The 125824-nt window shown below is 36.0% G+C and overlaps 7 protein-coding genes, 1 long non-coding RNA gene, 1 other non-coding gene and 1 pseudogene across 9 annotated transcripts; 7 read left to right on the forward strand and 3 right to left on the reverse strand.

The window, feature by feature from the left end:
- Positions 1 to 1790: 1790 nt before the first annotated feature.
- LOC148770725 (thaumatin-like protein) lies at positions 1791 to 2678 on the reverse strand (annotated as a pseudogene).
- Positions 2679 to 9809: 7131 nt separating this feature from the next.
- On the forward strand, positions 9810 to 12236 carry LOC148770726 (putative protein FAR1-RELATED SEQUENCE 10). Its single transcript, XM_088818026.1, has 3 exons — positions 9810 to 9842; positions 10109 to 12073; positions 12156 to 12236. Exons 1-3 carry the CDS (start codon positions 9810 to 9812, stop codon positions 12234 to 12236), a joined length of 2079 nt encoding a protein of 692 aa, XP_088674152.1.
- Positions 12237 to 27485: 15249 nt separating this feature from the next.
- On the reverse strand, positions 27486 to 28125 carry LOC148770727 (uncharacterized). Its single transcript, XR_016031138.1, has 2 exons — positions 27839 to 28125; positions 27486 to 27556 (listed from the first exon to the last, which is right to left on the reverse strand). It is a non-coding gene; the product is annotated as an uncharacterized LOC148770727 (long non-coding RNA).
- Positions 28126 to 32472: 4347 nt separating this feature from the next.
- On the forward strand, positions 32473 to 34063 carry LOC105958578 (flavonoid 3',5'-methyltransferase). The gene is made up of 5 exons (XM_088817748.1): positions 32473 to 32602; positions 32713 to 32798; positions 32904 to 33048; positions 33382 to 33513; positions 33611 to 34063. Exons 1-5 carry the CDS (start codon positions 32552 to 32554, stop codon positions 33899 to 33901), a joined length of 705 nt encoding a protein of 234 aa, XP_088673874.1. The 5' UTR covers positions 32473 to 32551; the 3' UTR covers positions 33902 to 34063.
- Positions 34064 to 34579: 516 nt separating this feature from the next.
- LOC148770728 (U6 spliceosomal RNA) lies at positions 34580 to 34682 on the forward strand. Its single transcript, XR_016031458.1, has one exon. It is a non-coding gene; the product is annotated as a U6 spliceosomal RNA (small nuclear RNA).
- A 26549-nt stretch (positions 34683 to 61231) lies between these two features.
- On the forward strand, positions 61232 to 67639 carry LOC105958585 (uncharacterized). Its single transcript, XM_012982585.2, has 12 exons — positions 61232 to 61637; positions 62501 to 62619; positions 62803 to 62909; positions 63126 to 63213; positions 63864 to 64800; positions 64968 to 65022; positions 65108 to 65189; positions 65786 to 65866; positions 66413 to 66517; positions 66600 to 66649; positions 67058 to 67199; positions 67319 to 67639. Exons 1-12 carry the CDS (start codon positions 61460 to 61462, stop codon positions 67400 to 67402), a joined length of 2028 nt encoding a protein of 675 aa, XP_012838039.2. The 5' UTR covers positions 61232 to 61459; the 3' UTR covers positions 67403 to 67639.
- Positions 67640 to 68138: 499 nt separating this feature from the next.
- On the reverse strand, positions 68139 to 72667 carry LOC105958586 (putative cyclic nucleotide-gated ion channel 16). The gene is made up of 6 exons (XM_012982586.2): positions 72102 to 72667; positions 70809 to 71021; positions 70393 to 70691; positions 70170 to 70281; positions 69406 to 69642; positions 68139 to 69067 (listed from the first exon to the last, which is right to left on the reverse strand). Exons 1-6 carry the CDS (start codon positions 72531 to 72533, stop codon positions 68339 to 68341), a joined length of 2022 nt encoding a protein of 673 aa, XP_012838040.2. The 5' UTR covers positions 72534 to 72667; the 3' UTR covers positions 68139 to 68338.
- A 14329-nt stretch (positions 72668 to 86996) lies between these two features.
- On the forward strand, positions 86997 to 90850 carry LOC105958587 (homeobox protein knotted-1-like 7). Its single transcript, XM_012982587.2, has 5 exons — positions 86997 to 87333; positions 87836 to 87956; positions 89778 to 89968; positions 90178 to 90309; positions 90597 to 90850. Exons 1-5 carry the CDS (start codon positions 87019 to 87021, stop codon positions 90735 to 90737), a joined length of 900 nt encoding a protein of 299 aa, XP_012838041.2. The 5' UTR covers positions 86997 to 87018; the 3' UTR covers positions 90738 to 90850.
- Positions 90851 to 91718: 868 nt separating this feature from the next.
- Positions 91719 to 95018, forward strand: LOC105951546 (uncharacterized). Its single transcript, XM_088818027.1, has 5 exons — positions 91719 to 91745; positions 92121 to 92362; positions 92480 to 92920; positions 92998 to 93501; positions 93590 to 95018. Exons 1-5 carry the CDS (start codon positions 91719 to 91721, stop codon positions 94992 to 94994), a joined length of 2619 nt encoding a protein of 872 aa, XP_088674153.1. The 3' UTR covers positions 94995 to 95018.
- An 11608-nt stretch (positions 95019 to 106626) lies between these two features.
- LOC105958588 (phospholipase D gamma 1) lies at positions 106627 to 111795 on the forward strand. Its single transcript, XM_088817750.1, has 10 exons — positions 106627 to 107092; positions 107370 to 108387; positions 108610 to 108723; positions 108819 to 109274; positions 109369 to 109437; positions 109518 to 109665; positions 109785 to 109933; positions 110080 to 110238; positions 110571 to 110768; positions 111278 to 111795. Exons 2-10 carry the CDS (start codon positions 107425 to 107427, stop codon positions 111569 to 111571), a joined length of 2550 nt encoding a protein of 849 aa, XP_088673876.1. The 5' UTR covers positions 106627 to 107092; positions 107370 to 107424; the 3' UTR covers positions 111572 to 111795.
- The last annotated feature ends 14029 nt before the right edge of the window (positions 111796 to 125824 follow it).

Here is a 125824-nt window from a genome sequence, read left to right on the forward strand (position 1 = left end):
CAGTAACCGTCATGCTGAACCTTTCTGGAAGAGTTCTCAATACCTTATTCACCAGTGTCTCGTTGCTCAAAGGACCACCTAAGGATTGAAATTCATTAGCCAAATCAATCAATTTCTCATTGTACTGAGAAATTGTTTCAGTTTCCTCCATTCTCAGTCTCTCAAATTTGGAAGAGAGTAGTCTGAGCTTGGTTCTTCTGACACTATCTGATCCCTCACAATGTAGCTGAAGAACTTCCCAAGCATCCTTCGCAGAAGTGCATACAGAGATTAATTTAAACATTGTTAAATCTACTGAATTGAAAATTGCATTTAACGCCTTTGAATTTTGGTTAGCATTTGCAAGATCATCTGGTGTCCACCGTAATTCTGGAGTTGGAAAAACATCTCCGTCCACATCTGTGATAGTTGGTGGCTTCCATCCAGTGAGAATAGATCTCCATGCTCTCTCATCAATGGCTTTGATGTATGCCCTCATCTTGACTTTCCAGTAGGTGTAGTTCGTGCCATCAAGTACAGGAGGTCGCATAGAAGCAGTCATCTGAGTATCCATCACGAATTCGTTTCTGTAAAGAAAATAGGAACAAACACTTAGTATACGTCAAGTGTTGGCTCTTGATGCCAATTGAAAGAATTTATGGTCCCGAATTCGTATTATACAGAGATGTTGTCTGAAATGTTATGACACTTGAGACAACATGCAGCGGAAATATAAAGATTAAAAGACAACGCTCAGAATTAAAAAATGTTCACAAGTAAAGACTTGTGAACTTGCCCTTTACAGGACGGAAAAATATATTAAAATCAGTATTCCAAGAATACAAACAGAAGAGGTGCGAAAACTTCTTCCTTATGAATGAATCTTTTTCAAGATCATTCTTACAATCAAATCTAGATACTAAAAGAAAAATATTAAAAATTCTAGATTTCAAATCATGTACTCATAAAGAGCACGTACAACAGATCCTAGAAACACTCTAAAATTCTCAAGATAAATACTTCAGCTCTCTATTTTGTGTTCTCGAAATCTGCCTCATTCTTGAGTCTTGAGTTTGGTATTTATAGACTTGCCAAGCTTCCACTCCTCAGCCCATGATCTGCAAGAAAACCAACCACAAGAGCACTCAAGATAATGGGTCAGTGGGTTAGTTAGGAAGTTAGAATAAACCCACAATTAAATCCACTAATCATTTACTAAACCCACTAAGTCATAACACTTAGCCCACTAAGTAATAACTAAAATTTAGTTTAAAAGACAGAGAGTTAAAACACATTTGTAAAAATAACAACGTGTTTCACAAGTTATAACAACATGATCCTCTTCAAATCTAGTATTTATGCTCACAAAATATAATATTTGTTACCAATAGTCAATTTTAAAAGATTATTTAGTATTTATTTATAATAGTAATATTCGTTAACAAATACTTGATATATATGAAACAAGTCATCTTCATCAATAGTCATAATTAATGTGTTTTTGTTTTTTTTATTGCAAAATTCATTTTGTCACAAATGCTTAACATGATAAATAAATTCATCACTAATAACTTTTATTTTCTTATTATGTATGCTTATGAACCCAAAATAACTTTTGCAAGAACATTAATTCATCATGAATATATAAACAAATAAAAGATCAAAACAAAGATACCTCTCAATCGAATCTAACTCTTACTAGAACAATTGACTTTGATTGTTAGCTTCAATATATAATAGGCTTCAGAATCCTACATCTCCACTACTTTCTGATTTTTTTTATAACATAAATAAACACATATTCAAGTATCGGACATCAAATTAATATGTAGAATATCTTTTCATTACATATATTTTTATTAGGTAAAAAAAATACGAAATACAAAATAAATATGAAATATTATGCCACATGGATAAAATATTTCGTACAATTTCAATTATTCGACGGAGACTCCGGGGATAATTAATTATTTAAACTATGAAATAATACGAGTTTATGTTCATGGGCAGAAGACAACCCGGTAGTTGGTACCAGCCGGGCAAGTGAAAAGGCTTGTCGGATCATCTTGTGGATAACTATAAGCATCAGGGCACCTCTCCTTAAAGAACCTCGACAATGGTGTCGGGCCACATGTTTTGGGCCCGTCAGTGCAACAATATTGGTTCCCACCGAAGACAGTGCAAGGGTTGTTGCATCCTCCCGGGGCTCGCAGCTCGTTCGGGCACTGGTCGTTGATCGGTGCAGTACACCTAAGGTTGCGACAAACATTGGTTATGGGGCTAAATTCCATCGGGATATTGAACCCATCGACAAGAGAGATGTCGACAAAGTCCAAGTTGTTGGGTTGATTGAGGGCGAACTCGGCTAGGGTATTGGGGGCCCGCCCGTAGCCTTGACACTCCAGACAGCCGTTGCAGTCGCCGGTCTGGCACTGGCCTTGGCCGCTTCCGTCGAAGTTGCAGTTGGTCCTGCCCTAGATTCGAGCCTGGACGGTCCCTGGCGTGACGTTGATCTGCCAGGACTGACCAGACTCAAGTCTACGGCCGCCGCCGGGGGAAGCGGCGGCCCAGACGGTGAAGCCGCATCGGTTTGTGATGTCGAATGTGGCGGTTCTCTCAATAATGATATTGAGAGAGACAAAAACACCATTGTAAGGTTTTTGAGGATTAATCCCATGTTGATCAATTAGTATGATGAATGGTTAATTATAGTAGGTATGTGGTATTGAAGAATGAAGGATTAAGGGGTTTATATAGAAGGTTGACGGCTAAAATGTTGCGTGTCCCTAACGTTGGATCTTCTTGATTTTAATTTGTGGTTAGACATTTCAAAGTTTTAATTTGGATTTGAATATAAATTCCGTTTTTCTTCATGTTCATAAATTATATTTTCGCCTAATGCAATGACTAAATTGGCATCTCTAGATTATATGGGAAAATTCTAACTTTTGTCTTCTATGTTAGGCTTATTTAAGGATTTAGTCCCCTATCATGCATTATTTAATTTTATATGCTGTAACTTTGCAAATACAGTACATTTGGTCCTATTTTGCATGATGCTTTTTTTTTTTAATTTAAAGATGCGTCAAATAAACTTGATGTATTTTAATTTACTTATATGGACAGTTAAAATTTATAAATATAATATTTAATTTATCCTTGGTTGAACTTTGATCATTTTACTATTATTATTATTATTATTATTATTATTATTATTATTATTATTATTATTATTATTATTATTATTATTATTATTATTATTATTATTATTATTATTATTATTATTATTATTATTATTATTATAATAATAATAATAATAAGTGAGATAACAAATTTGTAAACCAAGTTAGAGGAGCATTTGTAATTTTCAAGTGTATGTGAGTGTATTTCTCGGTGTAGGGGTTCTTGCATGTGTTGGTGCACGTGCGTGTATGTATGTGCAGTGGCAATGACATATCATATATGATGCTGAGGAGAAAAATAACGAGGGTTCAAGGGTTGCGCTCTCGAAATTTGTTTCAAGGATATTAATAGAAAATAGCCCAAAATAATTTATTTTTTTCGTATCAACAATAATTATTTCTTATTTTGTTTGAGTATTAAGATAAAAAAAAATATATCAACAATAATACAAAATGTAACTCTAATTTTAAAAACATTACTTTTAAAAAAAATAGTTTTTATATCAATTATGTATTTTTGTTGATATAAAAGCTAATTAGACCAGGGTGGGCTTGTGTAATCGATGCCTTGCAAGTCTTATTTCTTATTCACCTTGTAATTAACTTAAACCGAGTGTATTAATTGATGTAGTTGAAACAATCTTTTAGTTACTCTTCGCATGTTTAATTTTTGTGGTTTGCTTTTCTTGGTCAAAATAAATTAAAGCTTAGAGATTAGTGGTGTGGTAGGCACTTCAATTTTCTTGATTTTTATACTCTCTATTTTCGTTTGCACAATGCTCAAATTCTCTATAGGCCCATAAGAATTAACTTTCTTGCAAATCGATCCAGTCTTTTTTACCTACAAAAATTAGACATATTAAACTATTTTACCTTAAACTTCTCCAATGAAAATAAAAAATACCCTCAAATCCTAACTTTACTTATTTTCATCCATTAAAATATAATTTTACTCCAATTTAATCCATTGATAGTTAATCATTGACCGCCAACCACCGTAAACCGGTTCACGTTGGTGCTTATTTTTTTTGCAATTTTTGTTTTCCGTCAATGTTGTTAAATTGACCGACAATGTTACTGTATTAATTGATCAACACAGTATTAATAAAAAAAAACATTTTTTGTATATTCTTTTTTACCAGCAATGTTGTTGGGTTCACTGCCAATGTTACGGTGTTAAATGATCAATCTAACAATATTAAAAGAAAAATCTCAGATGTTGATCACCGATATTGTACTATTGATAGTCACTACTCATGTGTTGTTGTTCACAACAACATCAACATAAATTGTTTGGCACTTTGCACCCTAAATCACTTTTGGCTTAGAAAACTTACCTGCAACTTGCTGGGAAAACCTGGAAGATAGGCAAATTCACAATTTTCTTATTATCTATCATCTTCCCTCAACCTTAATCACCGTTCCACCATTTTTATCTTTCGTCCCTTTAATAAAAAAAATCATAAAATCTTTTTAGCCATTTCTTTCAATGGTAAATCGGTATAAACACTAAACAATAATAGTAAATCCCTTTGTTTTTTTTTTTTTTTTTTGCTTTTGAGTATAAAAAATATAATATAACTGAAATTTTTAGGCCGAGCCCTCAATTTGTTTTTGAATAGTCAAATGACAAAAGAAGGCTACTGAGAGGTTTATTTGGTGGCAGAAAGGTGGTGCCTATTAGTTTCACGATGAGAGGAATTTTGTGCTCCCATTGAATACTTTGGATCTGTAAAATTATTAAAAAAACAGTGTTACTATGGAATAAAACTTGATTTTCTTAAGGTGAGTTATCGGACTCTTGTCTATATATTCCAACCATTCTTGAGTTTTAGTTCAGAATTTACATATTAGGGCAAATAAAAAATGGCTAAGAATTTATGATTTTTTTGATTAATAGGACGAAATATAAAAATGGTGGAACGATGATTAAGAATTGGGGGAAGAGGAGAGATAATTAGAGAATCACGAATTTGCCCATCGTCCAGGTTTTCAATAAGTTGCAGGTAATTTTTCTAACCCAAAAGTGATTTGTGGTGCAAAGTGACAAACAATTTATGTCTAAAGGATGCAATCTGCCAATTTTATAATTTAAGGGTGCAAAGTGCCAAAAGGGTGTAATTCAAGGGTGCAAAGTGCCAAAAACCCGTCCAATTTTATATAATTCAATTAAGGAAGTTTCCATAAATCAAGCAATTGACTCGTATTTGCTAAAAAAATCTAATTGACCTTACTTTTTTTTAATCGGTCTAAATGCTTTCAAACATCATGTAATACTTTATTAAGTTAGGGTAAATTACACCCACACCCCTGAGGTATGCTTAAATAATTTTAAGATCCCTGTGGTATTGATAATTACACTAACCCCCTTGAAACATAGTTAAAAACTCTAATGGGATAATGCATTGGATACGTTATTCCGATAGAGTTCTAACGGACTATTGGTTTCAGGAAGTGATGGAGACAACAAAAATCTATGAGTGATTTAAGAAATGTTGGGACAGTCATGTCAAAATCAATGTGGAATCCTTTCAAACTCAAAAATCTCCTATTCTATGAGTGATTCAAAATTCATGTGGAATCCTTTCAAACTCAATCTCCTATTCTTTTAGCTATATTTCCCTAATTATTCTAGTGAAATATTTGACTCTACATTTTCATAACAAATTATATAGCAGATGGTTATGGAATCATAATTAACTATAACCGAACAATTTTTTTCCTTCTAATTAGTTATTCTTCTTAGACGGTGTTTGGCTAAACTTATTTTAAACAGCTGATAAGCTCCTACGTTAAATAAGATATTTTAAGAGCTGATAAGATGTTACATCTTATTTTTAGGATTAATTTTTAGAGTGCTTGGATAATGAGCTTATTTTTTATTTTTACTCATTATAAGATCTTAAATAAAAATGCGGGTAGAGGTATTTCTTTTTAAATGGCTTGCTCTCCAACAACTGATTTAAAAAAAAATTAAGAGTTTTTTTTTTTTAAATTACCAAACACTTTGGAAGAGCTTATAAGCTCTAAAACATGTTATAAGCTCATTCTTCCAAAATTTTGCCACTACCATTTTGCATATGTTTGAAAATATAAATTTTAAAATCAAAGTTATCCTTCCAGATTGATACATGAATGTATTGAAACTCATAGATGCCTTTACGCAAACATACCAATTTCCAAGGGGAGGATGATTTTCGCAGAAGATTTATATAAAACCAGATAAGTCATTTTTCATACGCATATAAACAGTTTGCAAACATATACCTGTATTTTATTTTATTTTATTTTTTTAGAGGAAACATATACCTTTATTATAATACTATATATCTACGCATATATGGACTTATTAATATAAATAACAAGAACCAGATTTACCAATTGGTTTTCAAAGACAAAATAGACTGTCACAAAACTAAATTGACAACAAAAATGTTTTACGCAGATGTCATAAAACAGAGAAAGATATTGTCTTAAGATTGTTGGTATAAATATAACAATATGCGTAAATATTTGAATAAGAATTACACTTACTTGAAAGTAGAAATTAACCGAACATATGAAGAACGAAAAACCGACTGAGGCTTGCAAAAGCAATTTCCTTAAGACAATATTTTCGGGCTGTCCACGGTGCAACAGTCACTCCCGGTAGTCTCCCAAGATACAACAGTCGAATACTTCGATATTTGCACAAATTCGAAGTCCACGGCGAACTAAAAGACGTAGGAACGAAATTTTGACAAGGGGTTTTAGGAAGAAATTCTCAAGCGTCTTATTATCTCTTGTGCAAAATTGATCAGATTTTGTTTTATTTATAGATATTTAAGAGTCATTTTGTGAATGGATAGGTTTTTTTAAAAAGAGTTATTTCATAAATAGACATGTTGTTTGGAAAGAAACGCATTCATTCCAAACATGCACCTATTTGAAATATCATAATTATTTTATTCAATTAAAAATCCAACACATTGTACAACTAAAAGTGGTCCAAAAAGAAAATTAATTTTTAAGATAAATTCAATAGTGATAAATATGCAACTTCATTATAATACCCTTTCCTAATTTTTTTTAACCCTGCCATTTCTCTCATTCCTCTTCTCTGTATCTCTTCTTTTTCTCTACGCCTAACTTCTCTCTTCCATGGTTCCTTTTCTTTCTGTCATTTATCTTCTATTTTCCTTCTCTCTTTTTCTCTCCACCAAGATGTGTTCTCTTATCTTTCATCTATTCTCCCCAACTCAACACGTCGTCGCCGTCTATTGCAATTTTCTCAAAGAAAAATCACAAATTCAACAGTTGATCGTTACTTCTTGACGGTCAAATAGACGGGGGACTAAATGTGTTAAAATGTGATAACATTAGTTTGTAGGGAAAATTACATTTTTCGTCCTCATACTTTACCCACTTTTTCAAAACTGTCCCTAAACATTTTGGAGTTACAATAGTAGTCCTTAATCATGCCATTTTTTGACAGAATTGGTCCGCCGTTAATTTTTGCCGTTAAGTTGGATGGAAAATGGCATGTGCCTCTCACATGCCTTCAATTTACAACACTCCATGAAAATAGACTTTCAACAACACGCATTGCGTCTTGTTAAAACAAATTTTTCATAATTAAAACTTGATTGAAATTCGAAATTATATAACTTCCAAACAAGCAACATCGATATATATTGTTTTAAAATATTTTGAGAAATAATATTTAACCAATTGAAACATTGTTTTAAAAAATGAAATATTCCTTTCAAAATCAAGATTTTCGGAATTCAAATGAAAACATTGTTTCAAAATAAAATAAAAATTCGATCTGAATAGGTGGGATAAGAAACCTCCATTTCAATCTTCACCCTAATTTAATAATGTAAAACTCGATAAATTATTTCAAAATATTTTTAGAAGTATTGTCTAAAATAATAATATAATGTTTTAAAACCGGAATTTCTTGAATCCAAATGAAAATTATTGTTTTAAATAAAATAAAAATCTGATCGTAATAGGCGGAGTAAGAAAACTCCGTTCCAAATTTCACCCTTATTTAATAATCTAAAACTCGATATTTTTTTTCAAAATAAATTCAGAAATATTGTTTAAAAAATCATAATATTGTCTAAAGAAATAAGTTAAAATCGGAATTTTCGGAAATTGAATGAAAATATTATTTTAAAATAAAATAAAAATTCGATCAAACTAGGCGAGATAAGAAAACTCCTTTCCAATTTTCACCCATATTGAATGATTTAAAACTCGACATATTGTCTCACAATTGGGATTTTTGGAATTGACTAGAGGTGAAAATTGGAATGGAGATTTCTAATTCCCCAATTCCTATCGGGTTTTTTTTATTTTGGTTAGAAACGATATATTTTAATTGAATTCCAAAAATGCCGATTTTGGAACAATATTTTAAAATTTTAAACTATATTTTGATTTTTTAAACAATATTTCCGAAATGAGTTGATTTTTTTGGAATTTACGTGATTTCTTTTTTATATAAATTAATTAAAAATAATAATTATAAAAAATATGTTTTAACAAGACGCAATGCGTGTTGTTGAAAGTCCATTTTCATGAAGTGTTGTAAATTGAAGGCATGTGAGAGGCACATGCCATTCTCTATCCAACTTAACGGCAAAAATTAACGGTGGACCAATTCTGTCAAAAAATGGCATGATTAAGGACTACTATTGTAACTCCAAAATGTTTAGGGACAGTTTTGAAAAAATGAGTAAAGTATGAGGACGAAAAATGTAATTTTCCCACTAAAAGTGGTCCAAAAAGAAAATTAATTTTTAAGATAAATTCAATAGTGATAAATATGCAACTTCATTATAATACCCTTTCCTAATTTTTTTTAACCCTGCCATTTCTCTCATTCCTCTTCTCTGTATCTCTTCTTTTTCTCTACGCCTAACTTCTCTCTTCCATGGTTCCTTTTCTTTCTGTCATTTATCTTCTATTTTCCTTCTCTCTTTTTCTCTCCACCAAGATGTGTTCTCTTATCTTTCATCTATTCTCCCCAACTCAACACGTCGTCGCCGTCTATTGCAATTTTCTCAAAGAAAAATCACAAATTCAACAGTTGATCGTTACTTCTTGACGGTCAAATAGACGGGGGACTAAATGTGTTAAAATGTGATAACATTAGTTTGTATTTTATTGACGGCGGTAAATAGGGGACCAAAAGTGAAAAACGTGCAAACTTGGGGACCAAAACTGTAATTATCCCCCTTTGTCAACTATAATAATTATTTAATGGCAGCGAATATTTGCAAGACGAAATTTACTTAGTGCAAGACCTTACTTCATGCAAGACCAAAATATGAATAAATTTACTAAGATCAAGACTGGAAATTACAAATATAACCCCAATAATAATTTAGATATTATTAATTTAAATTAAGGTAATTGCTATTGCAAGACCAAAAAAAATTACAAAAAAAAGAATAAAAAAAAAGAATAAAAAAAAAGGAAAAAAGAGAGGGAACTCACTCCCCCAACAAAACACCAACATCTTCTTCTTCACCTTCATTTTACACATTTTTTTCCACAAAAAAATCTTCCATTTTCTCCAAAACCCTTATCACATAAAACCCTCAAATCTTACTAAAACTTGAAAAGAAGGACATTATGGATACACAAGACATAAATATGGAGGATTCTAAGGTCGAAGAACACAAAGAGGTAAGAAATATTGTACTTTGTGATCGTTTTTCTCGTTTTTCGCACCTCATTTCACGCACAAAAAATTCGACATGTACAGGTCGAAATATCCGGTTACTATCGACACAGTAGTGTCGAAAATTGCAACATAATTCGACACTCCTTAATGTCGAATTAAATTGAAATTTTCGACATTTTGGTGTCGATTTTTAGCTAATATTTCGACGCTGGTGTGTCGATTTTTCAATGTTACAATTGTGTAACCACTTTTCCGGTTTTTCTTGCAGAGTTTTGTACCTAGCGCGTCTAGTGGAGCTAATGCATGTAGGGAATTAGCTTTGGATTATTCACATGAATTTACCACCCATGAGGAGTTTGCAACAAGGGAAAATTTAGTCACATGGGTGCGCGAAGTTGGTATGCGACTAGGAATGATAATGACAGTAAAGTCTTCAAACCCGGGAAAAAATAGACGTAGAAGGCCCTACGTGGTACTTGTATGCGAGCGTGCGGGAGTGTATCGTGGCAAAAAGGTACCCGGTCAAGATGACAAAGGAAAGGGAAAAAGGCAAACAGGGTCAAAGAAATGTGAGTGTCCGTTTGAGTTGAAGGGCCAAAAAATGGGCATGGATGATGAAGAAGTTGGGTGGGTATTGACAGTTGAATGTGGTAGTCACAACCATTCAGATTTTGAAAACTTTCAAGGCCACTCATATGCTGGAAGATTAACACGTGAAGAGATGGCACTTGTAGAAGACTTGTCAAACGCATTGGTGAAACCAAAGGCAATCTTATCATCACTAAAGTTGAAGAATCCGACAAATGCGTCTTTAATTAAGACGGTTTACAATGCTCGTCAGAAGATCCAGTTCAAAGAGAATGCTGGTAGAACTCAAATGCAATTGTTGATGTTGAAGTTGTCCGAAAATAACTACTTCGAGTATCACAGATATTTGGAGGAGACCGGCGAGGTAATGGACTTGTTGTGGACCCACCCTACGTGCATTAAATTGGCATGTAGTTATCCGTATGTATTGGTTATGGATTGCACATACAAAACCAACATATACGGACTCCCATTCCTAGAGATTGTGGGTATTACTTCTACGAATAAAACGTTCTCTGTTGCATTTGCATACCTTCGGGCGGAAAAAATAGACAATTACGTATGGGCCTTGAAGAGCTTGGCGAAGGTCATGGAAAGTTGTCCTAAACCTAATTGTATAGTCACAGATCGAGAGTTGGCTTTGATGAAGGCTATAGAGATCGTATATCCCTCCAGTCAACAACTTTTGTGTCGATGGCACGTGAGCAAGAACATTCTTAGTAATTGTAAGAAGATGTTCAAAACGAACAATGATAAGTGGAAAGATTTTGAGTCGGACTGGGCAAATCTTGTTGGTCAAGAGACAGAAGAGTCATTTTATAAAGAATGGGATGTTATGAAAACAAATTTTGTTGACTACCCGGATGCTTTAACTTATGTCTCTCATTCGTGGTTGGATCCGTACAAAGAGATGATTGTCTCGGCTTGGACAAACAAACATAGGCATCTTGGAACGTACACTTCTAACCGGGTAGAGGGTGCACACTCACGAATGAAGAAAGAGTTGGGAAATTGTATGGGCACATTTGTAAAGATTTGGGCTCATATTGACAACCTACTGATGCATCAACATACGGAAATCAAAGCCTCGTTTGAGAAGAGCAAGAATACTTACCAACACAGTTACAAAGTAACGATATACAACGAACTTCGAGGATGTGTGTCGTTGTACGCTCTTGAGCAACTCAAACTTGAGGTGAAAAAATCACTTGAGTTGCTTCCGAACGAGTTTATGTCTTGTATTTGCGATATCCGAACCACTCATGGATTACCTTGCGCCCACGAACTTCATGGTAACGTCATAAATCGCACTCCCATCTCATTGGACTGGATAGACCCGTATTGGAAGCACTTGAGCATGGAGCCAATGATTTGTACAAAGGATGAACATCTCCCGACTGATGCGGAAGAAATGGAAGCATGGCGGGCTGTTTTCGATCCGTCCGACGCAAAAAAAAGGGTTCAGTTGCTTATGAAATTGCGGGAGATTACTCACCCCGAGAGTAACTCTCTCATTGAGCCAATGCAAAAGGTTGTTACCAAAGGTCGCCCCGGAAAAAAATTGCGTATTGATAAATCAACCCGACGCAACCCATCCAAATTTGAGTACGAGCTTAATTCAAGCAAAGATAGTTGTTCCCCAAAGGTAATTTTTTTGAAATTTTTAGCTCATAGTTCATTTTTTGGTTTCTCATTTAGTAATACGTGATATTGGTTAAACATTGTAGACTCCTCAGAGTTGCACTCCTACTTCTGGTATCCAAAAGCAACGTGAACAGCTTATGCCGCAGCCAATCACTGGCTTTTAAAGAGCTAGTTAATCGTAATCATGTAGCACTACAAGAGACCATATGTATTGATATGTAGAATTGATGTATTATATATATTTTTGATATATATATATATATTTTTTTGATGAAATAATTAGTTAAGTCGTGCATTATAAAAACAAAAACATCCTAAATCATCCAAAATCATCCAAAATCATCAAAAAGCAAAAACATCCTAAATCATCCAAAATCATCAAAATACAAAAACATCCTAAATCATCCAAAATCATCCAAAAAATAAAAATCATCTAACTATCTACTTTTTTCTAAGTTTCTTCCTCTGAAATGTTAGTAACGGTGGTGGAGCGGTCGACGATGATGGAGCGATCGACGATGGTGCATCCGGTGGTGGAGCAGTCGACGATGGTGGATCCGGTGGTGGAGCAGTCGACGATGGTGGATCCGGTGGTGGAGCAGTCGACGACGGTGAAGTAGGAGTGTCACCAGCAAACAAATCAGCAATCCCCTCTAACGTCATCACCATCTCGGTATATCCATCATCAGTATCTAGCTCGCGTATGCGAGCCAATGTAGTCCTCACCATCGTAATAATCTGAGAATCACGGGCCTCTAGTAGTGGTGAACGAGCTATCTGGCGGCGCCCGGGTGCTTGCGGTCGAGAAACTGGAAGCGTACTGAGTTTTATGATGGTCCGCTCCTTATACCAATCCATATAGTCGGGTGTAGTGTCCGGCTCTCCTAATACCACTGGAACTGATCTGGACCGCTCATTAAGCAAGTGATCTTCCCATCGCTCAGAATATATGTTCTGGTACGCCGCAAATACAGGATGAGGTGTGCCCCGCTTCTGCTTCCTGAACATAGCGTCCGACATGTACGGTTGGCCGGGAATCTTCTGAACACGTCCAAATTGTCTCAAGACCCTGTCCGGATGGTAAGGCTCCAAAGTACGCATGTACTGTAACATGCCACTAAACCACGTGGACTCTGGCATAGGAAACCTGTCACGGAGGACCTCATACGGGGCCCATATAATCTGCGACGGTAAATAAATTAAAATGAAGAAACAAAAAAAGTAGTCGAAATGAGTTAAAATTTAAAAATTGAAAAAACTAAAAAAAATAAGAAAGCAGTCAAAATTAGTTAAATGAGTACCTCATCGGAGCTCAGATCATCTATCAGAGTACGCAGATCACGGGCTCTGTCATTGCTTGAGTCGGACTTCAGTGGATATACCCATCGTGTAACTAACGGTCCCTCAATCTCGCCGGACCTAACCGTCGGTGTGAGACGGGGGAAATGCTCGTAAATCCAACCCTGAAGAAGCGTCAAATATCCACTGATTTGCTTCGTATTAGCCCTTGAAGCATCCGACAACGCCTCATAGAGCAAACACAAACAAGCTGTACCCCATGCGTAAGTCCCAATATTGTCCAAATCTTCTAACAAACACAACAACTGCAGTGTACCCATATTCCCCGTCTTGTCCTGGAATATCGTACATGACAATACGTACAACAAAAATGCCCTTGTCGCACACGTCTTTTTATTCTCATCATCACTATCTGTCACAGAACTGAAAGTACTACGCAACCACTCCAACTTAAGCGCCTTCAGATTTTGACCCCAACATTTATCCGTCGATTCAAGCACTACTCCGAGAATTCGATTAACGATTGCTTGTGACGATGGCCCCGTCTTACTAATTTGTTGAATAAATACCGGCCGTCCCACCACTGGCAAACCTATCAAGCTGCTGACATCGTCTAGCGTGATAGTCATCTCCCCAAATGGTAAATGAAACGTACAAGTTGCTGGTTGCCACCGCTCTATGAAAGTCAACACCAATGCACTATCTATCACCTTGTACGAATGACGTACAAGGGGCATCAAACCGGACCGCTCGACAACCTCGGTCATAAAAGGAGCCATCCGCCACTTCTCCAACATTGTTGTGTGATTATGAACCCTCACACTTTCGCGCTCCTACAATTTTAATAAAAATAAACATTCAATCAATAAAGTAAATAACTTCAATAACATATGTATATGTGTGTCTATAAGTGTAAAAGTACCTTTCCGGACAAAATCTGTCGGGCGATATGATTCTCAAACTGCGGCATCAAGTCTGGTATTTGTGGTCCTCTGAGGCCAGCGGATTGGCTACTAGATCCACCAACTTCGGTGGTCGATGTGAGCGGTGGATCCTCAGGTATGGACAATGAAGGCTCAACATCGGTAGGTAAACGTGTACGATTGGCCAGAGGATCGACTCGAGTAGCTTGAGAATCGCCACGTCGAACTTTACGATTGACCAGTGCCTTTCTCTTGCGCTCAGAAGCAGTTTGGGGAATACGCGGTTCCACTGAAAAAATATAAATATAATATTAATCATTTATAAAAAAAATAAAAAAAAAAAAAAAAAAAAAAGGAAAAAGGTTTGCCAAAAAAATCAACACAGTCCATTTTCGACATCCTGATGTCGATATTTACACTCAATTTCGACATAAACCTGGTGTCGAAAATTGTCCGAAAATTCGACATGGCAATGTCGAATATTTCTCCTAAACTCGACACCAGTAGTATGTCGAAATTTAGTGTAAATATCGACATCAAGATGTCGAACAAAGCTCCAATAATCGACAACTTTTTGCTGTCGAAAGGTTTTAAAAAATTCGACACCAGAGTGTCGAATTTTTTGAAACAATTCGACAAATACAGGTCGGTTTTCGTAAAACCGCAACTCCTTCAACAATAGTGCTACAATCGAACCCCAGAATCATCAACTATGTTCTAAAATGACTTGAATTCATTATTCTAACAATAAAATCATGTTTATCACATTTATTTCTCAAGAAAAAATTAATTCAAAAAGTAATGTGCTTACTTGCTTTTCGTGAGATGTTGTGGCCGGGTTGGAGCAACAACGGAGTTCAACGGCGACGGCGACGGCGACGGGGCGACGGGGCGACGGCGACGGGGCGACGGCGACGGGGCGACGGCGACGGGGCGACGGCGACGGCGACGGGGCGACGGGCGACGGGCGACGGACTGTTTTTCAATTCCCTCCTCAGTTTTTCAATTCTCAAATTCACGTCTTTTTCCTTTCTTTTTTTATTAATTTTTCTTTTTTAAATTGGTCTTGCAAAAGGAAGTTTACAAAACAATTTTTATTTTGTTTGTATTTTATTAAGGTTATTATAGTCTTTTTATACTGAATTTAATAAAAAAAATTAAATTGGTCTTGCACTAAGTAATTTTCGTCTTGCAAATAGTCGCTGCCTTATTTAATTAATAAAAAATCATGGTATATTTTGAGATAGTAAGACCAAGATTATTGGACATGAAAGAAAGACTCGGATGATCTTAATTCTTTCTGATTCTCTGAAACTCTGATGAAAACGGAAAAGGTTGTATTATTCACAAATCACAAATGCATGCGCACACACACAAATATATATATATATATATATATATATATATATATATATATATATATATATATATATATATATATATATATATATATAAAGAAAATCGAGAAAGTGCAATTAGATCACTTAAAACAACAGAAAAAATTGAAATGAGTGGGGCAATATGTCTTGCTTTGATCACATACAACAACACTCTGGCCAGGCCCAGGCGATTTTAGCACGTTTTCCTTTGTCGCTTCGATCAACGTTTCCCGTAGTACTGGTTCGGAGCTCTTGAAAGTTACCTTTGATAGGCCCTAACCCACCACCCACCAGTGCCGCCACACCTACCAACGCGCCGGCTATTACATTTCTACCCTTGTGAGTTTAAGAGATATTAGTGTTGTTTATTTATCTTTTCCTTTTTTTATTTTTCATCGTCTTCTTCACCGTGCTTGTGAGATAACCATTTTCGGTTTTCCAGTGGATTTCATATGTATCATTACAAAACCGAACTTCACAACAAAAGGAAATCTCTAGAAAAATGACAGCAAAAGAGAAAAAATAATATATTTTTTATTTCTCCAAAATCAACTCCCGCGGTGAAAATAAATTCAGAATTGCGTGAATTCTAATTTTGGGCACTAAATTGATTCTTGATGAAAAATAATCCTCTAAAAAAATTTGTGATAATGGAGATGATGATGAGTAATGTGATACCTATTTTATTAACTAAATGATAATATAAATTAAATAGTTTACTCCATAAGTACGTTTAAAAAGTAAATAAAAAATATTAAGGGTATTATTAGGGATAATTACACTTTTGGTCCCTTATGTTTGGCACGATTTTACTTTTGGTCCCCCCTTGTTCCTAAGTGAACAAAGTTCACCTCTAAGTTTCAATTTTAAACATTTTTTGTCCCCGCCGTCACATACCCGTTAGCAAGTAACGGAAAACACTATTTTGGGCTGAAAATTGAAATTTTAAAATCTTTTGGGGCTGAAAATAATTATAAATTTAAAATAGACTACTTATAATTTTTAATAATAATAAAAAAAGAAATCAACGATTTTTTTTAATATACTTAATATTATTATAATTATACTACTTATAATTATTTTTTTAATAATAAAAAAAATAACTAAACAAATTATTTCAATCATACTTAATATTATTTTTAACTACACTACTTATGATAAAAAAAATTAATAACAAAAAAATAAATTATCTAAACAAATTATTTTTAATTATACTTAATATTATTTAAATTGTTCTACTTATAATTATTTTTTTAATAATAAAAAATAAATTAACTAAACAAGTTATTTTTAATTATACTTAATAGTATTTTTAATTATACTAATTATAATAAAAAAATAATAATATAAAAAAGAAATTAACTAAACAAGTCATGTTTAATTTTTTAATAATAAAAAAGAAATTAACTAAATAAATTATTGTGCATTATACTTAATATTAGTTTTCATTATACTACTTATGATTAATTTTTAATAATAAAAAAAGAAATTATAATTTCAATAAGTAGTGAATTTTAAATTTATAATTATTTTCAGCCCCAAAAGAATTTAAAATTTCAATTTTCGCCCCAAAATAGTGTTTTCCGTTACTTGTTAACGGACATGTAACGGCGGGGACCAAAAGTGTTCAAAGTTGAAACTTGGAGGTGAACTTTGTTCACTTTGAAACAAGGGAAACCAAAAGTGAAATTGGGTCAAACATGAGTGACCAAAAGTGTAATTCTCATGTATTATTAAGTTATCTTTACATATATAAATTGTATATATCTTCAGACATATAGATATAGCAAATTGAGCAGTAAATATATCAAAAGATATTAATTGGAGAAAGTCAACTTGCCACATCAGCACATAACAAATGAATTGATGACAAATGATTCATTTTGATACGTTTTATAATTCATAGGGTATTTGATACACACCCCATAATTTAGGGGTTCAAACTAAACTTCACCCCATACATAAATAGATATTGTAAATGGGGTCAATATGCTTAACATGTCTTGGGCATCCTATCAGTTACAATTTACTAATTATTGACATTATTTAAATGTGGGCGCTTGACACAATGATGACGTGGCGGGCGGGAGCAAAACCGAAAAAAATAATTACTAGAAATGGATGTGGAATTTTCTCGAATGGAACAAAATATTTTGTCCCTCTCATCATTAAAAATGAATAATTCTAACTACTCCTGATCAAATTTTTTACCAGTTTATGTTTGTGAGACAAGCAAAATTAAACTCGTTCATTTGAGAACTACGATAAAACCTCGATAAATTAATATTCGATAAATTAATAACTTCTTCTGGCCCCAACTCGGTTAAAATCAATAGTTCGATAATTTAATATTTCGCTAATTTAATAGAATTTTGCTAATCCCAACCGTAAGACGTTTAACTGTATATAATATATACATCTAAAGTAGAATCCCCTTATACTCGAGAACTTTGATGAGATCGCTGCAGTTGAGGTGGTAATCGTTTCCCTCCATGTCGTAAATTCTTCTTACTTGTTGAGTCGAATAATCGTAGAAAACGAGCTTAGTCTCCCCCCTCACAACAATTACACGGCATCTCCACAATGCCCCGACGGTCTTCGTCACACCTAAAAAGGGTCCGACACGCGTCAACCGAGACCAGTGCTTTAAACCCTTCAACTCCCATCTTTCGAACAAGTAATTTTCTCCCGTAACCCGTTCTCGTGGGTACGCGAATAGGACGAGCGAGCTACTGCCATTTGCAAAAATCTTCACCTTGTGTTTAAAGCGATCGTACTCGATCGGGATCGGGGTCCTCACAAAGACCTTTTTCTGCATGTCGAAAGATAGTATGACACTTTGATTGTTATCGAGCCAATGAGCAAACGAACCATCCTCGTACGACCCGATTGCGTGCGAGATAAAAGTTTCCGACGTAGCAACATCGTCGTCGGGTACATGTCTCCATGTCTTGTTGCTCGGGGAGTAGATATCCACACGGATTCCTTTCTTCATATGCGTATTATTGCACCGAAACCAATAAGACAAAATTTTTACTAGTTTTATTTCTTTGGTGACGGAATCTAGACCGAATCCCATGCTTCGTATGACGTATGTTCTGAAACAGAGTTCGTTGTCGGTAACAGGGCAGATGGGGAGAGTCTCGGTTGTACGGAGATTAGGGTTGCAGAGGGCGATTCCCCCCATCCCGGCCATCCCGAGAATCCCGTAGAAGCAGATGAAACCGTTAAACGGGCCGATGATTTTGTCTTTGATCATCCCCCTCTTCTCCAGCATCGTTGGTAATTTTGTCTAGTGAATAAGTGGATGATAGAAGAAGAAAAGGATTATGCTTCAACTGTGATGAAAAGTTCACTAGTGGTCATAAGTGTAGAAGAGTATTGATGATCATGGCAGTGGACAGTAAAAATGAAGTAGAAACAGAATAGGAGGAAGACTCACCAGCTGAGGAAAGTGAGAACGAGTTGTACAAGATCTCAGTGTATGCCATGGCAGGTCAAGAAACTTCCAGCACCATCAAACTGCAAGGAAGAGTTAATAATCACCCTATCACAATCCTAGTTGACACTGGCAGCACTCACACCTACTTGGATACCAATACAGCTAGAGAATTGAATTGCGTGGTGGAAAAATCAAATTCCATGAATGTGCTATTTGCTGAGGGAAGGAAAATTAGCAGTGAAGAAAGGTGCAAACACTTCCAGTGGAGGGTAGGACCACACTTATTTCAAGCCAATGTCAGATTACTTGAACTAGGGGGTGTGATCTGGTTATTGGGGTAGATCTTCTCAAGCATCTGGAGCCACCAATCACTTTCCACTACACTCAACAAAAGATTGAACTGCACTTAGAAGGACAGCTTATTACATTGTATGGGAAGCAGCCCACAGTTTCTCTACAAGTCATTACCGAGCAGAAAGCCCATTCCTTACTGAGAAGAGGGAAGGTAATGATTAGTTATCTATTCATGGTGACTGGTTCTGACTCTCAAGATGCCACTACCCAGGTACAGGAAGAGTTACAACCTTTACTGCATGAGTATGAGGATATCTTCCAAGAACCAATTGCCTTACCACCTGAGAGAGGACATGAGCATCCTATTATTTTAAAACCTGGTGTTGAAGCTTTCAAAATACCCCCTTATAGGTATCCTTACATCCAAAGGAAGGAAATTGAAAAGATGGTAGAGGAGATGCTGAAGAGTAAGATCATTCAGCAAAGTAACAGCCCTTTCTCCTCTCCAGTTCTCTTGATAAAAAAGAAAGATGGGACATTGAGATTTTGTGTAGATTACAGAAAGCTCAATACTATCACAATTAAGGATAGATACCCCATCCCTCTTATAGATGATCTTTTGGATGAGTTGCAAGGAGGTAAATGTTTTTCAAAAATAGACCTTAGAGCTGGTTATCATCAGATTAGAGTCAAGGAGGAGGACATACCAAAGACTGCATTTGTCACTGCCTCAGGTCATTATGAGTTCAAGGTGATGTCTTTTGGCCTCACCAATTCCCCAGCCACTTTTCAGTCACTCATGAATGACATTTTTAGAGCTCATTTGAGAGAGTTCATATTGGTATTCTTTGATGACATCCTCATCTATAGCCAATCCATAGAAGCTCATTTGCAACATCTATAGATCACTCTTATTATACTGAGACATCATCAACTCCTAGCCAAGTCTTCAAAATGCAGCTTTGGTCAATCTTCAGTAGATTACTTGGGCCATGTGATTTCTGGAGAAGGAGTAGGAGTGGATATCAGTAAGATTGAAGGGGTACAATCTTGGCCAATCCCTAAAAATGTGAAGGAATTGAGAGGATTCCTTGGCCTCACTGGATACTATAGGAAGTTTATGAGACATTATGGGATCATTGCTAAACCACTAACTACTCTATTAAAGAAAGGACAGTTTGCATGGTCTACAGTAGTTGAGCAAGCATTTACAGCATTGAAAGAGGCCATGGTGAATACTCCAGTGCTACATCTACATGACTTCACCAAACAATTTATAGTAGAGACTGATGCTTGCTATTATGGGGTGGGAACTGTGCTTATGCAAGATGGCCATCCTCTTGCTTACTTAAGCAAAGCATTAGGGCCAAAGAATTTGGGATTATCAGTGTATGAAAAAGAGTTTTTGGCAATTCTTCTTGCAGTTCATAAATGGAGGGATTACTTGCTGCACAATACATTCCTCATTAGAACTGATCAAAAGAGTTTGAAGTATCTGTTGGAGCAGAAGATTTCTACTCCTTTGCAGCACAAATATTTGGCCAAGTTGCTAGGGTTCAGTTACAGGATTGAGTATAAAAAGGGTAGTGAAAATACATCTGCTGATGCTCTTTCCAGAAGGGAGCATGATTATTGTATTCAAGTTCTAACTATGCTTCAACCTATGTGGTTAACTGAGGTTCAGCACAGTTATGAAGGAGATTCCTTGGCTCAAGATGCTATTGTTGGCCTCAGCTTAAGACCTTGGGATGTATCTGAGTTTGAGTACTTGGATGGCCTGCTCAAGTACCGAGGTAAGGTGTATGTGGGAGAAGCTGCAGGTTTCAGACAACAAATCCTCTCCTACATGCATAGTTCCAGCTTAGGGGGTCATTCTGGAATACATAACACTTTCCAAAGAGTGATCAGTGTGTTTCAGTGGCCACACATTAAGGATCAAGTGAAGGTGTTAGTCTCTTCTTGTGCAGTTTGCCAACTCAACAAGCATGAGACTGTAAAAAACCCTGGTTTGCTTCAGCCTCTAGCTGTGCCCACTCAAGCATGGCCGTACATTACCATGGATTTCATTGATCAGCTTCCCCTCTCTAAGGGAAAAGAGGTCATTTGGGTGATTGTGGATCGTTTCACAAAGTATGGCCATTTTATTACCCTCAGCCATCCATTCAGTGCTTCCTCATTAGCTCAATTCTTCATTGACACCATTTACAAACTCCATGGATTACCAACTTACATAGTCTCTGATAGAGACAAAAATTTTACCAGTACTTATTGGAAGGAGCTTTTTAGGTCATTGGGGTTGAGTTACAGCTCAGCACGGCTTATCACCCTCAAACGGATGATCAGACCGAAAGGGCTAATCAGTGCTTAGAATGCTATTTGAGGTGTATGAGTAGTCATTTTCTAAAACAATGGAGTTCGTGGTTATCGTTGGCGGAGTTTGGGTACAAGTACAACACTTGTCATCATTCCGCCATTGGTATGTCTCCCTTTCGAGCTCTTTATGGCTATGATCCACCTCAGCTAGGCTACGGTCCCCTCTTGCAGTTCAAAACGGAAGGAGTTGACCAGTGGTTCAAGGATCACCACTCCGTGATTCAGCAGATCCGGGAACTTTTGCAACGGGCTCGTGAACGAATGAAGAATCAAGCTGATAAGCACCGCAGCGAGCGTAAGTTTGCCGTTGGTGATTTGGTGTATTTGAAATTGAAGCCCTACAAGCAACTTAGTCTTCATGGGAGTCCGGTCTGGAAACTTACTCCCAAGTTTTGTGGGCATTTCCCAATTGTCCGCCGTATTGGAGCCGTGGCTTACGAGCTCCAACTGCCCTCGAATGCTCAGGTCCATCCGGTCTTCCACGTCTCGCTTCTCAAGAAGCATGTTGGGGCCGGAACCCCAGTGGTTACTGTGTTTCCTCCTTACGTTACTCCGTGAATAACTCAAACAAACAAAAAAAACCAAACAAAATAATAATATTGATGTGGTTGACAACAATATTACTATAACAACAGTAATATTACCGTCAACCACAGTAATATTATTGTGTTTAAAGTAATATTACAATAATAGACAGTAATACTATTACGTTACTCCGTGAATAACTCAAACAAAACAAAAAACCCAAAAAAATAATAATATTGATGTTGTTGACAGTAATATTATTGTGTTTACAGTTATTTTACTGTCAACGACAGTAATATAATTACGTTGACTTGTCAACAAATCAAACAAAATAACAAAAAATAACAAAAAAAAAAAAATAATACTATTACATTAATTTACTGTCAACGGCAGCACAATTACATAAATGTATTGTCAACGGCAGTACAATTACGTTAATTAACATTGACAGTATAATTACATTAATTTAATGTCAGTGACAGCACAATTACGGTCAACGTTTAGCAGCGGACGCAAAAAAAAAAAAAAAAAAAAAAAACAAACAAACACAAAAAAACAAAAAAAAATTCGAAAAAGTCAACGCCGGAAACCGGCGAAAAATCTGGAAGGAAAAATAAAATAAAAAGTCAACGTCGGAGACCGGCGTTGACCGCCGGTCACTGCCAAAATCCGGCGGCAAAAAAAAAATTTGAAATTTTTTTTTTTTTTTGAAAAAAAAGTTTTTGGTCAAAATTGAATAATTTGTGAAATTTGGGGTCAAATTGAGTTTAAATTAAGTTAAGGATGAAATTGGAGCATATTAAAGTATGCTCCAATTTGAAAAGTCAACGCCGAAATCGGCGGCAAAAAAAAAATTGAAAATTTTGTGGATAAAATTGATTAAATTGGGGTTACAATTAAGAATTATTTTTTATAGGGTTGAGGGTAATATTGACATATACATGAATGTTTCCTTTATTTACAATAAATATTAAAGGGATAGGCTTATTGGTGAAAGAGATATAGCTCCTAAACATAGAATAATAAAGATGCTTGGTTGGTGACTTATGGACAAAAACCCCTATATTAATAACTTATTAATAACTATTTATTTATATTATGCCATCAGACATAATATGAACCAAAAAAATAAAATCGGGGCGTTGCCCTGAAACCTCATATAAAAGGGTACAATTTATATTCTCACCCCTGGCCTCCAAATACGCCGGACTGGCCGTTGGTATATTTCAACGGTTAATAATTACCTGATATACTTTATCAGGTATAGCATCTCAAAGACCAACTAGTAACTAAGTAGGTGATCCAAGGAGGCGTCAACGTTAAAGAGTCACTTACTTAGGGAGGTCCATATCGTGTGATAATGATATTTATCAACTAGGTGAAATCTAAAAAATGTTATTTGACCAATAATTTGGTGATAATTCGGAATCTTTATTTAAAAATAGTTAGATCGGAAATTATTTATTCAAAATAAGTTTAGATATCACCATTAGATTCGGTGAGGAACGAAGTTGGCCATTGTCCGGTAGAGTGCAAACAAACATTATTAAATCCCAATTTCAGTAATTTGTGATAAGGTGCAAACTATTGCACGAAATTAAGATTAGTGCATATATGTGGGTACAAGTTTTTTTTTTTTTTTTAAATCCTCAATTTTCTTCCCCTCGTAAAATATATTTTAATTAATAAATGAAAAGTAAAAAAAATCATAATCAGTAATTAATTAATTAATTATATTATCGAAAAATTAGAAGCTTTCTAAGAGAGAAAAAAAAAAGATTTCAATCAGTCGGGCAGGTGAAGATAATACTATAAGTACTGCTGGTTAGGTGAAAATCAGTCTCTTATTATTATTATTATTTTTTTTTATTTTTTTTTTTTTTGTTTTTTTTTTGTTGTTGTAAATAATGAATCTGCAGCCAACCATATAGGTGCATTATGTGAAATATACACTCTCGTATAATAGCTTGCAAACCATACGATAGATGTAAAATGTAAACTACACTAGACAAACCATGTGTATCAATCTCGACCAAGTGACCGTTGACAAGAGAATTCAAATGTGGATCAATTGACACATGGTCACCCTAGTGTGATCTACATCTCTTATACGATTTACTAGTTATTATACGAAAACATAGGTTTATTCGTTACAACTATATGGTTGGCTGCAGATTCCTTCATTAAAAAAATGGGTAAATTACCTGAGGTATGGTTAATTTACGAAAAAATCCCTCTTGTTTGGATAATTACATCTACCCCTCAACTATGATTTTTTCTTACATCTCCACCCTTATGGTGTCAAATTCAACATAATCATCTAAATTTCGTGGAATGTGCTTTAGTTTGTACTCGTTTTGTGTAAAAATACAGTTTTCGATGCACCACAATCTAATATACACAAGCTAAAAAACACATATTATGATCATCTTGTTTCAAAATATGGAATTCGAATGGGATAAAACGGGTACAAAAGTGATAATAGTAATTACCCAAACAATCGGAGATTTTTATTATTTAACCATACCTCGGGTGGTTGTAATTTACTCTAAAAAATAGTACCAACGTATAAAACATAGGCATAGTACTATTGTTAGACCAACTCTATTATAATAATTTGATTAATTTCCAATAAAAGTTAAGAACTTGTCAACACAAAGAGAGAATGGGAACAAGACAGACTTTGACTTCTTCCCCCAATAAAAACATGTTGACCTTTGCACCTACTTTTCAAGCCCCAAACTTTGAACAAATTATATTTTTTTGAATAATTCGCATTATTCCTTTTATTTGTCAGCTATCCGACGAGTTCTTGCCTTTTTTATTTTCATAATCATTTGACATCTCACTAAGTAGTTTGGTATATCTCCAAATTCTGTATTTACCTGTCATTTGTATAGTTATCAATTGTGAAAAAGTTGGAGCAATTTTTTTAATAATGAGAAAATCTGCAGTTAATTATATAGATGTATTGGATAAATTTATTGTCTTTTGTATAATAGCTTGTAAACCGTACGACATAGGTAAATCATAATAGGCTAACCATGTGTGACAAATTATACCTAGCAACCCTTGATTATGAGATTTGAATTTGGTCAATTAACGCAGATTTACTTGCTCCAACTACTAGGTCACCCGTTGCGGGTAGGTTATGAATAATCTCATATATAAAATATGACTCATCCATATTTTTTCTTCTCGATTGCAAAGAATAAAAATAATTTATTTACAACAAGTATTTTTACCGTGCGATGCACGTGATAGCCTTTTAAAAATGATACATATAATGGATGACAATAACAAATATAATAAAAAAAAATTACAATATTCTAATAAAATTTTATAGTGATATTTAATTACTGTAAGTCAGTAACAACAATATGGGATAATTATTTCGTCACTATATTTTGCCACTTATTCAATTTTCGTCCCTAAACAAGATAAGTTACAATTTACGTCCCTAAATATGCCACTTTTATGTTGTTTTTGTCCCTCCGTCCATTTGTCCTGTTAGTATGGACAGAAAATAGTATGTGCACCGCACATGACACACAAAAGATATCATAATCGAACTCTCATAAAAAAAAATTGAAATCACTAATCCGACGAAAACACTAAAATGAATCATCAAATATTAATTTGAATCTAGTTTTACTATTTTGATACCCATTTACACCAACCACAATCAGTAAATAGATTATCAAATTTTAAATACAAGAATAAATATATTCAAAATCAACATATGTCAATTCATAATAGATTATTTTAGTAGTTAATTTATTGATACATCTTTTCACTGCAGCATGCATTTTCACATCTCCGAAAGCTGAATATACAAAATAACTATCAATGTGATTCCTCCATTAGAAATGAAAATTTGAGTTTTGGAACATCAAAATATAAGTTTTACCATTTAATATCCTATTGGATTCCATCATTGGAGTTGCTCTCAGCTAACCAACAAATTAAATTAAATTAATTAATTCCAATTAATCGATGGACAATTTGCACGACTAACCAACGAATTATACCAGACTTTGGAAAACAAAAAAAAATACTAACATATTAGTAATTTTTTAGGGCAAATTGCACTTCAACCCCCTAAAAATTTCTAATTTTTGCACTTTACTTCTTCAAAATTTTAAAAAGTGAATGTCCCCTTCGAAATGTTGTTCTTGTTGCACATTGCCCCGATAGCAAAATTTCGATGGATTATTCATCGGCATTTGATTATTTTTACACACTGCCCTTTTATATGTTATTTTTGTTGCATGTTACCCCTTAAAAACATTATTTTTTTGCACATATGCCCCTTTAAAATGTTATTGTTGTTGCACATTCGCACCAAAAATTGGCTTATCTATCTATATACTTATAAAAGGAGGAATCCTATGGTTGTTTCTTCCATTTTTTGAAGAGACAAAAATACCCTTTGGCAAGTTTAAACTTTGATGGACAATTGAGTAATATAAACTGATTATTAATTATTATAAATTAATATTAACTTATGATATTAAATAATTATATTATTAACTATTGCCAAATATAGTAGAGTTAACTGCAAAAAATCCCCTAAACTTTGGACGTTTTTGCGCTTTACCCCCTGAACGGAAAAAAGTTGCACGAGCATACCTGAACTTGTTAAATTGTTGCACCGATGATGAAAAAATCCATTTATAGCAAAAATTCGGCCTGAATTGCACACGTGCAACTCACACGTGATAATGAAGGGGCAATTTCGTCGATTCACAAAACTTTCAGATAAAAGAATAAATAAAAAAAGAGAAAAGAAAAAGAAAAAAAGAAAAAGGAAAAAGAAAAAAAAAGGGAACACAGCCCCCATCATCTTCGATTCTTCGTCTCCCTGTTGCTTCAAAACAGGGGAAGATTTTCAAACCACAGCCACCACCATCTTTCCACACCACAGCCACCACCATCTTTCCACGGCCGCCGCGCCATCTCTCTCCACCGCCGCCGCACCACCATCTCTCTCCACCGTCGCCGCACCATCATCTCTCTCCAACGCCGCCGCACCATCATCTCTCTCCAACGCCGCCGCACCACCATCTCTCTCCACCGCCGCCGCACCATCTCTCTCCACTGCCGCCGCACCTCCATCTCTCTCCACCGCCGCCGCCGCACCATCTCTCTCCACCGCCGCCGCACCATCTCTCTCCACCGCCGCCGCACCACCATCTATCTCCACCGCCGCCGCACCATCTTTTCTCTTTTTTTATTTATTCTTTTATCTGAAGAATAAACACAAATGAAGATGAAAATCACTGGGTTTTTTTTCTCCATATAATTTCAAACCTTCAATCACAATTTCACAAATTACAACTTCAAAAAAAAAAAAAAATCAGTTTACAGTTCTTCAAATCATCCATTATTAATTCTAATATGAACTTTAAATTTTAAAAACCCTCCTAATCAATTAAATAATTAATCAACCAACCCTTTTTTCTTCACAGAGTAATGAAACATTAAAAAAAAGAAAAAAAAAAGACAATTAAAAAATCATAAATTCTTACAAGCATAGATGATGAAAGAGAAATCAACTTTATTAAGATCCTTCTGCACCATCTTCTCTTCCAGCCACAACCTGCTATCCAATCCACTCCTTGTCATGAACATAAACACCGCATTTCCCGGTGCACCGGGATTATAAAACCAGTCAATCACATCCCACATTAAATCCACAAGCAACCCATCCAAGAATATCGTTTTTCAATTCTCTCAATAATTGAACTATTTCTGTAAAAGAATCAAGAAAAGAAGAGAGGAGTTGTTTGTTTTGTTGCATCTTTTGGTTGGGGCTGGTGTTTTTTTTTTTGATAATGCAGGAACCCGCAGCCAACCATATAGGTGCACTGGGTAAACCTACACTCTCGTATAATAGCTTGCAAACCATACGAGAGATGTAAACCACACTAGGCTAACCATGTGTGACAAGCTCGACCTAGCGACCGTTGGCAAGGGGATTCGAACTTGGGTCAATTGACCCAAGCTCTCTTGCTCCAACCGCTAGTTTGGTTGGGGATGATGGTGACGGGAAGAAGAGGCGTTTTTTTCTTTTTTTTTTTCTTTTTTTTTTTTTTTTAAGATTTATTAAAAAGATAAGAAAGAAAATGGGTGTAAAGGAAATGACTCATTTACCCCAGCTATATACACGTGTAAGGCACGTGACTCGGATTCCGGTCAATTTTGGCCAAAAATGGACATTTTGGACATTGGTGCTAAAAATAATAGAGTTCAGGTATGCTCGTGCAACTTTTTTCCGTTCAGGGGATAAAGCGCAAAAACGTCCAAAGTTTAGGGGTTTTTTTGCAGTTAACCCAATATAGTATGGACAAGTTTAAAGTAATAAGGTCAATTTATGTAACAAACAAAAAATATAGATGCACGTACAATAGAATTAATGAAAAAAATAATACCAACATGACATTTTAAAATTAATTTTAATTATCTTATCATATATCGTTATCTAACATATAATTAAAAAATTCTTTATTTAATTAATAAGTATCAAATTTCTTCAGTTGAATTTTTTTTATCACTCTCTGAATTTTGAGTATCTATGTCTACTAATATCTGTGTTTACTAATAAAATAATAATTTATAAAATTCATAATTTTATATATGCTAATCAGTAATTACTATAATATGTAAGATTAGAAGTACGAGTATTATAAATAAATAAATAATTAGTTAAATTTATTTATAAAATAAATTGTAATCTTTCATTGAATAAATTTTCCATAATTCAGGAATACTCAGTTATTGACAAGGAAAAACTATCCGATTCCTAATGATTGTTCAACTAATTTCTAAGGTATTTATTAATATTTAATTAATAGCAAATTTCTTGATCGATATGGGTATTTGTATAGTCTCAAGTCTTTAATTGCACATTCATAATACCCCATACAATTTTTGTTTAAATAAAACGGCATAAAAGACAAAATAACATATGTTTTGTAATCTATTTCATGCTCTAGACATACAAAAAATAAGGTTACACCATGATCCATCACGGCACCACCATCTACTACCATAAAAAATATGGAGAATCAGACAGGAACCACCGGTGGCTACATTGCATCTTACATCGATTTTTCAAGAAATAACTCTTCGCATTCTGCGGTTTCAATAATGGCCAGCAATGTCGATATACACGGTGACGGGAATGAATTTAATAATTATTATACAAATTACGAAAAAAAAAACCCTAAGGTATGGTCTAATTACAAAAATCCCCCTTATATTTGCGTGATTACAAAAACCTCCATGTGGTATGTTGTCATCTTACACAGTCTCTGTACGGTGTTACTTTTAATAGAATCCTTTTTATTCCATGAAATATTCATCTGAAAAGGTCATTTTGTCCATTGTTTGGTAACTGTAAGCATATTAATTGCTTAAGGGGCAAGCTGTAATATATTTAAAAACAACCGTAGTTACTTTTAATTTTAAAACTGTAATATATTTCTTGAGTTTATGATTATTAAAATAGAAAATATATATAAAAGAATTAAACATATCTTGTAACATTAATTTTATTTATTTATTTTGTATTTGAAATGTTTATAATATTATAATTATTTGTTCAATAAAATTGAATCACATATTTTGGAAAGATATACTTGTATTTCTTATTTTACGTTAAAAATATTTTCATTATTTATAATAAATTTCTAATAATATTTCAATTTTAAAGAAATAAAATGCTAAAAGTATATAATAAATATAAATAAATTATACAAAAAAATATATTATTTTATTCGTCAAAACTCACACCATAGGGGGCATGTGTAAGACGGCAACATACCTTTGGGGGGTGGGGCGCGTGGTGGTTTGTACTTAAGCAAATATGAGGGGATTTTATTGATTATACATTACGTCAGAGGGATTCTCGTAATTTATCATTTTTTTTTTCAAATAACAGAAGGGTAAAACGGACAACATACATTTTCTATGAATTTAAACGGTTAAACGCCGATCAGAAAGAATTTTTTTAATTACATAAATATTATGAGATTTTTTTTAATAATTTGCCCTAATTATGAAGAATACATGTACACCTTGTTTATTAATTATTTGTTATTTTACCTTTTCATGTTGGCTTCTATTTGTTATATATTCATTTCTTGGGTGACTGATTTGACTTCAATTTTTCTAGATTATGTAAGTATTTGTTGACAACAACAAATATATTAACAAGTGAGGCTGGACTCCTATTGTAAATTTGGAGGCAGGTTCTCGAGATTTCAATACTTACAATTTTAATCGATAAATTTGATAAGTTTCCATTATATTGTTTCTTCAATAATTGAGGATTTTTTTGATTAATTTTGGAAGGTTAAGTTCCAGTTTGTACCCTCGAGATGTAGCATTTTGGCACTTTGCATCGCCACAAAAAAAATAATATCACGTTCACCCCAACATAAGTTTTAAGGTTAATGAACTTAAAACTTAGAGAATTTTGCTAAAACAATTGGGGTGCAATGTGAATGATTCGTTACTCTTTTTGAGTGAAAAGTGCTATTATTTTTTTCCGATGGTGCAAAGTGCCGAATTCTATATTTTGAGTGCCAAGTGGAATAATTAAGTCATTTCGGAAAGAGGAAAAATGAAATGAAGTTGTAAAATCTTAACAAAATTTCAATTATTTTGGCTGGCATGTTTAGGGTTTACGGTTAACATATATACCTCACTGCAAATTGTGTTAATTTACTCATTTTGAAAATGTACAATTTCAATTTGTCTTTTTGGGTTATGAATATGATCGCATGTAGTGGTAATAGATGTTTCCTTGTCTTACATTATATTACAAAAAATTAAAGAAATTTTGTACAAAAATTAATCAATTCAGTGAAAAGCATTACTACAACGATATTGATGACCCACAAAAAAATGTATTTCACTCACTGAAAATTTAGCAAGAAAAAAAAATGAAAAGGAAAAAAAGGTTCTGGGAAATGGATCAATGATATCTATGTTCTTACAAACTTTTGAAAGCATTTCTTGCATACTTTGTGAATGAGAAGTCTTCTTGACCTACAAATCAAGAAAATCAGTGTATTTTACTATATTTCTACTCCAACTCCAAATTATTTCGTGGAGCGATTGAACAACCAACTTTGTTTTATATCTTTTAAAAAAATTCAACTTAGTCACCAAATTATATGATTATTATTAAATAAGGAGATATATTCATAACTTATACTTTCACCCCTCAATTGGGGTTTTCTTCATCTTTTCACCATTCCGCAATTTTAAAGGGGTTTTTAGGTATTGTTGCAAAATTATTGGGATGTAATTTTTGGAGTTCGCTTCAAGATTTGAAAACAAAAATTAAGATACAAAAAATAAAAAATAATTAATGGAATCATGAATACAAATATAAATAGAAATTATATGAATCTAAGCAAAGTTAAACTATGAATACCTTAGCTTTTAACAGTTAAAAATTTTGATTTTAAAAAGAAAAATAATGACAATAATAATCTATCTATCCAAGAAAATATGATAGTATTACAAGAAGAAGTTGCAAGAAAAAACTAATACATATAAGAAGATACTGGTAAATAACATTTTCCAATGATGATCGATGTGAAAAAAAAATAAAGATGAAAGAAGATAAAAATATTAAATGGAAGAAAATGTTCGGAGGTTCACAAGTCTTCGCCTCTTCAATACAAATATAAGTATAAATTATGAATCTAAACATATTTTAATATTAGACAGAGTTTAACTAATGAATGTTATCAATATACTCCGAATAACTTCGATATTTTAATTTGTATTATTTTGAACGAATAATATGCCAAAAAAACCCCGATTAAATTGACGCAAGACGTGCAACGCACGTCCACCTTCCTAGTGGGACAAAATGCAACCAAAATAATATTTTGAAGTGGGATTACCCAGTTTTGTAATTTTCAGAGGGGGAAAGTGTGAAAATGAAAAATTTGAAGGGGGATGAAGTGCATCTTGTCCTTTTTCTTATAAATAAAATAATAATAAATAGATATGATTGAGAGGGGTTGTTTGAGAGTGGGGGATGGAATCAAATTGATTGATTGGCTCAATTGAGGCGTTAAGCGCGTTGACTCTCCAAAAAGAACTAGCCTTATAAATTGTAGCTTACACTTTCCTAAATTTCAAGCCAAAACATTTCATCTTCACTTAGTTCATCAAACTAAATTGTTTCTTTACTTTTTTTCCCCTCAATTTTCTCGAAAATGAAGGATAAGTTTACAGGGACTATTCTGCAAAGTGATGCACTCGCCCAGGTTATTATATTTCTTTTAAAAATATTAACATATACAAGTAATTCAATTGTTTATCTCATTACTCTATATTTGGTTTTTCATAATATTAATAAATATTATTGGAAGTGCAGTATATTTTGGAAACAAGTGCTTACCCCAGAGAACACGAGATACTCAAAGAACTACGAATGGCTACCGTCGACAAGTATCAGTGGTGGTACGATTATATATATTTTTCGAAATTTTCAAAACTTCAAAAAAATAATCTTACTATTAATTATTGATTGTTATATTTAATTTATTATTATTATTAAAATTACAGGAGTATGATGAATGTAACTGCTGACGAGGGACAATTCATATCATTGTTCTTGAAAATGATGAATGCAAAGAAAACAATTGAAGTTGGAGTTTTCACCGGCTACTCTCTACTCACTACTGCTCTTGCTCTCCCTCATGATGGCAAAGTAAGTAAATTAAACTTTTTATTTATTAAATAACGGCAAATTACGGTTACCATTGAGGTAAGGTTAAATTACGGAAAAACCAGTTCTATTTGGGTAACTACAACCGCCCCATCAACTATGTATTGCCTTACACGTCCATCTTCGAAGTGTTAAATTTACCTGCTGAAGCAAGATTTCATCAGTAAGAAAATATATAGTTGAATGGTGGTTATAATTAGCCAAATATGAGGGGGGATTTTCGTAATTTGACATTATCTCAAGGGTAACCGTAATTTGCTGAAAAACCTAGTAATAATAAAAATTTGTAACTAATTTTTTGTTTGTTTCATGTAGATAATCGCAATTGACCCAGATAGAGAAGCATACGAAACTGGATTGCCATTTATTCAAAAGGCAAACATGGCACACAAGATTCAATTCATTCAATCTGATGCCTTCAAAGTTATGGAACAACTCAAGGCCAATGTAATTTAATTTTCTCCTCCTATACCTAATTTTTGTTTTAAATACATTTATGATTATTAATTATTTAATTTGCCGTATTATTTTTTTCATTTTTTAGGGTGAAGAAGGAACATTTGATTTTGCATTTGTGGATGCGGACAAGCAAAACTATATCCACTACCACGAACAACTATTGAAACTGGTTAGGGTTGGGGGAATAATCGCCTACGACAACACATTATGGTCGGGAACTGTAGCCGCGTCCGAAGACGATGAGATGGCGGAATATCTGAGGAGGGTTAGAACCGACATTATGCAATTGAACACTTTCTTAGCGGCTGATTCTCGTATTGAACTCGCTCAGCTTTCTATCGGAGATGGGCTCACCCTTTGCAGGCGTGTCAAATAGACATTTCATATTTTATCGAATTTCTACATCTATTTATTTCCTTTTATCTGTAATGTTTGTCTTTCTCAATCTTTAATTGTGCATTATGGTTTTTCGTCGATGTATCTTAATGAGTTACATGATTTCATTTTATAAAATAAAATGTATTTAAAAGTTTTTTTACATTTGAAATTTCACTTAGATGAGTTTTACTCACTGAAGGGCCGTAAAGCACAACTTAAATAATTGTATATGCATTTTGTTTGGATGTATATATTTTAATATTTAAATTAGAATCAAACACTCAAACCAATTAAAAATGATACAAATGTAGATTTTATTAATCATAATAAAAAAAAAACATATTATTTTATTGGAAAAATTAGCAAGAACCCAAATGTAGTTAAGGAAAATCTCCCTCTTTGAAAAAGTAACATGTCTACTTGTTGCATTTTCTATCCTCTTCATCCTTGTTTTCCCCTCACTATTTCTCTCTCTCTCTCTCTCTCTCTCTCTCTCTCTCTCTCTCTCTCTCTTATCTTCTTCTCTCTCTTCTCCAACGCCGGTTCGGCATGTTTAGGATCCTGGGCAAAACACAAAATTGTGCCCTTAAATAATACAGGGTTCGGTACCTAAAAAAATATAATAATATAGGGATCGAAACAATATCCCTGACTTTTGTGAAAAATATATATGTAAAATATAAACATATTTAATTATAAAATTGGAACGATACAAAGAAAATTAGTATCGCGCCTGCGCAAAGATGACACTCATAAATCGAGATATGGTCCAAATTTTTATGGTAATCAATTTTTTTAATGAGGCCTCATCATGAAATAGTCTTTTTTTTAGCCAAAACAAATTAATAAAATTACATTAGAAAACAAATATTTAGTTTAACAAAACTAGTTTAAAGTTAGGAAATAAAAAATCAATAATGATTAAAAAAAGAATTAAATTATAAATTATAGAAAAAATAGAAACATAAAATGATATTGGGGTTCAACCGAGAGAAAATAAAATTGAAGTAAAAAGACATATATGGAGAAAGTGGGGGGTAAGATTAAAAAACTAAAGGAATTGGGTAAAAACATTAGTGGAGAGAGGAGGGAGTTGAAAAGTCTAAAAAAAAAATGAGGGTCTTTCTTGTTGGTAGCAGAAACGAGGGCTGAAAATAGAAGAGCTTATTTTATATATCCCTAAGTGGCTACTAAACTAGGGATAAACCCAAGCTGGATTCTTCATTTGACATGGGAAAGTACATTACTACCCCGAATGATATAATACGCTGTGAATAAAATAATTAATCAAATCCCACTAAAAGCGCGCATTTCCCCAAAAGACACAAATACACGCAACAAATAACAAATAAAATCATCTTCTCAAACTTTCCTTCCGCCTTCGAAAACCGTCGAAACATCTTCATTCAACTCTTCTCAGCAAAACCTTTCCCAGCCTCTTCCACGTCTCTTTAAAAGTCGTCGACAGACACCATAGAAATTAGGAAGAAAGCAAAATCAGGTAATTTTGCAGAAAACCTGCGTTGAGTTTGGCGACTGCTCATGGGGTTGCTTTTTATTTCTTAGTTCTTACAGATCCATCTCACACATGTAGTCATGTGTAGTCGTGCACTGTTGCCTGTAGTTTTATATTTTCTAACTCTTACCAATGACATGATTTTGTAACCAGGAAAGCAAAAGAGGATTGAGACCGAGGAACTGGAAACCCTAGACGCGGGTATCTTTCTTGTTCTTCACCATTTATTTCTGTTTTCCCCTAATTTCTACGCGAAAATGATAGTTGTGTGTAGTTATTTTACCGTTGAAACTGAGCCGGCAAAAAAAAGATCTGCCGTATGACATTTGGGAACAACAATACAGGTAGTTATGTGCAGTAGTATGTAGATACATGTAGTTATGTGATATATTTTCCGTATCGTCAGCGTCCGTGATATCCCTAATTGATTACTGCAGATGAAGAAACTCTTCTGGCGCGCCAATCACTAGATCAAGGGGGGTATACTTCGCAATACAGTTCGACGCTGCATAAAACAGTTGAGTTCTTCTCCGATGTTCACCTTCGAACAGAGCACTATGATTGCCTCCGACATACACCCTTTTACAACCTTGTCCTTGTTAGGATAATAGACTAAAAGTCTCGTTTTTAGCTAGATAACTTTTATTATTGAATTAATAGAATAGTATATTATCATTTTAGGAGAATCTGCACAAGGGTATTCAATGCATTTAATTTATTGTTTGTCAATTAATTAAAAGCATAAGTCTAATATTCTAATAGTATTCGAGATGGTGTGCTACGGCGCACAGAAAGATCATTTCGAAAGTTCGTTTAGAATATAAAGTTAATTATTCACAATCTAGATGGAATTGGACTAAGCATTGGTAGAATATTATACCACAATATTTAAGTGATTGGTCTTGATCACAGTAAACAGAGAATAACTTTTGTAGTTATTGTTTTGACTTATTGTGCTAGCACAGCCGGCATGTGTTGAACCGGACAATGTGAAATAAGTGTTTCATCACTGTTTATAAATGAAACTGTATTATTTCTAGTTGAAAGTAAATTACTTACTCTCTTAATCCCTAGATAATTAACGTACACATTTAATTGATGATCTCTACTTTGATGTCACAATGAGAGAGATTCCTAAATTGAGTCCAATGGCCCCCGGTGCGTTAAGTAGAGACATTAAGAATTAATAGGTTAAAATTAATTATCGAAAGGAATCCACATCTCTGAAATATGGGATTGATAATAACCCTTGAGTAGCTTCTAAGATTTTTTTATGCCAAATCCTGGCCAGGTGGATTTCGTATCCGGCATACTCAAATAAGTTAAGCGGGTAAGACTCATGAAAAGGAACCATTTAATTTATTTAGTAGTGAATAAATTATTTGGTGGTTATACGATTTCTTAAAGTGGAGAGAATCTAAGTAATGATTGATCAGAGCTCGAATGTAATATTTGAGAATATAAACGAGAGTTCAATAATTATTTGGTAGTGGAGAATAAATAATTATTTATGATTAATTAAATGAATTATTTTAAGAGTTTGGATTTAATTAATTATTAGTTGCGTGATTTATATTTTCTCCTTTAGTCTCTATTGTAGTCCAATGGATTTTCTAATTAATCGTGAAAATAAAGTTCAACCAATATTATATAATGGAATTAATATAGCCAAAAATTAAGTCCCCATTGGACTGCAATTTTCGACTTATAGAGTTATAGATGGAGTGAGATTTGTTTCCATGTAATCCTCTCTATGTGCGACTTTTATTTCCTTGTGCTATAAATATTTTTCTCTTCTTCTTTTCTCTCTAGATTTCTCGATTACAGGTTTAGATTTCTTCAAGTACAAGTCCACCCTTGTAGAAAAATTATTAGTTGTATAATCCGTCCAAAAGGTTTCTCAATCAAATCAACCATCTCAGAGATATCGGTGAAGGAAGATGGCTGGAAATTTCTGGACAGCAGTTTTTCGAGGATTAAAGGCTTGACGTGGATCCTCGTTCCTGCGCCGAAGATAGAAACGAATCTGCTCGCAAAAACTGTAAATTGCTAGATTAGATTTATTCTGCTTTAAACGATCTAATCAAAACATGTTAATAAAATTAAAATCGACTAATCTAGAAGCTCTTGCGAATTTTCATTGAATCCTCGGCTTCACATCCCAACAGTCCTCCCCTTTGCCAAACACAAAATAAGTGAGGCTTCAACTACTGGAAGACAAACCGGTGTCTGGAAAATACTGAGGACTTACAATGCTAAAGCACTTGCCTTTGTTAATGGAGGCAAAAATCTGACCATCATACCGGAGGAATACGAATTGATATTCGGCATAAAATATGGCCATGTACGAATGCGTTTCGACAGATCCCAGCGGCCAATCGACGGCCTGATGCAAAAGAAATTCCAAAATTACAACTAATTAACCTTTTCAGATGTAAAAAATCAGCTAATGTTTGTGCATTTCTATGGCTTTGTTTTTCTCTTTTGATAATATATATATATATATTTTTTTTTTTGTTGAACTTTAGATATCTTTGGAGAGGATGAGGAATGAGAAGGAATTATTTTGCAACAGTATCCATGGGAAGGAAGTGATCGAGATTATAAATATGAGGAGGTGATGGTGTCGTGTGGCGGCGGTGTGGTGACGATGGGGAGACAGATTTAGGGTTTTTTAGCAGATCAGGTGGAGGACGACGCATGTAGAAAAATTTGCGCATGCTGAATCCTTAATCGACTATGTGTTCTGGTAGTCGATTAAGTTAATAGACAATGCTCTGATAGTCGATTTAAGTAGACCTGACCACGGTTCGGTTCGGTTTCGGTTACGATTTTGGAGGAACCGGAACCGAACCGAAAAAATCCGGTTCATTGCGGTTCGGTTCCTGGTTAGAACCGGTAGAACCGCCGGTTCTTAATAATAATTTTTATTATATATATATATATATATATATATAAGAACAAGATCGCTTAATATATCAATAGTATCCTGTTGGATCTTTTAGAAACACAGAGGATATTACTGAGGACGACATCCATAGTCCATAAGTTAACCTGAAAAAAGCTTAACACCCAAAACGCCTGCGCCTAGAATCGGCAAAACGGCAACAAGGCAAGCCCACATGGTTAACTTATGAATATCACTGGAAACCTCATACCTTCTGGTTAAACCAAACTCTACCTTTGATATCTTAAGTAAAATAAATCTTTACATTTCACAAATGCACATGATAGTAAAGTAACGTTGAGTCAAGCCATGATTTAATACAGGAAACTTAGCCGGCCATTGAGGCGACGATCATTGAAAAATAAAAATAAAAGACTGAAGATGAAAGCAAGAGTACCTTAAAGAACACCAAGAACTTCAAACCAACTTTTATTCCACACGATAATAATACAAGAGAGAATTTTAAAGAGAGAGAGAGGGTCTAGAAAAGTGAAACTTCAGGAGTTGGAAACTCCAACTATAAATAGAAAAAAGAGAAAGAGCCGGACATCAGCCCTGGATTTCAAAAAGATAAAAAAGCGTGAATAGTAAAAAGTGTGAATAGTGTTTTTACTATTCATGAACAGTGCTTGGTCTGCTGGTGTAAGCAATGACGAATTTTAATTTGTCGGATACTGTAGAGGCATCTTGCTGAAATGCTCTAAGATAAAATCTTCCTTAAATCGCCATTAAAGAAGCTTGTTTCTTCAGAAGTCTTAGAGTCTTCTTAAAATCTTTTAAGGACTGGACAACAAAATTGTTTCTCTGCCTAATTCCTTCCCCAATAAGAATAAAATTTTCCAGGGCCGTAATCTTCTTTCTAAGAATCGTGAGATAATTATTACCTGTGATCTCGTTAGATTTTTCATCGAACCTAACATGAAAAGGAACTTCCCAGATGTTCCAATCTGGTGATGAACTGAAGCGTACGAGATAAATCTCCCAGTCTTCCATTTAGGGGTGTAAACGAGCCGAGCTCGAGCCGAGCTCGCCTCTTTTGGCTGGCTCGAGCTCGAGCTCGAGTTTATTTTGTCGAGCTCGAGCTCGAGTTTATTTTGTCGAGCTCGAGCTCGAGCTCGAGCTCGCGAGCTCCTCTGTTTTTGGCTCGAGCTCGAGCTCGTGTCAATTTTGTCGAGCTCGAGCCCATTGTCTTTTTTTTTTTTTTTTTTTAAATATTTTTTTAATTATTATTTTATTATTAAAAATTATTTAAAAAAATAAAAAATAAAAACAAAATTGTAATTATATATATTTTTAATATTTGTATTTATTTCTATAATATTTTACATTATTATACATTATTTAAATAAAAATAACATATAAAAAATAAAAATAAAAATAAAAAAATAATAATAAATCCGGCTCGCGAGCCGGCTCGCGAGCTCATGAACAACTGAAAACCGGCTCGAGCTCGGCTCGTCAGAAAGCTCGAGCTCGCGAGCTCGAGCTCGAGCTCGAAAATCTCGAGTCCGAGTTCGAGCTTTTTACGAGCCGGCTCTTCGAGCTCACGAGTCGGCTCGGCTCGTTTACACCCCTACTTCCATTAATCTTTTCCTTTTTTAACTTTCTCTTTAAGAGAGGATTTGAGCAAATCAAAACTTTCCTGTAAAGAAAGATCTTGATAATCTTCTTCAGGATCCTGAGCATCTTGGAGGTCAGTAACAGAACTCATAGAAGCATCTGATTTTGAATCAAACAAGTCAATATCATTGAATAAGTCCTTCTTAATGTGGTCCATATAAAGATCCATAATTTTTTCTTTAGAGAAAATGTCAGAGTACTGCTTGGAGAACTCAGAGAACGAAGAAAGACTATATGAGGTCTTCTTAGCAGAGATCTTCTTATGATCTTCCATTTTGGATTTAATCCTACGAATATTTTCCTGTAAAGGTGACTCATTGGAGCCAGGAGTAATAACATTTAGGTTATTCCAAAACCTAGTAGTATGAATTCTCCATAAACACGGCGTACCATTGGCCGTGAACCTGAATTCTGGTTTCCATTTCCAAACCCATGGAATTCCGGAATCAACAAAAAACATACAAATAGTTTTACTACCTGTATTGTGAGTTTTAAAAGAAGAAAAACTAATAGAGTATTCTTCTAAGAGAGATTTGATCTCTTCTGGCAAAATGTCTGCCATTGCACCAAAAATTTCCCACCAAGAGAAAAGCCAATTTGGAATTTGATTCCTACTGATATTATCGCAAATTTTTATAAGCCATGTGTGAGAATGCTTAGGATTCTGATATAAAAGAGTTTTATAAAAACTTTGTAGGTAATCCCAATAATTGTACTGGTAGACTGACCTAGTAACCTCATTAGTAATGCTTTTCTCAGCAAAAGGAGAAGTACCCCATTCTTGGATGGAGATGATCTTCTTGATAATAAACTTGGAGTAGTTAATAATCTTACTCTTAGGAGGATAGTGTTGAATATCAACACTTCCCAGGCTGGTGAGGATATTTTCATAGAATCCTCTTGTTTTGTAGGTCTCGACCTTCCAACAATTTGCCGGGAGATACTTATCCATAAGAATCTATGGGGATTCTTTGAACGTCTCATCGTCATTTTCAATGACTAAGATTAACTCTTTCTTAGGGGAGTCAAAGAACTTGTATTCTTTCTGAGCAACTGAAGAGTATGATTCTTCCTCTTCTGACTTTGAGGAATTGTCCTCCATCGGTATATTCTTTCCTCTTTGTTTGAGGAATTCTTGGAACTCCTTTTGGACCTCGTCTCCTTTTGAAGAAGAACCAACACCGGAAATATTCTGGATGTAAAGGGATTTCTTCCCTTGCTGAATAATAGGTTTCTTCCAGAATAGCTCATTACTGTCATGAAGAAATATATTCACGAGTTAAAAAGTCTGGAAGATGATTATCTTTCCCTTGTTTATAAACAATGTTAAAATCAAAGTAAGCAAGATGAGATTGCCATCGGGCAAACATTTGTTTAGAGACATTATGCTCAAAATCTTTAAAGAGCATGAAAGTGGCTGCTTTACAATCAGTTTTAATGGTAAACTTTTGATTGTATTAATCATCCTGAAATTTAAGGATGCATTTAACAATAGCAAGGATTTCTTTAGCTGTAGTAGAATAATTTTTTTGGGCATTATTCCATTTACCGGAATAAAATCGAATGATGTATTCAATCTTATTATCAGGGTTGATTTGTTTTAAAATACCCCCATACCCCAAATCTGAGGCATCAGTTTCAACGTATTTTTCCCACAAAGGGTTAGCAAGCATAAGACACGGGATGTTTTTAACTTTCTCCTTAATATTAATAACAGCCTTAGTGTGATTATCATTCCAAGGAGAAGGATTCTTCTTAAGCCTATCATATAGAATAGCAGAATCGTTAGCAAGATTTTTAATATAAGAAGAAACATAATTAAGACTTCCTAAAAATCTTTGTAACTGAGTTTTATCTGTAATAATATCAGGAAATTTATTTCCAAACTCAATACTTCTTTGAATGTGAATGATGTTTCCTTTTTCAATAGTATGACCTAAGAATTTTTTCTTAGTCTGAAAAAGAACCATTTTAGGTTTTGAAATAACTAAACCATTTTTTATGATTAAGTTTTTGAACATATCAAGATGCTTAAAATGCATCTCAATGTCTTTACAGAAAACCAGAACATCATCAATATAAACAATGATAAAATCGCTATACGGATAGAAGATATCATTCATAATTTGTTGAAACTCAGAAGGAGCATTCTTAAGGCCAAAAGGCATGACATTCCATTCGTAATGACCGAAAGGGACATTGAAGGCAGTTTTATACCTGTCAGTCTGATCAATTTGTATTTGCTAGAATCCCGATTTTAAATCAAATTTTGAAAATATAAGAGCATTGACTAGTCTGTCAAGAAGATCCTTTTTATTAGGGATAGGGTGTCTAATCCATTTAAGAATTTTATTAAGAGGTTTGTAGTTAATAACCAATCTTGGAACTCCTCGTTCTTGCTCCGAATGTTTATTAACATAGAAGGCAGTACAAGACCAGGGAGACTTGGAAGGGGAAATAAGTTTCTTTTGTAACAAGGACGAAATCTCCTTTTTACATAACTCTAAATATTCTGAGTTCATCTGGCAAGGCCTAGACTTAGTAGGAATTTGACTATCTTTAAATCCCTCTTCATAGGGAAAAGAAACAATATGTTTATTTCTATCCCAAAAAGCATTAGGGAATTCATTGCAAATGTCAATAGAGAATTTATTATATAAAAGCTTAATTTTATCTTGAAGTTTTGAATTCTTTAATCTATCTTCAATAGTTAATGAGTTAAATTCCTCTTTGAGAAAATTGACCTGACAATTTTTAAAATCAATTTGATCTTGGATAGAGTTAAGAACCTTATGAATAGGTTTGGTGATAAACTTAAAAGAAATAGGCTTACCATTATAAGTACCTGTAATTCCTCTTTCGTCAATAAATGTAAGAGGATAAATCTTATAAAGAAATGGAAGGCCTATAATCATTTGACTAGTAATATCCTCAGCAATAAGAAAGTCATTAGCAATACAACAACCTTCGATACAAACATAAGCATTTTTAAGCTTATAGTTAATTTTTAATGACCCGCCTCCTGCGTGAGAAAGAGAATGTGTAGTTTTTTCAAAAAACTTAGTGGAAATTTTTCCCATTTGAATAACACTTAGGTCAGCTCCACTATCAATCATAGCAATGAAGTCTTCCTTGTAAGAATTATTAATAATGAGAGAAATCTTCGTATACCATTTTTGAGAAATAATAATATTAATGGTAGATAAATGATTTTTATCTAAATTGTCAAACTCATCGGGGTTAATAAACTGAGACTGAGCTGTAAAAGTTTCCTTCTCTTTGCCTTTCTCAACAATAGAAAGACGCGTCGAAAATTCAGAATTATTCTTTTGAAGAATCTTAATATCATTTTTAAGATTATAAATCTCTTGACTTAAATCATTAATAGTGATAGGACTATTCTTGATATTCCTGAGTCTAAGAAGGTTATCTTCTAAATTCTATTATAATAGACCAACTCCTATGGATGTTCTTCATGAAGAACAAGAAAACTTCTTCAATACTTCCTATTGAGGAAAAAAGCATCTATGAATGGAATATTGATGGCGGTAGTGATAAACATATTTTTACTCAATGCCATCGTATGCTTATGTTATTTTTCAATGATCGTCGCCTCAATGGCCGGCTAAGTTTCATGTATTAAATCATGGCTTGACTCAACGTTACTTTACTATCATGTGCATTTGTGAAATGTAAAGATTTATTTTACTTAAGATATCAAAGGTAGAGTTTGGTCTAACCAGAAGGTATGAGGTTTCCAGTGATATTCATAAGTTAACCATGTGGGCTTGCCTTGTTGCCGTTTTGCCGATTCTAGGCGCAGGCGTTTTGGGCGTTAAGCTTTTTTCAGGTTAACTTATGGACTATGGATGTCCTCAGTAATATCCTCTGTGTTTCTAAAAGATCCAACAGGATACTATTAATATATTAAGCGATCTTGTTCTTATATGGTATATATATATACTTTAAAAAACTTAAAAAAACACTTTTAAAAATAGATTTTTTTTAAAGTGGAAAGTATATTTAAAAAAACTTAATTTTTTTTTAAATACGTAATTTTTTTTCTTAATACTTAATATATATATATATTTAGAGAGAGAGAGAGAGAGAGTATATATATATTATATATATATAGATATATATATACATACAGATATATCATATATATATACAGATAGATATATATATATATATATATATATATATATATATATATATATATATATATATATATATATATATATATATATATATATATATATATATATATATATATATACACGGACATACATACATATATATATATATATTGACGCAGAACGGAAGCACAGTAAAGAATTAATTTCTACGAATTAATCCTATCGAACACGATAACTCTGGAATCCACCAGATAATTGAGAGAAAACTCAGAAATTTTATTAATAATGAAAGATGCTGAAAAATAAACCCTAGAGCAACTATTTATACTAAAGAAAACGAAAAAACCTAATCAAACTAGGAAAACGAGAAAATTACCAAAAACGGCAAAAAACGTAATAACTTCTAAACCTAATAGAATACCGAAAGTTGGAAACAACCCAACTTGCGGAATTCAAATCCGATTTTTCTAGAATTAATTATGAATTATTTAAAACTTTCCTAAAATAGCAAAAACGTCGTTTTGAAGGCCTAAACGACCTCGAAACGCCAAAATCCATCGCACATCACAGCGCTGTGAGTTTGACTCCCCTCGTCGTTCCGGTTCGGAAAAGCTTGGCCCCACCCAATTCCGACTCCGCCACCTCTGCATCAATCCCCTCTTCTTCGAAAGAGCTCGACCTCGAGCTTGTATCGGGATAAAGTGGGGTATTCTCCTGATACTCGTACAAGTCCGAAACGTTGAAAGTCTTCGAAATGCCCATGTGAGCTGGGAGGTCGATTACGTAAGCATTATCATTAATTTTCTGAAGGACTTTGAACGGTCCATACTTCTTTGGCTTGAGCTTACTATACGTTCCCACCGGGAATCGCTCCTTTCGAAGGAATACCATGACATCGTCCCCCTCATGAAAAGTCTTCAGCCTGCGATGCTCGTCCGCGGTAGCTTTATACTTGGCATTCTTTTGCTCGAGCCTCTCCTTAACCTCCGCTTGCACGTCTCGTACTTCATTAGCCAGCCGCTCAGCCGCCACACTTTTTCGGTGCTCTTGAGGGAGACGTATCAAATCCACTGCATGCTTTGGAGCTGCTCTATAAACCAACGCGAAAGGAGACATTCCAGTGGCGCTATGCACAGCGCTATTGTAGGCAAACTCCGCTTGTGGTAAAGCATGATCCCATTGCCTCGGGCGATCGCCGCAAATACATCTTATCAAATTTCCCAAAGTCCGATTAGTCACCTCTGTTTGGCCATCAGTTTGCGGATGTGCTGTGGTGCTTCGCTTGAGGGAGGTGCCAAACATCTTCCAAAGGACAAGCCAAAAATGGCTAAGGAACTTCACGTCTCGATCGGATGTGATTGTCTTCGGTACGCCGTGTAAACGGACTACTTCTCGAAAGAACAGCCTCGCAATATGAGACGCATCAGAAGTCTTTCGGCATGGAATGAAGTGAGTCATCTAGGAAAACCTATCAACCACCACGAAAACCGAATCAACCCCCCGCTGGGTTCGCGGCAAGCCCAACACAAAATCCATTGATAGGTCTTCCCAAATACCACTTGGGACCGGGAGAGGTGTATACAACCCCGTATTTTGAGATCGACCCTTCGAAACTTGGCAAACATAGCACCTTGCAACTATCTTACCAACATCTCGTTTAAGTTGAGGCCAATAAAACCGCTCCTCGACGCTGCTCGTTGTCTTGTCTCGTCCCAAATGACCGCTCAGCCCGCCCGCATGTAGATCCACAATTAACTTTTCGCGAAGAGAAGTCCTCGGAATGCACAGCTGGTTACCCCTAAATATGAATCCTTCACTAATATAATAATCCTCGATCGGCTGTCGCGCAACACACTTAGACCATATTTCTCCAAAATCCTCATCTCCCTCGTACAGCTCCTTCAAACACTCCAATCCGACCACTTCTTCACTAAGAGTGGTAAGTAATGCAGCTCGTCGACTTAGGGCGTCTGCGACACGGTTCATGACTCCACTCCGATGCTTGATGACAAACGGAAACTTCTGCAGGAAATTCGTCCACCTCACATGCATGTTGTCGACACTTTTCTGACTATTCAGAAACTTCGAAGCTTGGTGGTCGGTGTATAGTACGAACTCTCGCTGTATCAAATAGTGTTCCCACTGTTTCAAAGCTCGAACTACTGCATAAAATTCTTGATCGTAAGTGCTCCACTTCCTTCGTGTTTCACTCAATTTCTCGCTGAAGAAAGCCACGGGACGCTTTTCTTGGGACAAAACAGCTCCAACGCCTACTCCACTGGCGTCACATTCTACTTCAAACACCTTCTCGAAACTAGGTAAGGCCAAGACAGGTGCATTACTTAATTTCTCCTTGATCACTGCAAAACTCTGATCTGCCTCGTTACCCCACATAAATTTTCCCTTCTTCATACATTCAGTAATTGGTGCCATGATGGTGCTGAAATTCCGAATGAACCGTCTGTAGAATGTCGCCAACCCATGGAAACTCCTGACTTCCGAAACATTCTTAGGCGTGGGCCACTCACGAATTGCCTGAACCTTTTCATCATCGACATGAATTCCTTCCGCCCCAACGATAAATCCCAAGAAAAGTAATCGACTAGCCATAAAAGTGCACTTCTTCAAATTGACAAACAGCTGGTAATCCCTCAAAACAGTTAGCACCTCACGCAGGTGTCCCATATGCTCGTCTTCGTGCTTGCTATAAATCAGGATATCATCGAAATACACAACGACAAATTTTCCAGAAAAGGGTCGTAATACCTGATTCATCACGCGCATGAAAGTGCTGGGCGCGTTCGACAACCCAAACGGCATCACCAACCATTCATATAAGCCATCTTTTGTCTTGAACGCCGTCTTCCACTCGTCCCCGGGTCTAATCCGAATCTGATGATACCCACTTCGAAGATCAATTTTTGAAAACAGCTTCGCACCTTCCAGCATATCCAACATATCGTCAAGTCGCGGAATGGGAAAACGATACTTTATAGTAATCCGATTTATTGCTCTACTGTCGACACACATCCTCCAGCTGCCGTCTTTCTTCTTCACTAGTAGCACAGGCACCGCACACGGGCTCATACTCTCTCTAATAAACCCCTTTTTTCAGCAGCTCCTCCACCTTCTCTCGCAGAACCTCACATTCTTGCGGATTCATCCGATAATGTGGCAGATTTGGTAGGCTAGCACCGGGCACTAAATCAATGTGGTGTTGAACGTCTCTCATAGGCGGCAACGAATCTGGTAGCTCATTGGACACCCACTCATCAAACTCCGTGAGTAACGGTTGCACACTCTTAGGAATGTCGATGGTTTGTTTATGAATCTCCTCTTCCCTTTGAATTCCCAAAGACCTCATCATCGTCACGTATACTCCAGCTGCTGATTCGACATCTTGTACGAATTCGCTCTCAGATTGGGAGACCACAAAAACTGGTTCTTTTTCCACTATCCTGGCAGGCTTGATCGTCGACTCCGATCGGGGTAACATCACAATCTTGCGCCCACCCCATTCAAATATGCATGAGTTTTCTCTCCCCTGATAGGTCATATTAACGTCGAATTGCCAAGGCCGACCGAGTAGTATGTGGCTAGCATCCATGTCTATCACGTCGCATGATACCTCATTGGCATAGTTCATTCCTATTGAGATAGGCACACGACACACCTCTGTCACTTTGACTGTTGGCCCTCTCTGAACCCACCCAATAGTGTAGGGGACTGGGTGTTTTTCTACCGGCAACTTCAAATAATCTACCAGTCTCCTCGCAACAAAATTTTCGCAACTACCATTGTCAACTATCAGATCGCACACCTTCTTATTAACTGAGCACTGAGAACGAAATATGCTATTTCGTTGGGTTTGCTGCATCGCCGTACAAAGAACTCGTTGCACCACGCAGTTAACTTGCTCTCCATTCTCATGACTATGATATTCTGTCGTATCCTCTTCTTCTTGAAAAACGTCTTCATCATAACCTTCCTGATCACTCTTGCCTCTCTGCTCCGACCCACCTACTAAGTTCACAGGTCTTCTCTCAGGGCACTCGTTGGAGCGATGCCCAGGTTTGTGACATCTAAAACAGTTTCCAGGGACTGGTCTCGCATAAGGATTGTTTGTTCGAGGCTGAACGGGCGTGCTCGAACTACCAGCACCGGCTCTCGTCTGGATTTGTGGTGCCCGTGTTGGCGGGGCAACAGGATTAGGGTTTTGGGATACAAACTTACCCCTATCAACCGGCGGTGGTGCATAATTTGGCGGTCTACGATAATTATTCACGTTGTTCCGTCGCTCAAATTCTTCTGCTCGCAATGCCATACTCTGCGCATCTTGGATGGTATAAACTGGCTGCAAACCTATTCGGTCACGGATATTAGCTTTCAACCCGTTCAAATACCTGGCCACTTGCTGGTTCTCCGACTCCCTTAAATTATTTCGATCTGCCAGTTTCAGGAATTCCGTGGTGTATTCGTGTATAGACCTACTACCCTGCGAACAATTATGGTATAAATTGTATAAGTGTTGTTCATAGTCGGCCGGTAGGAATCGATCGTGAAGAAGCCCCTTCATCCTCCTCCAAGATTGCACTGGGCCTTTCCCTTGTCGAGTCCGTGATCGCTGCAACTGGTCCCACCATACAGCCGCACCACTTTTCAACTTGTACGCAACCATCTTGACCATCCTCTCGGGTGGGGTGTTCATCACATCAAAAGCACTCTCCACTTCGACCACCCAATCCAGAAAATCCTCTATGGAGAGGTTTCCATGAAAAGGTGGAATCTCTGCCCTTGTCGGATAATCGTCGTACTGCCTCTGTCCCTGCCTAGGTTGATTTCCGTCGACTATTGCTCTGTCGTTCTCATCCAAGTCTTCGTCACTGTCCGGGTGAGGACATGGTTGGTTACGAATCTGATTCCTAACATGTGCACCTCGGGCTAATTCCCCAGCGCGCGCTATATTAGGTTCGCCCCTCCTGTTGTTGCCATTGAGGGCAATTCCCTGTAGCAACTCCCGAAGTTGCTGCAGCTCACCTCGAATCTCTACTCGAAATCCCTCTATAGTCTGTCGAGTTTCTTCTCGAGCGAGCTCGACTGCTGCCTGAATGTTATCAACCTCGAGGTCATCGCCATCGCGGTTGTCGTCTCCTTGTTTCGCACCCTTCGCCATCTAACCAGGAAAAACCTCGCTACTGATGCCAACTGACGCAGAACGGAAGCACAGTAAAGAATTAATTTCTACGAATTAATCCTATCGAACACGATAACTCTGGAATCCACCAGATAATTGAGAGAAAACTCAGAAATTTTATTAATAATGAAAGATGCTGAAAAATAAACCCTAGAGCAACTATTTATACTAAAGAAAACGAAAAAACCTAATCAAACTAGGAAAACGAGAAAATTACCAAAAAAGGCAAAAAACGAAATAACTTCTAAACCTAATAGAATACCGAAAGTTGGAAACAACCCAACTTGCGGAATTCAAATCCGATTTTTCTAGAATTAATTATGAATTATTTAAAACTTTCCTAAAATAGCAAAAACGTCGTTTTGAAGGCCTAAACGACCTCGAAACGCCAAAATCCATCGCACATCACAGCGCTGTGAGTTTGACTCCCCTCGTCGTTCCGGTTCGGAAAAGCTTGGCCCCACCCAATTCCGACTCCGCCACCTCTGCATCAATATAGAGAGAGAGAAAGAGAGAGAGCTAGGAAATTTTTTTTTTTTTTTTTTTTTTAAAACCGGTTCAAACGGTTAGAACCGCGATTCTAACCGTCGGTTCCCGGTTCCAAAAATGAGGAACCGGAACCGAACCAGTTTTTTCGGTTCCGGTTCCGGTTCCGGTTCGGTTCTAAAACCGTTGACCCCGATTCGGTTCCGGTTCCGGTTCCGGTTCTAACCGAACCGGTGGTCAGGTCTAGATTTAAGTATTAATCGTCTCTTTTGGAGTTGATTAAGGTTACTCGATTTAATTTTCTAATTCATTTTCAGATTTTTGTGTACTGATTCCGATATTGTGTACAAATCAATTACAATTTATGTATATTATTTGTTTTGTAAAAAAAACATTGACTTTCGTTTTTTGTAGTTTTTTTTTTTAGTAGTCAGTTCCTAATGGACTATACTTCATAGTCGATTAATATGCTCCATAGTCGATTAATATACCTGATAGAGAAAAAAAGTTAAAAAACGAAAAAACAAAAAAAAAAGTTAAAAAAAATAAAAAATAATATTAAAAAATAATACGAGGTCCACCCCTAAAAGAAATTATTTGTGATACCCTAAACACTTTTTTATTCCAAAATTACCCTTTACTTAAGTAAATTCGCTCACTCCATCAATAATTTTGTGATCTGCATTTATCAATTTTGTCTTCATCAGCTGTTCTATAATCAACATTGTCAATTTTTTGGACTCCATTCAGCATCTTTGCATATTTTTTTTGATATTTCTTTTTAGGGGAAATATGTAATACCCCTATATGGGAAATATATTGAACTAAACCCAATTGACTTTAAAAACTTTTGTCTACATCCAAATCTCAGTTTTAATTTGTGAGACCCTCCTAGACCTATGTGATAAAATAAAAGTACCCTCAACCACAATAAACCTAAATCCTAATTCTTTTTCTTCCGCTTCCAATCGTCATTCTCGTTTCTCAACTGATTTTTTTTCTCTTTTCTTTGTTCTTCATCTTACCAAACCCTAGATCTAATATTTCCACCACTAAAAAATCGAGGAGGCAACAGAAGATCCCGGTGGCAGGAATCGACAAACACAGACGGTAAGGGATTCGAAGGACTAGCAGCAGGACACCGATGGAGATCTAGAAATTACCCCAGCCCATGTTCTCACCACAACCGCTGCCTTCCGTCAAAATCGTCGTCGCCGTCCTTTGCCAAAACCACAACTGCTAAATATCTACAAATTAACCGGTATATTTTTGTTTTTTATTTTTTCTCGAATTAATTAGCTGTAAAACTCGTTATGGATCTGAATTTCCAGTTATATTATTTTATTTTATTTTAATTTTTTTTAGTAAAATGGTTATAATAGCATGAAAATTAGAAAAAAAAATTAACATTAGATTCTCGAGTACCTAATACAAGGATGAACTAAAGGAGTTAATTGGTATTCCCACAAATTATAATCCTAACGCCAAAAAAAAAAAAAAAAACGAGTTGATCGGTTGATAGTCAATGTTGTTCCTAAGCCAAAAATCCGTTTTAATAGTTACTTCTGTTTTTTTTTTCTACAACAATGTTTTCTTTTCTACAATGTTCTACAATAGTTATGTTATTTTGTTTGTTATGAATGCATATATTTCAATTATCATGCATTTTATTAATTTTTGTGAGTTTTTGTTTTTTCGTATCCTAGAGCATGTTTGTATGCATTTGTATGCATTGACAGTTGTGGATTGGCATGATAAGAGTTGTGATTTATATTTTTTTTTCGTGTTTCATGTTGTTCGGATTCGTTTTATTTATCCGAGAATATATGAGTGTTGATACCATTTGGTTGTTATGAATTTTAACAATAAAATACCATAATAGTCACGTATAGTCGCTTAACTACACCTGTTATGTTTGCAAACACTTGTACTCATAGTCACGTATAGTCATATATTGTGTTTTACTGCATATTTTACACCATTTGCATATATACATTTGCAAATACCGATTTACTTCTTTAGTTCATCCTTGTATTAGGTACTCGAGAATCTAATGTTAATTTTTTTTTCTAATTTTCATGCTATTATAACCATTTTACTAAAAAAATTAAAATAAAATAAAATAACCATTTTTAAAAAGTGTTTTTTTCGGAGTTCACTACGTCAAATATGACTGACTATGTTTGACTATATTTCATTATAGTCAACTATAGTCACATTTTGTCTTTATATTACCATTTTTTCTTTTACATTTTCAACTTAAAATAGTATTCCCGATTACATAGTGTAGTTCGGTCATTTATACACAGTTATATAAAAAGACGAATATCGCATACTATATAAAAAAAAATCTCAATCAACACAAAAAAAAAAAAAAAAAAAACCAAACAATGTGAGTCTTGCTATTACAAGTCAACTTGTAGCCCAGAGAAGATCCTCACATAATTTTCAACCAAAACAGTCATCACCGTTATACATTATGAACAAAAAAATGACATATTTTATATATGACTATATATCATTACATATGACCAAGGTTCTAAAAAGCGCTAAGCGGGTTCGCGGCGATTAATGACTGCCACACAATAAATCGGCGTGCGGTGATTTGTCAGAGATAAATCAAAAATAAATCTATTTTTAAATTTAGTGTAATATATTTTTAAATATTATTTGTAAATGCTCAAAATATATATATAAAAAAATATAAACATGATACTATCCTATCATTTATATATTATTATTTCTAATTATTCATCACATAAGAAAATAAAAAATAATAAGATAATAATATAATAAAAGATTCTTACAAAATACAAATGCTAAAAATCTTTCGCATCAGCAATTAACATAAACATAACAAAGTATAAACTCGTGTTTTGGGTTATCGCCAAGTTCTTCCTTCTTGCCAGTTACGAGTTGCGGGGTAGTACTTGGTTTAGTTTTAGAAGTAAAATTGGGGATGTAAATCGGACTGAATGGATCGGAATAGCTTTCTCGGAATTTTATTTTTGAAAATTATAAATGGGTTCCAATTTCCGTTCCAAAAAAATCGGAACTCAAACAATTATTCCGATTTCGAAATGTCTCAGAATTGGCGAAAATTCTAAAGTTGCATTAATTTATAATAAATGTTCCAATTTCGGATATAATGAGAATTTTCACATTTTTCTTCCTATTTTATTTTTAGAATTTTCCAACAAAATGCAAGAAAATCCAAAAGAGATCAACAAAATACAACAAATAAAACCACTTGTAGGAACAACAAATGCAACAAAGAATTTCTCATTTAAAAAAGGCAGTGGATATTGGCAATCCTTACATTTTCTAAGGGGAAGACCAAATCAAGTTTCCCAACAATACTATTATTTGAAAATACAATAATAACCTTACTCTATAAAAAAATAAAAAAAAAAACAATATAACAAAAAAAAATTATAGGGTAAATTACAACCACCCCTGAGCTATGTTCAAATTACGAAAACCCCCCTCTTGTTTGGATAATTACAACCACCCCCTCAACTCCTCAAATGTAGTGGAATCTTCGAGATTATATGGAATATTATCACTTTTGTACCCGTTTTATCTCATTCGAACTCTATATTTTAAAGCAAGATGATCATAATATGTGTTTTTTGGCTTGTATATATCAGATTGTGGTGCATCAGAAACTATATTTTTATACAAAATGAGTGCAAACTAGAGCACATTCCACAAAATCTAGATGATTATGCTGAATTTGACACCATAAGGGTGGGGGTGTAAGAAAAAATTATAGTTGAGGGGAGTAGATGTAATTATCCAAACAAGAGGGGATTTTCCGTAACCCTTAATTAAATTAACCATACTTCAGGGGGGTGTTTGTAATTTACCCAAAATTATATTAGTATAGTATTTACAAGACCATTAGAAACCCACCCGGTGAATATAACCAGACACCCTAATTGATAAGATTCCCACTATGGGTTCAGTTATGGTCCATTGGGTTTTAGAAATATAATTATAAAATAAATTAAAAATGACACATGTCAATAAGAGAGCCACCCGGTGAAAATCACCGGGTGTAGCATCGTATGCCCCCACAAACATCATCTCCCTCGTAAACATTCCGGCAGCACTAGCGGGTTGACTGTTGAGTTGCCTCTTCCGGCGGCTCTGGCAGGAGATATGGGATAAAGATCGATGAGGAGGAGAAGTGGAGAATGGCTGCCAGCGGAGGACAGCAGAAAGATAGTGGTGTTTTGGCTGCCGGCGAAATTGAGCGGCGGGTGGCCCGAAAAAGATGGTGAAGTCTGGGGAAGGTGTCTTCCACAAGCTGTGTCTCTGTTTTTTGTGCTTCCTCTCCATCTTCTCTTCCTAATTTGCTCCCCTCCCTCCGCCTGCCCTACCGGAAAATGCCGCCGCCACCTCCGCACACGCAATTCCACCTCCAAATTGACGCTGTGATGTCGAAATTAACTTCATTTTTCGACACATAAATGTCAAATTTTCCCCTTAAATTCGAAACCTACCTGTTATGTCGAAATTTTTGAAAAGAATCAACAAATGTATCTCGAACTTTCTGCAATATATCGACACCTGCAGGGGCGGACCCAGGGGCTGACCCAGGGAGTTTTCTTGGGGGCGGAAATATAGGGGTAATTTAAGAGAGGAATTTGTTTTTTTTTTGGGACTAAAGTGTACAAAATTAAAAGTTTGGGGGGCGAAAGTGTATTAACTAATACATAAATACCAAAAAAAAAAAAAAACAGATTAAAAAAACATCTTGGGGGGGCGGGGGCCACCCCAGCCATAGGCATGGGTACGCCCCTGGATACCTGTGTGTCGAATTAAAAATCCACATTTGTGAGCGGCGATAGAGGAATTTTTTAACGACGGCAATAGAGGACATCTTATACGGCGGCGATGGAGGACTTATTTTCCGGCGGTGGAGGCGGCGAGGCAAGCTTTGTCGGTGTGTGGGCGAGTTCTCGCCTCTCGGAGGCATATCCTCGAATGTGTCGTCTGATTGTGGTCTTGCATGAGAGGAATTCGATTTTCAGTCTTCTTTCAGTTATTTGAGTTGAAGGGTAATTTTGGTATTTCATTAGGTTGGTCTTCCTCTTAGCATTTTTTCAATTGCAAATAGCCGCCCCTTTAAAAAATGCAATAAATAGTTTCTAATACTTTTCTAATGTTTTAGTTTACTTGCATGGTCATCGGGTGTTTATATTTTTCATATAAAAATAATAAATTATATTATGGAATTATAAAATATGGGGCTTCATATTATCACTGCGGTTTTTTTCACTTGCAGTGTAAAATAATTCACTTTTTTTTTTCTTTTTCAAATCTTATCCAAATCTTCTCTCAAACACCCTCAACCTTTAATTTTTGAAATTATGCAAATCCAATAATGTTTCGAACAATATCGTTCGAGCACAACTATTATCAACATGGATGAAAACGACTTCGATTTTGAAGTGAAAATACACGTTTTGTCTTCATTTCTAACATTTATACTCATTTCGTATTATTTCTTACGAAATAAACTATTTCATTTCGTGTGATACGACACGAAATATGTCTTAATATCATTTTGTTGTTTGTTTCGTACGTTTGGGTACGAAATGTTACCTTTAATTACGTTTTATGATAATTTCGTAATAAAAACCTACGAAGTTAAAGCTAGTACTTCGTAAGATTTTGCACGAAATTATACCTTCAATTTCGTGTAATGTCATACGAAATCCCTTAAATATTGTCTTTTAATTTGAAATATTTATGCAGGAACTAAAAACAATCTCACGATCATAGTCACTTCTTTGAACGTGGTATTGTGTTTGATAGTAGAGAAGCGTTAATTATGTCGGCAAAAGACACAGCAATTAGTCATAATCATCAACTGATTAATTATTGAAAAACAAAAAAATATCATGTTTTAACGTGTGCAAGATATCAATCTGGACGACACGTACTATTGAAGAGACGTTCTTGTCCGTTCAGGTTAATTGGCACAAAATCAACTGATGGTGGATTATGGCGGTTGAGTGTGAGTAATGGTAATCATAACCATTTGCCGTATTTGAAAGTTTAACTTATGTTTAAATTTGTATTTTTTTTTTAATTTTGTATTTTAATGTTTAATTTATGTTTTGGAATATTTAAATTTGTAGTGTTGTGTTTTGCATTTTTATGTTTAACTTATGTTTTTGGAATTATTAAATTTGTAAGGTTGTTTGTTTTTTTATTGTAATGTTTAAACTATGTTTTGGAATGTTTAAATGTGTACTTTAATTGCTACATTTGTACGTAATTTCTAAATTTATGAAATTAGTCACGTATAATACTTAAGAAAATCATAAAACTAGTAAATTAAAATACAAACAAACTAGTAAATTAAATAGTTCGTAATAATAATAAACAAAATTAGTACAATAATTAGTTTCTAATAATAATAAAAACAAACTAGAAAATTAAATAGTTCCTAACAATAATAAAAATATCAGGTAAATTGCATAGTTCCTAATAATATTAAAAAAAACTTTTAAATTAAATAGTTCATAAAAATACATAAATGGCAAAAAAAAATCTATAAACTACCGCCTCGCTCTCCTCAGCGGCTGCACCTCATGACGACGATCATCGTCGTCGTCGATGCCAATTTATCGGGCGGCGGGCTGCATAAATCGGCAAACTGTTGCATCCAGTCCTATCTAGTGCTCATGGTGATCGGGTACAATGCACGTACTGTCTGATAATAAGCCGGCTGATCTGGTGGCCTCACATTCTCTCGATGCAGTTGAGTCGGACCTACGTCGAAGTTGGTCATCTTCAGATGAGTCCGATCGGTGTACCAATCCATGTAGTGCTCGTCCACTTCCCCCCGTTGTTGTGCCGTCTTGTATATGTTGGCACGAATGGAATAAGCCTGGACCATGTCCCACATACCACCCGAAAAATGGGTAGTTGACTTTGTATGTTGTACCTCCTTTCGGACCGCGTAAACATGGCTCCATCGATGGAATCAAGCCGCACGGAATATCCTGAACCCACCCGAACTGTCGGACACAACGATCAGGCATATACGGCTCTACGACCCACATATACTGGATCGTGCCATGATACAACGTACGAGGGATACTCTCGTGTATATCCCGACCATACGGTAGCCACTCGACCTAAGCAGAAAAAAAATATAAATACATTTGTAAAAATTCATATTTAAAAAAAATATAAATACATAAATCGAAAATTTCATATTTAAAAAAAATATAAATACATAAATCGAAAAAATTCATATTTAAAAAAACTATAAATACATAAATCGAAAAATTCATATTTAAAAAAACTATAAATACATAAATCGAAAAATTCATAATAAAAAAAGGGTGAATGGCAAAAAGGCCCATCACATGGGACTTAAATGCATTTTGGTCCACAAAAAAAACAGTCTCTCAATTAAACCCATCCCCATGTCTTTAGTCTAAAATACCCTCCATAATATAATTCTTATCAATTTCATCTATTATGCTCTAACTTCCTTAATATTACACATTGACCCCGGATTTAAACAAATATATCACATTAACCCCCAAATTTTTTTTTTTCAAAAACTAATTTTTTTTCCGGCCAGATTCCGGCGTTGACTTTTTTTTTTTTTTTGAAATTTTTTTTTTCCTGAATTTTTTTTCCGGCCGGTCAACCACCGTTGACCGGTGGTTGACCGCCGGTCTCCGGCGTTGACTTTTTTTTTTTTTTCAATTTTTTTTCTTAGAATAAAATATTTTAATTAATATTACTGTCTTGGCTACTAAATTACTGTCTCAGACAGTAATATTACTGTTTGGGACAGTAATATTATGAATATTATTTTCCCGAACAGTAATATTATTAATATTATTGTCTAAGACAGTTAAATTACTGTAGGAGACAGTAATTTAGCAGCCAAGGCAGTAATATTAATTAAAATACTGTCTCCGACAATTAAGTAACTGCTGGAGACAGTAATTTAGCAACGAATACAGTAATATTAATTAAAAATAATTTTTTTAAGAATAAAAAAGTCAATTAATAGTTAAATTACTGTCTCCGACAGTTAAATAACTGCTGGAGACAGTAATTTAGCAACGAATACAGTAATATTAATTAAAATATTTTAAAAAAAAGTCAATCAACAGTTAAATTACTCTCTCCGACAGTTAAATAACTAATAACTACAATAATATTAGTTAAAATATTTTTGAAGAAAAAAAAAAATCAATTAACAGTTAAATTATTGTCTCCGACAGTTAATTAACTGTCAGAGACAGTAATATTAATTAAAATAATTTTTTCAAGAAAAAAAAATTATAAAAAAAAAAAAAAAAAGAGTCAACGCCGGAGACCGGCCGGAAAAAAATTTCAGGAAAAAAAAAAGTTTTCAAAAAAAAAAAGTCAACGCCGGAGACTGGTGGTTTGGGGTCAAAATTGAAATTAGGGTTAAAATTGGTTAATTGATGAAATTGGGCTATATTGGGGTGTAAATCATGAAATTGGAATTGAATTGAGTTTCAATGAATTGGGGGTAATTTTGGTATATATAAAATGATTTTCCTTATTTGCAAATAAGTTTGAATGAGGTGGATTTATTTGAAAGACAAAAAAGTTCGATGTCCCTCTTTTAATAAAGTGCCCTTGTCATGGGCCTATTTGCCATTTGCCCTTAAAAATATATATAAATACATAAAAAAAAAAAATCATATTTAAAAAAATATATAAATACATTAATCGAAGAATTTCATATTTAAAAAAAATTATAAATACATAAATAGAAATATTTTATATTTAAAAAAAAATATGAATACATAGATCTAAAAAACTACATCATATGTCGTCATATTGTCGAGTAAATCTTGAACATGCTCGACTGAGTCCGCTTTTAGCGGCGCGTTCCACCTCTTGCATCGAGGCTGAAACTCGCGGTACCGCTCGCTCTTCTCCGGCGGCTGGCGGCTAAAATCTCGGGAAGTACTCGTATATCCAACACTGTAATATTTTATTTAACGATATTTAGTTAAATAAAAAATAGAGAATACATTAATTTAAAAACATTATGAAAAAAATAAGTAAAAGAAATATATTAATTTACCTGAAGAAGGGTGGTGCAACCCACCAAGCTCCTCGACTGTGCCTGACTGCATATACGCAACTCCCTATATAGATTAGCCAAACAGGCCGAACCCCACGAATACGTGCCGACCTGATCAAGTACGGCATCCTCGAGCACGTGCATATACCACGGCTTCACCCGATCACACGTCTTGTCGGGGAATAAAATCGATCCGAGAAGAAACATCAGATATATCTGAACTCGGCGTCTCATGGGCGTGTCGGGCATCATCAACTATACCTGTATCATCCTCCATGTGGGGCCCCCATGCTTCCATGGCTCGTCAATCTCTTCAAAATCGAGGTTCATAATCTCGCACAATAAATACACGCAATTTGTCCGCTCGATGCTCTCGTCGTACTTAGGCGCGACCACCCGTCCCTCAACATTAGTACCTAGTATCATCTGGACATCGTGGAGAGTGACAATCATCTCTCCCCACGGCTTATGGAAGTTTTTCGTCTCCGGCTGCCACCGCTCCACGAATGCAAACAATAGCGGACCATCTATGCGCAGTAGGAAACATCGGGCTAGGGGGTACAAACCGGTCATCCGCAGAAAATGCTTGTCTGCAGTGACATCTATGTCTAACTGGGCCAGGGCATCTCCAATCTTCTCGTAGTTGAAATGGGACAGGGAGTTGATACGGGACTCCACTCGTCCAACCGGACGTTCCTGCAATCATTTATTTCGAACATATATTAGTTAATCGACTATTAAAATATTTTAATATAAGATACAAAAAATATAATATTAAAATCAAAACAAGTAATTAACTTACTTCTCGCCTCCAAATATATGCCGCTACGTGCGACTTGAAACTCGGAATCAAAGACGGATCCCGTGGGCCACCGAAAAATTGACCATCTAACACATACGGATTGACACAACTATGACTTCGAGCTCCACGGCCCCGTGCTCGACCTCCACGAGCTACAACCTGAGTCTCGTGAACGGGGTCCACCGCATCCTCCTCCTCCTCCTCCTCCTCCATAGCATGGTAATGACCGACATCGGGATGTGCAACCGATGATCTAACTTCACCAACTCTCTCAGCCTCTTGCCTACATCGTGTAGACATAGTCATGCCCTCGCGCTCGCACTCTTAATGCTCGGCCTCATCACGAACTGCTCGCATAATTGCCTTTGACTTGCCTTTGCCTGCCATCTGTTAAATAAGACACTAAACACGTCAGTCTAAATAATAATAAATAAAACAAATTAAGAAAAAAAAACTAAAATTTTGCTCCCATTTCGTGAAAAAAGTAACGAAATTTATGCTTAGATTTTGTAACTTATCTCACGAAATAGAAGCATAAATTTCGTGTCTTTTTCCACGAAATGGGAGCAAAATACCAGAAACATACAGGTTTCGTGCCTAGTACAACAGAAAGAAAAGCTTACATTTCGTAAGTTTTCTCACGAAATTGAAGCTTTAGTTTCATAGTATTACGCACGAAACATAGAAGAAATAAAAGATAGACATAATTTCGTGAAAAAAAAATTACGAAATTAGCTCTTTAATTAAAATTACGAAATTAGCTCTTTAATTTCGTGATTTTTTTTCACGAAACGCACATTTATTTTCGAAAACTTTTGAACTACTGAAAACGAACAGATTTTCGATGAAATTTGTTAATATGCTACTATAAAACATTGGATTAACGAAATGGAGTTCGAGTATTACCTTAAACCATTGTCGGATTGCTCGTTTAATCCGCGGGAATTCGAAGGGTGTTGGAGAGGGTTTGAGAGGATTTTGAATTTTTTTGAAAAAAAGTTACAAATGAGTCAAAAGTGCACTGCAAAGGCAGTAAAAGTTGCACTATGAATAGCATTACAGTATAATATATTATAACATTATATTATATATTTAATCAAAACATTCAAAACTAAAATCGGATTGAAAATCGGAATTTTCGTTATTTTTATACACAATTCCAATTCCATTCCAAAAAAAAATCCAAAAATCGTCCATAATCGGAATGGAAAATATGATTTCAAATTCGGATATTTCAGGATCTGAATTGGCGTAATTAGAAAATCCATTCCGTTTTTTTCCACCGCCAAATAAAATAATGCATAGGGTTATATTTTTTGAGGATATTCTTGTCTTTTTTCACAAGTTCAGGAGGTCACACAAATTAAAAATAATATATATTTTTTGTGAGAGAAAATTAAAATAATATTTGGATGTGTGGAAAAATCACTAAAGTTCAAAATAATTAGTTAGATAAATATTGCATATTTCCCCTTTACTGAATTAATTAATTAATAAAAAATTAAATCGTAAAGACTTGTCATGTTGCCGTCAACAGCATAGCAGCGCCCCCCCCCCCCCGCCCCCCACCCCCCAAAAAACCAAACCGTCCTATATAGCCATTTCTGCTATATAAATTTTCGCCCCTTAATTTTTTTTCTGTTCTCAATCACATCACACGAATGCGTATATATTTTCTTTATACATACATAATTTGAAAAGGTTGACCTCTTGGAATAATCAGATTCTCTTTTTAGGGGAAGCGAAATGGATTCCTCACCCCCACCTCCGAGCACCGCCGCTCCACCGCCGCACGAGGCGGAGGCGAAGCGCGAAGAACGACAGACTGAGATGGCGCACAAGACGAAAGTGATACAATTCCTTGGCCGGACTACTCCGATCGTTCTCCAAAATGACAATGGCCCCTGCCCCCTCCTCGCTATTTGTACGTCCGCTTCTCTCTCTCTCTCCTCTCTCCTCTCTCCTCTCTCCTAGGGCTCAAATTCGTTCTGTACACGTACGGATATCACCGTAACTGCTTCAATACATTTATTTTCTCGCTGGATTTTGGAATAATTCCGTCAATAGATGGTGGATTTTTGTTACTTTTATTTTTTTATTTTTTTAATTCTTCCAATAACCGAGTGAGATTTGGTTGTGATAGTATGTGAATCGCATTTCCAGGGGGAATTGACGGAAATGAAGTTGTAAATCTTGATTGAGTATGAAACTTGATCAATTTCTATGATTTGGATGCAACCATTACTGTAATTAGTTCATCATTTGTGCTGATGTTTTGGCATTGGTTATTGCTTAGGGGTAAAACAATGTGACTGTAGTTATGTGTGTTTCAGAGGGTTTTTTATTATACCCTATTAGTTTTTGGTCCTTGTAGGGTAAAAGTTCTTCGCCACTATGATTAATTAAGGAGTATTTGCTAATTTGAATCTGCATCGTGTTTAGCAGAGATAGATTTATCATGGTTGGCAATATCGTTTGGTAAAGTTTCATGTTTACAGCATGTTTAAATGATGTATACCGGCACATTTTATACCTGTGATGAATAGAGGTACACCGTACGTGCCGTTTAGGAAATTTAGTGCCTTGATATTGAGATTCTTCTAGTGATGCTTTATTAAGTTTCTGTGCATAATTTCCAATTTTGTTTAAAATGCGGTGCACCGAGGTATTGTGTTTTTTGGCTTTCATATAAGAAGCTATTTCGGGTTGGCTATTATTGTTCAGAATTTCACATTTACTTTGTCAGAGATGATAGCGTTTCTAATTGAATGACGGGTGTTGTGATAGGTAATCTTCTTTCGCTAAAGAACAGTTTGAATTTGAGTCCAGACATTCCAGAGGTTTCACAGGAGAAATTGCTTTCACTTGTTGCTGAGCGCTTGATTGATTCAAACAGTAACACTGAAGTAATTGCTTCGTTTGCTCTATTTTCTTATTGCCTTTTCTATTGATGAATTGTCGTACATATGGTGTGGGAGAAGATCTTCTTTTGATATGTTCACATCTTTCTATGATATCCGCATGTCTTAAAAAAACTGTGATTTCCTATGATCAGTTTAACTAATTTGAGCTTGTTAACTGGGTGACAGAATAAAGATGCTGGCTATCTTGAAAATCAGCAACAGAATATTGCTGATGCAATTGATTTGCTTCCCAGGCTTACAACTGGAATTGATGTGAATTTAAAATTTAGAAGGTAGATTAGATTTCTTCTTTTAATGTTCCTTGGTTTCGTTTTTTCAGCTACCACAGATTACAATTACTAGTAATGCTAAAGGAGAAGCTTTGACCTATATACATGTATAAAATAAGTAGAATAAAAGTGAATCTTTTTGTTAGTGCAGAACAATTAAAATGAGTCTGTAGACTAACCTTTATAATCCTGATGAATGTATATCTGATTTTTTTTCAGAATCGATGATTTTGAGTTCACTCCAGAGTGCGCAATATTTGATTTGCTGGATATCCCACTGTATCATGGATGGATTGTTGATCCACAGGTAGGACTTTTTTGCCTTACCATTCAAATCAATGATATTGACTTCAGAAGTTTCCAATGAGTGCTCGACTGTCCTTTCTGTGTGGACTTTATGTTCATAATCATGTCATTTTTAGAGTGATTGTCTGCAATCTAATGAGAAGCATTTTAAGTGCTATTCATATGGCAAATCTGCACTACGAGGGCACTGCTCGCACGTCTTATGCACTTATCCTCCTCCTATTTATCTTTAACCTAGTAGTGGCCGAAGTGGCATAAAGTGGAAACAAAAGCATCTATATGTACATAAGCGCTTCTCCCTTCATCACATGCATGCATCGATATGTATTTATGAATCATATGTCTGTGTGTAGATAACTAAGCAGTTCTATGTTTTGATTTTTATAATTCCACATCATCTGTATGTCATCCTGCCAAATTTTATGCCACTGGTATCAGACACATTATTGTAAATGTTAAACGCTAGAAAAGCAACCGAACTTCAGCTTGAACGAACAGCCCTTCAAGCATTTCCATGTTCTCCAATCTGTCCTCCCCTTTGCTTCATGTTTCTGAATTAAGTATCTTTACTGTCCTCCATGGAAAATTATGGACCTTGCTCCCTTTTCTTGCTTATGTTTTATAATTGTCTCTTTCATTAATGCATTTCAGGATCACGAAACTACAGATGCTATTGGTTCAAAATCATATAACACTCTCATGGGGGAGCTTGTTACATTAGACACACAAACTATGAAGAGTGAACAGAGAAAGGACACAGAAGGTGATACTGTAGATTTTGCAGCTTCAACAACTGCAGCTCTGGGAGTACCTTCTCCTTGTCTCTCGAGAGGTCAATCCTTTGACGAGTCTCCTCAAAAGGCAAAGAAAGGGGACAGAGAAGAAGAAGCAGAGCTATCAAGAGTCTTGGAATTATCAGAGGCAGAAAAATCCGGTTCAGTAGCAGATGGTGTTGTTGAACTGGCAGTACATTCAGAAACAATGGAAAAGCATTTCATGGATGAAACTGCAAATACTGGGACATTGATTTCTGATGATACCAATGTCCTGAGCAATCAGAATGTAGATAAAAAATTACCCGAAGTATTTGCACCTGAAGCTGTTTGTTCTTTCTCGAATACTGAGAACAACATTGTTCAACGTACTGACAAGGAATCTAAAGAATGTTGTGGAAGTGCAGTTGATACTACTGATAGTGATCCAAAGAGCGAGAATGTAAACGTGCAGCCCGTTTCTTTTGGAGAAGTTCCCATTAACTTGCTGAATAATTCCCTAACATTTGACGTGGAAGTTCCCATTAACTCAAGTGAGTGTAAAGATAGAGACACTTCTAGTTTGCTGACCACTGCTGCAGATTTAGATTCATCAAGGGGCCAAGTAGGTAAAATTGATAAACCTCAAACTTTCCCTTCAAGTGTTAATAACACTGAACCCATGTATGAAGGGGAAGAGCGCATAATGTCACCAGGGCCTGTGGTTTATGAAAATCCAGAGCCCGTTTATGAGGGTGAGGTGGTTCTTGCAGAACAGGTGGATACAGGTTGTGTGAATGATGGTGACTTTAATGACAGAATATCTGTTAAACAAGGTGCAGTGCTCCAAATAAACGACAACCTTTTCCCTTGTGGTCATCTTTCTTTATAAATTTGCTTTGGGAAATGAAGTTACTCTATTCCTTGTTAATTTATTTGTACAATCTCAAAGATAGAAACTTAGTTCTAATGCATTTATTTGCCTTTTGTTTATTTTCATTAGGGGAAGTGATCAGGGAATTTATGAAGACGAGTGCGAGTCAGTTGACTATATATGGGTATGTTTAATGATATTTCTTCGATGTCGTTGAGAAATAGCTTTGTTTGGCATAAAATATTCTTATTGACGGTGATCTTCTGCAGTCTATTTTGCTTGCAAGCTAGGGTGAAGGAACGCGAGCTTTGCGTGTTTTTCAGAAATAATCATTTCAATACTATGTTCAAGGTTAGTACCTGTCATTTAATACTATATACCTGTCTTTCCGTCGGCAATTATATTACATGTCACCCAAATAAGTTGGTATGATTTGACTACAATTGGGCGGAAACTTTACTGACTAGATAGCAATTGATTGATTTTACTTATCCATGTTACTTTTTGCATGAAAGACACTAGCTTGTTTACGGATAATCTTGGTCCTGTGGTGCTTAAAGTATTCCGCTTACTTTTTGCATTCATAACGTTTATTTAGTATATGTATAGCCTGGTGCCTCTAGTAAAGAATTACAGATCACAGTCACAGCCTCATAAGAAAGCTGTTTATTAGCTCATCTTAGACTTTGAAAATACTTCAAAACGATGTCCTGATTAAGCACGTGTAGCTAAGTAGTATGTTAGGCATCTTTCACTGTTAATTTTTGTTAGTCATTGATGTGTTATTGAGAAACCCAGCAGGTTTCTGCAAAATTAATAGGTATTAATTACATAATGTGCAGTGAGGTTGTTTATTTTTCTACTTAGGGTTGTAATTGACAATGTGCAAATTATGCTCTGCTTTTTTGACACAGTTGGATTCAAATCTAACTTTTGTTGCTTTGCAGTACGAAGGTGAGTTATACATTTTAGCTACAGACCAAGGTTACCTAAATCAGCCCGATTTGGTATGGGAAAAGCTGAATGAGGTGAGATGGTAGTGTGGAATTATTTCATTTCTTTATTAATGGATGATCTCAGTTTTAGTGGATGAATAAATGCCATTGTTCCAGTATCTTTAAACATTTCTGATGCCACTGTATTTAAACGTTTCAGCTGTTCTAGACGTAGATATCAAGAGAAAATTAATAAGTTTAACTCATATTATCCTGTCTCGCCATCTAAAGTTCATAGTTCCATGATTACATGTCCGAATAACGTAGACATTCATCCCCACATATCCCGATGCTGTTCTTTTACTATAATAAACAAAGTGTCATATTCTGATGGTGTTATTATTAGAATGCCTAGAATCCATTACAATTTAGGGGTAATATAGTAATCTCAGGTGGATTTGTATCTTGGTTTTCCCTTCAATTTGTTATGGTTTTGAGAATATTATCAAAATCAGCAGTATTCTTTATTTTCCGAAGAGTTTGGGACAGCATTAGGTACCTAGTTGATTTCTATTTTGAGAAGAATAATGGTGCAATGTTTCTGTGGCTCCTAACTTATAATTTTATTGCCACAATTAGGTGAACGGTGATACTTTGTACATGACCGGGAACTTTAAGGAATTCAAGATGGATGGCCATTCCAATAGCACATGGGATGAACAGAATACCTTGGCCAGTACTGCAGTATGTAGCTGTTCAATGTTTCCGATATCCTGAAATATGAATGCACGACTGATTAATTAAGTCTCAACTTTTTGTTTTGCAGGACTATATAGCCAGCATTGATAATGTAGATCCATCACATTCAGATTTCAAGTAATTTTCTAACTTCTCCGGCCCCGGTTATCCTTCGTATTCATTCTCTAATTTCTCTGACTATTGAACTTCTTAAAAATTGCAATTTTGAGAATTATTTCCAATCTGTCGTGATAGTGTTATTATTATTTCTGGGCGTCTTTTGTTACGTTTGTCTTGAAATTCTCTATGCTGGTGAAAATGGAATTTACTTCGAAATGACGTGTCTTGTCATGTCATTAAGTTATTATATTTTCCTCGGGATTTAGAGTTGACCTTGGCGGAATTTTATGTTGAAGTTTTAGTGTATGTGGACATCTTTGACTTATTATGTGTACTTTTGACATGCCATGTTCTATTTTCAATAGCTGAGATCTAGAGCAACCTTGGCTGTGTTTTGGAGTAATTGATTTTTTTTTTTTTTCGCAGTTCCGATTTGCAATTGGCAATAGCTCTTCAACAACAGGAATTTGAGGAACAACAGCAGCAACAACCACCACAACCACCACTGCATATAGTACACGAACCAGCTGTTAGTAGTGGTTCAAGGCTGATCACTGGTCCCCCCCACGTAGGTTTTTCTAGAAATGCAATATCATTTACGAGAAAATTAGGAAATAAAAATGGATTTCTAAATTATTATTGTTATTATTATTTTATTTTAATGTACTAAAATCGATATATTTGCAGGTTTCACAGAGTAGTGGGAAGAACACGCCATCTTCCTCATCTAAGCAAGACTCAAAGTCGAAGGAGAAGTGCATTTTGATGTGATTTACTTGTACACGGGAAGTTATGTGAATGCTACGATTGTTTCTTGGTCTAATTGAAACTCGTGCCAAACGATAATGCCATGTTTGTATCACTAACTACAGATGCTTTGTTGTGTAAATAAAAATCACATCATCTGGCTCTGTAAATTTGAGTTCTTACCTGCCTTGTTATGGATGGAATTTATCCTGGATTTTGACTCGTGGTAATAATACAATGTGGAGATGTCAAGTTTCTGTATATCGTTGCAATTGTTCGATTGTTTGTTCAGAACCACAGTCATATACAACAAACAAAAGGGTAAATTACGAAAAAACCGCTGAACTTAGTCTAAATTACGAAAAAACTCCCACCTAATATCTAAACCCCTGATGTTTGATTTTAGGGAATATTTCACGAAAAATGCTTATTCTGCACCTGCTACAGTTGAATATGACTGGCTTTTTTTGTAATTTAACCTAAGTTCAGGGGGATTTTTGTAATTTAACCCTATATACAATTGAATACGAACTGGCTACAGAATCTGATGTTGCAGTGGTATGTATGTGTTTTGGGCACTTGTAGCTACTGAGCCTCAAAGTTTATGTTTTTATGTAGTTTTTCCCAATTTGTTTATTTCTCTTGACTATGTTACTTTTGGGTCGTAAAATTCTGTACGATATTTTTTTTTACACGGGTGAGGGCTCGCCCTAAACCCGCCTTGAGGCCGTTTGATCGAAACAATTTCGCAAATCCTCAGTTGCAAAACAATTGGTTTCATCATAGTCTAAGACAAAAGTACATTTAATCACAAGTATATATATCATCTCTAAAAACGTTCTAAAACGATACCCCAATCGTAAAAAAAAAAAAAAAAAAACACCTACTACTTTCGACTTGCTTGTTGTCTCATTTGTTCTTACTCCAACGAGCGGGCTTCAACCGGAGCCAAATAATTACCTAAAAATCCGGATCATTGGGTTTAAAAAGCTTAGGCATTCGTAAGCTAGAATCTCCGGGCTCAACAAATCTCACTTTCTGCACGGCCCCTTTCTTCGTATTCGCAGCAAATTTCGAAGCCAATATAGTAGCCGCAAGGGGTTTACTATCCGCCGAAGCATAGTCATTAGACGAACGACTCCCGTCATCGTCGTCATAATCATCGTCCGATAAATGCATGTAACACATACTCTCGTACCTCAAAAGTTCCTCCGCGAGTTTCCTCCTCCGATGCCGTCTAAACGCAGCTTGCAGAATGCAAGCCCCCCAAGTCCTCCATTGATGTGAATAGTACCGAAACGAGTGCTGCAGCCTCTTGCTATGAAGCCTTTTAAATTGATTGGCAAAGAATTTTAAGTCGTCCGCTCGAAGGGCGAAGGCTTCTACCTCGGTGGTGCACCTGACGGTACGTGTGGAGGCCGGACGGTTCACGTTCGATGATGTCATGAGGGCCCACGTGAGGAGTTCTTCGCCGCAAAAGTCTCCCGGTTTTAGGGTTATGGAGTTGAAGAATCCGGATCTTCCGCCATCCGTCGTGGAGCTCTCGAGCTGACCTCGGATCACGAAGAGCATCTCGTTGACCGGGTCTCCCTCTCGCACGATGTACGTGCCTTTTGTGTTTAGCGATGAAACGAGACGCTCGCATATCGCGTCCAAGAGTTGGTCGTCCATTTGCGAGAAGAAAGGGACCTAAGAAATGAAATATGCATGAAAACATGAAATTTTGCTTATGTGAGAAGGGTATTTTAACGGGTTTATTGCATTCGACACCCCTGTACTTTGTCTACTTGTTAAAAAGATTTACCGTAACAAAAAAGAATTTGTTACACCCATTTACCATAGCAAAGTTTTTGTCACACGTATATGCTAGGGGCAAATTCGTAGCGACTTGCTACAGTAAAAAAACATTTTTCTACTAGTGAATGTTTACTTTAAATGAGTAGTAGATGCATACCTTTTGGTGAATGGAATATGATCGATTAAGCCAAGCATAACAAAAACGTAGCGGAGTAAAAAAATGAACTTACACGACGAACAAGATCTAGGCAAAGATGCTTCTGAATTTCGCGTCGAAGGTCAAGAGGTAAAGCTTGGAGAATGTCTTCTTCCTTTACGCCTCTTGTCGACAGCCAGTTGTATTGCACGAATCGACGCACACGATCTTGTAGGTCCGGAGGTAGTTGCCGATGCCGCATCCATTCTTCGGTATCCCTTCTTCTCACCCTCCATTCTTCGAGTCTTGCCGTTGTAGATTGTAGATATGTCTATCATATTCCAAAAAGAAAACAAAAATGAATGGAATGAAAGCTCAATACATTTCTCTTTCAAATTTAGGGTAAATTACGGCTACCCTGAAGTAAGATCAACTTACGAAAAAACCCATATATATATGTTTGGGTATTGCAACCACCCCTAAAATATGAATCTTCTTACAGGTCCATCCTTGGGGTGTCAACTTTAGTGGAATCTTCTAAATTATGTGGAATATTCTCCATTTGTACCCGTTTTACTACATTCGAGCTCTACATTTTGAAACAAGATGATCACAAGATGTGTCTCTTGGCTTGTAAATATCAGATTGTGATGCATCAGAAACTGCATTTTTCCACAAAACGACTACAAACTAGAGAATATTCTACACAATCTAGAAAGTTATACTAAATTTGACACGTGGACGTGTAAGAAGATCAATAGTTGAGGGGGTGAGTGTAATTACCCAAACAGGAGGATGCATCTTCAGATTATTGCATATTAAGATCATCGAACAAATTCGATTACATAAATAGAATACCTGCACGTTTCCGATCAGCAACGCGAAGAAGACTAACCCCATAAGGCATATAAGAATACTAAATATCGTCTCGACTATATAAGCACTCGCCTCCAGACTTTGTCCGTACGAGCTACACACACAAAAAAAAAAAAAAAAAAAAAAAAAAGAACAACGATTATAATTAATCGAGTAAGCATAAAAGGTATCGAAATATCCCGGTTAGTTTTTCGATTAAACTAACCTGAGACTTCTTAAACCAAACCAAAGACAATAAAAGTATTTTTCGATTAAACTTGCGGACGGAACTTCATCTTCAAGAGCATAAGCAAACAGTCCAAAGTTGTAGTCGCTCGATTTGCCGTCACATTTTTTGAATACATCGGTCGCGTTAAACCAAACGTCGTGATCGGTTCCGGACGACGCGCAATCGAGATACGTAACCTTACAAAAATCACCCTCGTCTCTTTCATGCCTACACTGCAGCTTCCAGCACGAGAATATTCTTTCCACGGCCATCAAATACCACACTGCTCCTAAAACCTTCGTAAAATGTGGATTCATATAAAAATTCGCAAACGAAATAGCGATAATAATAATTATTTTATTATTATTATTATTATTTTTTTTTTTTGTATTTATTTAATTTGGGGTGCTTACATGACTTGCTAACAAGTAGAGAAGGAGATTGTATGCTGCACCAGTCCAAGCCGTTTTAGCGACAACGCCCGTGTTTTTTATAATTCGCCAATTTAACGGGAAAATGACGATGAGTCGCGGGATGTATTGAAGGATGATTAGTAATGAAATGGCGTGGTTTACGTGAGCGCTCGTACTTGATTTCGTAAACGGCATAACACCCCAAGCAACACACTGTTGGATAATCGAATTCGAACAATGTAAGTAAGCAGAATCCGTACAAACATTTTTTTTCCTACTAAGTAGTGTTTATCGAATGAATACGAACTTTAGGTAGAGACAGAGCAAGAACTTCCAAATTCGATAGCCGAAATATATTTTCATACTTAAAATCAAAGAGTTAATTGCATTTAATACCCCTATAATTTATTGAATTGCTAAACAAGTCCTCGTGATATTAATATTAGCAAAACAAACCCATGTAATGCATTTTTTTAGCACACAACTGCTAAAATGGTGAGTTGTTAGGAGTAGTTTGCTAAGCAAATTTCATTACTGGGTTTTTTTTCGCTAATATTAGTAATACGGGGACTTTTTTAATAATTAGAGTAAACAAAAGGGTGGTGAACGCAATACACTCTAAAATCATAATTCATTTTCTCTTCTCTTAATCGGGAGCTAATAGCACAGACCTCCCTGTGTTATTTCTAATTGCCGAAAACTTCATTTGTGTTAAAAAAAATTAACTAGAAGCTCCCTATGTTGTGTTTTTCAAAGTACACCGGTCCTTATATACAAATTTATTGTTGACTTACATGAAATGACCAAATTACCCTTATGAAAAAAATATTAAAAAATAGCAAAAAGGAAACGAAAAGAATTCAGAGGTTATTTTTGACTTTTCAAGTCAAAAAAACAAATTTCTACTCTCACAGTCCGGGCGTGCATTACGCAATAAGCTGTTAGGGGTTCTTTTTGCCTTTGACTATTTTTCACATGGGAGTTTTGTGCTAATTGTTTTTAACAGAAGGGTATTTTCAGTAATTAGATATTCCACAGGGTAGTTTTTTGCAAAAAAAAAAAAAAAAAAAACTTTTAATCTGCTTCAAAATTATGCGCATGAACAAATCTCTCAATTTTAAAACGAAATCCAGAAAAATTACATATATCGAACTAGGCCAAAAGCAAAATCTCCTTTCAGGGTATATTGCATTCACCACCCTTGTGTTTACTCTAATTATTAAAAAAGTCCCCGTGTTACTAATATTAGCGAAAAAAGCCCCGAAACTAAAGAAGAAGAAGAAGAATAGGTACCTGAGGGAGGGGAAGAGCGGAGGCGAGATCAACAGCGAAACCCCCTTTCAGATATCGAACAGCAATCATCGATGGATCCCTAACCAAATCGCCTCTGCCGAAAACCCGAGAATTCGGGGCAACGTAGGCGGTGCGGAATTTAATGGCGATGTGGAGGGCGGAGAAGAGATCTATTATGGTTCGGGTGGCGACGAGGAATCCGGCCCAGGCGTAATCCATGGTGAGGCAGTTTTGATCGGAATTGAATCCCAGCAGGTAGAAGAAGAGCGGGTCGACGAATAAGGCGATTAGTGACGTCACGAAGAAGATCCGGTTCCATCTATTCACGATTTCGCCACTCGGGTCGAGGATTTGACGCCACCACTCCTCGCGGTCGCGGACGAGGGAAATGGGGTTCGGCAGCGCCGCCAGGCGGAGGTTCAGGTTGTTCATGGCCGGACGACATACATCACAGAGAGAGAGAGAGAGAGAGAGAGAGAGAGAGAGATTTTTGAAGATTGTATGGCTTTTGGACGTTAAGTTCGTTGGAAGCGCGCCACATACGAACAAGATCCTCTAATTTATTTTATTTTTTACCTTTTTGTTTTTGGTAAATTATCAAAAAGAAAAGGAAAACTCGGAACTGAAGTATAATTACTAAAAAACCCCCTAAAGTATTTTAATTATTAGAAAAAGATCCTCTTGCTTAGACAGGCCACGGGTCGAGGCGGGTCGGGTCCGGGTCCGACTTTTAGTGGACCCGGAACCACATAATAATTAATATGAAAATTAATAATTTATTTAACATATTTATCATTTTACACCAGAGTTTTATATTATATATATTTATTGTCTACCTTTAATCAAACACGTTGTTTGGCCTAGTTGTAAAGGGCTGCACATTCTTCCCGGTGTCCCGAGTTCGAACCCCCACATGTGCATTTTTTGACAAAAAAAACCGGAAATTCCGGGTTGACCCGACGGGCCCTCGGGTCCCCCCGCCGGGTAGACCCGTCGGGTCCCGGGTCCAAATAATCGGGACCCGAAACCGACCCATACTTGGTCGGGTCCATGGTCAACGGGACGGGTCGGGGCGGGTCCGGGTCAAACTCAGCCCGTGGCCGTGTCTACTTTTGCTAACGGTTCCATGGTTCGTCGGAACGAAACACTCTTGCTAACTGGTTCCATGGTTCGTCCACTTCCGTCGCAACGTCGCGGCCGGAACAAACACATTTTGATTAAATTGCTAGAAAAAAAATACAAAATATTTTAAATATGTTTTGAATAACAACATTACAATACAATGGAACACACACATTTTCATTAAATTGCTAGAAAAAAAATACAAAATATTTCAAATATGTTTTTAATAACATTACAATACAATGGAACAGACACATTTTGATTAAATTGCTAGAAAAAAAAATAAAAAATATTTCAAATATGTTTTTAATAACAACATTACAATACAATAATAGTATGCAAAATATTATTACAATTCAAAAGTAAATATTACAACAATCTTGGAACAACATTATGAAAATACAAGCAATATTAATACCACTTACAATGCCGAGTGGAATTGTGTAACCTATCACTGAAGAATGAGGCCAAGCATCCGTGATTAAGGGGAATCTTCATTCTCCAACATGGCCACCACCATTATATTATTTACATTCTTTTCTTTTATCTTTTTTTCCCTTATTTTTTTAGTCAAATTAGTCAGTTTTTTTTTTATTTTTTTTCAAATTCATTTCTCATGTTCCAGCGTTGTTTCGACTGCATCGCGGCCATTGACTCCGTCTCGCCCAACCCACCAATTTCTCGATGTTCCGGTGAGTCACAGTGAAAAGACCGTTCTGGTTACGAATTCCGGAACGGAGTGCACTGTTCCAGCGAACCACGAACGGTTCAACATTTTTTTAACAAAAAAATATGTAAAGTCTAGTCGAATTACGAAAAAACTTCTTGGCCACATTTGATTTGGGTGATTGGATTACATGGATTGATAATTAATCCAAGGATTGTACTGTTCAAAATATTTCCTATCCAACTAACTGTTGGCCGAAAACCCACACGCAAGTGCACATATCGTACAAGTAATATAGTGGACTAAAAGTCCGGATATCGAACCCACAGGGAATATTTAATTATCTAATCCTAGACGCTAAATTCTACCAATTATTATCAAGCCCACCCTACACAGTCGAATTTTAGAGAGAATTAACTAAATTAAACTAAATTAAAAGCAAGCAAAAACAAGAAAGCAATTTAAACACGAAGATCAATCAAAGTAGACAAGCCTAGGATTTTATTTTTCCCCCTATGTGATTATTACTCCCCCAATTCCTTCAATTATGCAAGTTATTAACCCGAATTATTAACCTGAGATGCTAAAATAATCATAACCCGCTTCCGCGTGTATTACGATTCTAATACTCTAGATTCAATTACTATATTCCTATGCAATTAATTCTAGAACACAGCATTAAGCACAAATCTCAATAATGGCTACCTAAGAGATTAACTATATTCCTATGTTAATACCACAAAGGCTCTTCTACCACAGTTCTAATTATTAATCCGATCTTCCGATTCATGCGATTAACAATAACATAAAAGCACATAAGTTGATCAAGTTCATGCACTTAATAAAACAAGTAGAAGAAATAACCCGGAATTAAAACTTGCATAAAATCATAGAATTGGGTTCATAAATCCCACATAGGGTTCCAAATAAAATCCTAGAAATAAAGACTTAGCTACTCGTGATTCTTATGATAAAGAAAATAAAATAAATAAATAAGAAAAACTATGTTTGAGTCTTCGTTGATCTTCGTTCTTCGTGTTTTGTGGTGTAAAATTTCGTAAAAAGATGGATCCCCAATTGTGTGCTTGGCTTGGTCTTATATAGGGTGAAGAACTTGGGGAAGAAGGCAGTTTCCTTGTGCAATTAAAATCCCTTTACTGCGCTGTTTCGGGGTCTCGGACGGCCGTCCCATAATTTGAACTAAAACTCGGACGGCCGTCCGAGCTTTAAATCTCCAGATTTTGGTTTTTTTCACTTTTGGCCCATATTTTCTCCAAAATTGCAGTTTTGACCCCATACTTTTCCAATTCTTCAATTTGTACCTAAAATACAATAAATCAACTTTTTAAGCACCAATTATCATTAAAACACACCAAAAGCTCAAATAAAAAGATACGATAAAGTGTAAAAATATACACTTAACACTAACCATGGGTTTGGTCTGAGTGATTGATGGTTCAATTAAAAATATTATTTTACTTCTTTTTGTTGACATTTATATCCAAAATACCAATACATCCCTAACTTACAATAAAAAAGGTTTTAACGTTTAATAAAATAAACTAAAATAAAAGAGAACATTTCGACAATCACTATCTTTCGTCCATTTTGTTTCTAGGGTTTATGTCTTTTGAACTTCTTACAACATATCTAGCACGAAGTCGAAGTTATGAGGGTAAAGTAAATTTATTTTTCATACGAGCATTCAGTTATAACAGCGATTCATATACTTCGTTCCATGCTCATGGTTTCCTTTTTCAGTATGAGTTTTAATTCGAACAATGTGCAAAGTAGGGCAAATTGCAGTTCTAGAAAAAGTGGGCGTCTAATCCATATAATTCGGAGTTAAATTTCCATTGTCATTGATAATGAAAACCTCGAGGACGGAAAAAATCAAGGAAGACGTTTTTATTGTTGTTCATTGAAAGAGGCAAGTAATTCATATTCAAATGATCTAATTCTTTCGGAAATTTTATTACTTATTTTGTTTGTGTTGAAAAATATTTGTAGGAACATCGTTGTAACTTCTTTAGATGGTGTGACGAGTTCACTCACGAACCGTCTATTGAGGTAATATATGGGGTATTGACAAAGCTTAATCGTTACAAACAAGAGACATCTAAATTGCAAGCCCAGGTACTATTGTGTAAAAGTAAAATTGAATCGATGAAGCTACTTAGTTCGACTGCTATAATTGGTATGTTGTTCTTAATATCAGTTGTTTATCATGTGTTAGGTGGTGTATGTCCAAATTAGAAGACCTTTGTTCAAATGTTGTTGTGTACTCTTTAATTATTTAATTTGGGATGTGAAATTTATTGTATGCATTGTAAGACCTTCATTTTGCCTTGTGCTTATAAATTACAAAAGACTTGTCATGTCAAAGTGACTTTTTTTAATTGATGCATTGATGTATTGTAGTTGGCAAATAGCAATTTTTCAGATCTTATCCGTGTGACTTGAGCTTCTATATTAATTGCATTGTTTTTCCAAGAAGAATGCTAATCATTTCATCTATGCAAGCATTAAATATAGCTAATCTACTACCCCTACAACTTCTACTATAAATTGACCCCAAATTCTGTTGGGAATCGGGCACGTGTACGCAGCGGAAAAAAAAAATTTATATGAAAGAAACGAATTAATTCATATAAACACATGCTCGACTCATATTAAACAATTAATTGCGTACCTTAGTGCTTCTAGCGAAAATTAAAGTACAACATGCGTATATTTAATTCGATAATAAATCACATAGCATGCTCGCAGTAAATCACGAATTCATACAAACAATCACGTATAGCAATTCACGAAAACTCATACTGCGAATATTAACATATAATTTAATCTGATTAAATTAAAACCTTGATAAAAACGGATCCGAAAATTACCTCTTGAAGCGTGAGGCGAATCCTCGGATTGAAGCAAACTGCCATGGAAACCAATCCGTGCAGTCGGGAGGAGCAACGGCGATGCAGCGGCGACGGACGCGCTCAACGATGGCGGCGCGTGAGATCCACGCGCGATCTTCGGGCGGCGCGTGGAGGCGCGTGCAACGCTGCTTCGGCAATGTCTTCTCGGCAATTCGACTCCTTGCTCTTCCTCCTCTCGAATTTCACCTCGTATACTGAGATCTACTAAATATGTGGCACTAGACACGCAAAAGTTAGAATAGACGGAAGAAAAAAGACAAAAGGAAAGAAGCTACCAATAGCAATCGGCGCGTGAGGCCGATTCCGACGACGGCGACGGCGGCGACGGTGGAGAGTGGCCGAGGACGTGAGAGAGAACGGCTAGGGTTTGTAATGTGTGTTGTATATTGTGCAAAACCTATAAATCTTGTATTTATAGTGTCTTGTATAAAAGCCCTAACGGGCTTAAGTTGGACCGGGCCCAACAACTTAAGTTCGTTAGTCTTTATTCGCTCGTTTCTCACAACTTGTATAAAAGCCCTAACGGGCTTAAGTTGGACCGGGCCCAACAACATAAGTTCGTTAGTCTTTATTCGCTCGTTTCTCACAACTCAATGATCGAAAAATTGTAACGATTACATTTCAGAATTATTGAAACGTCCTCGTCATTACGAGTGCCAATTCTCGATTTTCAATTTCTAAAAGTGGAAACCCTAATTCAGTGGACCTTCTAAATTTGGAAACTTCCTAATTTAGAAAGATCACTAAGATGTTCGCCTATTCTTTTCCTTTTTCTTATTCTCATTCATAATTCCAAATTACGAATGTCGGACTCAATCATATTGACTTCCAATCATGCAAAGATTAAACATTTTATCTTTGACTGTTTATTCAAAGAACTCGAGTGCACGAGCAGTGTGACTCTCGATGGTTCAGGTGTGAGCTAGCAGTGGGTCCACAACCCTTTGTGGTTCAAACTCGTTCCTAGAGTTACGATAAAGATGAAGCTCGTTTCAACTTAATCACCCAATGAATCAAGATTGCCGTCTAGCAACTATGCGTCATGATTCCCTATATACAAATGAAGTGACTGCAAGAACCTTTTGATGTAGTTAACGTACAGTACGATCCATTCGATTCATATGTCCCGATTGAACTAGAGGCATTGGTTCATCGAGACCTCCTTAGTAGTTCAATAACTGTGCGATCGTTCTAAGTGTTGTAATCGGTACGTGCATGACTTAGAGAATCGAATTTCCTAATCATCACTTAGTCAGCTCTGGCCAGAGACTTAAAGATTACAAACTATGAGAACACACAGGACATCCAAGACTATTCTAGCGATCGAATCCCCGACTACAATGCACAGACATCCCACTAGATTTCGGACTGCACAAACACTGGCCCTTGGGGCGGTCCTCGGTGGAACTCAGGGACAGGTCGCGATACAGCTGGTTCTCTAGTGAAGTCACGGTGATGTCTATGTCTTAAAGACTAATGGTGTACAACTATACTATAGATATCTCTACTCGATTATTGAGAACCACTTAGAGATTTCTAGGGTGAGGGAGTTCAGTGAACTCGTCAACTTACGAGCACCCACTTATGCATGCCGATATCACAATACCGTTTACTGATGAGATGCAGTACACATACACTAAGTGCTAGTCTCTTAATGGAAAATACCGATATCCTCATTGGTGGCATAACCCTTCGACTAGAAACACGTTTAACATTTATAATACTTAAGTAAATATCCTACGATCCTAAAAGATTAATTACAAGTACTTGTAATAACTGTAAGGACTATATCTAGAACAAGGGACAAAGATATAGAATGCCAATGTATTTTATCATTAATACGAAAAATGATTATTTATTACAAGAATAAATGTAAGGACCACAGCCACAAGTTGGCTTGTTGGTCACCTACTCTAACAAATTCTTCTTCAAAAGTCATCAGTTACATAATTATATCAGTTCACATACACAACTCAAAAAATAGTCTTGATCCCGAAATTGAAACAGTATGTGTTCTTCTACAATGGAGAATGGACTTGGCGTGTTGATTGGTGTCTCTTTGCAGTTGTGCTGAAAGAAGCAAAGAAAGGCAACTTTTGGTGGGGTTCAAACAACAGCACTACGATTCTTCGCGGCCTTGGCATCATCAACAAAGAGTTCGGAACTGCATTTACATACGAGCAGTATGAAAAGAAGCTGAAGTTCATGGAAATGAGGTACCGCACGTTTAATGCCATCATCTCGTTATCAGGTGTTGAGTATGATGCATAAACTAATTTCGTAAACACGAAGGAGTCCACACGAGAGGATATCTTTTATGTAAGTCCACTGTTTTTTTTTAAGTTCTACAAATTATTTTGAACTATTAATTTAACCCGACTCTTTTTTTTTCTCGTAGCATTTCAAACTAGGTTGCGCATACAACCCGTGGGGTGTGAACCGGAATGGAAAAATTTAGCATTCATCTACATCGACAAACACACTTTCGGTGGGAAGAATGACGACGTCATTGACATCGATTCGGCATCCCATGACATCTACGAAGAAAACCTGCTTGTTGACCGCGATAATGCGCCACCACTTCAGTATCCATAATTGCTATATAAAAAAAGAACTTAATGTTTGTTTCAATCTAACAAATTCCCGCTGAACTTTTTTTTTCATTTCCATCCCCAACCTAATATATGTTTGTTTTGACAAAATTTTCAAACATATTCGTACAATTTGAGATATTTAGACGAATTTCAAATGACTTTTTAATAATATTTATAATATTAATATTATTATGTATTTAATGTTAAAAGTGAATTAAAAATAAATTTACTTACCGGATTTTGTTGATCTTGATCCATAGATTCATTGACAATATTTTTTTTCATTCCAATTTTTAAAGTTTAAGTTTCTGTTTTTATGATATTTTTAACAAGATTAGAATTAGTTATTCACATCTAAAAATAATTTATATTTTTATTAAATTTCCTAAAGTTATGTTCACCGCCGATTGAGATTATTGAACCATTTGCTTCTTCTTTTTTTCCTTTCTGTTTTTCCTATGTTTTTAAGTCTTGTTACAAATTTGGGACAGTAGGGCAAGACAGAACTTGAACCCTAGACTTTTGCTTTAATATATTTACTATATTCTAAATGACACCAACTTTTCGAATGAGGGTAAGCCTAACATTAAAGTAAAATTTGTTCTTTCGTTGTTGGAGTATGATAATATCTGGGTTTTTTTTTCTTTTTCGAATTGCACGATTTGAAAGAATTTCGCAAAGGGATACTGTGTTTCGACAATTTAATATGTTGTTCGAAATATGTTTGTTCTCACCCATTCAATATTTCGTATATAGGGTTTGAGTGTTTGTATTTTTTTGCCGTAATAAACGCATTACCATGCACTTTATAATTTTGCAAGTTATTCCAATAGTATGATCTTATTGGGTAATTGTAATGTGTGTTGATTACAAGGCTTTTTGCGTTATTTTCGCATTGTTGTTAACTAAAATCTTATATGAACGAAGACAACATCGTGTTTTATTTGTTGCTGCATAAATGGGTCCTAAAAAGGAAAATTCTAAAAAGGATACTCAATACTCGTCATATTACTTAACAAAAGCAATGCACCCTATTAAGCAGAAGATGGGGGCTCTGCAATTTAATGCCCTAAAGTCGGATTTGTTTGGACACTTCCTAAACATGCCTAAACTGGGTAATATATAGTTTTACCAATGTACAACATTTGTTAAAAAGATATATTCCAGAGTCAAACGAGTTAGTATTTGAGAAGAATAAAAACAGAGTAGTGGTTCCATTTTCATCGGAGAAGTTTTCGATAGTGTTGGGATTGCACCACGAGTGGCATTATGTTCATATAAATTTGATGAATGAATCTCAGTCCACTATTAGTTGTCTATGTAGTGGAGCAGTCTTAGGATCCGAACGTAACAAAATTGCTAAAAAATTGAAGGAATATGCAGGAGATAACAATCGTATTGATGACTTTTGTAGGTTATACATATTTTTATAGTCTTTTATTCCCAAATCCTAGCAAGATATGCCCGAAGTTTATATTGCAGTATTTGAATAATTTACAAAATCTGGCATTGTATGCATGGGGCATGGCTGCCCACAAGTGTATTCTGGAAGAAAGATAAGCGTACGTGAATGATGGGACATCGTATTTTAAAAGATGCAGCATTGGATTGATGGAATAGATGCATGAGATGATCCCTTCTTTACGAGCACATGAGAGTGTTGATATATTTTCTCGCCTTTTTCGATGGAGCGACACCATGATCCCCTGTGAAGAACATCAAGCTCAACTAGAATTTGATGAAATCCCAAAGATAAAAATGAAGAGATTAAATTCATTCCCCGGAGAGGAGAAACTAAAAGATACCATGAATATCTATACTTACTACCGTTCATAATCATTGTCGTGCAATCTAGAAATTGCAATGTTGAAAAAATAAATTGAGAACATGAGGAAAGTCCATCTGAACTTAAACTATTTTATCAGTTGAACATGACATATGTCGATCCCTTCTTCAGCACTATCCACCCGAAGAACACCTTTACGATCATGTAGCACAAGATGAGGGTGGGGCTAACAATATTGAACATGACCTATGTCTAGCCATAGTTCCGTACCATCCACATGTACAACTTTATTACCGAGAAAAAAAAATAAGATAGGGGAGAACGAAGGAGAAGAACAAAAATAAGGAAAGGATAACGAGAAAAAAAAAACGGAAGCAAAGCAGTTAGAGAACGAGAATAAGGATAACAATGAAGAAGAAAATGCAAAGAAAAACAAAGGAAATGAGGTAGATGATAACAATGTAGAGGATAACGACCACATAATGGATGTTATAAGATATACGAAAACATCAGTCAATGTCTGGTAGTGTTTTTATTTTGTTTTTATTAACAAAATTATATTTATTACACTTCTCAAAATAATTTTCTAAGAACAATCTCAAAAGTTTATCTGTCCTTCAGACATGATGTGACTGCTACGGTAAAATGATTTGACTGCGCAGTAAAAAATGTCTTCACTGAAAAAACAAATAAATATCACTTCATCTTTCAATTTTTTTTTCTTTCTAAAATACCTTTTTCTAACACTTTTAAACATGATGTGACTGCTACAATATATTTTGTCTTCTTCCAAAATATAAACAAACATTACTTTCATTCTCAAATTTTTACCTCAAAACAAATTTCCTCTAAATGAAATCAAAATAAGTTCCAAAACGCTTCCAAACATTGCTCTCTTATAAGCACAATACTGATTATATACTTTATTAATTATGTGTAGAAACTATCTCCCTATAGAATTTATACTATCGGTAACACCTATACATACGTTTCTACCGTTTGTTTACACGATTACAATGCATTAGTGGTACTATATACTGGAGTAACAATATGTATTAGAATAATATACGACTGGTGTAACAGGACAACGAAAAAGGACAATTTTGGAATTATAAAGTGTTATGAAGAATCATGAATTTATTTCGGAAAGTGAAAATATGAATGAAATTCTACATATTATTGTAATTTTAAGGGGAACTATATCTAAGAGCACCTAAATAAAAATGATTTCTTTACTATTGACATATTAATTAAACAATTTCTCTCTCTCTCTCTCTCTCTCTCTCTCTCCTCTCGTGGCAATGATTCTGCATCTCTTTCTTCCTCTCCCACTTCTCTATGTAATTTTCTTCTTTTAGAGCAATTACAAAAGCAAGCAATATTTTTCTAGCAAAAGAAAACCAAAAAAAAAAAAAAACATATTTTAAAATATTATATCTGAAATACATATTTTCTTTTAGATAAGTACATATTTGTTAAGTAGGTACAGAAAGTTTTGTGTCTCTCATCCCAATATAGGAGGGGGCCCCTCTCTCTCTTCCATCAATGTCTAGAAACTGCCTGTAAATATCTTTGGGTAAATTATGTCATCTCGGATGGGTAAAGTTAAATTACGACAAAAATTCATCATGTTTTGATAATTACACTCACCCTCTCAACTATTCATCTTTTTACACGTTCATCTTCAGGACTGTCAAATTCAACATAATTTTCTAGATTATGTGAAATATTCTCTAGTTTGTGCTCGTTTTGTACAATATGCAGTTTTTGATACACTACAATCTGATATTTATAAGCCACGAGTAGGGCTGAAAGTCGGAAGGATCGGATCGGAATTAGCCTTTTCGGAATATTTCCAAAAAATTTCGGAAGTACAAAATCAATTCCAATTCCAATTCCAAAATTTTCGGAATCTAAAAATTCATTCCAATTCCAAAAGGCCCGGAAATTTCGGAATTTCGGAAAATTTTCGGAAATGACATAAGTATTAAAATTTCGAAACTTCGCTGAAAATTTCATAATTTGCTAAAAATAAAAATTATGAGTTGTGAATTGTGATTTTTGACTTATGGCAGAAATTATGACTCTTTGACTTTGCACAAGAAATAATAAACGTAAAACTAGGGTTTAACATAAAATAAACTAGGGCTTTTTTAGGTGACATGGCCCATAAAGAATAAATACAACTAAATAATTTAAAATAAGTATAATATATATATATATATATATATATATATATATATATATATATATATATATATATATATATATATATATATATATATATATATATTACTCAAAGATGTATTTTTTGGAAAAAAATCGGATTTTTTCGGAAAAAAATCGGAATATTTTCGGAATTAATTTCGGAAATAATCGGATCGGAAATCGGAAATTCCAATTTTTTTTTATATAATTCCAATTCCAATCCAAAAAAATCGGAAAAAATCGGAAATCGGAATTTCGGAAATCGGAATGAAAAAAGTTGTTCCAAAATCGGAACTTTTCGGATCGGAATCGGCGGAAATCGGAATTTCCGTTCCAACTTGCACCCCTAGCCACGAGACACATCTTATGATCATCTTGTTTCCGTTGGGGTAATCTATGAAACCCCTAATGACATCTTTATAATTTTTAAAAATTATTATTATTATTATCATCTCATATTTTGCAGCAGTTATTTGACTTTCATAGCAAATCAAATTTACAAATCGGCTAGTAAAACTGAACTCTTTTTATTTTATTTTGACAATTTTTCGCAACTAATTATGTTAATATTATGTAATATATTTGTTAATACAATTTAATTATCACATATTTAAAATTTTCTTTAAAGAATTGCTAGTGTATAAATATGGAGTAATCACAAAAAGGCCCATGATAAGGGCAGTTAATTAAAAGAGGGACATCCAATTTTTTTGTCTTTCAAATAAATCCAGTTCATTCAAATTTATTTGCAAATAAGGAAAATCCTTTTATATATACCAAAATTACCATCAATTCATTGAAACTCAATTCAACTCCAATTTCATGATTTACACCTCAATTTAGCCACATTTCATCAATTAACCAATTTTAACCATAATTTCAATTTTGACCCCAATTTTGACCCGCCACCACCGGAGACCGCCGGTCTCCGGCGTTGACTTTTTTTTTTAATAATTTTGTTTTTTCTTAAAAAAAATATTTTAATTAATATTATTGTCTTGGCTGCTAAATTACTGTCTCCGGCAGTTATTTAACTGTCAGAGACAGTAATTTAACTGTTAATTGACTTTTTTTTTCTTCAAAAATATTTTAATTAATATTAATATCTTTGCTGCTAAATTACTGTCTCCTGCAGTTATTTAATTGTCGGAGACAGTAATTTAACTGTTAATTGATTTTTTTTTTTTAATTAATATTACTGTATTCGTTGCTAAATTACTGTCTCCAGCAGTTATTTAATTATCGGAGACAGTAATTTAACCGTTAATTGACTTTTTTATTCTTAAAAAAAATATTTTTAATTAATATTACTGTATTCGTTGCTAAATTACTGTCTCCAGTAGTTATTTAACTGTCGGAGATAGTAATTTAACTGTTAATTGATTTTTTTTTAAAAATATTTTTTTGTTAAAAAAATTATTTTCATTATTACTGTCTTGGCTGATAAATTATTGTCTCCAAGAGGAATTTAACTGTCTTAGACAATAATAATAATAATATTACTGTTTGGGAAAATAATATTCATAATATTATTGTCCCAAACAGTAATATTGCTGTCTGAGACACTAATTTAGTAGCTAAGACAGTAATATTAACTAAAATATTTTTTTCTAAGAAGAAAAAAATTCAAAAAAAAAAAAATCAATGCCGGAGACCGGCGGTCAACGGTGGTTGACTGGCTGAAAAAAAAATTCCAGGAAAAAAAAAAAGTTTTCAAAAAAAAAAAAAAAGTCAACGCCGGAATCTGTCCGGAAAAAAAATTCAGAAAAAAACTATTTTCTGAAAAAAAAAACTTTTTGGGGGTTAATGTGATATATTTGTTTATATCTGGGGTCAATGTGTAATATTAAGGAAGTTAGAGCATAATGGATGGAATTGATAAGAATTATATTATGGAGAGTATTTTAGACTAAAGAAATGGAGATGGGTTTAATTGAGAGACTATTTTTTTTTTAACTAAATACATTTAAGTCCCATGTGATCGGCTTTTTTGCCATTCGCTATATTATTGTCTTTCGTGTAAATATATATTTAGGAGAACATGAAATTATCATAATGTTAGTAATGATAGAAAAAGTATATACCTTAGCTTTATTTTGCATTGAGATAATTAGCCATTTAGGAGATTCCACATTGATTTAAGCCGGGAAATGTCATTAATTTTTATTTTAAAAGAATTTGATAATTAAAAAAAAAAAAAAAAAAAAAAAAGGTAAATGGCAAATATGCAAAAGTACTTAATTAAAAAGTGGACATCCAATTTTTTTTCTCATTCAAACTTATTTGCAAATAAGGAAAATTCTTTTATATATACTAAACTTACCCCCAACTCCTTGAAACCATAATTCAACTCCAATTTCATGATTTACACATCAATTTAGCTCAATTACACCAATTAACCAATTTTGTCCCCAATTTTAACCGCCACCACCGGAGACCGCTGGTCGGCTGTCGTTGACTTTTTGTTTTTCCATAAAAAAATATTTTCATTAATGTTACTCTCTTGACCTGCAATATTACTGTCTCGGAGACAGTAATTTTACTGTCTCAGACAGTAATTTAACTCTTTGAGACAATAATATTAGTGTATGAGATATTAGTTTTACTGTATTAATTAATTTATTTTCTTGGCCTGTAATTTTGTTGTCTTCGTCGTAATATTCCTGTCTCCGACTATAATATTATTGTCCTGACTTGCAATATTACTGTCTCAAACAGTTAAAGTACTATCTCATAAAGTAATATTACTGTCTCAAACAGTTAATTAAATTACTGCCTTACACAGTTAAATTATTATTTCCGACAACAATTTTGCTGTCTCCGACCGTAATATTACTGTCTCATGTAGTAATATTACTGTTTGCGACAGTTATATAAGTAATATTACTGTTTGGGAAGTTATATAAATAATATTACTGTTTGGGACAGTAATATTTAGTATATTACTGTTTTAAACGATAAATTAATTTAGAGCGAGAAATAAATTCAAAAAAAAAAAAGTCAAACGCTGAAATCTGGCCGGAAAAAGAAGTTCAGACTTTTTTTTCTTTCTAAAAACAAATATTTTTCAAAAATTATGAAAATAGAGGTTAATGTGATATATTTGTTTAAATCCGGGGTCAATGCGCAATATTGATAAAATTAGAGTATAATGGATGAAATTAATAAAAATTATATTATCAAAGTTACTTTAGACAAAAAAAAATGCAAATGAGTTTATTTGTAAAACTGTTTTTTGTCCAAACTTATGTGGTTTTGAGTCCCTTATCATCGACCTATTTGCCATTTAAAAAAAAAAAGTAAAAAAAAAAAATGCAGGTGAAAGTACAATAATTTGTGCAAAAACATCTGAAACAAAAGTGTGAAGAAGTGGTCAGTGAATATATATATCACATCAGCAAAAGGTTGCTTCTTTAAGCAAGAAACCCTTTTCTTTTGTATATATATATATATACAAGTGGTCCTCACCTCATCACTTCAAACCTCAACCTCATCTTTACTTTCTTCTCAATTTCAAGATAATTATTATTATTATTATTATTATATATACATATACATACATATATATGTATATATAGTTAGGCGCAACCGTACGTGTGGGTGAAGTATGCAAGAACAAGAAGGGATGATGAGCATGATGGTGGGTTGTGACGGCGGCGGAGGAATAAACAACGCGGATGTGGTTTCCGGCGAGGTAGCGAATCACCAGCTGAAGGCGGAGATCGCCGCACACCCGCTGTGCGAGCAGCTGGTGGCGGCGCACGTGGCGTGCCTTCGGGTGGCGACGCCTATCGATCAGCTGCCGCTTATCGACGCGCAGCTCACTCAGTCTCACCATATCTTGCGCTCTTATGCTCACAGCGCCACTCATCACCACCACTCTCTCTCTCCTCGTCAACGCCAAGACCTTGACAATTTCTTGGTATTTTTTTTTAAATATTTCTTCTTCAAAAAAACAAATCATTAATCCTTTTTTTGTTTTTTCAATAATGGGTTTCTTTCATTTTTCAATATCTTTTTTAAGGTAAATTACGAAAACCCTCTGAGCTTAGGTAAATAACGAAAAACATCCCCACATATTCGTAATTACCATAAACCCCCTGAGGTTTGTTTCCGTCTTACACCAGCCCTTAGCCCCTTACGGTGTGATTTTTCACGATTTTTTCTTTGGATTCAAGGGAATAGACTTTATTTTCTTTTATTTCTCACCTAATTAACAGAAGGTAATAGACTGTAATATTTTCTGTTAAAAAATTAGATCAACAATTAATCAAAGGGGGGACTTGGGGTATTATGGATATGTGGGGGTGTTTTTTGTTATTTAGTCTAAGTTTAGGGGTTTTCGTAATTTACCATTTTTATAGGGGGAGAAATTGAATTAAATTAATTAGAGTACGGTGTGTGTGTGTGTGTTTTGTACGCAGGCACAATACATGGTAGTTTTGTGTTCATTGAGAGAGCAATTACAGCAGCATGTCAGAATCCATGCTGTAGAAGCTGTTATGGCCTGCCGTGAAATTGAGCACAACTTCCTCTCTCTTACTGGTCTCTCTCTCTCTCTCTCTCTCTCTCTCTATATATATATATATATATATATATATATATATATATATATATATATATATATATATATATATATATATATATATATATATATATATATATATATATATATATATATATATATATATATGTGTGTATATCTTAAAATATATACATGTACATTCACTATATATATTTTAAAGATGTGGAATATAATTCATTATTCATCAAATTTGTATTTGTTTTCTAAATTGATTAAGTTGTATAACAAAATTGGTGAGTGATAGAGTTAAGCATGAGTAGATTGTTAGAAACTTACAAAAGAGATGTTATTTACTAATTATCATAATGATATTATTCAAAGAAGAAAGTTGTAAGAAACTAATGTTTGTGTTTAAGTAAAAGTAGAAGTAGAAGTTGGTGATTATGTCGGAAAATTGATTTTGAAAAGTTAAAAGTTGGTGGTGTTTATAAATGTCATAAAAATTGATTTTGTTAATCAGCAAATTAGTTTTAAAAATTGTAGTAGGTTATATTCCCATCTCATTTTATTCTTTTTTGAAAAAAAACCGTATTTGTTAAGCTTTTCAAAAAAAAAAAACATCTCAAATCAATTTCGAAAATTTATTTGTCTTCTCGACGTGATTTGAATTTGACTGCTACAGTAAAAAAAATTCACTAAAAAAAAACAACCATCATTATACTATTCAAATTCTTCTAAAATACTTTTTTTCCAAAAACTTAAAACATAATTTGCTGCTACACTGTAATTTGTCTCGTCTCAAAATATAAACAAACATTACTTTCATTCTCAAATTATTCCCTTTCTTCAAAAAAAAAATGAAAATTACTTCCAAAACGAATCCAAACATTATCGCAGTGTTTGCAAACAAAATTTCCACTAAGTATAAATTATACTTTTAAACTATATATAATAGATGCTTTTGAAACTATAACTCAAATGAGTTTATTTTAAGTGAAAATAAAGAAAGGTAATGTTTGGGGAAATTTGTAAGGTAGTGAGACGACCGTACAACAAGAGGTGGGTGGAGTGGGGTCCACTAGCTAGTGAGTAGTTTATATAGTTAGGAGAGTTTTAGTTGCGTTGGGTACTCAACCTGTTTATTTATTGAATTATTTAATTTCCTGCTGCTAATTCTATATATATATATATATATATATATATATATATATATATATATATATATATATATATATATATATATATATATACCAAGAAAAGCCTTTCTTTACTGTAAAGATATATGAACTCATTGTGCAGTTAGGGGTTAGAACCGAAACTAATCGGAAATTGTGGTTCGGTATTCGTTTTTTTTTTTTTTAATAAAAAATTTCTGTACGTTATTTGATCAGTGTATAGAAAGTTTTACTTTTACTTATGTTTTATGATTATTTTCAATCTGTTACGATATTTTCGAATGTATGTTCTTGTACGTAGTCATGATCACGAGTTCTGTTCTTTGACAAAATAGTGGAAGTGGATGAATCAACCAAAATCGTGAAAGTTTGTCGTCTGAATATAAGTTAAATGAGATGTTCGATTACCACACTTAAATAAATAAATAATTAAAAAATTATTTCGGTCTGCTATCTAGATCGTACGTAGGTGCCACCACTTCTTGAGCCTAAAGATAGATATCGATCGTGTGTGTGACTTAACTTCTCTAATTTTAATCAAGTGTATGATTTCGTTAAGCCACCATAACAAAATAAATAAAAAAGAAAAACAAATCTGCGTAAAAGTCGTTTATTACTATCAATTAAAGTTTCATTTTTTTTTTTTTTGGTACGTAACTCGTATAGGAGCAACATTGGGTGAAGGAAGTGGTGCAACAATGTCAGACGATGAAGAAGAGATCCAAATGGATTACTCGATGGATCAATCTTTAGCCGATGGGAATGACCTAATGGGATTCGGCCCTTTGCTTCCAACCGAATCCGAGAGGTCTTTAATGGACAGAGTTAGGCAAGAACTCAAAATCGAGCTCAAGCAGGTCCAATAATTTCTTTATTTTTTTATTTGTTTTTATATCCAAACATAAAGATAATTAAACAAAGAACATGTCGGTTGATATATATACGTAACTTCTGCTTTAAAAAATCAATGATTAATATTGTGAAATCTGTTGATTGCATGCATGTAGATTGTTCGTCTATCGATAAATAGTTTTCAGGCATGGTTTAAGGAATTTGCTGTTCGCAGGGGTTTAAATCGAGAATCGAGGATGTAAGAGAGGAGATATTACGAAAAAGAAGGGCCGGAAAATTACCAGGCGACACGACTACCGTGCTAAAAAATTGGTGGCAACAACATTCCAAGTGGCCTTATCCAACTGTAAGTCGAATTAAAGCATGAAAACCCAAAACATTTTATACCTATTATACCCCTATCGCTAAGCTAAAACAATGGATTTATTAAGGTTAAGTTACGTAAAATATGACCGATGTGATCGGTCACAATATAATTAATGCATTTAATACATTAAAATCTCCATCTTCATATCATGATGCATGTCGACTTTGAAGGTTCGATATAACTTGTTTTTTTTATCACTTTATAAATTATTTAATAATATGTAAAATTAATTCCGTATTTTTTTTTTCTTTTTTTCGTGTGTGTAGGAAGACGACAAGGCGAAGCTGGTAGAGCAGACAGGTTTGCAGCTGAAGCAAATTAACAATTGGTTCATAAACCAAAGGAAGCGAAATTGGCACAGCAATTCACAGTCGTCTACTTCTCTCAAGTCGAAGCGCAAGAGGTAGATATAATTTCGTTCGTGCTACCGATCGATCGATCAGTGTTTAGTTGACCAATATTGACCAACTGTGAAGCAAATTAATTAATGGGAACTAATGATGATTTAGTTTAATTTGAAGTGTTAGATGTATGTATACATATATATATATATATATATATATATATATATATATATATATATATATATATATATATATATATATATATATATGTTTTGTAGATTTTGTATCTTCAGACAAGAAAACTTTCTGATTACAGACTTCATCTTCTTGGAATATATATCAAGTAATATATGTACTTGTGTTGAAAAGATTAATTAATTATAAGAGAAAAGAAGCCACATGTTCTTGTAATAATTTGATAGAAGCTGAAAAGCAGTTCTAATGTCAATATAAATATATATATATATATATATATATATATATATATATATATATATATATATATATATATATATATATATATATATATATATATATATATATGTATATGCATCCCAATAGAAAAATTATTTCATTGTTAATATTATAATATTTTCCTTTATTTCATTTTCATTTACTATTTAATTTTTCGAATATAAGAAACATTTCTTTTATTCATGAGCTATTTGCACATACGCCCTGTGTAATCTGTAATGGTTAAAAAAGCCCTATGTTAAAAAAATTAGTAATTACCCCCTATGTTGCATTTTATTTGGTTCATTGCCCCCTAGCGGAAATAAACATGTTGACTTTAAGGAAATGACTATAATACTCGTTAAAATACAACATAAAATAAAATTAAAAAACAAAGCATCAATTAAAAAAACTGAAATGCTAATTGTAGCGGGACTTTTACTGAAATAGGCTTATTTGCAGCGGTACCTTTTCATTTCAACTTTTCCAACTTTTTGAAATTCTCAAAACGCTCTCAACTAGCAAAAGTCCCGAATTAAGATTTTCGTGTTTTTTTCATAAATCGACTGCCCGACGACAACATATAACAATATGGCCGATCCTGACGAGTTTTACGAGGTAAATCGAAGAAACTCCCGGATTTTTTTGGTTTTTCGTCGGGTCTAACGTGCTGTGTAGCACGGGAATCCCAAAAATTAGGGTTTCCCGTGCTGTACAGCACGGGAGCACTTAAAAAAAAAAAAAAAAAAAAAATTTAAAATACAGGTCCCGTCTTGTGGAGCACGGGAACATCGTGCTCCCGTCTTGTGGAGCACGGAAATATCGTGCTCCCGTCTTGTGAAGCACGGGAATATCGTGCTCCCGTGCCATAGAGGACGGGAATAGTAAACCTCCGTGCCTTCCGGCACGGGAACACCTAAATTTTTTTTTTTTTTTTTTTTTTTTTTAATATTGTTATTTATATACTAATTATTACTTGTTATATCTTAATAGGGTACTGAAGGTGATTTTGACGATGAGTTTACAACTGACCGTGACAAAGCGTACAACGAGTACGAGGATCCCAACATGTGTTTCGATGTTCCTCAAGACACACCAACAACTTCTGAGGATCAGAGTCAACATTTCAATGTAGGTGTTGAGTTTGAAACTGGGAAAGAATTAGTGGAATGGGCAAAAAAAATGGGTGCTACTCATGGTTATCGATTGATAGTAACTTCAAGCAAGAAAAACGTGTATGTAGTAATTAGATGTCATTTGTCTGGGGAGGGACGTGAAAAACGAACCGTAGGTGCGATACCACGGAATGTGGGAACAAAAAAATGTGGATGTCCTTTTCGTATATACTGTAGCAAAAGTTCAAACGATGGACTATGGCGAATGAATTTAAAAAGTGGCATTCACACTCACCCGATACTACCGTATCCTACCGGACAAGGACCGGATAGTCGTTTGACACCAGAAGAATACGAGGTAGTGAAGTTACTTAGAAGGAGTCACGTGAAGCCGGCATTAATTATGGATCGATTGAGAAAGGATAATCCACAGACATCAACGAGCGTGAAACATGTCTACAACCAACTTGAGAAGATGAAAAAAGAGAATATGGCGGGGAAGACTGTGATACAACACGTGATGTCGAACCTTCAAGATTCTGGATATGAATATTGGTATCGAAGTAATGAAGGTGATGATACACTTACTGATTTGATGTTCGCTGCTCCTATTTCGTTGAAACTTTTGCGGTTATTCTCTCACGTTATATTGATGGACTGCACTTACAAAACCAATAGGTATGTTGTTAATTAGTATTTATTATTGTGCTATTTTACATATGGTGATTGCATTTGATATTTATGTATTTACGTAGGTATGAGATGCCACTTTTGGAAATAATTGGAATCACTCCTGTTGGTAAGAATTTTACAATTGCTGTTGCTTTCATGTCACATGAAGATGCAAACACATACGAATGGGCTTTGCGTTGTTTGAAATGTGCTTTAGGGGGGCTGGTACCTAATGTGATATTGACGGATCGTGAATTGGGACTTATCAAAGCAATGCCTCTAATATTTCCAGATTCCGCTCATTTCTTGTGTTTGTTTCACATCAATAGAAACGTGGAAAAAAATGCATCGAGATTTATTGGTAGTACTAAACACGGGCTTATATTTCGGCGCATACAGTGGGCAAAATTAGTGGAATCAAAAACAGAAGAAGATTACAATGATAATTACGAGGATATGGTTAGACGCTATGGTTGTTATCCCAAATTGATATTATACCTTGACGATACTTGGCTAATTTACAAGCACAAATTCGTCAAAGCATGGACTAATAAGATTTTGCATTTTGGGAACACGTCGACATCTAGGTATGTTGGGTTTCATTATCGTCTTGTATTTTATATTATATTGTGGGCGTTTTTATTTATTAGTTGTTATTTTAATGGCTATTAACAGGGTGGAAAGTGCTCATAAATCGTCGAAGGGTTGGATTAATGCTTCTACCGGTGGTGTGAACACCATTCAATATCAGCTCGACTCCGGGGTTGAGTATCAACTAACCAAGATCAAGGGTGAGTTTTCAAAATGCAGTTTAATCCGATTGCACTCATCATCGTATCCGGTATTTCAGGGTTTGATATGCAAAGTCACACATAAAGCATTAAATTTGCTTGATGATGAGCTCAAAAAACCGGGGTTTGAAGACCCATCTCTTTGTGATCACGTTTTGTGGGATACCCATGCACTTCCTTGTGCATGCCGAATTGCGTTGAAAATCCAGCAACGTGATACATTTATATGTATGGATCTACATCCATTTTGGAGTACCATGCACGTTGAAGAACCAGAAATACCCGAAGCACAGATGGATCGTGAAACAAATATGAGAGACCGAATAATCAGACTAGCCACGGAAGTGTTAGAAAAAGATTATATGACTCAAAAGATGACTGCTGATTACATGAATAGCACTATTCATCCAGACACCACCCATTTGGCAGAGCCTGCATATGTTATACCGAAAGGAAGGCCAAAGGATAAACCGACGAAGAGAGATAAATCCGGTTGGGAGTTCCCACCATTCCAGCGGAAGCCGTCTACTGGTGAAGAAAAGGGTAAATCGTCTGCAGGTTCTAAGGGTCGAAAAAATACTTCTACCGGAACCCCACCATCGAATGTAACCGATCCCGGTTCTGGTCGTGGACGGGGGCGGGGTCGAGGGAGTGGTAGATCAAGTGATGAATCCACTGCCAATCAGAATCGTACGCCAATGCCTCGAAAGGAACCGGGCGATGAGCTCAATTTCAGATCTTACATCCCAGGTTTTGTGGCAGGATCTATTGTGTCGTATGTTAATGTTGTAGCAGATGGAAATTGTGGGTACAGATGTGTTGCAGAAGCAGTGTTCCGAGATCAGAACAGATGGAGTCGTGTAAGGAGAGATTTGATTGCCGATATGTACGAGCATTTTGGTACGTACGCATCGCAAAATGGTCAAGATGAAGTCATCCGATGGATAGAAAAATGCGATTGGCAAGAAGGACCGTGCAGTCGGGACAAATGGATGTCATTTCCGGATATGGGAATGTCGATAGCGACTAAATACAATGCGGCTCTGGTTTTATACGCCATTGGCGGAAATATAACCTACTTACCTCTAGTTGGTCCGGGTGAATTATCCCATATGATCCATATGGTGTTGTTAGGAGACCATTTTGTCCTTATCCAGTTACCGGTTAATTGTCCTCTACCACCTATCACTCCACAGTGGCGACATGTTAGAGCCGCAAATCTTGCCCACTTGTCGGAAATGTTCGAAGAACGCCTATACATGTGGCGTCGTTTATCTAGGTTGGGATAGGTCCTTGTATTATTTTATTTTAGTTGGTATGTATTTGGACCTTGTATTATTTTATTTTAGTTTGTATGTTTGGACCTTGTATTATTTTAGATGGAAATACCATAAATAAAATAGTCAAACAAAAATAACATAAATGTCAAACAAATACAAAACATAGCCAAATGTCAGAAAAAACAAATAAATGTCAAACAAATACAAAACATACCCAAATGTCAGAAAAAACAAATAAATGTCAAACAAAAGCCGTCTACTGTCTACCCCTAGACCTCCTCGAAGTGCCACTCGTCCCACCCGGTCGCCGACGCGGTGGTGGCATCTCCATAAAGTCGTCGTCGTCGGAATCTCCAGTGGGGGCTAAACCTAGAAAACGTGCATGTGGCTCCACACGAGGCTGTAACTGGACACGTAGATGCTGGGGTATCTCGTGCATGTGCGGATGGATGATACGCACAATGTCATAAAAGTCCGGCTGAATAGGAGGGGGGCGTACGACTGGCGCTGGTCGTTCTGGCGCTGGATCCCGGTTGATCACGTACTGATGAGTACGAGGAACGTACCACTCCATGTACCGAGTGGCAGTCTCAGACGGCGGCCAGGCTAATGTCCTACCGTCCATCGTAATCGAGCTGGTAGCCAGGTCCATCCACTCCTGCACTGGAGGATCATACCGTACCTGGTACGTCTGTCCTCCAAGCGGACCACGTAGGCACGGCTCTCTGGACTGGATGTAGCACTGCGGAACGGTCTGTCTGAAGCCAAACTGCCGAAGGACGCGATCCGGTAAATATGGCTCGACAATCTCCATAAACTGTATGCACCCATAATATAATGTACGCGGAACGCGTCTATGTACGTGCGGCCCGTAAGGCATCCAGTCAATCTGGAAAATTATATTAACGTAATAAAAATTACATTTACATAATAATTAATAATAAATAACTTCAACAATTAAAATACATACCTGATCGGCCTGCATATCATCAAGCATCCTTCGGACCGAGAGCAAGTCCGAAATACCCTTGCGTGGTTTCCATTTCAGGAAACGAGGCTGCATCTCCCTATAATCCGAATTAATAGGTGCTCGGAAAGGGCGAAAGTACTCGTAAATCCAGCACTACAAATAAACGAGACTATATTAGATTAATATTATCTTAAATCACAATATATTATATTACATTAATACTACCTACGTTATACTAATTATAATAATATATTATATTAAAATTTAACTTAAATACCTGGAGCAGTAACGTGCAACCCGCTAACCCCTTCACGTGGGCCCTACTAGCCAAGCCCAACTGTCGGTATAAATGAGCCAAGACAGCTGCACCCCAAGCATACTCGCCGACGTGCTCGAGATCGGAAGAATATCTCATCCACGTTGGCTTGAACCTGTCTACACTCCGGTCGGGGAACAAAGCCATACCGATCAAAAACGTCAAATATCCTACAACCTTCTGCCGACAAGTTCGGGACCGACTACGCACACGCTCCACAAACTCCGACCATTTTATCCCACTATTACCGAGCTTGGCATGCGCCTCGACCATGTCCAAATCAAGAACCTCAGCTAGCAACAACTCACTCATAGGCCTCTCCTCAACAGAATCACCGTGCACCGCTAAACCGTCAACACGCAACCCCAAAATCAAATGGACATCATGTAGGGTGATCGTCATCTCACCCCAAGGCATGTGGAAACTGTTCGTTTCCGGCTGCCACCTCTCTATAAATGCCCCCATGAGTCCCTTGTCTACATTTTTAATGTAGAAGTACTCGAGTGAGTCTAGGCCAGATGCCTCCAGTAGCTCTAACTCATCCTGCCCGTAAGGAGCCATGAGTTGCTTCAACTCATGTTTCCTAAAAGCATTAAGCGCAGTAATCCTTGACTCACATCGCCCCACGCTGCGCTCCTGTAGAATTTCTAATTTAATCAGACAAAATATATTAAAATAAATATATTTAAAATATATAAAAATAAATATATTTAAACTTACATGTCCTGCCCAAATGTAGTAGGCAATATGACTCTTAAAACTAGGAATCATCCTCCAATCAGTCGGTCCTCCTGGAGCCGGACCATGTAACTCAAGTGGGCCACTGAAAGTGTCAAACTCGTACCGAGACTTCCGTGCGCGCGCGGCCGGGACGGGAACATCATCATAATCGCTCTCAACATGGTCATGCTCCTCCTCGTGTCCCTCGTAGGGGATACCAGAATCTGCCCCTACAGATCGAATGCTACCCGCCATAGATCTAGAACTCTGATCTATGTGGGGAATCTCGTCCACGACCGGTAAACCAGTGTCGCGCTCCATAACTCTCCTACGACGATGAGATGCAGTCATACGAATGCGTTCCGCTTCCGCCTCGGCTTCAGTCGCGCCTTGCCCGCCATACCGAAATTTAATCTTCGGAATTTTATCCGAACTCGAAGAAGAACCCATAAGCCCTTTCCCCTTGTCCTGACGTGCCATCTGTAAAAGATTAAAAAACAAATTAAATAAAATAATTAAAAAATAAAAAAAAAATAAAAAAAAAAATAGTTTGAATTTCCCGTTCTGCAGAACACGGGAACTTGAAGAATTTTCAAGTTCCCGTGTTCTGCAGAACGGGAAACTCAAACAATTTCAATCGCCCGTTCTCCAGAACACGGGAAACACAAAAATAAATTTTTTTTTTTTCGAAAAATTTAAATTTCAAAAATAATTTGGAACTCCCGTTTTGTGGAGAACGGCCACTTGAAGCACCCGTTTTCTGGAGCACGGAGAACTCAAGAACGTTGAATTTCCCGTGCTCTGCAGAACGGAGACCTCAAGATTTCTTGAAATCTCCGTTCTGCAGAGCACGGGAACTTCAACGTTCTTGAGTTCTCCGTGCTGCAGAAAACGGGTGCTTCAATTTTTTTTATTTTTTTTTCCGAAATTTGCTAGATCTATTCTTAAACACGTGTTTTTACCTAAATTGGAATTGAAACTAATTAAAAGTAGTAGGAAATCGAAAACTTACCGGAATCGAGCCTCGTTTGTACGGTTTGAATGTCGAAAAAAATTTACGAAATTCAAATTTCTAGAGAGTGTTTGGGAGTAGGAGAGAGAATTTGCAAGTTGGAAAAATTAAAATGAAAAAGCTACCGCTGCAAATAAGCCAATTTCAGTAAAAGTACCGCTGCAAATAGTAACACCCTTAAAAAAAAGGTTCATCTTCCACGTGCCCCCTTCCCACCACACCAAAAAAATTGTAATAAAAAAAAGTTGTCATCTACAACCCAACACGATTCTTCCCCGTCCATCTCCAACACGATTCTTCCCCGTCCATCTACGGCCTCTCACCCATCACATCACTGTTCCCATTGCGTCAGCTCCTATTAAATATGACGCGCGCGCCTCCCAAGCCACATCAAATCGCGCGCGCGCTTTTCATACCACATTAATTCGCGCGCGCCAACCCTTCTCTATTCACTTAATTGCGTGCAACTTGCACTGCACACCACCAAATCGCCTGCCGATTTCACCTTACTTCATCAAATCGCGCGAGAATTTCAACACGCTCCACCAAATCGCATGCCGATTTCACCTCGCTTCACCAAATCGCGCGAGAATTTCAACGCGCTCTACCAAATCGTGGGCGCTTTCCAAATAAAAAATATTATTTCTCCACGCCACACCAACGATTAACGAAACACTACAACACCGATCTACTCTCGACACGATCCGGTACCCTTTTCGACTTGGCTCCCACATCGACTCGAGAGTGGGGGGCTTGCAGGACAACTCCCACGAGGAGCAAACTTGCTCGGTCCTACAAACTAGTAGCGAGATAACTCCCACGAGGAGACCACTCGCTCCGTACTACGAACCCGCAAGACAACTCCCACGAGGAGGCAATTCGCTCGGTACTACCAACCCGCAGCGAGACAACTCCCACGAGGAGACAACTCGCTCGTACTACCAACCCGCAGCGAGACAACTCCCACGAGGAGACAACTCGTTCGGTACTACCAACCCGCAGCGAGATAACTCCCACGAGGAGCCAAATCGCTCGGCACTACGAACCCGTTGCAAGGCAACTCCCACGAGAAGCCACCTCACTCGGTAATAAGACTCGATGCGAGACAACTCCAACAAGGAGACAAATCGCTCAGAGCGACCTGAATCCGCATGCTCCCCAGTCGCGCGTCCAATGATTCTACAACTTCGCTGCGAGACAATTTACATGAGGAGACAACTCGCCCGAAATTCACTGTAAAATTGCAAGCTCAATTTAGCACGATTACAACCCTATAAACACTTAGAGAGATTATGGGAATCTATATAGCCTGGCCAGCTTGATTACTCAAAATTTATCTACTTGTTTTCGATGGGTCATTCATTAAAACGTGGCCACGGTCCAAACATACTTACGACCCACGAGGTCTAACAAGGGGCACGATCCCCATAAAAAATTCTTGAGAGCCTGATCCCCTCCTCAAGTACATCACGCACAAGGCTACATGCAAACACATACAAGCAACGTGTCAAAACATTGACAATGTCGATAAATAACAACTCCCATGAGGAATACTAGCTCCGTACTACTACATTATCGCGAGACAACTCCCACGAGAAGATAATTTGATCCGAGCTACCACATCGTCGCGGGACAAAACCGACGACTCAAGTAACTTACATCGCGACAACTTGGTCGCGCTACGCACCAACGCGCCTGCACGCCCCTCCGACACACGCTCCAACGCGTTTTCGCACACCATCAGGCCATACGCCAACAAGCGAATACTATAATTTTTACTCTCGACACGATATGTCATCCATTTCAACATGAACCCCACATCGACTCGAGAGTGGGGGGCTTAATGATATGCCTAATTGGGCCAACCCAATGGGCTTACAATTTATTTACCTACGGGGCCACGAGCCCAATATTGAAGACCACTATCCCCGATGCCCAATCACCTTCAAATAAGGTTTGGGCCCAACAATCTCATCTAAGCTATAAATAAAGGTTTGAACTCATTCCTCAAGGTACGTCCTATTAACTGAGCAATACTACAACATGTATTTTCTGGGCCATTATTATTATCCGCACGTCTGGCTTGAGCGTCGGAGGGGTTTCCGCCGGATCAACCCCCGGCTTAGTTCACGTGTTCTATGATCGCAGGTATCTCAAGGTCATCAAGCTCGTGAGCTAGTGATCCACTCTGCTCTTCCAGTTCATCATACTTCAAATCTCTAAGGTGATCTATCTCTAGCATCATCAGCTATAACTGTGGACTACTATTGAGAGACGCCAGAGAAGAAGTCAAAAGAATGTAAAACATAGTTTTTTCCGTGGATTTTTTTTTCTCTGAAAAGCTCTGTTTCAACTGTTTTTTTCTGAAATTTTTCGATGAGTGCAGATATTTTCTTGGATTTTCACGGATTGTTGATGGGTTTTGCAGAAGAATAATGAGCTTGAATCTTAGATATTTCCACTGTTTTTTGTTTTTTGTTTTTTGTTTTTTCTTGATCTAGATCAGAAGAGAGTTAAGGCTCAAATTTGGGTTTTTATTTTTTTGGTAAGAACTTGGTGCACCGAAATTTAGAGAGAAGAATGAGTTTAAATGTGCTCTGCAATCCAATAATTTGAATCCTCTTTATCCGACGCCGGAGTTTTGCCTTTCGTAGTGGAGGAGCCGCGATCGAAGCCGAAGGGCCGCCTGAGTTTTGCCTTTCCTCTTTATTCGGCCTTGTGCCTGAAAATGATTTTTTTTTTCTTTTTTATCGTTGCGTATTGTCGATATATTGAGCTTCTTCGTATCGGTATTTGTGGTCTACAGGAGAAGATCGGTGCTCGCTCTGCAACAAAGTGCCGTACATGTTAGTCCATCGAGTTACAGAAAGGGAAAACAGGCTTGGGGCGGGGCAACCTTTTGCGGGAGTGAAGCAAGAGGCGCTCGACAATGTCGTGGTTGTGGTACTTGTGGAGTTGAAACTGAAGCTTGAGTTGAAGCTTCAACTTCATTCCTTTGGTTTCCTTGCTCAACACTCATACTAGCACCCTTGCTCCCTTCTTGAACCTGTGAAAACTTCCATGTGTGTTCATTTTCACTAAAGTTCAGATCAATATTCAGCATATTCAAAAACCACATCCAACTCTCCTTTGTCTCACTCTCAACTATTGCATATGCAATTGGATAGATGTTATTGTTTGGATCTAATCCAACTGCACTAAGCAACTGACCCCCATGATTATCCTTTAACCAACATCCATCTACCCCAACCACTGGCCTGCAGCCATTCCTAAACCCAATTTTACATGCATTAAAACACATATAAAATCTTTTAAACCTGTTTTCATCATTCAACTGCATTCTCACATTAGAGCCAGGGTTACTCCTATCTAACTCTTGACAATATTACCCTTATTTTGCTAAATTGTTCCTCTAAAGTCCCATGAATCAGTTTCAGAGCCTTTTGCTTTGCCCTATAGGCCTGTGATCTAGATACATTGGCCTTTAAGGTGGTACATACTTCATTTATAAATTCACTTCTGCCCAATTTTGGATTTTCTTTCATTTTTTTCACAAAAGTCTTCCCAATCCAGCCTGATTTAATGCTTGTGTTGTTATAATTCCAAGAGCATTTGTTATGATTTGGATTATAGCTCTTAATTTGCCAAGCACCATCCCCCTGCATTTTTCCCACATAGCAGAACCACTCACATCCATCTTTTTTACAAATTGCCCTCAACCTAATCTTGTCAACCTTCTGAAATTTTATCATCATACCTCTCCTAAAGCAATGACTCTCAATGGCAAGCTTAGCCTCACCCCTGCTACTGAAAATTAATCCTAGTTTAAGTTCTGGATTCTTTTTTTCAGTCCTAGGATTGAACTTAGGTCACTCCAACACTTTCTTCATCACTACCACCGCTGACAAGGTCATCATCACTAGCAACAAGATTTTCCTCCCCTTCTTCATTATATAGCTTATCAAACATCCCACCACTTATGAATTCACTACCCTCATCTATCTTACCCTTGCCCTTGTCTGAACCACCAAACTCAGCTTCAGGATCAACATAAGCTTCAAATAGCTTATCATCATCCTCCATATCAGACTCATAAAAAATGTCATCATCTTCACTGTCATCACCCTCATCACTTAACTCTACCCCAGTTTCATCTTTCCCAATTTCATCGTTTATGACAGATTCAGTACCCCCTCTGAGTTATTAACCTTTTCAATGAACATCTTAACTTCAAAGTTTGAAGGAATACAGTCAGCTATGCTAAGAACATCAACATCAGTTTCAATTGGCCTAAAACAATTCTCATGTTTTAGCCAAAATTTGAAACTTCCCTTCTCAGTGTACCCTAAAGCATTTGCAAAATCCCACATATCTAATATACCAAATTGGTCAATATCCAAAAAATCAAAGCATTCTACTTGCCCTCTTATATATGTTCTAGTTGGTTCATGCCTCATAATTCCACCATAAAAAAATTTTATGCTAAAACATGTAGGTTCACCTATTTCAACTAAGGTGTTTGAGGAAGCAAAAAAAAAAAAAAAAAAAAAAAACAAAAAACAAAAAAAAAAACAAAAATTAGACAAAACAAAAATCACATTTTCACATAACTTAACAACATAGCTACAAAGTTAAGGATACTTACTGTAGTTTGGAGTCCACTGAAGGCCGGATTCACTCCTTCTTGACATTTTCTTCTCCAGAAATCACCCAAAGCAGCGTAGCTTCTGAGAAGGAAAAAACTCTTCAAATGTGAGAATGTTTGAATTTTGTATGGGTTTATGACTTCGATTTTAGTATGGGTTAGAGCAAGAATGCAGATTGGATTGAAAATTTGGGAATGGGTTGAGGTGATTGAAATTGTGAAGTGTGGGAAAATTAGGGTTTATGGGAATGAAACGTGATTTGGGATTTGGGATTTGGGAGAATGAGTTAGAGGAAATTACTATATTCTTGTGCCACGTCAATATTTAATATTCAATATATTATTCCACGTCACATTTAACGGCCATATAGACGTCGCGTGAGCCACGCGTGCAATTTCCGTCGAAGTTAGCTGCCGACGTTAACGGCAGAACATAAAGTGATCAAAAGTGGCAAGTTTGAGGACATATTTCGTGGATTGAAATGTTTGGGGACATAAATCGTTTTAGTGGTAAAGTTTTGGGACATAAACTGTAATTTTCCCACACATTTAAGTATCGATCATTAGTTTTTGTGTAGATATTATTTTAATGACAATTTCACATATGAACAAATTAAATCCAATAGCTATTAAACTTATGTTGTGTTTTTTAAAACAAATCAAGAAATGAAAAACCAGGATGTTTTCAATGATCACGTAATCCACCTACATCTTCACTATAAATTATTCACCCTTCGTCTTCTTTCTCTTCTCACATAACTAGAAAGAAATATTAAAAAAACACTTAATTTGGGGCGCTATAATATTATTATAATATATATATATATATATATATATATATATATATATATATATATATATATATATATATATATATATATATATATATATATATATATATATATATATATATATATATATATAATATGGCGAACGCAGTTCCACAGAAAGCTTGCGCCGCATGCAAACACCAACGCAGAAGATGCGATGCAAATTGCGAACTAGCCAAATATTTTCCGGCAGAAAAAGCCGACGATTTTGAAGACGTGTACCATCTTTACGGCATGCCAAACACGTTGAAAATACTTAAATCTATTGAAGAAGAAGAAAGAGATAAAACGATTGAGAGCCTTATTATGGAGGCGAAGATGAGATTGGAATATCCCGTGCACGGCCACTTTTCGGTTAGTATTGAGATTGACAAGGCAGAGTAATAGCTAGAATTTGTCCGCAGACAAATCTAGCTCTTTAGAGGATCGGATAACCAGGCTGGCCCGTCAACACGCCGTGAAGGGCAGCCCGGTCAACCATGAATGCGTTAAAAAATAAAAAATTATATTAGACCCAGGTTGCTCGGACGAGTATTTATAGTGCGTAGGATGATGATGTATTAATACGTTTTTGTAATGCCAAATCTTCGGTTGGGATATTTACATTAATCGACTTACGTCATGTGTATAATTTAATTGAAGGGTTTTTTCCTTTTTCATTGAATCCGATATGTTAATTATTATTTTATTTTTCGTGGTTGACACGTGCTGTTTTATTCGTGACATATTCGATAATTTCCAATGAAATTCTTTTACAATTAGGTGTGTAGACACATGCATATGTAAATTGTTGAGGAATAGCTGATAATCAAGCCCCCTGAATTTCTTTATGTTATTTTTTATTTAAAGTTTTTATTGCGAATTCGACCCCCTTAAATGATGAAATCATGGTTTCGCCAGTGACTAAGTAAGCTATTTGCGACAAACTCTATTTAAATTGCAATTCAGTTCCCTGACTTGGGAGAAGCTAAGAGGGCTTTTTTGAAACTTCAAGGGATTGAATTGAAAATATTAAAAAAATTATTTAGGGCTTATTTTTAAAATTTATAATTTAAAGGGTATTTGGGTCTTTTCACGTCAAAAATCGAACCTCAGTCTCATATTTGGCGAGTGTATCACACGACCAACTCGTAGGGTTCTTACTGGCTTTGAGTATCTTATATAGGGGAGTATGTGATAATTATTTTAACATAAAGCTTTTTATAGCTATTAGGGATTACACGGGTGCCTGAATGTTAAAAACTCTTTAATTCATTGCAAAATGATTAATGATTATTGTAACGCTTTGGTAGTTTTTCTTATGTGATAATTAAAAAGGAAATTAATTACATGATTTTTTAAAACAATGAAAAAGCAAAATGAGTTTTTTAGCAATGTAAGTTTTCTAGTTTGGAGTTTTAGTCCACCACATTTTAAAATTAGAATTTCAATCCTGTAAATTACAAAAGTTGAAAATTTTGGTCCTTTGACCTGCTATAATCGGCAATGTAATGGTTGGTTGAATGAGTTGGCATTACATACACCAAGGGGTGTAACTTTCTCGCCCCAGATTTGAAGCCATTCCGTTGCTAGTAGGATCGAAAACAAACAAAAATGTCGAATTTCAAATAATCCGTGTAAAATCATTGAGTGTCAGTGCAACGAGCTAAAACAAGAAATAGAAAGTGACCTAGAACATAAAAGAAATGATATATATATATACTCTTCAACCAAACGAATTACAAGATAGAAGAAGCAATCCGGGAAGCTCAAACACAAAAAAAACTTCGAGAATTACAGCTTCAATTAGTACTGATCAAAATGTCAACGAAGAAGACAAAGATAAACCCTAAAGCCAAATCAGATAAACAGCTCTAACGTCTTCTTTCCTTATTTATACATAGAAAGTGTTAATTCAACTAGAAACGTAATAGCGCTTAACGAGAGAGGGGAGCTGAAAGGCGCTTTCAGCTGAATTCCCCTCTGCCGCGTGTTGCCATCTTATTGGCCGAATTTAAATAGCAATTAACTAAAACAAGCGTGAATGCATACTAATGTCTTTGCGTTTTAAAACATAAAATTGATAATTGGAGTCTTCTTCCTCCCCATGCAGTTTTCTCCTCTTACTCTCCTCTTCTCTTTGCCTAAATTCATGAAGCTCAATTTTGCACGTAACAGTCAGCAAAATTGAAATTAGTGGACCGTCGACTAATTTAATCGACTTAGACTCCGTTTGGTTGCCAAAATAAGCCATGATTAACTAAATAGTTGGACTTAATTTGATAAAACCTTTTTATATATACCAAATTACCCCAACTCCTTGAAACTCTAATTCAACTCCAATTTCATGATTTATACTCTTATTTAGCTCAATTTCACCAATTAACCAATTTGATCCTAATTTTGACCGCCACTGCCTGAGAACTCCATCTCCGACGTTGACTTTTTTTTTTTTTTTTTTTTTTTTTTTTTTGAAAACCTTTATTTTTTTCTCAAAAAAAATTATTTTCATTAATATTACGATTTTGGCGGCCTTCAATATTACTATCTTGGAGACAGTAATTTAACTATATGAGACAGTAATATTACTGTCTGAGACATTAATTTTACTGTATTAATTAATTTTATTGTTTTGGCCTGCAATTTTGCAGTCTTCGACCGTAGTATTACTGTCTCCGACCTGTTTTGGCATTCAATATTACTGTCTCAGACAATAATTTTGTTGTTAACACAGTAATTTAGAGAGAAAAAAAAAGTATCAAAAAAAAAAGTCAAACGCGGGAAAAAAAAATCCGAAAAAAAATTATTTTCTCAAAAAAAAAAAAAATTTTAATTTTTTTTGAAAATGGAGGTTAATGTGATATATTTCACATCCGAGGTCAATGTGCAATATTGATGAAGTTAGAGCATAATTGAATAAATTGATGAAAATTATATTATGATAGGTAGTTTAGACAAAAGACTAATGAATGGTTTATTTGCGACATTGTTCATTTAAATCCCTTGTCATGAGCATATTTTCCATTTACCCCTTAAAATAATCTAATTTCCCAAAAAAGAGAAAAAAAACGGGGGTAAATGTCTAATTATTCCAAAAACAATGTAGTTTAAAATTCAAAACCAAATATTTACTTTTTCAACCGCGAGAGTAACAACAACACAGTTGAATTAAAAAGTCGCCGGCGACCTTGACTTTGATTTTCCCCAGAAAACCCTCACTTAGTCGCCGGCATACCTTCGCCGCACCTTCCATTTTATTACCGTGTCGTTTTCTGTAGCTATACTCTGATGGCGATTCACGGAATCTTAATTATTTATATTATTTTTAAATTATTATTATTTCCGCCACCAGCCGTTCACATTTTACCCTTTTCAATTTTGATGAATAAGACCACAACAACAAAGTTGCAATCGGTCTTTAATTACGAGCTTATCTATCTGTATCTATTCTATTGTTGGTGACTTTTATTTGATTTGAATATTCCGCATATTGGTTGTCTTAATAATTTAATGAATTTTGCCCATTCTTTCTGTGTGTTATGTAAGTCAACCCCATGCCTTGTTCAATTGTCTTCTGCTTTTTCCCATTGTTTATTCTAAGGCATAGTTGCATTTCCCTTCATTCTTTGCTGCTGGTAAGAGTTGCAGAATCATTTTCTTAATCAGATTGAATTACTTGCAATGTTTTCTTGATATTTTCTCGGGGTTTGGTTTGGTTTGATTTGATTTGATTTGATTTGATTCTGTGGTTGCTGCAAAGAAATTTGTTTTGTGGATTCTTGATCTGGATGCATTGTGTTTCTTGAAATTATTGAATCTTGTTGATGCCTTCTGTTTGTGCAAGCTATTATAGCTTTCGATTTCATCTGTAAGTCTGTATTATCATTCCGTTTATCCCCTTTTCGAGATTAGGAAGGAAAAAAAGAAAGAAAAAAAAAAGAAAAGAAAACGAATCCTCTTTTCGAACATGGCTCACTTGGCATACCAGAATTCGATGACCGGTGGATCACAGCACGGCGTCCAGCACGTGCCGTTCAAAACCTCGACGGGCTCGCTCCGCGTCTCGTTACTGCACGGCAATTTAGACATAACTGTGGCCGAAGCTCGACACCTCCCGAACATGGATTTGTTCCACAAGAACCTGGGCGACATGTTCGGTCGGCTTTCCGGGAAGTTCCTCAGCAAGATGGATGGTAACGACCCGCCCCCCAAGATCACGAGCGACCCGTACGTCACAATCTCGGTATCCGATGCCGTGATCGGTCGAACCTTCGTAATAAGCAACACCGAAAACCCAACGTGGGGCCAGCATTTTTACGTACCGGTCGCTCATTACGCCTCCGAAGTCCATTTTGTGGTCAAAGACAGTGATGTGGTGGGGTCACAAGTCATGGGTGCAGTTGGAATACCCGTCGAACAGCTTCTTTTAGGTTTACCAATTTCGGGTACTTATCCGATTATAGGTGCAAACGGGAAGCAGTGTAATGCAGGGGCTGTTTTGACATTATCGATCCAGTATATTCCGATGGATATGGTGCCGCTCTACCATGGCGGAGTTGGGGCAGATCATTCGTACCAAGGGGTGCCGGGCACTTATTTCCCGATAAGGAGAGGCGGGACTGTTAAGCTTTATCAAGATGCGCATGCGCACGACGAGAAGCTGCCGCAGTTGTGGCTGGCCAATGGGAGGATGTATCAGCATGGACATTGTTGGAGGGATATTTTCGATGCGATTTCTCAGGCGAGGAAATTGATATATATTACGGGGTGGTCGGTTTATCATTTAGTGCAGCTTGTGAGGGAGGATCCGAATGTGAAGGGTAGTAGTGTTTTGGGGGAGATTTTGAAAGTTAAGTCTCAAGAAGGTGTTCGGGTTTTGCTTTTAGTATGGGATGATCCTACCTCCACCAGCATTTTGGGGTTTAAAACCGTAAGAAACTATCTCTTGCTGTATGTTTTTTTTTTTCATTTTATTTTTTTATTTTATAGTTTATTCTCGTCTATTTTAATGCATGTTTTACATAAGTGATAACATTTTGTAGTTCTATTCTTCGAGTACACTCGTAAAACTACCTAGCATGTTAGTTCAAACAAGTTGCATTGCAGTTTGGTTAGCCTCTAATTTGTTGGTCGGCATTTTTATGAAATTCAGAACGGTGTAATGGGAACAAGTGATGAAGAAACACGCCGTTATTTCAAGCATTCATCCGTTCAAGTACTGCTTTGCCCACGCACTGCTGGCAAAGGTAGCTGGGTGAAAAAGCAGGTTCGACTTTTCATCAGTTTCGTTTTCTCGTTTTTTTCGTTTTGTAATTGGTAGGGCATGCTGAAATTGGAGTGTATTTACCCTTTTGCCATCAGGAAACGGGAACGATCTACACGCATCATCAGAAAAGTGTGATAGTAGATGCCGATGCATCCAACAATCGGAGAAAGATCGTAGCTTTTGTAGGGGGCCTCGATCTCTGCAAGGGCAGATACGACACCCAAGATCACTCCATCTTTAGCACATTGAAAACTATTCACAAAGACGACTATCACAACGCCAATTATAACGAAAAACAGGGGTCGACCGATGGCTGTCCGAGAGAACCGTGGCACGATCTACACTGCAAAATCGACGGTCCAGCTGCATATGACGTGTTGACCAACTTCGAAGAGCGGTGGAAAAAGGCCTCGAAGCCACATGGAATTCAGAAAATGAAAGTTTCGCACAGTGATTCTGCTTTACTCAGTATCGATCGAATCCCTGATTTAGTGGGATTAGCTGAGGCATGTACCCTACATCAAGCTGATCCCGAAGGCTGGCATGTCCAGGTATGCCAAAAATTAAAAATAAAACTAAATAAATAAAATTATATCTCATATGTCTGATTTGAAGCTAAGTTACTAGATGATGATGATGGTGTAGGTTTTTCGTTCAATTGACTCGAACTCGGTTAAAGGCTTTCCCAAGGATCCAAAAGAAGCTACAAACAGGGTGAAAATATTGAATATCTACTTCTTTTATTTTGATCTTTTATTTTATATTTATTTATCTTTTTGCTGGCATCGAAACAGAATCTTGTATGTGGGAAGAATCTACTGATAGACATGAGTATACATACTGCGTACGTGAAGGCAATTCGTGCGGCGCAACATTTCATTTACATTGAGAACCAGTATTTTCTCGGGTCGTCCTTCAATTGGGCTAATCACAAGGACTTGGGTGAGAAACTCTATTTTCGGAAGAAAAAAAATATTTGAATTCACAACATGTTATCGAGTAATTTGCAAATGATGACGATGATCATAGTTCGTTTTTTATTTTTTATTATTTATTTTCAGGTGCAAACAATTTGATTCCGATGGAAATAGCTCTGAAGATTGCTAATAAAATCAGAGTGCGGGAGCGGTTTTCTGTATACATTGTCCTTCCAATGTGGCCGGAGGGAGTTCCGACGAGTCTTCCCACTCAAAGAATTCTCTTTTGGCAGGTACCCTTTATTTATTTATTATTTTCTTTTTAAAGATTGGTTCTTTAAATGTTTTTGAGAAATAAAGTATAATGGTTTAGTTTTGGAAGAATTTCGAAATTGATAAGCTCGATCATGTAATCATATTTATTTACATGCATGCGCAGTATAATACAATGCAAATGATGTACGAAACCATCTACAAGGCTTTAGTAGAGATGGGGCTCGACAAAGAATACGAACCGCAGGATTATCTCAATTTCTTTTGCCTCGGTAATCGGGAGACTGGCGGCAGTGGAAAGATCCCCAGTGGAAACACTCCACAAGTACACTCTCTTTACCCCCTGGATTACTTCTCTTTATTGCTTTTAGTACCCTTGTGTTATATCGAACTGCTAGAAAACTCCCCAGGATTATACTTATTAGGTAAAAAAACCCCCCTATGATGCATGTTTTTTAACACACAACCCCGAAATGGAAAATTTATGGGGGGTTTTTGCTAATAAATAACACGGAGATTTTTTAGCATTTATACTAAAGACGAGGGTGTTGAATGCAATGAATTCATTATTTAATATATTCATCTGGTTTGTATCGACCTCTTTTTTTTTTCCTTTTTTTATTTTTTGACATGTTGCACGTTTGTATTGCCAACTAGGCACTCAGTCGAAAAAACCGACGGTTCATGATTTATGTACACTCAAAGGGAATGATAGTGGACGACGAGTTTGTTTTAATGGGGTCCGCTAACATTAACCAACGTTCTCTAGAAGGAACCAGAGATACTGAAATAGCCATGGGTGCTTATCAGCCTCATTACACATGGGCTAACAAACTTGCTAATCCACACGGCCAGGTAATAAAAGATTTGTTCTTTTTCGTTTTAGCAATTTTCATTTTATGTCCTAAACTAATAATTGTTGCTTATCGACTTACTCTTGGAAATTGGTATGGGATTTCTTTTTATTTCCACCGATTTCGATCAAAAAATTCGGTTTTGGAACAATATTTTTTCGTTCTGATTTTCAATCCGACTTTAATTTTCAAAAATAATGCCAAATTTTTTTTTCTCCTAAAATTACACATATATGATTATATATGTTATATTTTAGGTGGCTAAAATTTTTGAATTTTCCGAATTCCGCCGATTCAAATCCAAAAATTTCCGATTTTGGAATAAGTTTTCATTCTAATTTTTGAACTTCCAATTTCGGATTTTTTTCAATTATTCTGATTCAATCCGTCCAAATTCCACCAATAGACTAGAGCAAAGACAAGTAAATATTGAGTTCACAAAAAGACCAAGTAAAATGTTTCTCATAGAAAATGTTTTTTACGAGTCTTATTTTTTTTTCCTTCGTGTAGGTTTACGGGTATAGAATGTCGCTGTGGGCGGAGCACACGGGTACGTTAGAGCACTGCTTTGAGCAACCGGAGAGTTTGGAGTGCACAAGACGTATAAAGTGGATGGGTGAGCATAATTGGAGCCAATTTGCAGCTAACGAGATAACTGATATGAAGGGGCATTTACTAAAATACCCTGTTGATGTTGATCGAACGGGGAAGGTGAAATCTCTACCGGGATGTGAAACATTTCCAGATATGGGTGGCAAGATTATCGGCACTTTTACCGGCATTCAAGAAAATCTCACTATTTGATCAAACTTTAATTATTTCACGAACCCGATTTTTTTTTAATCTTCTTTTTCATTCATTTACCCCCGTTTTGTTTTTTTAAATTTAAACTTGGGGTTTATTCCAACACTACAAGATGATTGATTATAAGGTACTTTGTTTACCATGCCTAGATGACAGTTTGATGATTTTTCATGGTTTTAAATATTTGTTTTTTTTATATAATGAGAAAATTGTCCCGGAATCAATTATTCAGCTCTAGTTGGGAAAATTACATTTTATGTCCCTAAACTATACCACTAAAATAATTTTTGTCCTCAAACTTTTGCATCCATAAAATATATCTTCAAATTTGCCACTTTTTAACAATTTGTGCTCGGCGTTAACTTTGCCAGTCGAGTTAAATGAAATGTCATATGTGGCACACATGATATCGACATCAGCTGTTAAGATTGAAATGTCTCAACGTGGCTTACACCCTACGTCGATTGAATATGACGTGGAGTGACACGTCACTCTCTGCCCCTGTTCCAATTATGAAATCCTTAATTTCTCATTACCTTAATTCACTGAACCTCAACCTGACCAAATAAACCCTACCCCCGAATTCCCCGTAGAAATCCTCAAATTGAGGTGAAATTCGGCATCAACAAGATCGCCTAATCCTAATTTCGTAAATAATCGAACATTTGTGGAGCTGAAACATCACAAATCGACCAACAATCTCCAATTTTAGTAAGTTTCTTCAAAGTTCTTATCTTTGAACTTCGGTTTTGGGAATTTGGGATTTATTATGGGTTTATGACTTTGAACTCCGTATGATTTCGAACAACATTGAAGACCTTATTGTAAATTTGAGAGTGTGTTTACGGGATTGAAAGAAATTTTTCAGATTTGATGGCTAGGGTTTCGGGTGTGAAAAGTGAAATGAAAATTGGGGATCTGGGAAATTTTGGAATTGGGTTAAGATCGACAGATTTGTGTACCAGCACAACATTTGACGGCCGCGTCGGCATCACGTGCGCCCCACGTGACAATTTGACTGACTAAGTTAACGGCGGACCACAAATTGTTAAAAAGTGGCAAGTTTGAGGACATATTTCGTAAATGCAAAAGTTTGGGGACAAAAAATATTTTAGTTGTAAAGTTCATGGACATAAAATGTAATATTTCCCGCTCTAGTTCATTTGAATTTTTGTCTATGTTTTCGATTTCCTGCTTTTCGTCTTCATGTTGTTTCTCGTATATGTGAGACAACTAGGAATCAAATAAGTGAAATGTTGTCAACTATATAGGTACACTGGGTAAACTTACACTCTCGTATAATAATTTGCAAATCTTACAATAGACGTAAATCATGTTCGAACTTGAGTCAATTCACATAACTAAGTTAAGAAGACTTTTGTAATGTAATAGTGAGTATTCATAATGTGGTTAAACCAAAGAACCAATTTGTAAAAAATTCAAAAACCGCAAACTAAAGGAGAATTAATAAATAAATAAATACTTTTCTTTTGATCGTATCAAGCTAGCCATACGTCAAGCTGTATTAATAATTGAAGTAACGTGATCATTTATAATTATATTTATCAAAACTGAATAATAGTTTTCAAAGTCCACCTTCGATTACAAATAATCAAAACCACACACAAAAAAAAAAAAAAAAGTAAATAAATAAATTGTTGGGGTAATAATACCGACAACAAGAATGATGATGCTAAAGTTAGATCACCTTAGATAGTCGAAGTAGGATGAGCTGGAAGAGCAGAGTGGATCACTGGCTCACGAGCTTGATGACCTTGAGATACCTGCGATCATAGAACACGTGAACTAGGCCGGGGGTTGATCCGGCGGAAACTCCTCCGACGCTCAAGTCAGACGTGCGGATAGTAGAAATAATTGAGAGAATATGACTCCTAGTATTGTTTAGATAAGGGGGCAACTATTTCAAATCCCAACTTTTGCTTATTTGAATACTGCCAAGTTGAAAACCATAATTGAGTACATATTTATAAGTTTTTTTCTTACTTTAATACCAAAATAAAAAGAAAAGTACAAAAACACCATTTCATACAAAATATCAATTATATAAATTTTTCTTTGAAATTACTTATTTGAAAACCAAATTAAAAAAAAAAGAAAAAAAAAACATTTCATTCAACCGTCCAACCCTCCCTCGCCGCCGAATGCCGCCGCCGCTCCAACCCTCGCCGCCGCCGAACACCGCCGAACGTCGCCCAACGCCGCCGCCGCTGAATCCATTGTTATCAAGCCGCTCTAACCCTCTTCGAATAAAAGTAATATTTGTTTCGATTTTTTTTTCTTTAATATTTATTTAGGATTTGATTGTTTGATATGGGTGTTGGGTTTCGGGCACGTGTACGCAGCGGAAAACAAAAATTTAATGCGATTTAAACGACTTTAAAGCACACAAGCACATGCCCGATAAATTAAATCAATTAATTGCGTACCTTTGCGCTTCCAGCGAAATTAAAAACAACATACATGCTAAATAATTTAACCGAATTTAAATCAATCAACATGCTCGCGTTTAAACCAACTATCATGCTTGCAACGATTAAAACGATTACATGTAATCACATAAAATCATACGATAGCAAACATGAATACATAGTTTAAACGTAAACGAATCGAAACAAGGGATTCGTGTGTTTACCTCTTGAAGCGTGAGGTAGGAGCGTTTAGCAAGTCGAGATTGCTACGGAAACCAATCCGTACAATCGGGGCAGCAACGGTGCAGCGGCAGCAGCGGTGAAACGGCCACGGCGGCGCGTGAATCTCACGCGCGGTCTTCCGGGGCGGCACGTGGGATAGCGTGCGGCTTCGGCTCGTGCGCTGCTCCTCGATTCCTCGATCTTCGATCTTCCTCCTCTCGGATTTCACCTCGTATACTTTGATCTACTAAACACGTGACACTAGACACGTAATAGTTAGAAAAACGGAAGAAAAAGAGAAGGAAAGAAGCTACCAAGACAATCGGCCGATGAACGGCCGATTCCGGCGAAACGGCGGGGTGGACGGCGGTGGTGGCCGCGGGAGAGAGAGGCCGAGAGAGAGAGGTGGACGGCTAGGGTTAGGGTTTTGTGTTGTGTTTTTTTTTTTGTGTGCAAGACCTATAAATCAAGTATTTATATGTCTTACATAAAACCCTAGCGGGCTTAAGTTGGATCGGGCCCAACAGCTTAAGTCCGTTAGTACTTTTACTTGCTCGTCTCTCTTAATTCAATGACCGAAAAATTGCAACGATTACATTTTCGGAATCATTATAATTTCCTCGTCATTACGAGTGCCATCTCTCATTTTCCAACTTTCCAAAAGTGGAAACCCTAGTTCAGTGCACTTTCTAAATTTGGAAACTTCCCGATTTAGAAAGTTCACTAATACGTTCGCCTATTCTTTTCCTTTTCTTATTCTCATTCATAATTCCAAATTACGAATGTTGGACCCAATCTTATTGACTTCCAATCATGCAAAGATAAACTATTTTATCTCTGACCGTTTATTCAAAGATCTCATGTGCACGAGCAGTGTGACCTGGTTCAGGTGTAAGCTAGCCGTGGGCCCACAACCCTTTGTGGTCAAAACTCGTCCCTTAGAGTTACGATTAAGATGAAGCTCGTTTCACATTAATCACCCAACGAATCAAGATTGGCGTCTAGCAACTACGCGTCATGATTCCCTAGATACAAATGAAGTGCCTGCAAGAACCTTCAGATATAGTTAACGCACAGTACGGTCCCTTCGATACATATGTCCTGATCGAACTAGAGACATTGGTTCATCGAGACCTCTTTATATGTTCGATAACGGTGCGATCGTTCCAAGTGTTGTAATCGTCACGTGCATGACTTAGAGAATCGAATTCTCTAATCATCACTTAGTCAGCTCTGGCCATAGACTTAGAATGATTACAAACTTTCAGAACACACAGGACATCCAAGACTATTCTAGCGATCGAATCCCCGACTACAATGCACAGACCTCCCACTAGATTTCAGACTGCACGAACACTGGCCCTTGGGATGGTCCTCGGTGGAACTCAGGGACAGGTCACGATACAGCTGGTCCTCTAGTGAAGTCACGGTGATGTCTAGGTCATAAGGACTAATGGTGTACGACTATACCATAGATATCTCTACTCGATTATTGGGAACCACTTAGAGATTTCTAGGGTGAGGGAGTTCAGTGAACTCGTCAACTTACGAGCACCCACTTATGCATGCCGATATCACAATACCGTTTACTGATGAGATGCAGTACACATACACTAAGTGCTAGTCTTAATGGGAAAGGCCGATATCCTCATTTGTGGCGTAACCCTTCGACTAGGAACACGTTTAACAGTTATAATACTTGAGTAAACATCTCACGATCCTAACGATCAATTACTAGTACTTGTAATAACTGTAAGGACTATATCTATGCTTGTGACAAAGGGACAAATATATAGAATGCCAAGGTGTTTTATCATTAATACGAATAAAGGTTCGTTTATTACAATAATAAATACGAAAGACCACAGCCACATGTTGGCTTGTTGGTCACCTACTCTAACAATGGGTAATTAGGATTTGGTTGTTTTCGGTAAGAATGATCGTTAATTAGTAATGGGTGCATCTGATTTCAGTCGATTTGAGCATCGATTTGAGATTCGTGGGTCCGTTCTTCGTTAACAATATACGACCTGTATATGTCGATTTTTTCAAAAGTTTCGACAGCTTGATGTCAAAAATTCATCAAAAATCGACATATAGTTGTCGAATGCTTTGAAATTTTTGAATTGATTTTTTGATCATTCGACGGCACACTGTCGAAATTCGGTTGCACATTCGACAGCTAGCTGTGGAATGTTCAACCAAATTTCGACAGTGTTCTGTCGAATTATGTCTGTGTAATTTTTTTTTTTTAAAATTTATTAATTTGTTTTCTTTCCTATTTTTATTTGCTTGTGTTTATATTATGTATATTTATTTTTATTTGTGTGTTATTTTGCAGTGGAAGAACCACGTGAACCTCGTATACCTCCGACTGTCTCGAACCGTAAGAAGAGGAAGGAATTATCCGATAGCGGCAAGGGCAAGGCAATCACGACCAAGAAAAAGACCACGACCAAGAAGAAGTCTGGAGAGGGTTCTTCCTCAAAGAATCCGGTGCCGCCTTTGACTGTAGAAGTTGGTGATTCGAGCAACGAACCGGTCCGAGGTCCCGAGATACCGGAATTGTACACAAATTTTGATAAGCACATTGCTTATCATATTGTGAACGGAGGTCCAGAGCGCTCGGAGCGCGGCTCAGAATTTCGAATTCGAAATCACACACGAACTTTGAAAGGTTGGTTGCCGGCGCCATTTATTACAGAGGTAGTACAAAGAGCTGGATTAATGTCAGTTGTACAAGCATCGTACAACACTGTGGACGGCCATCTACTAAGAGCCTTCATAGAGAGATGGCAGCCAGCTACCAACACATTTCATTTACCTGTTGGAGAGATGACCATCACACTTGATGATGTGAGTACGTTGGTCGGTTTGCCAGTTGTTGGGCGTACCGTGTCTTGCGAGCGTTTGATCCGTGATTCCAAAACGAAGCCCAGTAGTTTGATGTTCGAGTTGCTAGGTGAGTACCCGGACGATGTAGACAAGAAGAAAACGGTGAAACTGGAATGGTTGAAGACTAAATTTAGCAAGGTGACCACGAGAGATAGTGCTGATAAGAGGACATACGCCATTCGGGCGTATTTGTTATTTTTGCTCGGGTGTACTATACTGTGCAATAAGACAGGCAACATGGTAAGTGTGGAGTATCTAAATCTCGTCTCTGATTTGGATCAGATCGGCGAGTATGCTTGGGGCACTGCATGTCTTTGCCGGTTGTACGATGAGCTTTCGTCAGCCTCACAAAAATCAACGAACTTGATGGCTGGCTGGCTGACGCTCTTTGAATCATGGATTTACGAGCACTTTCCTTATTTGGCGGGTGGCACATTGAAGACGGAATTCGAGGGGCCATTAGCGAGCCGATGGGAGCCTCAGTCAAAGACTACTTCAACGCCTGAACGAGCCTCGTACTTGCGATCTCGATTAGATGATTTGATCCCCGATCAGGTAAAATACCAGTTTAATAATTTCTTATTACTACTTAAGTAGGTTTCTAAATCTAATTTTTTATTTATTTTACTAGGTTTTATGGTCACCGTATACGGCTATTCGTGATGGTTTCCCGATGCCAGATTCTGCTTGGTTTAGTGGGATGATATGTTGCATGGACCACTTCGAGGCATATCATCCGGACAGAGTGTTGAGGTAGTTCAATCGGGTGCAAATAATTCCAGGTCGTGTATACATGTCAAAAGATATGTACAAAGCTCTAGTTAACAAATGTCGATCAGTCCAGAACTCAATATTCGCTGCGTATGGCGAACGATTCTCTGATCGGTGGGAGGAGTATTGTTTGGACGAGGAGTCGAGGTCCGTTGAAGTTGAACTCGGGGAGGCGGACACTTCGCCGGACTATATGAATTGGTTCCGGCATTGATGCATGTTACAACTCAGTAGGCATGGAGCCCATCCACCTCGACCCCAGGCGGATCGACCTCGACCACGTGAAGCTCGTCCAGGGGGTGGTACCGATAAGGAGGTCCAACTTTCACAAATTTTGGAGTTGGTGAAGGGTACACTTAGCGAGGTGCGGGGACTTGCGCCACCCGACGCTCATACGGTCATGTGGGGGACTCTAAATGATATTGTCAAATTGATCGAACCGGATGTCCCACTTCCACCTCCATCGAGCTCGTCGGATGCCCCACCACCACCTTCAGCTAGCTCGATAGAGCCACTTCCACCGCCATCGAGCTCGTCCGATGCCCCACAAGCAGTTATGAAACGCGTGTTTAGTAGCAAGAAAAAAACACAGGATTAGTCTTGTGTGTTTTAGGCCATTTAGTTGATGGATGTTGTTTGATGGATTTTATTTGATTTACTTTTTTTTTTCTTAATTTAGTTTTATATGGATTTTGATTGTTTTAAATGAAATTATTTTTGATAATTTGAAAATTTAATTTTTTTTGTCCAAAAACACTTAGAATATGTTTTTTATGTTACATTGCAATATATTTGGGGTTGATTTCAGAAAAAAAAAAGAAAAATTGCAATTTATCAAAAAAAATAAATAAATTGAGCGGACTCGTTTCGACAGCTACCTGTCGAATTTCAATTTAAAATCGACAGCTAGCTGTCGAATTTCAATATAAATTCGACAGGTAGCTGTCGAAACGAGGCTGTTCAAATTTTTTATTTTTTTTGATAAATTGCAATTTTTCTTTTTTTTGTCCAAAAATACTTAGAATATGTTTTTTATGTTACATTGCAATATATTTGGGAGTATTTTTGGACAAAAAAAAAGAAAAATTGCAATTTATCAAAAAAAAATAAAAAATTTGAACGGACTCGTTTCGACAGCTACCTGTCGAATTTAAATTTCAAATCGACAGCTAGCTGTCGAATTTCAATATAAATTCGACAGGTAGCTGTCCAAACTAGTCTGTTCAAATTTTTTATTTTTTTTGATAAATTGCAATTTTTCTTATTTTTGTCCAAAAATATTAGAATATGTTTTTTATGTTACATTGCAATATATTTGGCGTTAATTTCACAAAAAAAAGAAAAATTGCAATTTATCAAAAACAAACTGAAAAATAAAACACAACACTTAATAACATTGAAACTAGCACCAGGAACTTTACATAGTTTTGTTCGGAGAACTATCACCATTGTCTGATATAGTAATAATTTCGAAACTCTCTCGCGTGGCAACATTTTGACCTATTAGTTCCCGGAATGCTGTTCAAGACAACATGCACGAAGTGACAGTTGTCGACGAATGCCATTCCGTGCTCTTGTCTCTCTCTGAAAAGCATTGGATCGCTCGATAGAGGAAGGAACGTGAGACACTGATACTTGGATAAGTAGACAAGCACAATATTGAATGTTGAAGCAATTACATGACCCATATTTGGAAAAGACATCCAATGGTCACGAGTGGCAGGAACATCCCAGTTACTCACAATAGTTTGCATGCTTCTAACAGTTTCTTCGCCACGGTGCATGACCGTGTAAGTGGAAAAATTAGAAGTCAACTCCCGTAGCATGTCATCTCGTACTCGACCCCATTCTTCTTCTCCAAATCCCATCATAGAGGCAACTGCCCGAAATCCACAGTGTCCATCTGAACCGACATTGATGATTTCTCGAACATGCATACAAAATCGTGGATGGATCGTGTCAATGTACTTATTCTTGCTGATCAAACCTGGTGGCAATCCCACATCTGCATCTTCAAATAATAGTTTGAACGACTCTTGCGTCGGTATAATGCTTTTTCCTGACTCTTGAGTTGGTATAGTGTTAATAGAATCATTCGAGTGCCCTCGTAATCTCATCAGTACAGGTATAAGCTGCAGTATATTACACAAAATTACTTAGCACAATTATAAACTACAACAACTACAATGAAATGAGACGAAAGTAGCGACATTTACCTTTGGAGAACAACTAGCTTGCTTCGATTTTTTTTCTTTGGCTCCACATACTCAAAATGTGATTTGTCACGAGTGCTTGATTTGTCTTTCCTATTTTGTGCCGGTCGACCTTTGCTAACAACTTTTTCACTTGGCTCCGTAAGGTTAGTCTTCTCTGGGTGGGTAAAATGTCTCAAATGGTTGCGCAATTGAGTTTTTGCATCGAGATCGGCACATTCAAAGAGCTTCTGGTATTCCGATAATTCTTCGTCGATGGTTGGTAGGATGACTTTGTCTGTGGTCGCGACGGGCTCCATGCTCATGTGTTTCCAATACGAGCCTATTAACTCAAGTGGGATAGGACATTTGTTCACAACAACATACTCATGAAGTTCATGGCAACATGGTAGACCGTGAGTTGTTCGGATGGCGCAACTACAACCCATATCGCTCGGTTGCAATAGTTTCGCATTGTCCACCTCAACTTTGAGTAGTTGCAGAGCGTATTTTGAGATACTTCCACGAAGCTCATTGTATATCAACGTTTTGAAAGTGTTTTCGTAAGTATTTTTACTTACTTCAAAATAAGCTTTGATGTCATTGTGTTGTTCGACAATTTGGTTGTGGACTTTCGTATACAAATCCACAAATGTGCCAGTTGAATTATGCACATCCCTTTTCATTCGTCCGTGTGCCCCCTCCACCCTATTAGAAGTGTACGTTCCAAAATGAGTACACTTATTTGTCCACACTGATACAAGTCTCTCCTTGTACGGATCCAACCATGAATTAGCTACATATGCTATAGCCGGAGGATAACCGATAAATGTTCTTTTCATTGACTCCCAATCCTCATTGAACTCCTCTATGGTATTTCTTTCAATAAGAGTCGAAAAAACCGACTGAAATTGCTTCCATTTGGTGATGTCCTTTGTGAACAATTTCTTACAATTGGCCACTATATTCTTGTTCACATGCCACCGACACAGCAAGTGATGACTCGATGGATACACATTGGCCACTGCTTTCATTAAACCCAAATCTCGATCTGTTACAATGCAATTAGGCCGAGGACAACTGGTCATGGCCTCCTTCAAACAACGCAACGACCATTCGAAATTTTCTGTGTTTTCGTGATCCAAGTATGCAAAGGCAATGGAGAACGTCATGTTGGTACAAGTAAAACCCACAATCTCAAGAAATGGGAGTCCGTAACGATTGGTCTTGTACGTGCAATCGATGACGAATACGTACGGATACGACTGTGCCAACTTAATGCATTTCGGGTGGATCCACAACAAATCAGTAATCGCATTCAACTAGTTCGATCTATGGTACGAGAGGTATTCATCTTCTTTCAACTTGACGAACAATGATTGCAATTGAGATCTCCCTGACAAATCACTGAAATTTAACTTAGAGATAGTATTTTAAATTGTCTTCATACCAGTTACATTAGACGGGTCCTTTTCCTTCAATGATCTTAGAATTGCCCTTGGTTTCACCATTGCTTTCTTCATAGTGTGAACAAAGGAAGTCTGCTCCTTTGATAATCTTCCAGCATAAGAGTGTCCGTGCAAGTTTTCAAACAAGTTGTGGTTGTGAATACCACTATAAACATCCAATTTCCATTCAGCCTTTTCATCATCCTTGTGTTCTTTTGTCCCCTTCAATTTAAACGGACAATTGCATTTCTTTGAACCGGTGCTCCTTTTTCCCGGTCTTTGATCATCTTCACCTGGTACCTTCTTGCCAACATAATGGCCCCCACGCTCACAACGAACAATCACATACGGTGTCCTACGTCCTCTATCCCCGTCACTCGAACCCGCAATCATTAACACCATTCAAATTCTTTTACATACTTCACGAACCCATGCCAATAAAGCTTCTTTTGTTGGGAATTTTTCTGACGTGGTAAATGAATGGGTGCAATCGATCTACACAAAAGTGTCGAAAATATAAGACAAGTAAATTTGCAACAGCACAAAATCGACACATATGTGTCGAAAATGACCCATATTTTCGACACCTAAGTGTCGAAAATGACCTCTATTTTCGACACTTAAGTGTCGAAAATATGGGTCATTTTCGACACCTGAGTGTCGAAAATGGTAGCCAAATTCGACACGTAAGTGTCGAAAATGAATAAAATATCAACTGTTATGTTTTTCGACACATACGTGTCGAAAAATAAGCATATTTTCGACCTGTATGTGTCGAAAATTGATGGCGAAATTTAAAAAAAAAATAAAAAATCAAAATCGATGTTTTAGCTCAAAAAATACATGAATACATACCTTAATGGGTTCTCCTTGCTCGTAAACTACCATTCTATTGTCATTTGACGTCATTTTGCAAGTTGTGTAAGGTTTTGATTTCTTTTGTTTTGAAGTTTTTTAGGAGGGTTTTTGGGGAGGGAGAAGAAGGAGGTGGAGGTGAGGGGTTTGTGAGTGAGGAGGGAAATGGTTTTTTTAGGGTTTTTGATTATTTGGTATTTAAGAAAGAAAAATAGTATTTGTAATATTTTTTTGGTTTTAATTTTCATTAAGGGTATTAAAGTAATTTACAATTAATTATTTATTTTTTATTTTTTTGGTATTCAAGTAAGCAAAAGTTGGGATTTGAAATAGTGATCCCCTTTAGATAATAGGGCCCCCCTTTAACAAATGAATTATATCGTTATTTATACCTTAGATGAGATCGTTGGCCTGGCTCAAACCTTATTTGAAGGTGATTGGGCCTTGGTGATATTGGTCTTCAATATTGGGCTCCTAGCCCAGTAGGTAAATAAATTGTAAGTCCATTGGGTTGGCCCAATTAGACATATCAAATAATTAATTTGTTCTCACGAAATGGAATTTGCTCACGTTATCACCACTCTCTTAGTAAATGGTCCCTCCAATATTTTCAAATAATTGTATATTGACCCCAAATGTCATTAAATATAATGCGTTGCTCACCTACCCTTCATCTTCAATAAATAACTACCCTTCATCTTCGACAAATAAAGGGATTTTTGTACACAAGTCCCTCACCAACCATTTTTATTATTCTAGGTTTAGGGGTAATATCTCTTTCGTCAATAAGTCCATTCTTTTAATATTTATTATAAATAAAGAAAAAAATAATGTATATGACAAAAATACCCCCAACCCTTTACACCCAATACTTAATTGTAACATTAATTTAATCAATTCTGACCACAAAAATTCAATTTTGATTTTTTTTCAAAAATTATATTTTTGCCGCCGGTCTCCGGCGTTGACTTCTCGAATTTTTTTTCTGGTCTGTTTTTCCGCCGCCGGTTTCCGGCGTTGACAGTCGGTCTCCGGCATTGACTTTTTCGATTTTTTTCTCATCAATTTTTTATCCGTTTTTTTATGTCCGCCGCTAAACGTTGACCGTAATTGTACTGCCATTAACAGTAATTCTACTGTTACTGACAGTACATTAATGTAATTATACTGTCGTTGACAGTACATTTATGTAATTGTACAGTCGTTGACAGAACAATTAGAGTCAACGACATTATTATTTTTCTTAGGGTTTATATATATATAATATATTTATATATAATTTTGTTTGATTTGTTGACGAGTCAACGTATTATATTACAGTCGTTGACAGTAAAATAACTGTAAACACAATAATATTACTGTTAACCATGTCAATATTATTATTTTTTTGGGTTTTTTGTTTTATTTGAGTTGTTGACGGAGTAATGTAATAATATTAGTGTCTACTATTATAATATTACTGTAAACACAATAATATTACTGTGGTTGACGGTAATATTACTGTTGTTACCCGCAAACTCCCTTAATGCGATGGATGGATCAAGAGCTTGGATAGACTTCACCTACGAGCGTTTGCCGAATTTTTGCTTTCTTTGCGGGATATAGGGCATGGTGAGAACAAATGCCCGGTGCGATATAAATACAATTTTGTAGACCCTGGTGACCACCTGTTGTATGGTACTTGGATGAAGGCACAATCGAATAGGGACACAAAGGGTATACAGGTTTCATTGCAGCCTTTGTTGCCGAGGAATTTTCTGCAAGAAAGTGAACTCTCTAGACCCATTCTGCGGGGGAAGAATATTTTCAATTACTCGCCACTACCAGTGGAAACGGCGGGGCAAGAAAATATTCCACAATTCCATGCAACAACAACTAGATTTGAGGCGTATGACCTTGCTCTGGTCAACAACCCAATTCAATTCCATACAGGAGGAGAAGAGGTCCAAAGTGTGTGGCGCAAGCTTTCCAGTTCCGGTAAGGGCCCCAAGAACAAGGCCTCCGATTCTAATCTCCCGGATTGAAACAAGGGCAGAAAAAAACCTCATTTGTACCTACGTGACGAGGATATGAGTTCAACGGTAGAAACTGCGGAGCAGTCCCGCCGATCGCAATGAGCTGCATTTTTTGGAATTGTCAAAGGTTTTGGGTACCCTTGACAATTCACACCATCGGAGATATTCTCCGACGTTACCACACCTTGTTGGTGTTTCTTTCGGAGACGAAAGCAACTTCAACTCTAGAGGACTCTTTGAAGAAAAAAATGGAACTTAAATGGTTTAGCAGGAGACAAAATTGGAATGTCGGGTGGCTTAGCTCTATTATGGCAAACAGAGGTTCAAGTCCAACTCATTAGTTTTTTCGCAAATCAAATCGATGTAGAAATTGACGGTTCCCAATCTATCAATCAGCAAGTGGAGATTTACCGGCATGTACGGGTTTTCATAGCGAGATTAACGAAACAAAACGTGGGCGTTGATACGCAATCTGAAGTTACAACGCACCTTGCTTTGGATTGTGGGGGGAGATTATAATGATATTTTGTGCAATACAGAGAAAGTTGGGGGGCTATGACATAATCCAGGGCAACTTGCAACTTTCCATAACGCACTGAACGAGTGTAATCTTTCAGATCTTGGCTTCCATGGCTCTGTGTTTACCTGGTCCAATAACCGGAATACTCATAACACGGTTCGTAGTCGTCTAGACAGGGTTGTTTTTCCCGATACATAAAACGGGTAGTGATTTAGTAAAATGATCAAATAAATTAGTCGAAATACGAAAAGATTAACCGAGGCGAGAAAACTCTTTCCTTAAGACAATATTGCCCCGCTACAGTGCTTACGGTTATTTGGCAATGGTCTCCCAAGATACAACGGCTAACTCGGCATATGGGCACTCAAAATCCCGAGTACAACGAACGTTACTTTGTGTCTCAAACTCTCGAATCGAATACAGAAGAAAATATTCTACGAAGAATATTTTCGGGCTAAAGAAAGAAGAATTCCCTAGAACAAAATTATGGAATTGAATTGATTTTTATGTTGTTTTTTTTAAATCAAACATGTGGAGTTTCTATTTATAAGTTTCCAATGGTTGTGATTAATGAACACAACCCTTAGGAAATTAAACAGGTGAAGAGGTGTGGCCACACCTCTTCATATTGTCACACCTATTTGATCAAATAGGTGCCTAAAATTTTTTTTTTTAATTTTCATTTAAAAAATAATTTTATTTTAATAAATAAAATTTCCAACAAGGGTTTGTGCAAATGATGGATGGATGTCTCACTTTACGAGAGCTCATGTGCATCATCTTCAACTGCCAGGGTCGGATCATATTCCGTTAATGTTAGTTCTTAAGCCGCCAGAGGAAAATGACGTGGTCACAGGTCGATGCCCATTCCGCTTCGAAGCTATGTGGGTCCGAAATGAATTTGCA

Source organism: Erythranthe guttata, chromosome 5 (genome assembly GCF_056151865.1).
Source record: "Erythranthe guttata isolate IM_541 chromosome 5, IM_541, whole genome shotgun sequence".
NCBI lineage: Eukaryota > Viridiplantae > Streptophyta > Magnoliopsida > Lamiales > Phrymaceae > Erythranthe > Erythranthe guttata.

Excerpts from the sequence above, each read along its gene's own strand:
- LOC105958586 (XM_012982586.2), bottom strand. The coding sequence starts at position 72,533 with ATGAACAACCTGAACCTCCGCCTGGCGGCGCTGCCGAACCCCATTTCC. Across the intron at positions 71,022-72,101 it reads CCGCTCTTCCCCTCCCTCAG|TGTGTTGCTTGGGGTGTTAT; the intron begins GTACCTATTCTT and ends ATTATCCAACAG. Across the intron at positions 69,643-70,169 it reads TGCTGATCGGAAACGTGCAG|ACATATCTACAATCTACAAC; the intron begins GTATTCTATTTA and ends GGAATATGATAG.
- LOC148770726 (XM_088818026.1), top strand. The coding sequence starts at position 9,810 with ATGGAGGATTCTAAGGTCGAAGAACACAAAGAG. Across the intron at positions 9,843-10,108 it reads AGGTCGAAGAACACAAAGAG|AGTTTTGTACCTAGCGCGTC; the intron begins GTAAGAAATATT and ends TTTTTCTTGCAG. Across the intron at positions 12,074-12,155 it reads AAGATAGTTGTTCCCCAAAG|ACTCCTCAGAGTTGCACTCC; the intron begins GTAATTTTTTTG and ends TAAACATTGTAG.
- LOC105951546 (XM_088818027.1), top strand. The coding sequence starts at position 91,719 with ATGGCCGATCCTGACGAGTTTTACGAG. Across the intron at positions 92,921-92,997 it reads TGCACTTACAAAACCAATAG|GTATGAGATGCCACTTTTGG; the intron begins GTATGTTGTTAA and ends GTATTTACGTAG. Across the intron at positions 93,502-93,589 it reads GGGAACACGTCGACATCTAG|GGTGGAAAGTGCTCATAAAT; the intron begins GTATGTTGGGTT and ends GGCTATTAACAG.
- LOC105958578 (XM_088817748.1), top strand. The coding sequence starts at position 32,552 with ATGAAGGATAAGTTTACAGGGACTATTCTGCAAAGTGATGCACTCGCC. Across the intron at positions 32,603-32,712 it reads AAAGTGATGCACTCGCCCAG|TATATTTTGGAAACAAGTGC; the intron begins GTTATTATATTT and ends TTGGAAGTGCAG. Across the intron at positions 33,514-33,610 it reads TGGAACAACTCAAGGCCAAT|GGTGAAGAAGGAACATTTGA; the intron begins GTAATTTAATTT and ends TTCATTTTTTAG.
- LOC105958585 (XM_012982585.2), top strand. The coding sequence starts at position 61,460 with ATGGATTCCTCACCCCCACCTCCGAGCACCGCCGCTCCACCGCCGCAC. Across the intron at positions 65,190-65,785 it reads ATTTCAATACTATGTTCAAG|TACGAAGGTGAGTTATACAT; the intron begins GTTAGTACCTGT and ends GTTGCTTTGCAG. Across the intron at positions 66,650-67,057 it reads CCATCACATTCAGATTTCAA|TTCCGATTTGCAATTGGCAA; the intron begins GTAATTTTCTAA and ends TTTTTTTCGCAG.
- LOC105958587 (XM_012982587.2), top strand. The coding sequence starts at position 87,019 with ATGCAAGAACAAGAAGGGATGATGAGCATGATGGTGGGTTGTGACGGC. Across the intron at positions 87,334-87,835 it reads AAGACCTTGACAATTTCTTG|GCACAATACATGGTAGTTTT; the intron begins GTATTTTTTTTT and ends TTTTGTACGCAG. Across the intron at positions 90,310-90,596 it reads CCAAGTGGCCTTATCCAACT|GAAGACGACAAGGCGAAGCT; the intron begins GTAAGTCGAATT and ends TCGTGTGTGTAG.
- LOC105958588 (XM_088817750.1), top strand. The coding sequence starts at position 107,425 with ATGGCTCACTTGGCATACCAGAATTCGATGACCGGTGGATCACAGCAC. Across the intron at positions 108,388-108,609 it reads GCATTTTGGGGTTTAAAACC|AACGGTGTAATGGGAACAAG; the intron begins GTAAGAAACTAT and ends TATGAAATTCAG. Across the intron at positions 110,239-110,570 it reads CCAGTGGAAACACTCCACAA|GCACTCAGTCGAAAAAACCG; the intron begins GTACACTCTCTT and ends ATTGCCAACTAG.